The sequence below is a fragment of the Ceratosolen solmsi genome, unplaced genomic scaffold (assembly GCF_000503995.2).
Source record: "Ceratosolen solmsi marchali unplaced genomic scaffold, CerSol_1.0 scaffold41, whole genome shotgun sequence".
Classification (NCBI taxonomy): domain Eukaryota; kingdom Metazoa; phylum Arthropoda; class Insecta; order Hymenoptera; family Agaonidae; genus Ceratosolen; species Ceratosolen solmsi.
The window spans coordinates 999288-1124591 of record NW_011948424.1 but is presented as its reverse complement, the minus strand read 5'-3'; the positions used below and the strand labels follow the sequence as shown (position 1 = coordinate 1124591).

Below are 125304 nucleotides of genomic sequence, written 5' to 3'. Positions count from 1 at the left end.
TTCCTCGTGAAATCTCAACGTTACTATATGGGGCAAAACTACTATACACCTCGACCAAAAGCAAAATATCCAGTCACGTCTGAGTCTTCATGACAGATCCAAGTTTAAAATCTTGCGCCTGCATATACTTTAGGAAGTTCTACTTACATAGAATAATGTGTTACGTATGTTAAACTACAGGCTTTCGCTTCTAAATTATTATAATGTTAAAAAAAAAAAACCTAAAGAAGTAAGATTTGGCTATGTTTATTAAGAAGATGACACGAGAGCAATTGTGCAAAAATAAAATGGACACAAGAATGTACCGACTCGTTACATATTTATATGTTTTGGAGGAATTTCGAGAACATTTGCTAACCAGTAAAATTAACTGTATAATAAAAATATTGTAATTACTTGTACATGAAAGTAAATCTAATTAAAGATTAATTGACAAACTTTTAATAACGTTTATTGCAAATATCTAATGATTTATCAATAATGAATAATTTATATAGTCGGTAAAATAAATTTAACATGTAAAATTTTACAATCATGATTATCGATCAATGATTGTTAATCAAAATTATTTTCAATAATTGCTAATATGTCATCTTTTACTCGTAATAATACTTATTTACAATGTTGTTTTTTTTTTGTTTGTTTTTTTTTTTTTTTAAATTTAATTGTTTCATAAAACAATAAGAAACAAAAATAATCAACAACAATAGTGATATCTTTATATTAAACGCAGTTTTTACACGATAAAATGATTGATATTGAAATTCTATGAGCATTTAAACTATGAATTCTGTTTATACGGGTGGCTCAATGGATAAAACAGAAAGTGATTCAAAAAGGCATTCAATAAATATATGAATAACAACATATTAATAGTTCGTATTCCCGTCAACTACATAATTGGCTATGATTTTTTTTTTCTTTTATGAATACCCAAGTCGAAATAAATATAAGAATTAACGAATCGAAGTGGTATGTTTTATATAATATACGTAAACTGGGATTTAACAATAGCGAAAACCCTTACAAATGTAACTTCTTTTTGATAAAACTCATTAACCATACCTAATATTCAAACACAATCGCATTTCAATATGGAAAGAAAGGTAGCGCTTGCATAAATAATATAAATAGCGCCATGCAATTATTATTGTCAGATTGTTGCTTGTTTGAAATAGCTAGAACGTAGATATTTACATGTAAAGTCAACACATGAACAGTTAGTTATGCATGAGCTGAAGTGCGAACGGGGCGCAATGTGAAAATACAAGTGAAATTGCAAGTCGCGAGACCTTGATGAACTGCGAGACAATTCTCAGCGAGTTTAAGGGTTTAAATAAAAAATTTCTTTACAAGATTCTTAAAAACACTGAATACTGTAAGCGCAACTCATTTAGGAGACTTTATTTTAGAATTTATTCAAGATTTATTTGAATTTGTTGATGTAATCCTAGCATCGTTTTATAAATAATACCTGTGAATGCGCTTATTTATGGGGATTGCAGCACTCGTAGCGTCTTGTGTAGCATCGTGTAATGTTGAATACTCAAAAGTAATTGCCGATAAAGATCTCAATTACCTACGATCGTTACTATTTATTGTATTAACCTTTCTTTCCGAAGTTTATAGAACTTTCAGATGTAGATGATTGCAATTTCTTAGACCTGAGCAGCTTAGACAAGAATCCTTAGAATATTGGTGTGTCTGGTTTCAATTTAGTCATGTAGTGAGTATTTATTGTAATGCACACGTTTACCAAGCAGTCGATTTTTAAAAGATCAATGATTGAAGAAAGAAAGTTAGAAAATCATTAGTATATAAGGCTTGTATAATTATAGAAATTTTCTTTTACGTAAGGTAATAATTCAATTTTTTAAACTATTGTATAATGTCATAAATAAGATAAGAGTAATACGATTCCCTCCCCCCCCCCCCCCCTGTATTTATGGATTCCGTTCAATATGAAATAATTAAATTAAACATTTCTCAATTATAAAGGTGATACTTTTTTCTCTACTTTGTGCAAAATGTCAAATGGTATTGTTTATATAAGTTTATTCAATTAAAAAGCTTTACGCTTTCTCATGATCTATGTATTCTCTGTACTTATTTTTATACAAATATAATAAAGATGCTTGGGTATAAATAACATTAAAGAGAAATTCTCTTTTATTACGAAAGAATTTATCTTCAGTTTGTATTTTCATTATGAGACTGAGTTACGTTAGTACTTTGAGTTTACGTAGTAATTTAACTTTACATGGACTTTCTATCCCTATATATGCAATTTATATCGAGGCGATCGTTGAAGTGTTGAAAATATTAAAATGAAATTATGCTTTGTTAAAAATATAAAAAAATACGCGAAAGTAAAATTTAAGGAACTAGCGGATTTTAAACAATTTAATTGATCTATTTATTTTATAAATATATGTTTACAAGTAGATTAGTCCAAGATTTTTAAATTTAGAACAGCGAAATTAGTATTGCTTGATTTCATGAATATTTTTTCTGCCTTTTATATTTTCTGTCAGATTATTAATTTGCTGCTGTTGTTGTTGTTGTTGCATTTAATTTTATTCTTCAATATTGTTCTTATTGAAATTCATGAAATTAATTGGAAATACATCATATTCTTAATTGATAGATACTTTTAAATATATACACAGTTTACATAATACAGTGTAATGTTTTGACCTTCGATTGAAACATTTTCGAAAATGATATCGACTAGAATATAGAGGATTCAATATTTATTCATATAATTGTTTTTAATCATTCATAACTAAATAATGTATAATTTAGAAACATTTTTTGTTGAAAAAAAAAAAGGTTTAATTCGATATTGAAATGGTAATTTCAATTTCAATTTCAACACTTATTCTCATACATTCGCACTCTGAACATGTACAAATTAAAAAAATCTCAAATATTAGATATAAGAATTTTTATTATTTCTAATATTATTAATGTGATTAAGTTATTTCCAATTAATTTCATTTATTCGAAAAAAGATGTAATTTTAAATTAAATATTTCATTATTTACTATAATATTTAAATAATCTGAAACTTCTGATATTAATAATAATATAGTGTAAGTCTTATTAATTACACGAAGAGAAAATATCGCTAATAATATCAAATATCTTTTGGCAAAATTAATTAAATTTTGTAACTTTGTCACTATAAAAAAAAAAAAAAAAAACAAAAAAAACAAAAAAAACAAAAAAATCATACAATCATTGTAACAACGTGGGTGTTCAAATACATAGTTTATTATCAAAACTTACCGAGGTAATATACGATCTGTACTAAATTCTCGTCGATATTTAACAGTCAAAATTATATCAAGATTCTTAAGTAATCATACACATTCATTGGTACGTGTAAATAGACTCACACTAATGATGATACCGGTGTACATTCGTAGGAGCATATGTACAGATAAACCAAACGATAATGATCTAAAGTTTCCGAGTTGATTTCCCTGGGCTACAATAGTACCGCGTCACGGCTCCACTTGAACCAACGTATATTTTCATAATTTTTTTTTTTCGTGCTTGCGTATCCTCGTGCACGTATGTTTCAAGAATTGTGCAATAGACCATTTTTAAGCGCTTCATTATTGCATTTTTGCAGTGCAAAAGTTTTTAATAACTTTGAATTTAAAACGTTTGAAAGTTGAGAAATATCTTGCAAGTTATTGGTGATAAATTCCTTAACGTTTTTTAATAAACGTTTTACCTCAATATTATTATACATAGCTTCAGTATAGGTATAGGTATAATATAGATATAGATATATGAATAATTAATATTGTAGATATTATGCGTTAGAAAATCCAATATTTTCCGCATTAATGTAAATATTTCTCTCCCCCCCCCCTCTCTCTCTCTCTCACTCTCTCTCTCTCTCTCTCTCTCTCTCGCCAATGTATTACAGCGCAGTGTTATTGTGAAAGTGTTGTGTTGTGATTAATTAAATTTATTCCCAATGTTTCTCTCTATGTTACTTACAAGCATTTCTGTTGTATTATTAATTAAAATATAATATACTAAAAAATAAATAAAAACCAAACAAAAATTATATATATATATAAAAAAAAAAAAAACAAAAAAAAAAAATTAATAATAATAATAATTAAAAGTTAAAAACGATGAAATATTAAATACAAAAATAAAAGAAAATAAAGAATTAATGAAACTATTAGGTGATTAGTATAAGTGGGACTTTTTCAAGAATACAAATTCTGAAAAGATTAAGTGTCAATATTATTGCTCGACATATATCCTAATTGTGGATACATTCGGACTCATTCTTGTTATTTGAAAAATCAACAAATATGATAATACAATTTCATCTTATATTACATTGATATTTCGAGATATAATAAATGAAGACAACTATGTGCTCAGACTTAAGAAATAATTATTCTTCTCAAAAATATACGCAAAGTGCCGAGGATTTACTATCGCTTGCAATTAATATGACGGAGCCGAATTCGAGTAGTTGGAGACGAACAAAAGAGCTTGAAGATGTTTTGAAAAATCACGATGTTTTTGAATCAGAAGTGGAATCGAAGCACAGAATTGTTGTATTAAAGTACGTTCTTATTTGAAATATCGTGCGAAATTATTATTTTTTTTTTTTTTTTTTTTTTTTTTTTGTCACTATTAATAGTCTACTGAAATATTAAAAATGTTAATTCTTTACTTAATATTACAATGAATTCAAACGATATTTTTGAGTTGCGGCTGATTTTTATTAAAATTCATTATTTATAGTTCTGTACAAGTCTGGTAAGTTATGTATACATTACGTAATCACATTATTAAATTTCATTTAATTAAAGTATACACAAAATTTATTTGTTTTAAAGAGAATTATATCGAGGCAATACAATTTGAAAATTGCTATATTTACACTTCAGAATTAAAAGATAAAGAAAATTAAATGTTTTGTTTTGTTTTTTTTTTTTTTTTTTTTTGAGAACGCTCTGAATCATTTTCTAAGAATTTTTTTTATATTATCATGTCATTGCTTAAAATATAATAATAAGAATATTTATTCGTTAAATCACGTAAGATTACATTTTTTTTATTTCGCATAATTTATTCTTTATTCAAATGAAATACAAGAAAATTATTCTATAAATTTTTTTATAAATTATTAAACAGATAGTATGAAGATAGAAGTAAAAAGTAAAAATTGTAATAATTTAGCATTATGCTTATTAACGTTATAATTAAAAAAAAAAAAAAAAAAAAAAAAAAAAAAAAAAAATGCTATACATTTTTATTTACATTAGCAATAGGAAAGTAAATTCAGTAGTCATTTCTTATTTGTCCGAATTTCTTCACAATTTACAATAAATATTGCTATATGTTATAATAAAATCTATGTTTAATTGTAACAATGTTTTTATTACGTTAATTATACAAATATATAATCGATCTTTGGTTATATAATTTTTTTCATTATATCTAACACGATTTCCTTGTTTAATGTTTAATGTTTAAGAAAAAGAGTATCGTTATAAATTAGGTGAATATTTTTTATCGAATATTTGTGCCATAAATTATTTCAAAATAATCAATTTTAGCATATACACTCGTATATTATTTTCTACAATGTACAACGAACTTTTTAAAGAATAAAATTCAATACAATATTGTACTTTAATATTAATATTGTAAATAACTGTAAAAAAGTATTGTAATTAAATTATTCTGACAATTGATTAACATCACTAGATGGATTTATTTTTCATTTTTCATTTTTCATTTAAATATTGTATAAAGTAGGCGCCTGGAGAGGTTGGTGATTAAATATCTTATATAATTGTTCCCCGTCACTGAATAATTGTAATAAAACATATTTTTTAGCCAATTAAATACGCTTGTTAAACAATGGGTAATAGATCTGAGCATTGCAAGGAATATGACTCCGGAAGAAGCAGTTAGAGTTGGAGGTAAAATTTACACATTTGGATCGTACAAATTAGGCGTGTATCACAGAGGTGCTGATATTGACGCATTGTGCGTTGTTCCTCAACACATACATCGATCGGATTATTTTACATCCTTTTTTGAATTACTTAAGATGCAACATGAAATCAAGGAATTAAGAGTAAGTTTGGACCTTTTTCGTCCCTTATTTATTTACTTCCTTAAACATTCTTATTGTTGACTATCATTCGTTCTAATTTTTTTTTTTTTTTTGTTTTTTTTTTTTGTTTTTTGTTTGTTTTTAACGAAAGATTTGTCATTAGAGAAGCATGTAATGCTACGACTAAAGAAATGATTGTGATCCATGTTCACTTGTATTTTCAAAAATTTAATTATTTCGTTTAAATTTTTAGGCAATCGAAGAGGCATTCGTACCTGTCCTAAAGATGAAGTTCAATAATATAGAAATCGATATGCTTTTCGCTAGATTAGAATTAAATGAAATATCAGAATATTTAGTAAGTTATAATAATATTTATCTTTCATTATGCACTTATTTCTTAAGTAATTGCCTTTGAAATTGCGAGTGAGTTGAAATTTTGAAAAGATTCACGAAGTGAATGATGCCAGTAATTATTGCGAACTAAATTCTAAAATTTACTATTAATCAGTTCAACTTTTATCACTTTAACATCTTAATTTCACGTTATGTGTAGGATTTGAGAGATAATATGCTGTTGGCGAATCTCGATCCGAAATGCGTCCGAAGCTTAAATGGCTGCCGTGTAACAGATCAAATACTCCGTCTCGTTCCCAACATTGAAAATTTTCGACTGGCATTACGTGCCATAAGATTATGGGCAAAAAGTAATAACATCTTAAAAAAAAAAAAAAACTCTATCCATCGAATAAAGATTGCACTAACGTGTTTTAATATATTTCAGAAAAAGGCATTTACAGCAATATATTGGGTTACTTTGGCGGTGTGTCCTGGGCGATATTGCTTGCAAGGACGTGCTTACTCTATCCGAATGCCGATGCGACAATATTGATAGAGAAATTCTTCTTAATTTTCTCGTTGTGGAAGTGGCCAGCGCCTGTGTATTTAAAGCCGCCGGAGGACGTTAATTTGGGCTTTCCGGTTTGGGATCGACGGGTAGGTTGTTCCACGATTGGATGAAACTTCGTTTACCTTAGAACTTTGAGCCACTGTTAATTATTAATAATATTGATAGAAAGCTGTTAGTAGTGATTTTGTCATTCGATATTTTGTCCCAAAGCAAATGCAATTGGAGCGTTCAATTAGGTATACGATTTATTAGAATAGCCAGAGCAGTACTGAGTGGCATGTAATGTATGTATTTATAAACCAAAGTAATAATAGTAAAAAATCTATGATATTCAACAATAGTATTTTAACAATATTAAGAAATAAATAAATTTTCATTATAAATAACAAAAAATTTATCATTTTATTTCATAGTTTACAGATGAAAGATGTTTTTTAAAATTAATTGAAGTCGCTCATACTTCTATTATATATTTTCATTGATTTATTTATTCTAAAATGATATTATATGCTATTCAAAAACATTATAGAACATCGAGCTTCAATTATAAATAAATAAATAAATAAAAAAGAAAATGATGGAATTATAAAAATAACCCGTAAATGTCAAAGTCGTTCAATTATTTCGATAAAACTTTGCTATTCATTGAATTTTTAATATATCAGATATAATAATGTTATTAATGATTAATAACGATATCGCGAGCCATTAAAATAAACATTATAAATGAAAATACATCATTATTGTAATTGTGCTTAATTCATAATAATTTGAAATAATAGTAATAGATTTTTTTCGCAATGATCTGAAATTGTAATGTAAGCCAATTCAAGCTAATTTCAAATAAGTCATTTCATACGATCATGAGATATTAAAAATGATCGATCGTGCCTTCGTTACAGGTTAATATTTTAGATAGAGATCACTTGATGCCCATTATAACACCTGCGTATCCAGAACAAAATTCCACATTCAATGTATCCGCATCCTCGAAAGCCATTATACAAGAATCATTTGATAATGGTCTATTAATTATCAAAGAGATCATGATGGGCGTGACTAAGTGGGACGCATTATTCGAGCCAGCATTTTTTTTCGGTAAATACAGACACTACATTACACTGTTTGTTGGTAGTCCATCGACGGGACATCATATCGAATGGTGTGGATTCATCGAAGCGAAAATACGACATTTGATAGGTACGAGTTATGATGACATACATTAAAATTATTACACGTCTTCCTAGTAAAAAAAAGAAAAAAAAAAGAAAGAAAAAAAGGTTAGTTTTAATGGCAATTTTTTGAGCATTTTCATTGCAATTGATGTAACTTTAAAGTGTTGGATATATGAGATGAGTTATTGCTTGCCGTTCGACATAATTGCTTTTTCATGAATTAAGCCTTTCAGTTTCATAAAATCATATAATATTATTTAGTATGTTTAGTATATCGAACAAACGGGTAAATATTTATCAAGACTTTTAAGTAAGTTTAATTATTGAATGAAAATTTATGGAGAAAATGTATTTCAATGTAATAATTGATAATATGCAAATGTGAAAAAATATTTAACATACCCGTTATTATTAGAATTTTCAGCATTGTCGCTCGCTAAAATGTTAATTAAGCTTTCCATTTTATAATTTTCATTTTATAAAACTAACTGTTTCTTTACATTTTTTAATTTGTTATTAAATATTAATAATTCTATTATAAGAATAAAAGAAGAAAAAAAACAAAAAACAAAACAAAAAAAAAAAAAAAAAAAAGAAAAAACAAAAAAAAAAAAATAAATAAATAAAATTAACAAAACAATAAATAAGGTACCTTGGAGAGAAATCCATATATTACGTTGGCACATGTTCATCCAGAAATGTTTACACCATTAAAATTAAATAAAACCAACCACTGCTGCTCCGTATGGTTTATTGGTTTGGCTTTCAAGAAGGGAGAAACTTTAAATATTGACCTAACAGATGATATCCAGATTTTTATCGATACAAGTAATCACTTTAATAAGACATAATATTATTCACCTGTTATTAAATCGGCGGCTATTTTACCGAATGACCATTATCTGATTAAAATTTAATTATTTTTTGTAGACAGGTGTCTGTAATCAATACGCATGTAATTATAAATTTTGTAACAATTTTACTTATTCTTTTTAGCAAAAAGACAAGCTGAACAAATTAGGTTGCTTAAAGAAGATATGACTTTAGAGGCAAGATATATAAAAAAGAGGGAATTAAAGAATTTTATTTCACCTTCATTAATTAAAAGAAAGAGAAAAGTATGTAAACAATTATTTTATAGACTTTTAATTGATAGCAGATAAATAAAACGTAAAATATTTTTATGCACTACTTTCCCTGTGAACAATTGGTGCACTTTTAGATTGTAATATTATTATAATTTTATACGAGCAGATGTCGACTGGAATTCAAGAATGCAAGAACATTATTGATAATCGAGACGGGTCATCGAAAGGTCAAAGTGACTTTTCATTCGGAAAAAGGAAATTGGATCAATTTCTTGATAGCGTTGATAATCATAATTACAAAAAGCTAAAAATGCAACATACTAGCTTCAATAGAATTCAAAATTATCCCAAAGTCGTATCATTATATTAGAGAGATTTAAAATAATTTAAATTTTACATGAATAATTGTTCAATTTAATAATTTGATCGAAGATCTCAAACCGATGATCGTTAGATTTTAATGATAGAAAATTTCTATATAAGCGTTTTAGTTAAAAATGGTTATTACAACAATTCATACATAGACTAAACATTATTGTGCACTTTTTAATGTTTAACCACTGTATAGGCGATTGAAAATTTTATACAAATGTAAAAGCGAAATTATCTATTATATTTGTAAAAGAAAAATTTTATACTTAGCCGAATTACTTTTATTAGCGTCTAAAGCTTTTATTTCTACGAATATCATTATAATTCTTATACCAGTCAGTATCCATTCACTCATTAATTAAATTACATTTGTGTTATTAAAGTATTTAAATTATTGGCTAAAATCTTATCGAATTTTATAATCTGTATAATCTGTATATCTATATTCTATAATATAATATATTATATAGTATAATTCTAAAGTGTATATACATTTATAATAGGAATACGTGTCCAATATTTTTATAACGTAAAATTATAATTTATAAAAACTAAATTAAATTATTCTGAATTAAATAGTAGTTTATTATTTATTATTATTATTTTTTTTTTCAATTTCAAATAAATATCTAAACTCTTTTCAATGAAATTGATTGAAAAATTTGTCGCCATTATATTGCTACATCTACTCTAATGAAATTCTTTCCATTATTTTTTATTATTGGGTTACATTATATTGTTATAATAATTTATTTGCATACTGTTTAATATAGTACAATTAATAATAATAATAATAATAATAATGATAATGATGATAATGATGATAATGATAATAATGATAATAATGATAAGAAGAAGAAGAAGAAGAAGAAGATGATGAATATATATATATATAATAATTGCAATGACCAATAGTGAGTGTAACGAGATTTTGTTTCAAGGGCAAATTATTGTAATCTTTTCAGAATTCTACAGATAATCGAAAATTGACGAGTTAGATTAGTATTGTACTCATGTTTATATAAATGTCAGCGTCAGTGGATTGATCTGTGTATGCGCATGAGTGTGTGTGCTTACATGAAAGCATAGAATATGTAAATTATTACAAACAAAATTGTGTAATAAATTTTGTAATTTAATAAAAACAATCCAATTTACATTTTTAAACATTGCGTGAATAATTTGTATTATTTGTTAATAATACTCTGCATACATTTTTTATAAAATATTTTTTAAATAGCTATTAATTGTAAAATACTGTAAAACGATAAATAAAATGTGATCATAAAGTTTATGAATTATTATATTAGCATCTTTATTTATTAAACATTATTTGTAGATTATTATTGGGCAATAAATTAAAAAATTTTGCATTGTTCTAGAAAATTTTAATATTAGTAACTAATTTATAATTCCTTAACGTGAAACGGTAATAATTTTAATTAGAATGTATTAATAATTTAATTAGAATTTCTGTAATTGTAGCATAACAAATAATTGATATTTATTTATTTATTTTTTGTATAGAATGCCTACAGTGCTCACTGTGGTTATTTAAAAATTTTCAATAACTATCGTCACTAAAGTACTTTTATTAGTTTCGATATACAATATATTCGTTATTTTCAAATGAATACATACAAAGGATTAATTAAATATAACTTTACAAATATATTATTTTACACTATTTTATAAATAATTTATTTTTTTATTATCGACAATAAATATTATATTTTGCATATATATAATATATATATATATATATATGTATACAACTTTATAAGTATAAATAATATTAAAATATATAGAATTGGATTAGAGAAAGTATCTGTATAAATTATTAAATAATGCGACAACAGAAGAATATGTTACGGATCGAGAAATTTTCTCACACCGTTGATCAAGACAATTTATTTCACGCAAATATTTCAGTTTGCGATTGCATGCAAAATAATTTCTAATGTAATAGCAATCCTGTACATATGCAGTTGCGGCGGTTTTGAGTTTTTTTTTTTTTTTTTGTTTGAAGGCAATTTTCCGAGGCGCTGCTTGACTCTTTGGACTGAATGATTATTGCGATCGATATGATCGATATAATCGAGAGATGACTCTTGAAGAAGTGAAATATTTTCATTACTAACCACCTGTTTAAATTACACTATTAAAATTTATACGTGAAAATTTAATACTTTGATTTATTCATTATATTGTGATTTGTTATATGTAAATTAAAGTATCAGTATTTCTTTTTTGACTTAACTATAATGTTCTGACTGATGCCATTGTGCTTCATAGTAAATTACTTAAGTAAACATTTTTTTCCACTTTATAAACAATTAACCTAATGATCCTTATTTCTTAAATGGTAATTATTTTAAATTTAAAAATATGTGCGTTTTGTGATTAATCAATGAGCTTAATCATTACATTACAATGCTTGTAATTAAATATACCGGGGAAAAATTTTTAAATTGAAAAAGTAAACATTACATTACTTAAAATCAAGATGTTCTTTTAGATTAACATTGAGAAATAGAAAAAAATTTATTTAAAGATAATGCAATATACATTTTTATTTTATTAAAACTATTTGAAATCATCACTTTAATCACTATTATCACATTGCTATTTTTTCAAAAAATTGAATACTTTATTTGAACTATCATATAAAAATAATATGAAGAGATATGCTTTGACGAATCAAATATTAACGACATAATAACATTAAATACCGCAATATAAAGGATTTAATACTTAAATCCTAAATATTATTATGATATTAATATCCTAAATATTATTATTATTTACTCTTGTACATTATTATTACATAAATCAAATTATAATAGCATAATAAAATGAAATAATGCAATAAAAAATCTTTAATGCTCACATCTTAAATACTACTTTAATATTGTATTATTTATTATTGTATATTATTATTACTAATAAAAAGATAAAATTTTAATCAGTTATTGATTTATATTGTTGGTCTACAATTTTTTTTGTTGTACAATGAACTATTACCTCGTATATCTAAATATGATTTACTTTTATATTTACGTGTGGATCTAATAAAAAAGGTGTGAACTGAAAGATGAAATAGAGCATAATAAAAACATTTTTATAATTTGAAAATGGCGTACAGCTCTCATTGTATTATCTAATCAATGTTTTGTGTAGTATAGTCTGATCTTCATATACATTATGAAATTGTTCATCTCATTCAAATTTAATCATGATGTATATTGTATATCGTACGGAATTTCTTGAGTGTATAGTACTTGAGAAAGATATTTAATCATTAACATTTAAGACTGGCATAATTATACTATTTACTAAAATTTTGAATTTTTTCCTTAACGATTTGAATAACAAAAATTGTTATTCAAATTTTTGTTATTTTTGTTATTTTTGTATTTTTGTTATTCAAACAAAGTACTGAATGATATATTATCTATAATAATTCTATCGTAGTTGAAAATGTTAATATTGTAATTATTAAAGTTAGTTTTCAATATTGTGCATAATAAGACATATTTTAAATATTTGCTCATTTAATCTATAATGATGAATATTGTATTTATAAAGTAGATTGATTAATACATATCGCGTGTTGATTTTTTCTCTCTTCATTTTATGACAATTGAATTTTAATACAAAGAACTTGTATCGTTAGAATAAAAATTAGATGAATTATCATTTTAAATCGTAATAAAATAATATCATTGTTCCAAGTTTTTGATGTAATTATATTGAAAAACATTCAATAAAAATATTTTTTATTACTTCTCTATCCTTTATGCATTGATCAAACATAATTTTTATTATGCCCCATGTATTTGCGTTTAACATAGTAAAGTTCAATAATAGAGAATTTTAAATCGATATATTAATAAAATCTTAATATCTAATTCTGTATTATTTGAATTATTATTCAACTATTATAAGTAAATTTAATTGTTGAATATTTAATTCACCGTAGAATTTGTATTAATTATAAAAGATAAATAAATAAATAAATATTAAATAAGTAATTCAATAAATACTAATGGAAAGTTTGAACAATTTCTGTATTTTCTATTTATTTCTACAGAACATATTCTCATTAAATTTATATTATGCGTAAGTTATTTCGCATATTAGTAAAAACTATTATAAAGTATGCTTTGATTGAATTTTTTCTAGCCGGCATAATGTTTTTAAAAAAGTAAGGTATAAATTAAAATATATAATATAAAAAATTTATATACGTCATAGAATGATTATTATATTGGTTGATTTTTCGCTTCCAATCTTCATCTATTATATATTATTTTTAATATATTATTTTTATCTCAAAAAAAAAAAAAAAAAAAACCATAATAGTTGTATTATAATAGAATTAAGATTTTCATTGTGATCTTCGTACTCTACATGATTGTACACACATGATTATATATTTATAAACGATGTTTATATTATCAATAAATGGTATCTTACGTAATTAAATGCACATATACTGTCAACCAGTATCATACACCACATTACAATCTTACACTTCGTTAAAATTCTATTCAAATTACATATATGTGAATTAAATTATGAATTAAGGTATACGGGAAAAAGAAGATTTTTTCTTGCTTCGATTTTTAAATAAATTGTAAGGGAAAATGGAGCATATTCATGGAAATCAATATGCCTTTATATACAGATGGATATTGACGTGCGTATTGCTTTACATAAATGAAATGGAAATTGTATTGAATTAATGGAGAAAATAAATCCTGTAATATATAATATGAGATTATAACTTTGTGATGAAAAAGAATATTTTCTTATTTCTCTCATTCAGAATACTTTATTGGAGATTATGTAACAGGATCGTGCATTATTATCTTTTATCCATTATTGCTTCAAATAGATGAATTTTAGAAACATTTAAACATTGAAAGAGAATAATAGATATATTCGGGTATATGGATAATGAACAAACTCGATATAAATCTTTCTTCGTCCGCTATGTATAAGATTATTTTGCCTTACAATATACATAAAGACATTTAAATGTATTATATATTAGACTTGATGATAATCTGTGCAAGTTTTCTTAATTTATATATATATATATATATATATATATATATATATATATATATATATATGTATTGATAAGTGTAAATTTCAATTATAATTTTCTTTATTTTATGGCGTTGAATAAAATTTATTTTAATAATGAGGCCAAAGTTGAAAAGTAGTTTTTAGAAAAGTTTGCATTATTTAAAATAAAGTTTCTATTTAATCAAAGTAATTTGGATAATATTTTTCTTTTGCGTAAATCTTTATTTCTTCTTTTATTTAAAAGTATTATTAATAAATGTATCGCAGCTGATTCTACATTAAAATATCAATTTATACAAAAAAATCATTAAAAATTTAATTAACTATGCACACATTGTTAGTTTTTATTAAGTATGTAGCCTCGACTTAACAAATAATATTAAAAATTTTCCTAATATGTTGATATTAATAATCAAGTATAAAAATAATGTATATTTATTCTTGTGCTGTCTTTTATTATGAAATTTATTTGAAATGTAAACATTATTGGAAAATGTTATTGTTGTATCGAAAAGTAGATAATTCGGTATTTCGAATTTAACGACAAATTAAGATTTCGTGTAATATTTTCCGCAATAAAATGAAAACAAACATTATTCTATTCATACGGATGTACCTTCTTTGACGTGTTAACGTTATAAGATTATTTGTACTGGAAAGATCCTTTGGTTCCTGCATATATATTTCGCTACAAATTAATTAGTATAATGAGAGCTTTAACGAGCAAACCATGTCTTTCATATCTTGAAGTACACTCGATTTACTTTAATTTACTTTTAACATTACGTTAACAATTTATTTAACCTAAAACCCCTTTACGTATTATTATGTAATTTAAATTACTTCAAAAAAATTTTTAATTAAAGCACTGAATTTGAAAAATTTTAAATGTGTTAAATTTAATTATTTATAAATATATACGCATTGCCAATACTATTACCAAACTTCATTTATAAAATTTACATTTATAATCAGATTAAAATAATGTATATAAAAGAAAATTATTTATCGATAAAAAATTATGTATCTTATCACAGTATTAAATTACAATTTACAGGATAACTGTACATGATACGTATATGTTACACGTATATAAAATATAATAAATAAAGGGGTTTATACGAAATTAGGATGGACTTTAATTGTCTGATGTCGATAAGTAAAAAAGTAATCGAATATATAAACAAGATATTTTCTAGTAATGTGCACATTTATAGATAGCGAATGGTATTAGTAATGTTAGGGTATTTTTTTTTTTTTTTTGTTTTTAAATTACTTGCGACAACAACATTATTCCACATTCAGTAAAATGACTTTGCAGATAATAAATATGATTATGTTTTTTTTCTTGTATATCCTAGTCTAGTTTTAAGAGGAAGATTTCCATATTCGAGTACTCGCACCTTTTATGCCATTAGACATATTCTCGCAAATATACGCTCGTATCATTGAACTCGAGTGCGAATATTACATAGTAGTGCGGAATTACATAAATCAGGGCCGATTCAATGTGGAAAGGGTTTCCTTTACTAGCTTCTCGCTATATGATTTAATACCAAAAATCTCGATGTGAATGTGATTTTGTAATTGTTTTATATACTTCCGTTTGCCCAAATTCAGAATTACTGCTTTTATAATGAACTAACAACGCGAGTCTGTTTAAGTATCTCGTATAAGTTTATGAATTTATGATATATTTATTATCTTGAATTTTTTATTTAAATTTCAATTCATTAATTGATATAGAATTTATTTTATTGTAGAATTTTGTTGGTGGAATAAACATTTTAGCAATATTTTCGTAATAGCGTATCTTTTTTCTTGCGTATTTTCTTTTGAAATTAACTGACATTAATTTTACTTTTGTTAGAAAAATATAACAAATTAAAATGTATTAAACGATAATAGTTTTGATTATTTATTTTATTATATATTTATCTAAATCAAGAATATTTAACAAATAATTTTCTTATTAATATGATAAGAGAAAAAGTATGTGAAATAAAATACTAGTAAATTTTCTTCTATATTTCGTATTCACAGGTAATACATATATATATAACGCGAAGAACATTATTTCAGTCCATTTAAAAATATAAAGTACATCAAAATTTTTAAATAAAGTAAAAAATCTGCCAGTTTAAGTTTTTGTAATACCGAGAGCTGAAAATGTACAATATGGTAGATTGGGTCATTTGAATTCTTGCTGAATATAAAATTTTGAATTCAAGTCTTATATTCACAGTAAATTCATGCTTGCTAACTGCAATAATACATAGTCATCACATCTCTTTCAGACTCTTTCCATTCCTTTATTTCTATTTCATTATCTCTTCGCTTCTCTGCCTCATTATTTCACATAAAGTCATTGCATCAGGCATTAACATAAGCATGGGCCAAAGCCACATTTAAGAAATCTAACATGACTATAACGAAACTGTAAGGGGAAATAAAATATTTAGAATTAAACAACTTTATTGTAAATTGAAGAAGGAATTAAAACAAATATATCTGTATAAATACAGATGGTAAATAATGCATAAATTTCGAATAAGGTTATAAGAAAACTAGCTAAAGAAATATTTTAATATTGACAATTCGTAAAACTATGTGTGTTATACTGCAAAGTAAAGTTATTAATATTTTTTTCTCACTTATCTACACACACACACACACAAAACATATATATATATATATATATATATATATATATATATATATATGCAGGATAATTTAGATAAAATAATATTTATAACATACATATAAAAGTCTGTATATTTATTTATCTATTAGATAACGAGGGAAGAAACACAAAAATGTGAATGAACAATTGGTAAAGATATATAATAAATGTGGCAAAATAAATTATTCATAAGTATATAGAAAAGACTCGGCTTAATAAGGCAACTAAATTAATTTCCGTTCACATTATTATACATACGCATTCGTATGCTTGTATATGTATATATGCACGCATGCGTGCATTTATATTAAGAATATGAGAGTTATTAAAAATAATAGAGAATATAAATTTTTTAAATGCACATTCATAATTACTTAACGAAAAGACATACAGTGAATATTTTATTAATTAAGATTGGTTAGTACGTCGTTTAATAATAGCTTATAAAAAGAATAGGGCGATTGGACATAATAAGAATGTCCGTTTTCATTTATTCCATCACCTTTTTACTCATTCTTGTATTCATTATATGAAAACTAGATTTTCTTATTTCATAGAATATGGGTCACATACACTTACATATATACATATGTGTACGTATATATATATATATATATATAAAGCAGTTGATTAAATTTTCTTTGTAAGATAGTCAAATTATAATAATAAAATTAATAATAGTTTTTCGCTTGTAAAAATACAACAATTAATTTTATATACTGATTATTTATCTCATTATTACACATATTGTTATTCAAAATAATAATATTATTTTAGATCCAATCTTTATTAGCTGCTTGTTAATATGAGATAGTTTATGATTTCATAATTTGCAATATTAAGTTAAATATAATTTTTATGTAATATCAATTTTATAAATTAATTAATTTTTCTTAAATTTTTAAAGAACTTCAATATTATGTTAATTGTTGTGTACTGTAAAACAAGAAGATATTTATTGTACAGAATGACTTGTCTTAATAAGCTTAAGACCTTTTACATTTAGAGCACGAAATAGTTATTCATTATCGAAAACCGAATAAATATATTTTTTTTAAATAAACATTTTCTTTAATCTTCAACATCTTCTATATTAAATACCAAATACATAAATAATATAAAATTAAAATATTTGTTGAAAAACAATAATCTTAATTTAAGTTAGTTTAATTGTCATAGAAATGTAAAATAAGAATACACTGAAATTCATGAACACGTGCATAAATTATATTAATTTATTTTACTTAAAAAGCTTGACATTTCATCTTAAATGTCTTTGTATACTCAGGAGATAAATTGGATATTTTAATTTGATTTTAAATAATTATTGACTTTCTTTTTTTATATTTCAAGTTTATTTAATTATCTCTTGTTAAAAATTATATAGAATATTATAATCTTCTTTTGTAATTTATCAATATATTTGCACAGAAAAGACCCAAAATTTTTTCACATATTATGCAATTAAACTAATGTATTTAATCTTATTTTCATATATATATATATATATATATGTATATATATTTGATTTTATTTTAATGAGATACTCACATACAGCCACTACAAATTTTATCGCAATTAAGACTAGAGAAAGAAGGCAGAAATTGCGGATGAGAGAAATAGAGGATAGAGACATTAAAGTAAAATGAATGATTGAAAGAAAAGAGAAACTTGGGCTTTAATAAGTAATAAGCAACGAGTATTAAAATATGGGGATGAGAAAAAAAGGATTTATATAGACGTGGAGTAGCAAGAAGAGGATCGAGACAAAGCCGAAAGGGAGTGTAAAGAGCGATAAATGAATGAAATTGAGATTCGCCTGATCCTTTCCCTCTGCGAGGATACCAGCCTAGAACTATTAACAGATTTCCTCTTATTAAATACTGACGCTGCCATAAGTTAAAGGCAGTTTTCTCGAGAAGCTACAGAGGTAAGTAAGGATGCATTTTTGAGTAGCAATTTATCATCGACAATCAGGTACCAATACGAAGAGCTAAAATTCATCGTTATAGATCCTGGAACAATAATATCTTTCTATTTGATAATATCTGCTTTCAACTGGGAGTAGAACTCGATAATTTCTTTTTCCTTTCATCAGTCGTATCAAAGTACACCAGCGTATCCTGTCGTACCCAAAGCGAGTAATTTGAGTAGTTAGCAAGAAAAACAAAAAAAAAACAAAAAAAAAAACAAAAAAAACAAAAAAAAAACAAAAAAAAACAAAAAAAATTTCTTGTCACTATATGCAAAATAAATTTCCATTTGAATTCCGAGGCAAATCGAGATTATTCGAATGCGTAAAATGTTGAAATTCTCTTTCTTGTTTCTTTTCTATAATAATGATGTTACAGGCACAATAAATATTTTCACATACTTTCATTATTAGCGTTAAATTAAAAATATCACATTTCAATGTATACGAATTCTATTAAACTTGTTATTAAACTAGATAATTCGTAGGAATAGGCTTACCGCAATTACTATATTATATTATCTTATATTATTATATAGAAATTCTAAACTAACTGCTGACAATTAATTAATTGGCAGCATCGATTTGGACAGAATTTTATTATACAACTTGATCTTGCTACTTTTTCTTTTTAAGCTAAATGCTATTTTATTGCTAATATGCACGTAACAGACAATTACGTATTCTACTTAATATTTCAATTTTAAACGTAGAGTCTTTTGATCTATTGGGTATTTGTTACAACAGTCTCGAAAGGCAGAGGACAAACATGCAGGAAAGGATCGCTCACGACCACGACGTTGTCGGAAATTTCTGCATTTAGTAGTAGCCCCAAGCTTCGCGCATGACGCTCAAGACTGTTTGTCTCTTTCTCCTCGGGCCCTATAAGCCATGCCTGATATACATGCGCCTAAGTAAACGCTCATTCTCACTCTTTGTCGTCACTTGCCGACATATCCGCTGGTTCGAGAGACAAACGAGGAGGAGGAGGAGGAGGAGGAGGAGGAGGAGGCTAGCTCGCAACATTCATGTCATTGATGTGTCGGTCACTCGCTCGATTATGCACCCTTAGGGCTTCGTTGGCAATCGCTTCGAAATCGTTTGAAACATCTCCCCTCAGCATCAGTTTCTCGTTGTATTTTTTCCTCGCTCTCTGTCTCCCAAGTGCCGTGGTCTTTTCATAGTGAACTGTCTTTTTCACACTGTTTAATTGCCTGGTGCTTTCGGAAGGGCCAGTTACTCTTTAGCTGTCAATATTGTTAATATCCTTTGCTCGATGTCTTATCTTGATTTACGGATACGAAATTCCTCACCTTAATCCGTCACGTATGTGCCTGTGTGCGTGCAATCCGCTATTCCGTGCTCATCGATTTAGAAAATTGCAGCTTTTGTTCGTAATATGGAACACGCATTTTTTTTTTATTGACGAAACGTCATTCTTCTGGCTTTGAGGAGCCGAGCCCGTTGACATGTTTCGACAACGCTGTCCTATCTTGCCATTTACTTTCAATCTCGTTTACCATTTCAATTAGCATGCAATGCTCTTAGATGCTACAATTCGTACACGATTTTTATATCTATAGATTTAAAATGACATAAAACGTAAAAGTTGACAACTGTATGGTCTATTGTAATGGATATTAAAACCGTATTATTAATATCCATGCATGTATATTCAAGTTAAAGCTCTATTCTCATTCAGCTACTCTTCAAGATTCTTATTATGTAATTATATTATTTGAATATCCGATCTTAATGATTTCACATATATATATATATATATATATATATATATATGTGCTTTAATTGTGAGTTAATATGATCTGACACAATTCAATAATATAATAAGCTATAATTTTTTTGATAAATTTTTGTTCGTCTGAGTTTTTTATTATTATTTTTACGTACATTTCTTAATTGTCATTCATTTGAATGATCATAAACGGAATTGATCGAAAACGAATCTTTTCGTAAGTTAATATGCTGAGTAATGGAGTCACTGCTAATGAGATCATCAAACCTGTAAAGCTAAAATTGAAAATACCGTGTACGCTTTTCCATATTATTTTATCAACAAAAAAAAAAAAAAAAAAAAAAAAAAAAAAAAAAAAAAAAAAAACGCTAAGTTAATTTTATTACATTTTTTTTCATTATATCGAGTATTTATTTAATCAATATATTCTAATACATATGTTAAAAAAATATTGATAGATTTCTTTTTAATACCTCACACGATGATATTCATTCGACACAACGTTGACCAAATTTTTCTTCTATTGACGAATAATTAAATATAAAAATTAACAATCATTGAAGCAAGTCGATCACTAATCATATATTGTATTGATTATGTTAAATTATACATTCTTCAAATAAAGATGTATTTTAAAAAATATGTATTTTAAAATTAAGAAGAAATATTATAAAAATTTGAAATATTTTATCAAATTTTATGAATATAGTTTACAATTTTCGATCGATCTTCTTCAATCCATAAAATTCAGAATCTTGTTTAATAAAAAAAAAAACAAAAAAAAAAAAAACAACAACAACAATAACAAAAAAAAAACATTAAAATAAACATATTTATTATTATAAGATATAATTATATCCACGAAAATTCTTTTGTTTTTCATTCCACGATAACTTATTGAACTGTAAATTTGAATAGTTTTACATAATTGTGTGTAAACGTCAATAATTCATATGCGATAAATATAAAAAATTTCTATACAATTTATAATAATATCGAACCAAACATGTATTTCGAATGAAATAAAATATAAATGAAAATAGATAAACAACAAATAAAAAGCGGAAGTCAAAGAATACATTATTTGGCAAAAGTATGTAATGAGTCAAAGATTTATGTCAATTATGTAAACATTTAAAAAATTATATTAAATTCATCTAGATTGTATATCACATGATGGTGTAGTTAGTTGCATTATTGTGATTTTATACTTCTGTTAATAGATTAAATAGAAAATGAAAAACAAAAAAAAAACAAATAAAAATTTATTATAATATGATTCATTACAACAACAACGCCGCCTGTGCATCAGATTTAATAAAAATACGCTAATAATAAACGTGAGCCAACGGTATAACAAGTAGCGCAATTATTAACAAAATAATTATATATAAAGTTCTTTAAACTACTGTAATTGCACAATTCGTATTAATTAGCTAAAAATATATTCAATTATTGAAAATTTATATTTCTTATAAACATCATGAAATTACAAATCATTTATGATGAAATATTTTTCGTAATCTATTTAATTAATTAATTAATAAAACAGTAGATAATAAATTAACGCACATTTGTTCAATATTTGTTTCTAATATATTGCATCGAATGTTTATTAAAGCTTACAATTTAATCGTATGGATTTTAATGAAAATTAATATCCTTATTTACTTTAAGCTTTATCTACGGCTATTCGTCGACATTTTTATTAACTGTATTGATATAATTAAAATTATATATTCTCACATAAATTTAGATAAAATTTACCGATTATAATCCAATGCGTTATTTAATTATTATTAAGTAATATAAATTCTAGAATTAATTATACTCCGAAAGTACAAAAGCTTTTGATAGAACGAAACAATAAATACAGATAAATGTGGAGTCAACAAATTATACGAAAGCGAAGAGAAATAAGAATATATAGTGTTGAAGTAATGTTCGAGGAAGCACGTGGAAGCTTAGAGCTTATGTTGTTTAATTTAAAAAAAATCTGACACGAAAAGCTTTGTCTCATAAAAATTTTACTATGTCATTTTGATATTACAGAATGGTAAGCTACAGTTTTCATCATTAATTTCTGATCTTATCTTATATATTTTTTTATCTCTTGTTAAAAATTCATTATCTATCATTTGATAGGTCTAAATATTATTAGCGAGCTTTGTGATATGAAATACGCTAAGATGAGGGGCGAGCGTGGCGGGTGGAGGGAAGGTCGCGGAACCTGAGCAGGACGATTAACGACAGAAGCTTTTGATATTTGCCCAAAAAAATCTAAAATAATTTATCGGCTTGAATGCGTTTAATGCGTTGAATTGAACATTGAACTTAACATTTAGGAGATGCAATTAGTTGAAAAAGAAAAACGTAAATTATAATGAAATACATTCAGGAAAACAAATAAATAATAGCCACACGCAAGTTGAATTAATAAACGATATTTAATGTAGATAAGTGTGCGCCTTACACCGTCATGAACTCATGAACTATGCGAGCGTCGAAGTGCCTGGGGAAGTTGTGGTTCCGATAAGGGTGAGTCTGGTGGTTATTGGTGGCGAGGGGGTGGGAGTAAAACCAGACAATCGAGGTTAGAGACAAAAGCGCGTGAAATGTCGGGTATATAACTCGCACTCAATGCTGGCCCATTAAATAGCAGGGGCAATTGGTCGAGGGAAACGGCCTTTGGAAAGAGAGGAAAAATAGAAGTTGAGGACGAGTTGAAGGAGGCATGTCCTCCAGGAGGCGTGTAATAATGGCTTGGTCGTGCGAAAGGCACACCCTGGTTGCGTGGCCATGGGGGGAGGCCTTGTTGTTGGGGGGGGGGGGGGGGGGGTGGGGGGGGGGGTTGAGGGGGGGGGGGGGGAAGCTCGAAGTATGTAATACAGGTAACTGGTCGTAAACTTAGCGTTTGCTCGTTGAGTCCGATCGTGATTAATCGGAGGCGCTTGTGAATTTTGCGAACTAATTTGGCATACGGCAAACCTAATCATTACTGCTCGAATTACTTTGTCTCAAGTTTTCAAGTTCTATGCCTTACCGTCATATTAACATTCAATAATTACGTAATTGTATATAAATCGCATAAATGTATGGTTTAGAATTAATTCAATAAATTGACAATAATTGTAATCAACAGTAAGAAATAATTAAAATATGAGTAATTACATCTATTCTTTACCATTTGTATAAGAAATGATTTATAAAATTATGCCATAAAATAATGTCGTGAAATAAGTGTCACTTAAGGCTTTGGCTGTAATTTGGAGCTAAGGTATGTATGTACATATAATCATTATATAAAAATTAATTAAATTCAAATGTAATATTTATATTCGTAAAATATTCTATATTCTGTGCACTTTATTATCTATATGGAAATTACTCGGATAGCAACATAAAATCATCTATTCGTAAAAAAATAGTGAAATACTACTGGATAATTAGAGCTACCATTGAATAAATATAATTTAGTTGATTTAATTGGTAATATCACTGGCAACGTTAAAACTACTTATAAAATAATTGTTCATAACAAATTAAAGTATTATTTAAAAGTTTGAAAAATAAAATGGTGTTTTAAGTAGTGAACTTAATATACAGAATGATATTATAAATATGATAAATATTTTACATAAATTTAATAATTTTCTTGGGATAGGGTATATATTAGATTGACAAATCATAATATTTTATAATATAATGTAAGTAGTTCAGTCAACCGAATTATACGTTTTATTTCATTATTCACAAACATATTTTAATTGTCCTCTTACTATAGAGATAGTTGCTTTTACTTTAATATTAGTAACAAAATCCTTTTCATTGAATCCGTAAATTTCGTCTACCGGAAATACAATCTTCGCATTCAATGCAGATAATGTAAATGAATTATCATCCTCACATTTGACTCTTATATTTTATAATTTACCAGCGCATTACATTACATCTCTTGATTAATCTTTTAAATTAATTATTAATATTAATATCAAATATTAATATCAAAATTTACGCTGATAATACTATTTATAACTACTTTACTCAAAGAAGAAAAAAAATATATATTATATTTATTAACTATAACTAATTTTAGTAGGATTTTAACTACCCTTCTTTTTATTAACGAAATTAATGAAATTAATATAAGCTTGAAGCTATTTTTATAATGAAATTTACATTAAGCCTTATTACGGCATTGTTAATAAAACAAATTGTTGAAACAACCGCTTTTTATACTATGAAAAATTCTTATTTGAAAATTAATTGTTTGAATTGGTACTTATAACAATGGTTTGCTAAATCTGCGATTATTTGCAATGAAAGTAAAACTTTGCTCTATTTAATTTGTTTAAAATATGTATGATTATTATACATATAGATAAAGTAATAATAAAATTTTTTCTTCTTCATGTCGCCATGTCAAAATGTTTATGAATAACTAATTAAATATTATGAAAAACAACAATTTAAGCTTAAAAATAAACGAATAATAGTTAATAAGATTAATACAAAGAATAAATATATTTTTTCTATTTTCTGAAAAAATTTATATTTCCAATAGAGGAATTGAAATTAATTTATGTTTTAATTCAATAAATGTTAATAAATGTGTTATATTAATATTTAAAGAACATATTCCTTTAAGAGTCAAGTTAAGGTGGAAATTTACTTTGATCTCGATATGTTACGCGTCAATTATTTCGTTTAGCGAACTGCTTTCCTTCCGGTTCACCCACACGCTAAACATGAACATTGCACCAACACTTTTCTCGCCAAACCCAGCGCCGAAACTTCCTCTCAACTGCCGAGATTTTTAAATGAGATGTTAGAAATGTACAAAAACCAGATAGAGAAGGTACATGAGGAAAAGTATAAATAATGTTTATGTTTTTACACCTTACAATTTTCGTTTTATTTACGAACGATATTTCAACAAAAGTGTTAAAATTTAAAAATGTATAAATTCTGTCCGTAAATTTGTAAAAGATATAATAAAATAATTATTATAATGAGAGGGGGAGAGAGAGAGAGAGAGAGAGAAAAATTATTATGAAGTAAAAAATGTGTTAAATAAAGGATAAATATAAAATGTAAATTATTCATTACTTTCATATGCTATTAATAGTATATTAATGGTATAATTAATATTCTATTCTACTAATATTAATATAATTTATAGTTAGCAAATAATAGTATAATATGTAAAACTTAAAATTTAATTAATACTTATATTTAATACTATATCATTGAATACTAATAAATGTTGTTTAGATATTCATAAAGACAGATTTTTGGCATATTATATGATTTATTTAATAAATATAATATAACTATTAAGGAGGCCTTACCATTCAAATGTATTATTATTGTTTATTTTTACACTCGCAAATACAGCAAATATCTTATTCATTATTTGTACATTTCCTTTGTTACTGTATAATATATTTGTTATTACTTTCAGAAACAGTATTAACTACCTATTAATTGTTTATACTTGGATAGTTCCAGTATAGTGTAATAGATTTTTTATGTAAATGTAGATTATAAATATAAATAAATGAGAAGATGGAATATGATATCGTATTAGAAATAAAGAGAAAATGATGTGACTAAATAAATTCACTTAAAATATAATAAACATTATATGTTAAATGTTGTGTTAAAGAAATATAATGAAAAATTTAATGTTTAATGGTTTCAATGGATTCACTTAAATATTGATTAAGAAATTTTAAATTAAATCTATTACCATTAAATATGAATTTTATTCAGAATAAATGTTAATTTTCGTAAATAATCGATTACAAAAAAATATTTTTAATATAAAATTAGCATATGTTAAATGCATTAAGGAAAATATAAATATAATTCTATACTTTCCGGTGTATATTTACTTTTATACGTAGTAATACCGGAAAATAGACATTTTATACGTAAATAAAAAAAGGCATGAAGTGAAGAAAAACTAAAATTATAATCCAAAACGGATGAAAGAACTGTAGTTTATTTTGACATAATCTGATAAGCTGCATCATAAGAAGAAATAAATAACAACGTATAAGAAAAAGAGATAGAGAGATAAACAAAAAGTGGTAAAGAGCGAAGAAACAGACAGAAATGTAAATTGCAAGGAAGTGAAGTGGACTAGATGATGTACAGGATGGAAAGTACTCTTAACAAGAAGAGAGAAAGAAGGAGGGTCAAAAACAAGTGACGGAAGTATGAAAACAGAGATAGATAGTACAAAACTCACTTGACCCAGATAAAAACAAGATTTTGTTCCACGCGTTGAAAAATCTAAGATAATGAACTGAAAGCATCGGAATCTTTTTCCATGGAGTACTAATTAAAGTTTTTCTTGAAAATACGTTACATATTATTCAACAATAATTCCATATATTTGAAGACTTTTAATTCTACGTAGAATTTAGATGGAAATTTTTATTGAACTGCGTGGCATAATTTTGTATAGGATGTGGTCAGTAAAATTTTCTTAAATAACATTTCAATTGATTGGAGAAATTCTTAATATTTAAATAATAATAATTTTGTTGGAAAATTTATTGGAAAATTTATTGGAAAATTTAAGAAAATATAAAGGCTAAATCTTCACCCAAACATTTCTAAGATATTCGAATTATTAAGTTTTTGTTTTTTTTTTTTTTTTTTTTTTTTTTTTTTTTTAAATTATTATGTATTAATTTTTAAATGCAGCTGATTTAAAAGGCATTCAAACATTAGTTTTCAACTTTTTCTTTTAAATTACTTTGTTCAAGAGATGCAATGTCAAGAGATTTTAACAAATTTTTACTATAAAATAAAAAATTTAATCCAATTAATATAAGTTTCATTTGATTTCATTTAATAAATTAGCATTTATTAAATATTATGCGATTCTCAAAGAAGCAAATTGCGAAAGAATTTTTCAATTTATAATTTTATTATTTACCGTTTAGTATTAAAATTTGCTTTAAAACAAGGATTTGAGCATCGAGCAATATAAATGAAAAAAAAAAAATATATATATATATATATATATATATATATATATATAAATTTATTCGTTTTAGTCGTTAAGAGTATTTTATTATTTTCCACGGCTTATAATTATTTTCACATAAAGCAAAATTTGTATAATACTCTTGGACCATAATTTTAAGATCATAAAAGTATTTACAATTTATGTATTGCTTATTCAAATGTAATAATAATTCATAATTTAAGGAGATTTTTAAAAGCAATAAAGAATAATTAAAGAAAAAGTTGAAGTAATAAATTTTATAATGAATAAATGATTTTATAATAAATAGTAAAAAGTTGTTTAAATTGAATTTACAAATCTGCGCATTGAATTGTACTTTAAATCATGCGATAATTTGTTTTCTCTTTATAAAATGTATTATTACTATATTTTTTATTTAGTGTAAAGAGAACAAATTTTCCGTAGACATTTAATAAATGCATTCTTGATATTCTTAGGGTAAGGTTTAAAATTTCAGTAATTTGAATGTAAAAAAAATATATGCTTATAATTCAACAGGTTAGGCTATAGAGCTTTATTATTGCATGCGATTGATAATTGATTTTCAAGCAATTAGTTATACGCCTACGAAACTGGATTCTTAAAATTAAACTTACTTACTTTTTAGATTTTTAAGAATGAAAATTTTGTGCATGAATATGTATTATTTACGAGAAAATATATACGTTCATATTTATTAAATATAATTTATATTTACGTAAATACTTTTACGGTGTTTAACTATTAAGCTTATCACATAAATAGCCCTCGACGTCAAAACATTTGATACATGAAAGATTTTTGATCTGCAAAACTACGCATTTACTTACTTACTATGATGAGTAGTAAGTAATAGTGAGAAGATATCGTAAAGGTAAAGAAAAAATCAAACGATGAATAATGTTAAATTTTGTGATAGCTGAGCGTCACTGAAAATAAGAAATTAAAGTTACGACGAATATTGTTTGCTTGAAGGATAAATAAACATCGCAGGAGCAATATAATACGAGGAGTCACGCTCACCTTAACGGGGTGCGGATCAACAGCGTAGGTGTCGAGTTGTGAGGCCAGCCTGAGGAAGTGAGTCTCGGCTTGCTCCGGAGTAAAACCTTTGAGTTGTGTCTGATGAAGCTCGAGAGCCTTCTCCTCGATCGCGTCGGTCTGCTTTAGAAGGAGTTTGTGTTCCGAAATGTAATTGCCCTCGTGCAATTCTGGTTCGTAGTCGCCCAATTCGCCTATAAGCAATATCCATCGATAAATTAATGCTTCTTTTCTTTTTTTTTTTTTTTTCTTTTTTTTTTTTCAATTTTATAGGCAAATTTCAACAGCCACGCTCGCATATTTACGTCTTATATATCACATATTTATTATTTATAGCTCTAAAGGTTAAAAATTTACTGCGATATTTTCATCATACACGCGTATGCACAAGCATGTGCATCTGCACAAGAAAATACGTAATCTTTATTTATAAATATTATAATATGAATTTACTAAAAAATCACGAAAGTTGTGTATTCTATTGTAAAGTAAAAAGGAAAAAGATTCCAAATCGAAATACAGATCTTTCGCTTTCACAACGAGTACGGATATCCCGACTGAGTATATCGATGTTTATACACACATTCGTTTCCCATATGATAATTGTTCCTCAAAATGGAGTATTCGTGTCCTATCACATACTGGAAAATATATATTCAAAATTACACAATGGCGTGTATTATAATAGGATTTTTTATTTAAATCTTTTTATAAAATTCAAAGGAAAACCAGGTTTTTTCATAGTATTTAATGCAAGAAGTACATGGTTTCTTAGTGAAACCATAAAGAATTAAATAGAAAAGAAATTACAAAAGTAGTGCTGAATAGCGTCCAGTTTTTATTATCTATAAAAAAAAAAAAATTTTTATTATACGAGTCTTAAAATTCGCGACACATACAATTCTTATGGATTTTCACAGATTTGTGGGAGCTTTGTGAAATGGCGACATTTATTTTACATTCTTAGATTTTTTTTAAGTCTATCGGAGATTTGAATAAAAACTTTCACCATGAAAGTAAAGAAGAAAAAAACAATATTCTAAAACAAACAGAATCAAGCTCTTTATTTACAATATAAAGAATATACATTGGCATTATTTATTCATGGTTAAATCAACGTTTCACAAAATTATGATCGAAACTGTATTTTCAACATTGTATTTTCAAAGTTTCGAAAAACAATGAAACGTATTTTATTAAAATACATAATCGAGAGTATATAAGTATGAAATAGGAATGCATACTCTTCATAATATGGAATATTAAAGTACTTTTTTTCGACATTTCAAACTGAATTTTAGAAATTTTCCAAATTGGCGGTCGTAATAGTACAAAAACTAATTAAGCCATCGATCAAATGTAAATTTTATTTTATACGAGCTTTATAACTAATCCAAATCATCAATTTCAATGTCTTAAAAAAGGATGTTTAAATAAATTGAAATATATAAAAAGAAAAAGATTTTATTCCTTATTTCCTTTCTTTTTCTTTCCAATAATTATAGAGTATTTTTATTATTATTATTTTTTTTTTAATATCTATGGATTACCAAGCATGTAATTTAATTACAAAATAAGCGTTTTTAAATTTTAACGTTGAGTAAAATTTACGCACGCCATTGCTTCTATCAATTTATAATTTCAGTCACAGGATTCGTCAATAGTAAGTTTATTATAAAGTTTCATTTTTCTTCTGTCTACTGTTTCATAAGTCTTATAATTTTATTCATCTACAGAATTCATTAAAAAAAAACTAAAAAAAACTTTAGTTTTTAAAGTGTAGATGAGTAGATCCCCTTAAGGAGCTAATTGGAATTTTAATTGAATATCGGCTTTCCTTGTTTGTTACACATAGCCGCATTATATTACGGCGAGAAATAATCGCGAAATCGGAATTAACAGTTTTGTGTAATCGTGTATGCTGTGAGTCCTTTATTCTCTTTATATTATCTCGACAAAGCTTTTTTCTATTCACTTATACGAGCAGCGTGAAAGGTTGTTAAATATTAGATCAATTTTCAAATTACGTAATTCGTTATCTTTATAAACTATAATACAAAAATTGGACTATACAAACAAAGAAGATAATACGCATGTTATTTTTTTATTCTTTCACCAGTATCTCAAATCAAATATCTTTCTTTTTTCATCGTATAAACAATAAGTTCAATTTTCATATTAAATAAATGACTGCAGGCTATTGGCCGATTTCATTTACATTATTCATATTAAATTTTACTTTTTATAATTATGTATTATGTGAAGGTAGCTCCATTGAATTATGTTAAATGTGCCCCGATAAGAAGATACAGATTTTCTCAAAGAAATTGCAAAATTTAAATGTATTTGTACTTGATAGTGTGCATACTTAATAATGATATCCTATGATAAATTTGAAAATTTATTTAGTTATGTCATTGTTGAGGTGCTGTTAATTAATTAAAGATTGTGCTTAATCAAAGGTGCTTCTATCAAACTATTAACAATACAACACAACGGAATACTTTTACAAACATAAGGTTGTGGAAGACATGGACAGGTATCTTCATAAATTGACAATGGAAGTTCGAGATAGAAGAAGACAAGACTTTTGCTTGTGATTTTTCAATAAGAAAGGAAATAAATAAAAGACTCTAAGCCAGTGTCTCGATCATTTCGAGAGTGTCGTTCGTCATTCGGGCGATAAGACGAAAGATCTCGTCGTCGGCTAGAAAAAGTGAAGAGTTCTGAAGCATTACAGGAAGTGCGTCTCTCTCTCTCTCTCTCTCTCTCTCTCTCAAATAGAGTATATACACGCGCGTAAAAATTTATGTGTAAAGTTGATGACGTTACTGTCATTTTCAATATTTATATTCGATACAGCCGACATAGCCTAAGCAAGTATTTGTCAAATTGAAATTAAACGTCTATTTAAATATAAGAAACATTAATCTAATCAATAATAAAATTTAATGTTTTTTAACGCTTTTTTACTTTAAGATTTATTTATAGATATTTAAGGAAGAAATATATGCTATTATGAAACATTTTATTGTATGAAAAATTTGATAAGATTTTCAATCTTAGCCTCGACAAAATATTTTTCACTCTTGTAAGTTTTAATAAATTATTAGTTTATTAATTACTCAATTTCATAATGTTAGTTGTTAATAAGAATTATAATTCAATATTCAAACGTCTATATGTTTAATTAACTTATTTAACTTTTATAGAAGTGAAATGTTCTTTTTTTTCTTTAGAATAAATGTTATGTATATTAGTGATTGTGAATAACGTTTAACATTTATTTTATACAATGTTATAACGATATTTTATATCATTTTCGTTTTTCACCAATTCTCTGAAAACTTTGAGGCAGCCAAATCTACACATCTATTCACGAAATCGATTTCCTAATCCTCTTCAACTTTACTTAATCAAAATTGATTACTATCTTCAGAAACTGCGATAAGAGTTTGCATTGCATTGTTGACGTTACTATATCGAGAAGGAAAGAACTAAAGTACTTTTCTCATATATTTTTGAAAAACATAAAAATGTGTAGCTTCCACTTCAAGGTGCACCACATTATTCTCATTGAAAAAGTACTATTCAAAACAACAACAATAAAAGCAAATGAATTGCATTTTTCGAGTGCGTAAATTGTGCCCTGAAATGTTCCATCGTGAGATTTAGCCTGGCGGCGAGCACCCAATAATCGATCATTGAAGAAGTACTTACTCAACCAATAAATCGACTTGGCTAAATGGGCACACATAAGCTTTTGTCGTTTGCAAGTAATTAAATATGTTTTGTTCAATCAAGGATCGCTCTTACGATAGTCTTTACGATAGCAAACATTACCCTTCGATTTCAGTTCTTAATTATTCACATTCGCGTCAATACATAGAAAGTGGATGTGAATATATGACATATTCATACAGAAAATAATTGACTAATATACCTTGGAAAATGTAACGAATATTAATACATATGAAATCTTTAACTACTTCATCTTTTCAGTAACATACGAATTAAATGAATGAGAATATTAGCATACTACGATTGTGCAAGGTAAAATGTTTTCTAAAACAATAAGAATCTCTATATAATATATTTATAAGCAACGATATAATTCATAAATAACTAATGCACATATAAAAACAAAAAAATTTAAACATAAGTAATAATTTGTAAACTCGTTATATATCCAATTTCCCTTATTATCAATATCAAAAGTAATTATAAATTATATATATATATATATATATATATATATATATATATATATATATATATATATTATATATTTTAAGAATTCATAGAAAATATAAGAATATAAAAAAAAAATATAAAATATATATATATATATATATATATATATATATATATATATATATATATATATATTATATATTTTAAGAATTCATAGAAAATATAAGAATGAAATAACTACTTGTTATAATTCACATTTACATTACAAAATGTTATTCTTATAAACGAAGTTTAAAAAAGAAATAGAAACAAAAAAATGAAAAGAAAAAATTTACGCAACATTTTATTACCAATTTAATATTTATTGATTAACATAAATTTCTAATTTTTCTATTAATTCAATATAGAGTATTTTATATTTCAAATACAAAGCAAAAGTCAAAAGTACATATGCTACGATGTTTAAATGGTATGTTATAAAATATTTTAAGTTATTTGACTAAAATATATTTGCCTATTGTTTATTATTATTATTATTATTTCTAAAAATGTTATAAATGTAAGTATTAGTAATATAAATAATATCATGTAACATTAATTATATGATTCAAGTGATTATTAGAAGGAAATTCGAGCATTCACTGAAGAATAATCGAATGTATTAATTTGTGAAAATCTTTTATTAAAAAAAGCTTTAAATTAAGAATTTATAACATTTATATTTCGAAAAATTTAAGAAACATGAAATAAATATGAAGTATAAAAGCAAAGCCAATATTTATTTATATTTTCATCATGCCTCGATCTATAAATGAAAAAATTTAATATTAAGATAAGTCCAAGAAAAATTTTGTTAATTATCATTTGATCAAGATTTAAACTTGAATAGCATTTTTAACGAAATTACAAGCATTAGGCAGAAAAAATTTGATAACGAAATGATTTATTAATTAATTAATCCTAAGACAATAACTGTAGAATGTATATATTAAATTGATAATATTCATAAATCACCAATATTGTTCTATGGTGGGATATATACATTCAGAAAATTGTAGATTATAATTTTTTTTTTTTTTTTTTTTTTTTTTCATAATTTGGTACGTACAAATTACTATTACAAATTAATTTTAATTAAACAATTTTATCAATAAATTATGCGATAGATTACTGAAATTTATCGAGATCATCTTAACGAAGATGAGCACATTCGTAAAAATTGATATAAAAATTTTTTCTTAATCATTCGCTTTGTGCATAAGATTTTAAACATACGGAATGCCTATGATTATATCATAAGAAATATTTTTTTAAATATTTAATGAAATAGAATTTACATAACTCTCTCGTTTATTAATCAATTAGTTCGCTCAACACCAGGAGAAACTCCAATGGGACCCGTATTACTTTCTTAAGCAATGATGTTTCCCTTCCAAGTACTAAAGAAGTACTGTTCGTGATACAGAGGCACCTTCGTTCTTAACGCGTTAATTACGGAAAACGGTCAAACTGTATAAAAACTGCGTTCAGTCTATACGGTTGACAATATATAAGTAAAAGGTGCTTTTTGTAAAAATTTGGCTCTAATTAATCGAGTGGTTTAGCTTAGAAAGCAGATCCTTACTTTGCACGATGCAAGCCGCCAGTAGCGCCGCCTCGCCGGGACTGCAGTAGAGGCGGCCGTGTAGCAGATCTCTTTTCAATTGTTGATAAATCTGATAGCGCGTGATCTCTTCTTTCAGTCGAAGCGGATCCGGTGGGTAGAACTTCACGCGGAAGCTGAACAGAATCGGCTCTGTGTCTGTAACAATGTTCAATCATCTTGTAGTTTATAGTGCGTGGGCTGTTTGGATAAAAAGGGGGCATCGCTCGGTAATGCTATTGTAACGAGGCTGGATGGATGAGTTTTTGGTCGGTGAATGATCAATAAGATCAGTTAAGAATCCGATTGCCAAAGGGATTTCCGTGTTTTCTTGGATGATAGGAAATGCATTAGTACGAAATGAGTTCGTGTTAAGAGTTGAGAGGAGCTTAAACGGAAGAAAAGAAAAGCAGCATTATTGTCGTATTGATAATCGATAATCGATAATCGATAATTGATAATCGATTAATAATAATAGACCGCACTAGTAAACAGACAAATTAGGGAAATAAGCGATCGATTAAGCATGATAATGACAAAATTATTATTATCGTAAAAGTAATGCCATTGTTAAGATGATTGTGATGTGCGGCATATTGCCATAAGGCAAAATTCTGATTAAATATTTAATCTCAGTATATTACGCGAGCATTGAACTTATGTGCTTAATGAATTTTTGTTTAAGTTCATTCAAAAGTTGAGAAATTGTGGTATTACAAGATGGACATTAATCTTCCTTATTTATGCACTTTGCCCGTGTAAGGTTAAGCGCAGTAACGAAGAAAATGTATGTTAGACATAAAAAAAAAGTTATGTATATTTTCGAACTTCTTCGATAGAAGTGCACTTTGGGAACATTAAAGAATTTATAAAACGAAAATTTAAAATAAAATGTAAACACATTTCAGTTTTTAACATTCCAAGTACTTTTAGAATTACGTAAAATCATAATCATATAGTAAAATACCTATTTTACTGTCTACAATATTTTTCTCAAAAGTACTTTTTATCTCGCGTCAATTAAATATTAATGGCAATTTGGTTGCCTGACAATATTTTCGACACTCGTTAAAAAGTAAGAAAGAAAATAAGGAGAAAAACTCAAGAATAAACATTTTTACACGTAAATTCGGATGACCTGTATTTATCTAAACTAAATGTACATGTGCCGATATTTATGCACATCTTCGTTCTCATCGTCTTTCTACCATAGCGAATCATAGCGAATCTCGCCTAGGCCACGTGGCGAGCTTACCCTCACAATAAAATATTTAACTTCAACTTATCTTACTTGTGCTTTACAATTGCAAGAGCCCTCGCGAATCAGTTATAATGCAAAAAGATGAAGAAATTCGAAAGACGCTATTATCTCTGAACGCTATGAAATTATCATTTTTATAATATCATGCACATTTTGAAGAATCTTACATCCAATTTACGAATCTTGTAAAACTGTAAAACTCTCGATAAGTGTATCGGGATTCATGCTTTAAATACATCTAGTTTAATCCCCATTACCGTTTACCATTATCAGCTTTTTATTGACAGATTTAATGACACTTGCCCATCACACTGTACAAATTTATAAAATAAAATTGTCCAGTAGAATGAAAGTCCAAAGTATTTTTGCAATAAATTTTTGCAAAATATCCATTGTATCAATCTAAAGAGATAAAAAGTACATATTCACGAAAGAGCAGCCATTCGTGTGATTGTAAGCCCAAGGCAACATAGCCTCTCTATCTCCTCTCTCTACCTCTCTCTATCTCGGTATCCCTGTCCTTCCTACCCCGCTCCGACGAACCCGCCACTACCCCGACCACGCCCTCACTCGTCGCAACTCGCTCGTTCAACTTAATGGCTAAGGCAAAGCAAGCAACAATAAACGCAAACAACTCCTCGCCACGATCCATCGATCGGCCCTGCGATAAACTCAAGCGGTAGGTTGGCAGCCCCGTTACGTAAAGCGGACCAACAATGACAAAAAGGAAGCAAGTGACGTTTACATCCTCGGCGAAAGCAGCTCTCGCACCACCTCACACCTTGTAATCTTAACGGCCCCGTCATAGCCCGCGTTTCGCCCTTGTCGTCGTCTTTCGGGAGCACGCACAGCTCGAGTGCTCGAATGCTAGCGGAAGTGCATTTATCGATCTGAAACTCCACCGCCACATCGCGTACTCGATACGCCAAATACCCTGGCGACCTATGCATCGCGGAACGTAATGTACTCGTTGCAATTTCCATTGAGTGAGCAGAGACTCCCGGCGACTTTGGCCGACTTTCTTTCTTCCGACGGTGCGAGCCATTACCTTAAGCCCCCGTAGGGAATTGTAAGTTTGTCGAACGATCGGTGAGAATGAAAGAATTGTGCGAAAATTTATGCTATTCCTCGTGGCCATATTGTCGTGGGATACCCGCGCGATTAATGGTCAGCGATAATTTATTGGCTCGAGCACGTTTGGTTGAAGCATCATGCTCGCGCGATAAGTCACGTGAAAAGTTCAAGTTGAACGAACGAATATCATTCGTTGCTTAGGTACGTGGCTTTAACGCCGAGAATATTTTGGTTTTTTTTTTCTCTCAAAATATTACCTTAGCTACGTAGGCCGGTATAGCGATTAGTAATTTTTGTGTTAAATAAGATTTACAATTATTTCTTTAATTTTGAACTCGTGTATCAGGGGGTGGGGGGGGGATCGGGACGTTTAGGAAATTTATATATTTTTAGAAGTTAAAATATTTTCAAGCACTTTACTTGTCATTTTATACTAAATGCTAATAAATTTTTAATCCAATTAAACTAATTAGAAAAAGTGCATATAACGCGCATGTGACATTAATATTAATTTTTTTGGGTTAATTTTTTTTTTTTTTTTTTTTTTTTTTTTTAATATAACACTCTAATTGACGTATATTTTTATTATATTTTTAGTACTTTTCAAACACATTACGATATAATTTATTATTCATTGATATCTGTGTAGCTTAGTGTTTCTAGATAATATTTTCACTCCTACAACCGCTACAATGACAAATTTGTAGAAATATCAATACATTCCATTACATTTGAAATATTTATGTGAGTTGCTACGGTTTTATTGATTCAAAATCGGATAAGTGTGAAAGCTCTGTCGCATATAAAGAAAGGATTTGTATAAACTTTTATACTTTATAAAGAATAGAATATAATAAATTTACACGCTTAACTTTTAAAGAACTATCATTGTATTCAAGTTGCACGTATACATTTAAATCGAATAACAAACATATCTTTTGATTATTCGCTTTAAGTACTTATGATATATTTGTAGCAAAAGTTTCATAAAAAAAATTTATAAAAACTATTTAAATCACTTTATTTGAAGCAAGAATGCATAAATAGATAGTAATTATTAATTTCTTTTAGAGAAAATATTCAAAATTTGAAGAGAATACAACCAATCAAATAAGAAATTAAAGATTAATGATGAATAAGTAACTTAATTCACATTTATATTTATATAAATTTTATCTTCATAATTATTGTAAATACGTAAAGAAAATGGCAATAGTATTAAATAATAACAACAACAAATTATTAAGGATTCAATTAAATTACTTTTATGTAATGAATATTAAATGTGACAATTGAATAAGAATTTATGAAATTATTAGCGTAAATTAATTTAAATTATTGTTAAGATCGTATAAATTGAATCGAAAAATCCTGAATCTTTATAAATTGTTATAATATAATTTAATATAATTTAATATAATTATTAAGTTTTGTGAATGAAATTATATTTCGATTTTATAATAAAGTTCTGAGTTAATATCCATGAAGATTTACAGTTTCAAGATAATAATTATGATAATATATTTAAAGTTTCATCGAATAATTATAATAATATTAGAATGAATTACAGAATAAATAAATACTTTTATAAAAATTTTTTAAAAACAATCCTTGAAACATTCTAATATTATTATTCATAATTTATTTTAACTTAAATTGTAATTAAGTTAAATTAAAAAATTGATTATCAAGAAAATTAAACATCAGATTATTAAAAGTTCCCCAACATTTTTTTAAAAGTAAAAATGATAATTTAAATGCCTTTAATATTGATGTCTACATTCACTCATAAATTTTAAGTAATTTATCGTGAACAAGTTTCATAATTAGAAATTTCGATGTGTTACCGCCAAGTCTTTATTCCCGTTCTTTTACCGATAATTAAATTATTATTAGTTTTTTTTTTTTTTTTTTTTTTTTTTTTTTTTTTATAGAGAAATAGCTCTATAGTGGTATGAATCCAATCACTTTTAATACTTGATTTGGCAATTTGTATAAGACTACGACTTCAGTATTTCAATGCTACAGATAAAATTGGTAATATCGTAGTTTGTCGAACGTTTTTATAAATAAATGATGGCAAAGGAATATAAAAGTTTGAAATTTCATATAATCATGGTGCCTGAATGTTTCAACAAATTAAGAATTGAGCTCGTTTCTTAACCTTTTTAATAATTACAATTAATGATTTTAAGATGACAAATTAATGAGTCACTTTGTAATACTAACACATCTATGATATTTAATAGAGTGATGTTCATCCGTAAACAAATGCTCTATATTCTTCTATATTTTATAATTATTTGGAATTTATAGCAGTATAGCTAGGTTTTCATGCTCATTAAAAAAGTAATAAAAGTGAAGTATATACTTTTTCTCGGACTTCAAGTTCGTTGCTGCAGAAGTTGCAGTAAAAGGAAACGTTCTTTTCCGCTGTGAACTGCTGGATAAGACTAAGTGGATTCGATAAGTAGGCTGAAGATGTACTTGCTTGATATGTAAAGAGGAGCTTAGGAGAATTTTAAAATAGAGAGTGAACATGATTCTGGATTTGGATATTTTTTTCCATTGCAGACTAAAAGAATAATCTAATGTATAATTGTAATTTAGGATATAAAAGACGTTATAAGAGACTAATTTCATACTCGTAGGTTACTGTTTATAAATTACTTGCTTTTATTTAAAAAGATTGAAAATATTGAAAACTCTATTATTATCATTGCAATATTCTAATTTATTTTCTTATAATCGATAATAGATGCATATGAATGTAAGGATAATAAAAACAAATGATATTAATTTTCTTATCAAAAACGAATATCGATGTATACATTTTAAAAATGATTAATTTTAGCAAATTATTAAAGTAAAATTTTTTCAATAAATTTTCTTTTATTTAATTGATTCGTTTTTTTCTTCTTCTTTTTTTTCTTTTTCTTTTTAGTAATATTCAAAATGAAAATTGAAAATTTTTTAATAAATAAATCATAAATGTCTATATTTCTTACAATTTCTCATTTTTCATTCTTATGTCTCATCTATTCTTAAAATAATTTGTCTTCTTAAAAAAGGAATGTTTTTGATAAAAATCAAAATATTAACAAATATCAAATATTATGTTAACATTGAAAAAAAGGCTTTTTAAAAAGATTTTTAATCAATTATGTATTAATATTATGAGTGTAATATAGCACTAATATTACCCATATTTATTATAAAATATTTACGGACAGACTCATATATTGAAACATTACTATTTGCTAAAAGAATGAAAAAAATCTTTGGAACGCTTTGAATTTCATCTAAGTAAAAAATTTAAATAAAAATAAATCCGTCACTACACTAAAAACGAACGATAATACTTTTAATAATATTAAAGTTTCTTTATTATTTCTATTTTTACGATACAATTATTTTTATACAGATTTTATATTACTTTTTATTGTGGTTATAACTGTCGAGAAATTGCATAATTGCATCGTCGATAGTCTTTTTAGTTTTGAGTCTCCTTCAAATTTTGTGGGTAATAGATTTTATGACAAAATATAGTATTATATCTTTTTGTTACTAGAATCTACGTTTATTATTAATAAAACTAATGTAACCTATTGATTAAAAACCAAAGGATCCGAATAAGTAGGGAGCATAGTAATTATTCGTTTAATCTATAAACCAGAAATACTAACCTTTAACCTGTTTAATTGCTGTTTTAGCCAAGTCCAACCAATGCTAAAAATAAAGATAAAATTCATTAGAATGTTTTAAGTATATTTTATTTATATATATTTTCACCAAGTAAATTTGCATACGTGTTGAGTGAACTAAGTAAATAAGAAGTATTTCTCAAAATGTATTTGAAGATAAAACTATTTAAAAATTTCATAAATTTTTCTTAATACGCTTTAAAAAAATTCTTTAAATTAATAATCTTTACTCGTTTCATCTAAAATATCTAATACTTTATGTAACTATTATTTTATAGAGCTAAGAAGTGTCGAAATAAATGGTAAATTATATATCAACTTGAAACCTTGAATTATTTATTGAATGAAACTTGAATTGCTGCCTTAATAAATAGAAAATTGAATTTTAATGTTTACTGCTGCTCAAAAAGAGAAAAGTATCTAATATTATTTAATATCATGTACTCCTTAATAAACTTAAGACACTTAATAATAATTTTACCAATAAGTTATATAGTGTTACGCTAAAGCTTCTATAGTCTTTATATTTAATTTTTTATTTGCTTAATAATGTATTTTGAATTATTAATAAGCTAAAAATATTTTTTTACGAGACATTTGTGTTAAACTTTTTATTCTAAGTATTAAATATATTTTACATGCTCTTAATCGCTTAGGAAACCTATTGTAAACCCGTCATTAAAAGAATCTTTACTCGTGAAGGAAAATTGTTCATAGCTCAGCTATTTATATTTATGAATATTATACTGTTCACCAAAAAAGTACAAATCCTCTGCGATGGTTATTAAGAAGTTTTATAGACGGATGTTGGAGCAATTCAAATAATGTCTAACCACTAGTAATGTAGTAACGGATATAGGAATAATAAAATAATTTAATTTTTTCTTTTTAAAGATAATAAAAAATAAGAAAATAAGGAAACGGTAAACGCCGTCAGTAAATCTATGCTGTGCAAAATTCATATACATATGACTGATTACTGTGTCAGTAGTGAATATATAAGTAAATTAAAACACATACAAAAGCAAAATATTGATATTCCATAAAAATAAAAATGATGCTTAAATAAAATAAAAAATTCAATATAAATTATATAATTATAAATATTTCGGTGTAAATTGGTATATTTAAAAAATTATAACTATAATTTTTGCAACATATGCAAATATTTAAATTATATTACATGTCGATTTATTTAATAGCCGGTACTCTATTAATATATATTTCAGTTCGTGTAGATTAAAAAACAAATTTTATATTTCACAAAAAAAAAATTTTATTAACAGTTTTAGGTATTAAAATGTAGAAAAATACTTTAAAAAAGTACTAGCACTCACGTTTATTTAAATTTTATGCACATATAAATATTTGTAAAAAGAAACTTTGTACAAATTACTTACATTTATACTTTTAATACCAGAGTATATATATATATATTTCGCTTATATTTGTTAAACTTAAATTTTTTCTAATAATAAACAATAATCTATCTATTTCTTCATTATCCTTCGATTTATTATTATTATCGTTATTTATTAGAGCATAAATATAAAGTATTTAGAATGCAATTTAATAGATTTATTACATTTTGAATTATAGGTCATCATTCAATCTTAGTAATTTAAATTGCAAATATAATTGAAGTTTCGTAAAATTGTATTAAAATCTATATTATTTTGAATATATAGACATTTTTAAGTTTTATAAAATTCGATAAATTCAAAACAATATAGAACAATTTAGAAAATCGTTATAATTACAATTGTTAACCGCGTAATTACATTTTAATTCATTCTACATAGTTTTTTCAATATTTATAACTCCTTTTATTATAAATTAGTAATACAGAAATAAAAATATATGCTAAAAATCAGAAATAAAGGAAATGTTTAATAAAACGAAAAATTTTAAGCGTTATTTTTTAAAGCAAGTTATTTTTTATATTGAAATACTCTTTTATTTTCATAAGGATTACAAAAATATTTCTTCAATATGTATGATACTAGGAAGTCAATTTATCGTATCTTTTTGCTTAAAGTGACATTGCACAGCCTAAAGTTTTAACTTGAAAAACCAGTTTTTACATATAATATCCAAGGCACTTTCACACAGACACTTATAAAGAGCTAATTTTCCAGATCATGCGTACGTGAAAAATGTCTCTGTTTTACAGGAGGAAGGATATTGATTTTGCTAAAAACATTTCGACGTATCTGCTGCGCAAGTCATTCGTAAATATGGAATGAAAAGTTTTTAAATTTGTAAAATATTAAATTTTTTAACACATAATGAAAATTATGCGTGCTTTAGATTTTTTTGGAATTTGAGCTCTTTTAATTTCAATATTTAATTCAATTACTAAAATCGTCATTATGTACTTTGCAAAATTAATTCATATTATCAATGTCACATCGATGAAAAAAATATATATGACTTTATTTATATCGTAGTTGAAAATTATAGTTTCAAAAAAATTTTCCAAAACTTATAGTATTAGAATAACATATATATATATATATATATGAGATGAAATATCATTTGTGAAATGTATGGAACAATAATAACAGTTTTTGGATATCTAAATAAATATAATTATTGAATTTAATTATTATTAACAATTACAAATAGTTTTTCACGTTAAATATCAAGGGTTAAAAATCTCAATACATTCAAAATAATTAATATAAATGGATGAAAATTTTATATTATTTATCGATTCAAAAGTGTAATGTACAATATAAAATGTACTACATACTCTCCCACAGTATATCACACACACAAATGTTAATTCATTATTACTCTATGTAGCATAACGTGCTATAAAGATCATAAAAAAAATTTTTAAATATTATTTGTTAAAATACAAAGAATTGAAGATAAGAAGTATAACAATATATTTTCAGTCAATGATCAGAAATTCAGAAATTTTTAAATTTAAATTACTTATCATTGAATAAATTCGAAAATTTTCATATGTAATAAATGAAAAATTAAAAATAAAAATTTTTTACAAGTTTTTATACAATTTATATAAATCTATTCGTTTTTGGAGTACTCGTAATATGAATATTCTTTATTCATATTCTTTCATTATCTTTGAAATGTTCTGTATACGGTAATAAAATAATAAGATTTTAGTATACTTTATAATTTAAAATTTGTTTAATATTTCTAAAACATGTAACTTTTATGTGTTTTTTAACGATATTTGTGTATGTAAATAAATTTAGTAAAAGAATTTTATTTTGATAAAATATTAATTTTATGATGAATCTATGCATTTGTATAAATAAATATAAATTGTTTCATACTATTTTATAAGTTCGTTCATAAAACATAAATCTTATTGCGCACAAATACACACGCGGGCGCGCGCGTATACACGAACTTTAAAAACTCTCTGAAAAGATGTAAAATATGAAGTCATTACTATTACATAAAATTATGAGAAATATAAAACTTATACGAATTAGATTTTAGTAAAATTTATAAAAGATGAGCCATTCCAAAATAGAGATTAAGCGTTTGCAATTCAATATCATGGAAATCATATATACAGGAAGATGCCATTTTAATGGTAATAAGTATTTAATAAAAAAGTTATCGAGGTTCTATAGATGATTAAAGAAGAACTGTGTGACCATTTTAAAACTAATAAAATTGCGATATTAATAAATATTTGTAGATACCAATATTATTTTGATTGACCATGCCGCAAAGTTAAAACTTCACTCGTTACTTATATCTGTCGGCGGATGGAAAATACGAAAACTTTATTAGCGCCAACAGTCAATTTGCTAAGAGAATCCACACGACTAACAAGTTAATGTTCTATCGCAACGCGCCGTTAAGGAACGTCACTTGACAATTTTGAAATATTCCGAGACAAAAGGAAAAGTGGCTATGCATGAAAAAGACAGTGAAAACTAATTCCTTTATAATAAATAATTTAAAGTATATATGTATAAAATAAAGGATTGATAAAATAAAAAATTTTAAAACAGGTTCGGTCCCATTTACTTTTCTACCTGTCTGGTTTATTTCACGAAAACTCATAAGAATTTTAGCAAGAACAATTACCTACATAATCCTTTTATACATTTTTCTGTGTAATTATTACTGTGGAATATATACTAATTCTATGCATATTAAAAACATAATACTTTTGTATGTCGATCGTTCATAATGAGAAAAGAGATTTATACTTATATTTATTTGAAAAATCAATATTTGCATTAATCTTTAAAAAATTTTTATTCAATTTATGATATATTGTTATAGTATTTTACTGAGAATGGAGATGAGTTACTCTCCTATACATTCCATAGTCGCCTGAGTTATCTAACATAGAATATAAGCTTAAACCGAATCTTAATTATTAATTATTCCATTCGCTACGCAAGTTCTGATATAGAATTTACAATTACTTACGCACTTACAATAATTATTTTTAAATATTCATGTACATGTAGGGACATTGAAATAAAGTAGAGTGAAATATGTTAATAGATACACACATATTTTTAATGTGAATTGTTTACATTAATTGTAAATTCATATAATAGTGGCATTCATAATAATTTACTAACAATATTTAATTACATAAAGCTTTATCTCATTTCAAACAAATTTCATACATTTCATACACAGTATATTATATGTTATTGATTAGATTTTACAATAATATTCCCGTATAATATTATACGTTAGAACAAATAGTATTTTTCATTCAATAAGAAATAATAATAAAATAAAAAACTTACGAATACGACAGATATAAGCTCAAGATATTAATTTTAACTATACTTTACGCGTATAAAACAGCTGGCGGATAATTCAAGTTATAAAATGAGATCTTGAAATATCTTGAAATAAATGCGGCATTGTTTGTTTGTTTGTTTGTTTGTTTGTTTTTTTTTTTTTTTTTTTTTTTTTTTTTTTTTTTTTTTTTAACGAATAGGTTTTCTAAACAAAATTTAGATGGCAGCTATTGATAATTGATTTTAGAAGAAGAATTTCATCAATGTTCAATTATTAATATAAATTTTCAAGGATGTTAAAATAATTCTCCATTAAAAATAATGAATTTTTTGTTTATTGTGAGTATACGCAGGTTTTGTATCATACTACTGTATACAAACAATAAAATGCTGAATCTTTGTTAAACATCCAGATGGGCATTAAATAGCTTTTCTTACATTATATAGGATAAAAGTAAATAAACAGTTTTCACTTGATTACTTTGTAAACTAAACCAGTTACTAACTATTTTATAGCCAATCATTCGTATAATCTTTTGAAAAGCAGAAATTTTCTTCGTACGTGGATTTCCAAGTTTTCCATCTAAAACTTTTCTCATATATATATATATATATATATATATATATATATATATATTGTAACATATTGTCTAAATTTTAAATTTAATTTCCTTTGCGATATTAAATTGATTTTTATAAATTTACAGTCAGATATCATTGTTAAAATATTAGAATAGAAATTAAAATTTTTCGCAATGGTTAAAAATTATTAATAAGAAACTCATGTAAACATATAAATTATATAAAAGAAAATTCGATATTGGACATTTATAGAATGGAGATTTATATTGAATTATAAAATACATAATAAAATACGATTCATAAGGCTTTATAGAAACACAATTATATATATATATATATATATATATATATATATTTAAATCTATTTTGACTTTTTCTCACAATAAAGCTTCAATTATTTAAACCAATGTCCAATATTAATAAAATATAAAACGATATACACGATAGAGTATAAAATATAATCGGTTTATTTGGCAATGTACAGTGAGATTATAAAGGTTATAGCGCGCAACTCGTTGACTCAATATGAAAATTACAAAAATCTTGAAACTAAGAAACATGTCGAGATTGCACTTGACTCAAAGGATGTCACTGGCGTTCAATTTGAAGGCACCGAGGCCACTTAAATCAGTGCTCCGAAGTGATAAGGAAAGCGAAACGAGAACGAAGAAAAGGACGGGGTCAAAGCGCAAGTATTCCTCTTTCACCTCGTAAGATTTTCGTTGCCAACTATGCGGGCAAACACATCTTTCATTTCCGTACCGTCGAATGTACGCATGAGAAAAAAAAAAGAAACGAAAAAAAAGACAGACGCGTGGCAAAATGTTTTACGACATTCGAGAACTTTTTTATTGAAAAGTATTACTGTTTTCATTACTAATAGAATATATTTTAATTTGCAAGATATAGATCTTTATTCGATTTCTTACTAAATTGTTAACAATGTTTCTCGAACTATAAAGTAATTTAATAATTTATTTATTGGCTCGTATATTCTTCAATGTCCGTACATTAGGTACATCGAATGATTTAATAACAATTTATTATGTTAAGACAAGTAGAACAACTACTTGACTTCTTATACTTTTATATTGTTATCTAAGAAATGCACTATTGAAATAATTAATTTCTCTTGAGTTATATAATTGCATGAATATCGTTATATTGAAAGAAAAAAATTGATTATTCAACAATACATATATATTTATATATATATATATATATTTGAAATGTAGTGGTAATACATTTTGAAGTAAAAAAAAAATATATATATATATATATGAATGAAAAATACTTCGAATGACTTATAAAATGAGTGAAAATAATTTATTTGATGTATTATTACCGATTTATTTAGCGTTGATAATTTGTTACAATTATTTATATTCATATTCTCATTCAAGATAATCACGAGTAAATAACAATTACATTTACAAACTCATGTAATAAGTATCGACTATTAATAAATAAATCATTTATTAAATGATATTAAATATTATTAAAAGTAGTTTTAGAAAATTAAATTTCGTAAATTTGTTGCTAATGAGCAGAAATGAATTATAATTTTCATTGAAGAGAGAACAATTGTGCAATAGTTTACGAACCTTTTATACATCTCGCATAGTAAATAATATTCAACAATTAATAATCAAGAATTTAACTTGCAGTAAGGTACGAGTACCTAGTTACCATTATACCTACTGTTTACTAAGAAAAAAAAACATAAGATTTGTTGTTGGATGAATTATTCTACATGAATTATTTACGGTCTGACTTACGAGAACTTTTGCAAAGTTGTGTAAGATCAAAGTGAAATAAAACTAAATTGTTTAGAAGTGAGCGAAGGAGGATGAAGTTATACAAGTAGAAATAATAATGATTTCAATGAGATTCATTCTTTGACTTGTTTCAGAGATAAGATACTAACGATATTATCAATACAATTCAAATAAAAATTTATTTCATTACTTTAAGCTTTTAATAATTAACCACAAATTAATTTTTTTTAATCAGACTATTGAATAAAAAAAGTTTTCCTTGTAACCTCGTAAAAAAAAAAAAAAAAAAAAAAAAAAAAAAAATTAATTTATTTATAAATTAAAAAATATGTATATAATAGGAACATTATTATTAAAATTTAAAATAACATACTTCCATAAAGTGCTATATAATTGATAATAAAGTAAATTAATGTATATCATGAATTATTATAATTTTTTTTTTTGTAAATATTTTGGAATTATATTATCGCTTTCAATTCGTTAAAATAAAAAGTCAATGTAAAATACTTACTCTTTGTCTACAACTGTCCACGTAACGTAATCCAAAATAGTCTGTTTCTAAAATATTGAGTTGCTTGCATACATACTCCAATATGTATTTCCCTTTGTGTTGAGGCTGTATTAAACAAAAAATAAATATAAATTAGAATCAGTAATAATAGTTTGTTTGATTTAGGCTCTATATATTTTTGCTATATAGCAACGCATGCTTGATTATATTTTCGAATTTACTTGTTAGCAATGAATTATTTTTTTAATTAAATAAGAAAAATTTTATATATAGAAAAATAGATTTTTCGTATTATACAATATTAAGAGTTTATATGAATTTTTTTTTTTTTTTTTTTTTTTTTTTTTTTTTTTTTTTTATATATATAAATCGATAGGAAGGTAGATATTATAGATATATTAAATTAATAATAATAGATGACCTACTTTGATTAACTCTATCATCCATTTTGAATTAAATTTTTGATGAAGTATTGGTAAAAATAGCATGATACTTGAAGCTTTTATTTATATTAGTATTACCTAACTTTAATTAAATCCCAATAAAGAAAATATTAATTCGTTGTTGTAATTAGTTGTATGAGCTTTTGTAATGCATTAGGGGTTTTTAATAAAAATAACATTTATGACGTAGTAACTCATTTTAACCGAAAAGATTCATATTAAGAATTATTGCCAATATAACAAAAATGACAGAAATATTTAGTAATTCATTGTTTCACAGTCTGATTAGATATTTGCTAATTATATATGCACATATAAAATAAATAATGAATAATATTATTTGAAAAAGCTTTAAGCTTATTATATAGTTGAAAATTATTTTAAAAACTGTTCCTCTTCGGCGAATAAACGAAATTATATATATTCTACAGTATTATATTGAAATGAGTTCAAAATGGTCATTTAAAATGTCATTGTTGGCAATCACAATAAAAGTAACCCATTTTTTCATATATTTGTATGCAAAATCTTATTTCATTCCTTCGCGTACGAATACATACAATAGGTAAGAGCTAAGATTAATAACATTTTCTGATGATTTTTCAAATTGTTGAGAATATGTTGCTTTATTATATTAATTTTACAGAATGCTAAACGGAACATAAATTTATCCAAGAAACTAGGCAAAAGACTCTTTGAAGGTCAAATATTATAGAGCGGCGATAGACGCTCGATTTTTAATGTTTCAAATATTAATATTTAAATGTATTTATTATATTTCTAAATTTAAAAAATAAGAAAATTTTATTTAATACAATTTCATATACATGTATATGAGATTAAATTGCCTTTGACATCTATCGATTGATTTCTACGTCTCTTTTTAATCTTTCAACCATACTAGTTGACGTAGATTATATTAATTTTACGAGTTGTTTATCATGAATAAACAATCCTTATCGTAATTTTTTTCTCAAAAAGTAAAATTAAAAAGGGGTGCAGCAGTTTACCGGATTTATTAACTTTTTCTGCTGTAGTATGAGTATGTATAAGGAAGCGAGAATCACCGACGAGCCGCGACTCTTTGAATGGGTAAATCGCTTGTAATGGTAAGCACTTCGGTACTTAAAGCGCTTATAGAGGCGTATAACTGCGCTTTACGAACTTCTATGTCATGCGGACGATGATTTAGGGCCGTCGAAAGTTTTGTCGATTTAACAGAAGAAGCCAAGAATGCGGACTATAACCACAAAAATAATGCAAAATTGCAAATTGGAGTAAAATTGGAGCAAATTGAATTTGATTGGAGGGGGACTGTTTTTTTTTTTCGTTTTACAGTGTGCATTAATAGTTGGTAGAAATTCTGAGATTATCAGGATGGAACTAACAAATTTTCAAGAATAAACAAATCAATTTCAACTGAATTTGTAATTGCTGCATTGAGTATAATTTGAAAATAAAAGAGTTCTTTGTATTTTCAAATCGTGTTTCCGTTATATTAAGTAAATTAATAATTAGGCAAACAAGCTGAGCATTTATATTCATAATATTCAGTTTATTTGATGTTTTTGATTGTTTTGAAAGTGATTTTGATGATAGTTTTCATCAACATATTTAATAACGTATCTTCATCTTGTTTTTTTCTTTTTAATTACAATATATGTCCAACATATCTTACATTTCTAAACTGAAATGTTGACTTTTTGAAAATAATATTTTTATAAACATTAAAATATTACACGGATAAATCAATTAAATAGAGAACTTGACAATGATTATATTAATTGTACTTATTAGAAATATTGACTACTTGATAAAAATAGATGTTGCACGATACCTTAAATATAATGATTTAATAAAGTTTCGCTATACTCAAACTATTTTGAATTCTTTATTTCTGTATTCCATTGTACCAATTCTTATATCTCGCAATATCACGAGTACACATGCGGTTGACATATAAGCTACGTGTTCTCGACACGACCTAGGAACTCGTAATGCCGGAAAATCCGATATCGAACTGTAAATCAGTTGTGGCACTCTCGTTTCCCCCGCTTGTCTCGCCCTTTTCACATTGGCCGCTGACTTTGTGGAAACATGAATTTTCGTCTGAAAAAATTCCCAGTTTTCCGAAACAGCCAGTAGTTTCTTTGGATTTTCTCTTTGTGTTTCTTTTCCATTTTCTAATGCTTTCTTATCATTGAATGACAGAAAATTCTTAGAGTCATGAAAACTGTTTAATTTATTATACAAACAAAATGATATTATTCCATATTAATAGAAATAATTTTTATCGCATGAACGCTAATCGACTTCAAAGAGTAATCATATAAATATCTGACAATCTATTGTATTATATTATGAAATTTACATATTCTTTTCAAAATTAAATATAACCAATTCGTGAGCAATGAGAGAGAAATAAGAATCAATTTCTATGTACGAACCATGAATGATATATTTTCATGGAAACATAAAATAGCTGTTTTATCTTTCCGCTTTATAATTAATTTAATGAATAATAAGATCAATCATAGATTAGCTTGGCCAATATTTTTATTATTTTAAGTGTAAATTTATATTTTAAAAAATCTCGTAAAATAATGTATTAATAAACATGAATGTAACACAATTTAGATATATATATTTAATCAAAGTTCATATTGTAGGATAAAAATTTTTAAATTTTCAAATATATTAATCTTTAAATTATAAAATTTATATTGCAAAAATTTTTTTAAACCTTTTCTTCATACATATATAAATCATATATATTGATTACATGAGATACTTAAGCAGTTGCTTATTGTTTCATGAAGAAAAACTGTTGGGTAATCTGATATTTTTGTGAAATCTAAATAGAAACTAATACATATGTAAAAAGAGCAAAACAATTGAATAATTCAGGATAAGTTTTTGGCTAAAATTCAAAAAAATTGACAGTGAGAAACCCAGCACTAATGCATCTAGATGGAGCTTTGATGTTGAAGATTTAACATTTTCGTTTACATTGTCATGTATTTCGTTCCGTTGCTTTTTCAGTTTTACGATGTCGATTATAACCTTTATAGTGCTTTTCGTTTACCCTGTAAGATTATAAATTGATTTATAGGTTTTGCTTATAAAATATACGCGTAGATTTAAAGAAAATCATTTTTTTATTATCTTGAAGTTTATGTAATGAAATTATTGGATATCATGTTTTGTTTATATTTATAAATATATTATAAAATTATTTATTATATGACATAATTAAGTCATAATCCCAACATGATGGTTCAATTCTCAGTTATTATATGCCTGATTAATTGTAATATAAGCCGTAATTATTCAAATTTTTATGAGCATGTATAATTTTCATTATGCAATAAATTTATATATTTATATATATATATATTTTTTTTTTATGTCCTGAATTTAATATCTAATTACAATTATATTAGTATTAATTATATTAGTGCTATTAACGATCTTACATGGATTAACTGGAGTGTCATATCTGATAAGTTTGATAATTATACTGTAACATAAAAGCCACTGAGCAATAAATTATGTGTGTATCTGTACATATATATACATATATATATATATATACATAAATATATAAATATATTTACCATATAAATGAGAATATGGTAAATATATTCTTGAACAATATCTATTAATTTGCTGATAATATAAATTTTATAAACTCGCATTTTTAATACAAGATTTTGTCAATAATATAATTTATTAATTTTTTATAACTATTTTATTTTATTTTAATAAAAATACATTTTGAAGCGATACATTTTTAAAATTAATATAATAATTAAATTATTTTTTAATCGACATCCTAACTATGCACTTTTATAATAAATTTGTATATCTATTATATTGTTTTTTTTATATATATATATATATATATATATATATATATCAATTTCTGCTGATAATCTTAGTTTCAAACACAAATATTTAAATTTAACATATTTCAATTAAAAGTCTATCTAAAATTTAAAATTAATTATCTATATATTAATACATAATATGCATGGATTTATCCATATATTTATCTATATATTTATCCATAAGACTGTATGGCAAGCTTTTATATGAAAATCGTCGTAAATTACTACTCTGAAGTATTAATTAAAAAGAGTATAAAAATAAAATTTTAATTAAGATTCATTAAAAAATACTTATATGATTTTTACACATGACAACTTAATCAATTTATTGAAAATAGAAATTGCAAGAATTATTTTGTTAATAAATTTTATGTTTAAATCTAATTCAAGTGTATTTTAAATAATAGTGTAGAGAAATGTTGATTTTGTAACGCAATATGTTCTATGCATAAGTTCATAATTTTAATAAAAATACACTTAACACGTAATGGAATTTTTAAATGAAAATAGAAACAAATTTTAAAGAAAAGTATTCATTTACTTATCACATCATGAGCACAAATATTTTTACATAATTAAATAACAATCTCTGAATATATTTTTTTTTAATGTTAACACATTGTGTTTAGTTCTTTGTTTTTTTTCTATCTTATTATATATATAAATATATATATATATATATATATATATATATATATATATATACATATATAATATAAAAACTAATACACATCATAATTTAAAAAATTTTGAATAACATAAGTTAATTATAAAATTATATTTTATATTAATTTATGTTGTGTTACATCGTATATTTTATTTTATTATATTATATGGGTTTATTATGTCAAATACTAATTTTATGAATGACTATTTTCATAAAAAATGAATAATCTGAATTTTATTTTAATGTGTGATTTATTTTATACATAAAAAAAAGTTTTATTAAATGGAATTTAACAAAAAATTAATTATTTGCATGTTACAGCAATTCTATTAATTTTAAGTATTATTCATAATATAATTAATAGCTTATATTTACAGGTAAGTAACAATAATATGTAAGCAATCTGTTAAAATATGATTTAGAGAGTATTTTAAAGACGATTGTATGACAACATACTGATCAACAGTCTCTAAAAATATAAAATAACTATCAATCTCTGATGTAATTTGTATTACTGTGTAGAACATGAAAAATAAGATCGATAGTTGAAATAAAACCAAAATATGATCAAGGAATATATGTAAGAAAAATAAATGTAATTTTATACAAGAATATAGAAAAGATGAAATGAAAGGAAAAATAGAAGGAGAGGTGTGTGAGAGAGAGAGAGAGAGATGTCATTGCAAAAAATATGAAAAAAAGTTTGTACGAAAGTTGGAACTTTCAAATAAATTACCGTTAGGCTGAATATTTATGTTTAATTTTTTTCGCTCTACTTGTTTATCTAATTACATCTTGTGGGATTGTAAGACAGATGTATAGAGCGGAACTTGCAAGAGAGAAAATTTTAACGTGAATAATGAGTAAAATATATTTTTATAATTTTAATGCTTATGGAGTTTATGAAAATGTTGTTGATATTGCTGTATAAATATTACTTCTACCAGTAGAATTTCAACTCCTACGAATTAATTATCATATAAACTATCATGAATTAAGTTGTTAGAAATAGAATCATTAAAACGGTAAATAAAATTGAAAGACTAATAAATTCTATATATGTTTGCGCTTGTGCGCTCTCGCGTATGTATGGTCATATGTGTGTACGATTAGATATTGAAGTTTAACCAACTAATTGATGAGAAAAAACGTGAATCACATACAAAGTTATACGTCTAAATGAATCTGTACTGTTTCAGGTAGTTTGCTTCGATAACCGTTTGATCATTAATCGATTTTTATTGCTGTTGATCTGTGATTCTGTCATCTACATTGATTTCAATTATTTTTATAATGAATGGATGAAAATCGGTATGAAAATTTTCGTGGAAAAGAAAATTTTTTTTTAGCTTCACCAATCGATCTGCATTTTATTCATCAGTTCATATGTCTTCTTCAATAAGCAAACATCTTATTTTTTTAAAATTGGTTATTATTTCTTATACCATACCGCATTTGATATTTCGCGATGTTGAAAGATCGATTGTCTCTAATTATATGATATTATAACAAATATTTACGACAAATATATGAGTAGCCTTCTCCCGTCGTTTTAAGTATCTGTCATTACATGTAGTATACATGATATACTTAATAATATGTGTAAATCGGTGTTTATATTTTTGAATCATTCATTTTTGAAACGCAAATTAATTTTATTTAGTGTCTGAAAAAGCATGACAATATTTTAACAAAATAAATGAAATATTCTGCAAACAAAATACTTCTATGAGAATAGATTTTTATATATTTTTTAAAAATATTGTATTCAGAGAAAAATATTAAAGAATTCTTATAGTAAACATCCATTGTTTTATGTAATCATTGAATTATTTATTTATATTTGAATAAGTGATTTATAAACTTTAATATAAGTTTTAATTCAACTGGCTTCAATAGTTTTTCAATACATTTCTCTACTTCACACAAATGTTTATTATATTATTAAAAATTTATAAATGTCTACAAATTCTTTTATTTTATAAAAGTCAAATTTTCAACTGCATCCTCAATAAAATATAATAAATAAATACGACAACCGTTACACATTGTTCCGTTACTCATTCAATCGCGTCTTTTCATAAATTTCATCCGAGTTAGCCCATACATTGGCAACTTCAGTTAGATCCACACAGAATAAGAGACCAGACAAGGGTACATCTCGTTTGCTGTACCGGCTACGTCATTCAGCAATTCACGTGTCCATTCCGCATTCCGCAACTTTTACCGTTCGGCAACTAGTGGTAGATCTCTAAGCTGATTGGAACTTGCCTTGACCATGCCCTTGTCCACGCTTAACGACGCCAAGTGCGTCAACAATACTTAAAGATTGCACCAATTTGAATTTTTTTTATCGAAGAGAATCCGGAGGATGTCAAGGGGAATTCAACCGACCGCAACTGCTGATCTTTCATCTATTTCTCATATTAACAAGACATTTACAAGACTCTAACCAATTTTCCGTCTTTCTTTTTCATATAAAATTGCAATTAATACAAGTTCCATAGCAGAATTCGCGCTCTATTTTTGTGAAAAAACAAATACAGCAGGAAGAATAAAGTATAAAACGAATATATTCTATTTTTATTTAGATATAAAATTAAATTAATACTTATGATAAAAATGAGATATTGAACCACATCCAATAATAATAATAATAATAATAATAATAATAAAAGCCTTGATATATTAAAGTTCATTATGTAAGTTTTTGTCTAAATTATTTATTCATTTTAGATTTTTTATTACAGATTCTTTATTTTCTTTGCTTTTATTAGTCTGACTGTTGTAGTTTGAAATTAGAATATAATTTACATTAAAATACATTAAATAGTAAACTTTAAATATAAACATCAATTGTTCAATGTATGAATTTTCATAATATAAATGAAGATTGCATTATTTAAATTATCTTGAGAACAAATGAGCTCGCTAGAGATAAGAATAGAAAAATTTTCAATAAAACGCTATTTTTGTATAAATTATATCATTGAATACTTCCGACATAATATTCTAATTAAAATTTTTTATCGTATAATTAAACCACATTATACTATTTTTTAAGTCAAATAGAATCTGCATATTTTTCATTTACATTAAATTATTCCAATACACTAAGTTCTTATATCTTAGAATCTTAGGAAAAAAAAGGAAACTATAAATATATTCACTTATTCCTTTTGTTTTAAGTAAAAATTTTTATTTTTGAATCTGCTTCATTATAATGGTATTAGTTTTAATTAGATTGAAAACATATTTTACTTTTAGATTTTCTTAATAAAAAAAAAAAAAAAAAAAAAAAAAAAAAAAAAAATAAAGGTCAGTAAATAAATAAGCAAATTGTTAAATTTGTAATATTTCTCTCAAAATATTGTCTATATCTGTTACATAATACACAAATATTATCAATGATTTATATTTTTTTATTATATTTATATTGTTATTTGTATTTGTTAAAAATAGTTAGATAAAATGAAAACAAAATTTTATAATTTACAAAAGAAAATTTAAACACGATATATCTCGCTAATAATCGACCGTATACGGAACAACGTGAACAACATAGTAAACATATTATACTTCAAAAATAAATCGTTTATCGTTTTATTTAATATACGCATATGTGCAACTTGCAAATGACGAAGAGACTGTATAGTAAGAGTTCTTAGTAATCTTATATGTATTATACTTAAAAGCCAAGACCATGCATTTCATCATTTTATCTCCGAACATATTTATTTACAAAATGATCTATTTCACGATAGGAAATACGTGTAAAATTTGATTATTAAACCATGCGTTTAATTGTTTAATATGTTTTCTTTACGTTTTTCATATGAATAGGATTTTATTTATATTCAAAGGAATTTATGTGCAGCTTAGTATGAAATCCGAGCCGATCTGACGTAATATAACTAGACAGAATGGAAAATAAAAACACATGGATCAACATAGAATTGTAAGTAAATAAGTATAAGGTAAATAAAAATTACGTAATGTAAAACATTATAAAAATTAATATTGAAAAATATTAGTAGAATACTGTAATATTTTGTTTAAAAGAGAAAATAGTTGTTTTAAAACATAGTGATCGGTAACTTGTACTTATCTCACTATATAATTAAAATATATCACAATACCAACATTAAAAATGTAACGGCAAGCATTCAAACGCATATTCCTCATTAGTTTTATTAATTTTTTATCCGATAAAATAAAGCTGACTAATAGTGAAATTTCATTCATTAAAATTAACAACATTTTAATTACTTACATGTGAAATTAAATTTTTATGATCGATATATCGTATAATCTTTATTTGAAAATTGTATAATCAAATTATATTGGCAATATTATTCATTATACAATATTTAAATTGATTATTCGAATAATGAACGATATGAAAATAACGAAAGATATGAACATTTTATCACGAATGAAAATCTTATAAGAACGACAATAACTATTTCGTAATTTATAAGAACAATAAGCGTTTTTATATGGCATTTTATAATCAAGCTTCTAATTAATAAACAAATCTATTTTACTTTACTTGAGAATTATAAGTAAGTTATACAAATAAAATTGAGAATAGTTTATTAACAAAATTGAATTGTTTTTTTTTAGAAATTATAAAATTTCATTTCAATCTGAGCAAATGCTTTTTTAACTAAAAATATCGTGTTCTCAATTTTTATTGATTTGCTGCTATATTAAATAAATATAAGTAACATAACGTTGTAAACAACATTAATGACTTTTAATTGTACAGATATATTTCATACATTACCACAAATTTCTAACTCAAACACATTTTTTCTCACGATGCTGGCAAACTTCGATTTATAAATAAGACCGAAGAGTATCACTACGATGCCTTCACTTTTCTAGCCTCTTTTTCTTTAATTACAGTGTAGACAAGTGCCTTTCATCAACTAAAATCGACTTTTACTGATAATTAGAATAGAAACTAATCTACTTAAACGAGAGACGAATACATTTTGAAATATAGTCAAATGAAAGTACATTGATACTTCTTTTGACTTTTCGAAAAATTTTAACATCAAGCTTACTTAAATAGACTTACGACACTGATTTTCATTCCAAAGTTAAAATTCGTGCCTTTGAAGTTTGAATAAAATGTTTTAATTTTTTAATGATTATACTGCAATGTAATCCTTGATATATTTTCTTTTGGAAGTTTTCTGGTATTCTTTGTAAAATATTTTGTGAAGCATCAAAATTGATATAAAATAATTTTAAATTTTATTCATCGAGCTTATTTGCTTAAACTTTTTTGTAAAATGTGACTAAAAAAAAATAAGCGAATTTTCATATGAGCTTTATTTTATTTCAATTAAATATCGACATGAAATATCAACACAAAAATGAAACAAATAATAAAACACTCTCGAATATATTTAATTATTATTTTCCATTTCATAAAAATTGTTCCAATCAACATTTAAAGTTATATTATATATAATTACATTTTTCATCCAATAATTATTATCTCAATTCTTGAACAGTGGTTTTAAAAATGCCGAAGAAGAAATTTTTTTTCATTAGACACGTTTATAAAGTATTTCTATTTGATATCAATAAATGCTAAAAAAAAAAAAAACTGCCAAAAATACCTTTCGATATCTAAATATCCAAGTTAAATAAAATTTTATCATCGAAAACTTATTTTATAAAAGAAGAAATTATCACTTGTACATAGTCTGATTTTTCGCAAGTAAATTAATGCTAACAATAATTAGTTAAAAAATTTATTAAAAAAATTCTTTTATTACATAATAAATTTTCTTAATATTAAATTAGATTCATTCCATACTCTTTTTTCCGTATTAGCTATATAAATATTAAAATATTAACAATAATGTATTATATTTATAAATAATATAAGTATATATAAACATTTAGACATAAAAAATTGTATAGATTGTACATAAAAATGTAAACGATGTTCATTCTTCTTCAGATAATTATTAAATGGGTTCTTCCAAGAAAGCTAATATTATTATTAATTTTTCTACTGACTAATATTATTTCAAAAGTATGAAATTAACATATTTTTAAGTTCATCTGTTTCGTTGTGTTTGTAATTAAGCATTTTAGTATTAGTTATTGAAAATTATGAACATCATTGGCAATTCTGAAATTGGATTTTAAATAATTATATACGAATAATTATACTTAAGAGGAGATTGTATAGGAACATAAATAAAGTTATTCATTTACAAACATATAAATTTATGAAACTGTAATTTTTCATTCTACTTCAGCAAAAATGTTTATTGTATATTGATCAAGGGGCCTTTTAAAACAATTATTAAAAATTATTTATTAAAAGCTACGTAACATATACATATTTTTTTGTAATAATTATACATATAAATATATTTTTATATTTATATATATATATATATATATATATATATATATATATAACAGTTTTTATTTATCAAAAATAAACATTTTACTTTTTAGTTTCATGACATTCATAACAAATTTTATATACATGACGATCTTGACAACTCAATTAAATTATTTTCACATAGATTATTATTTTCACGTAATCACAATAAGTAAATGATAATGTAAAAAGATAAGAAAATATTTTAATGAAATTTGTCAATGACCTATATGTTGAATAAACTAAATTAACATTTGTTTTAAGATTTAGTACTAACCTCAATCTGGTATACTAGTATTCAAAAATACAGAAAAATAAAATTAAAAGAAATAAATTTGAATCAACTTAAATCTGACGATTGTTATACCATTTTAGTACTTGAAAAAACATTGATGCCCGAATAAAAATTTATTTACATATTAATTGCATAAATTGATACATTAAGATTTATATATATGAAAAATTTCAAAAGCAATATTTTCTAGAATTATAAAGAGATTATAATATTGATCTTCAACGTATTTCGACGTACCAAGACTTTCAAAAAATAATATTTTCTATAAAAGACATAAACAGACATAAACAGACATAAACACTGTACAGGCAACTATCATTTACCACAAATAAAACTTTTCATAAGAACGTTATCTATTTTGTAACTGTAAATTTCACTATTTATTTTCTTTTCTTAAAATCATTAACTGATTAACCGTTCGTATGTAGTGAAATCGTGAATTAAAACTCGATCAGTTTCAATTCCCCAATAATGTAATTTACTATACACTTTTAAACTATTCGATTTCTCAAGGAATTTTACCGAAATAGCCGATTTTCAAGTGATTATTTCAAAGTAGTGATACTTTTTTCATTCGTGACAAGCAAAAAATGTCAATTACTGAGTCATGCAGTATTAGTTTGGTCTTTTCCTAATTCAGCTTGTAAAAGGAATGAACTTGCAGATGATGAAGCAAGACCGACGATGTCGATTACCAATACCTTACAGTAAAAAAAATGAAATTACTTATAATTTATCAGTTTTAATAGGAAATTTATTCATATAAAAATTAGCAGTACCGAATATTCTAATATTATTCAAACAAAAAAAAAAAAAAAAAAAAAAAAAAAAAAAAATCCGTAAAGAAAACATTTTTTACCGTTTTTTATTATAATGTTTCAGTCATTAAATATTATTGTTTTAATATAGTATTGAGTTGGTTTAATAAAAATATTTGCAACGCTAATTTCATAGGACTATATATCGTTTTTAATACGCATTGATAGTAACTTGCATGTCGAAATAAAATTAAGTTGAGGATGAAACAAATAATCATAGATAAATTAACCTTATTTGTCTTCGAATATTATTTCTACATAAATTAAGATAAAATTTTATTTGTATACATACAGGTTTTTGTCATGTTTATTTATAGTAAGATTAAAACATACAAAACATAAATAGCACCGCGTTTTTTCTACTTAAATTTTTCTGCATTAAAATAGTTAAAATGGACTGTAAATGCAATATATTCCTAAAGTGTCTATCACATTTATTGTATGATATTAAAAACGTTTATAATGGAATGTCGGAAAAAATTTCAAAATAGCCTCTGTAGAGAAAAATAACGAACGTTTCATTAAAATTATAAAAGAATTTTTTATGCATTTTAGTCAAAAAATAATTTCAACTAATCGTACATGAAGACAAATATCTTTTTTCTAGTGTAACAAGTCAAATAAGTTATAATTCGTCAATTCACATGTCAATATAATTTTATTCAAAATATAAAATAATTTCCTATGACTAAGAAAATTTTAGTTTTATTTCATGCTTGTTTTAATGCAATAGATTTACTTCGACAGTATAAACAGACTCGAGAGTCAATATTTTATTATAGTTTTATAATTAAAAAATTTTATTGAATAAATTATTGCTTTACAAATAAATTGTTTTACAAATATTTTCATTCGTATATTATACATAATATAAAGTGAATTAAGTGAGTTATATTAAGTTATTGTTAAAGGCTTCGATATACTTGTTAATTAGTAGCGATAAAAAAAAAAAATAACAAAGTATTTGCCTATTATAGTAGAAAGAAATCTGATAATTTCGTTATTTATGCTATTGCCTTAAAATTTATGTAAATAACTAAAAAAAAAAACAAAATAATAACTGCTTATACTTTTAAATATTAAAAAGAGCGCTAAATATTTAAATTTTCATCTAATTACATATATTTTTATAAATTGAGTGCAGATAAGCATCGCGTACGTTATTTTTTATTGGCTCTATTTGGCCAAACTACTTCATTATCAACATTAAATTCACGCCTACAATAATATAGAATATTGTTTAATATGTAATTAGTATATTGTTTGCGAATCATTTCTAAAAATTCTAATTCATATAGCATGCCTTGGCAGCCAAGTCAGCACCAAAAGACCACGAGTAATTGACTCATAGGGAAGAAGAAGCGACAAAAAAAGAGATGCAACGAAACGAAATTTCCTAATGCCTTTTATTCCCAAAGGCCACAACCTTAAGAGTCACAATAGCCTTTAATAGTCCACAGGTTTTCAAATGAGCTTGCGAGCATGTATGGAAGCAAGTGCGATGGTTTTCTAGTCGACTCACCGGCAATGGTCGATGCCACATTTACACGGACTTACTTCGTGACTCTATGCTGAATACATGGGTAATTGTGTGTGGATGTGATCTGCACATGCGCGAGATCGTACGCGAGAAGCGTCGTTTATTGGCATATAAGAAGCAACGAGAGTAGTCGCGGATGAAAAGTTGAAAAGCACGAAAACTCGGGCTCCAGGGGAATAAAGTAGTCGGCATGAGATCGATTCCACGAGCTTATTGCTTGTAATGTCTCATAACTTGCTTTATCTTTTTCTATATTATATTTTTCATACGTTATTATATAAACAGAAATATATTTTATATGATAATTTAATATGATATTTCATGGATATTATTCATTGTAATAATATTCGAGAATGATTTTTCCATATTTTCCTTGTTGCTAATGTAATAACAGTAATAACTTTGCTTTATTCTTTTATTCAACATTCTACTCTTAAAACTGGAGTAGTAAAAGTTGTATCAATATTATTCATAAAACACCATTCAATAAAAAATAAGTATTATAAACCGAGAAAATTTCAAGCTATAAGTACTACACGTACATGATACTTCTGTAAATGGATGCTAAAGTTTTCAGATATTTGTTAACTTTTAAGATTTTAAATATTTATTCATTGACTGAATATTATATTGATAAAAAAAAAATATTTTTGACGTTATTTCCATAAGCATACATTCGACATATCAGAAGGAAATATTAAGTCGAAGCCAAGTAATAAAAATCTACAAATTATGACATTTATTTATTCTAAAAGTAGATTACCGTATGCATAATATTCAACTAAAAATTACAATTTTCTCATAAATTTACTTTTGTTTAATTTTTAACTTTAAATCTTAATTTAAATGATTGTCATTTGAAAAATTTACGCTATTATTGCCTAGAAAATTATGCTATATCATGCACATAAGATAAGAACTTATTATCTGCGTTTAACTTCTTATTCCTTACTACTTCTTACCATGAATTTTATATCGAATGCTTTGATATTAAATGAAAATTTATTTATTGAATTGTAAAGCTTTCGAAAATTTAGTTTTTAGTTAATTATTGCATGATAAATGAATTTTACAAAAATTAATAAATTTGAAAGTATGTTAGAATCTTGTATTCTAATAATATATTACATCAAGTACTATTAATTTTAAAATATGATTTTAACAAAATCATATTAACCATTATAATTTTATAATTTCTACGACGTAAAGTGCCAAAATTATTGTTTCAAATAGTAAAAAGTATATATATATATATATATATATATATATATATAAAAGAAATACACATTTTCAATTTTCACATTCAAACCTATACAGAACACAGAATGTAATTAATTGCTTGATATTAATGATAAGTATTTTTATTACAATTGTTTTTTTTTTTTTAATTAAGTATCTCTTATAATATAAAATATTTGATAAATAAGAAGTTAACATTGAAAATTCTTGATTCACATTAATGATTAAATATAGAAAATAAGCAAGAGAATCGTGTAATGGTGTATGAAGTTAAAATATGACTGAACTAATAAAAATGACATATACTAATTATAAATTTGTTGCTGCATAATTATAACTGAAAAAAAATTCTGCGCGATATTACATAAAAATTGAAAGATTAAATTAAAAAAAAAAAAAAAAAAAAAAAAAAAAAAAAAAAAAAAAATCAAAAGTAAAAGTTAATTTTAAACAGAAAAAGTGTTTATTAATAAGCAGGAATATTGTCGCATGAAATATTGTTCGAGAATGTTTATTAATTCCCTTGTTAAATGAATGTCAGATGAAAGTACGGCATATATAAGTCAATGAATGGCAAAAATATCTTTAAAGGTTTCAACACAGAGGCTCTAGACTTTTATTCTAGTAATGCAGTCAATTTGGCACACAACTTGTATATGCTCCGACACAACCATAGCTGATGTTGTACTTTTCCGTACATTATTTATTCATCGCTTATTAAACATTTGCGCGAAGCGTCTTTAGCAATGACTATACACCATCTATTCGATGGTATGTACTACTACAAGGGAACACTTGCCTTGAACATTTTGGTCATTCTCCCCTTTCCCTCATCTTTCTATTCTCACTGACCCTGCACTACTGACTCGGATAGCAAACAACACGTTTTGCCTTTTCTATATATCATGAGAACCGTTGTGTCAGAGGCGTATTTTCTTTTTAGTCGAATCGTTGGAGAAACTTATGTAACATTGACATAAAGAATTTTACAGTCATTTGCTAAGCGAGGATTGAAGAAGTTATTGGTAATGGGAGTAAAAGGGTAAAAGGCTGAGTGGCATATTATATCTAGCAATTGTTGTTAAAATATTATGAGGAAAGATTAAATCAATAAAATTAAAATAGATCAAGCATGTCAAATACAAATGTTACGTATGTAAAATCAAAAATAGTAGCTTTCAGAACTAAAAGTTTTATTTGTAAAATTATACTTGTCACTGGAAAAGTAAAGTCACTTTACGAAAGCTTTTCGCATATATCTAAACAATATCGTTTATATAAATTCAAATTATCTAAATTATTAGTCTGAAATGAATTTAGCTGCACTTCTATAAATATATTTCAAGTATTTTATTATTAAAATGTCTAGCGAACTGTGATTAAATAAATATCGTAACGAATATATAAATAATAAATTTTTTTCCAAAATACATTTACCTTAACACTTTACATTGTTCAAAAGGAATTTATGCGAATTTCATATTTGCTATTCAGTAAATACTTTGGTCGATTGTCTCCTATTGAGTGGCGAAATGCAAGTAAAGTATTTAAACATTTTAATTACGTTTACATTGTATTTTCGTAGTTTTAACTTGTGTACTATAATGAAATGAAAAGTTGATGATTTAAAGAGACGTAAAAAGTTGGAAAAAAGTTGGGAAAAAAAAATTTTTTTAATTAAAAAGCTATAATTTCTTTTAGAATAAAAATTAATTAAATCCTCTTTCTTTTAATTATTATTATTTTTTTTCTTCTAAATTATTCCTTTATCCTTGTTATTTACAATAAATTTATACATCGTACATAATATGATAAAAATTAATATTTTTCAAATTTCGTAATATTATAAATCATGCGTAATTAAAATGTTTTGAGTATAAAGAAGACTAACAGTATCTATAGAAAGATTGACGCATAGGAAAAATTTGACAGAAAAGAGTATGGATCAACTCGATGAACATTCACTTTTTTAGCGACGACAAATTTTCGGGGTCAGTAGTGACGGATGAGAGCGATTATGACAGGAGAGTAGAAACTTTTTTCGGAAAAAAAAAGCACACCCAACGATCTTTGAATCTCGTAAACAATGAGAATTTGTTGTCTCTCACAATAGAATTTTTACATAATAAAATATTTGTTCTCTTGTACAAATGCTCTTAATGTTAGTACGTGTATTTGGTTTAGTAAGTAAGGATGATTTATAGTTGCGTGTGAACTTATATGCATACATGTAATATGAAAAAGAAAAAAAAGAACAAGTGAAAGAATAAAGAAATGAATATCATATTATTTAATAACAATATTCGAAAAGATTAAAGAGAATAAAAGTAAATTAATATAAATATGCGATGTCGAATAAAACATAAAGTAGAATACATAAATTAATAACAATACTTATTAACTTTACTCTTCGTTTAATATTTATTACATAAACATCGCTTTAATTATTAGAATACAAATTTTGAAGTATACTGCACATGTATAAATTTATCATAAAATTTTATTATCAAATTTTATTAATTTAAAATTTTGTCATTGCAAATTGTTGCTTATTCAATTATATGATATTTTATTCGTAATTAAATAACGGCCAATTACATAGAAAATGGTATATTTATAATGAAATATTTCTTTTTCGTATATTGTTTTTAAATATATGAAAATAAGTTATATTTTGTAAAAATGTAGAAAAAATTATCTGTTTATTGTTATTCAATAATGCGTATATTTTTACGAAGAGATAACATTACATACAATAAAACAGATTAAAAAAATAATTTTGGAAAAGAAAAAACCCCAAAAGCAGAGTATTAATAACATTGATAATATTGAACTGGAAATGTAATTCAGATGAAATATTAATGATAAATAATATTATTACTCTTAATATCCTACAAGAGTGGTAATTAAGTATGATTTTATAACGATATTGCGCAATTCAGTAGCTTAAAGACATACAATCGTAAAAGATATAAATAAATTGTAGTCTAAATCGTAATTTACGTTACTCCACGAACTACCACGTCGCCCATTTATCGGAAGAAAGTTCAGAATAATACCACGTGGTTTAGATTATAAATAAAATCTCCCATCCCGTTGCTAGAAAGTAAGAAAGACACGATAGTCCAAAGAAATTAGAGTGATCAATCAAACGGAAAAGATTCGTGATCAAGAGCCGTTAAATTCATACACTTATTAAATCATTGTGCGATTTATTAGAAAGGCAGCGTGGAAAATAAAGGATAAAACAACCGATATCCTCTTTAATGCCTCGGCTTCATTGTATTTTCACGTCGATAGATAATTCTGCAGTTAAGCAAGAAATCGTAAATACAATAAAAATTAATGCAATTCTATAGAAATTTTGATATATTAAATTAAGTATTATGCGTTTTCATTGGTGGCGGAAAGATTTTATGCCTCCTCGGAGCAGGGAACGGCTGTTTTAATTGAAGTCGGGCGATTCGTTTAAAGCCGAACCTCATTCCCCAATCTACTTCCCCATGTATATATGACGTTCGGTACTCTACCGAAATGTTAATTGGTCCAAATGGAGCTTTATTTCCTTTTCATTTTAACAAACTAGCATTAGGCCGACTGGAGTTTTCTTATTTTAAGACAGAGCGGAGCGAGAGGAGCGTATCTTGAGACATCATTATTCATGTATCATAGGCATTTGTTACTATTAAACTTTTTTACCGTTCAATTTTAGAAATATCTATAAATAATAATTGTACTATAACTTGATTCTGATGATTGAATAATTTCGATCCTCGGGCAGTGTCTTATTTATTAATTTATAAAAAGTAAATATTGAAAATTTGTCAAAACTATCTTTCAACTTATCATATTAAAGCATGAAAAATTTTATAAGTCCTTTCAAACATTTAAATGATGTAGAGAAGAGAATAATTTTTTATATTTATTTGTTTACAAATCATAGTCATGTAATTATTACTTCACCATATCATAAATCAAGAATCGCAAGCTATAATATTTTAATATATTAAAGAAGAATAAATAGTGCTAATATCGTAAAGGTATAGTGTTACAATTATTATATGTATTTTCAAGAATTTAATTATAATTGAATTAACCATTATCTTTAGTTTTATCAATTTTATTATTAATCCAGTTTCAATTCGTCTTTCACAGGTATAATATTACTTTAACAAAGACAACTCTAACGAAACTCGAAATAGAAAGCAATAGATATGCATAAAAACACTTATTCGTGTATTTCTTTACTTCGATTTTGTTTTCAAATAGATTGTAATTAGAATTTTCATTTAATCTATAAATTTCTATAAATCTTGGAATGAAAAATTATGCACAATAAAAGATCTATTTTTATATACAATTTATTTATTCGTCGTTTTATTTATAAACTAATAATTAATAATAAAGATAGGATTTGAGTAACTTTATTTTATATTAGTATAGGTTAGTAAAAATAAGCAAAAATAACACCCATACCTGTATAAAAACTTGTAATAACGACTGTAAATAAAGTGATTATATATAATTATATTAACTTTAAATATATTCAAACTATATGTAACACTACGAATTAATTATCACATTCCGTTCTAAATTTTCATTTACGTTATTTTATACGCTTCAAAATAAGAAAAATCTTCAAACACTCCAAAACATATATAATTAAGTATTAAGTAATAGGACTATTCAGCATTTTATATGGAAAATTAAATATACATTTCATACAACACTTCCCATTAGAATCATTAAATTACGAGTAACTGACTGAACGAATCTTTTAAATGGAGAAAACGAACGTAACCCGATTAATATTATATTTGCTTGTATCAAGATAAAAAAAAAAAAAAAAACTCATGCTTATTATATCAGAAATTTTGCACGTACTTTTAAGAAAATAAATATATGTATTTTTGTACATATTATTATTCATAATGTATTTATTTATAACTACTTATTATTCGTAATTTATATTCATGTCACGAAAAATTACTAATACTAAAAGATACTTTATATGCAATCGTAGGAAAAGTTTTCACGTTTTAATGAAATAGTATTCAAGATTTTTACACACAAAATAGTTTAAAAAGACAAATTTATTCGATTTCGATATATTAATATAATTAAAGAAATACTTTGGATAATTAAACTGAAGTTTCTTTATATTCGAGAGAAGAATAATTATATTACCGAATTATTTTATTATGATCTTTACATTTGAAAATATAATAAATTTACTTTAAAAGCATGGAAGAATAAAAGCACACGAGATTAAAAATTTTCATTTTATTATGATTTTATTAAGTAAAAATTGATCTTGGTGTCAAGCTTTCACAATAATTAAAAATATTTTCACGTGCTTATATTACTTAACAATTTTTATTTACATATGAAAATAGTCTCATAATCCCATATATAATATGGAATTTCCATATATAAAATCCATCAGATTCTTTTATTCAATTTTTATTTTATTTTAGGTTCGACAAAATAATAATATCGACTGCGTATTGTAAGATTTTTTTATTGAATTTATCTTGAGCTTGAGGTTGAAATATTTTGAATATTAGAATGGATACAAGATGTATAGTAAAAAATACTGAAATATTGAAACATCTAAATTTATCCTTATTGAAAGTAATTTATTTTATAATTTATTCATAATAAAGGTTAAAATAAAATTAATTAATAAAGAAGATTAAATAACTAATTGATGTTTAGAAATTATTAAATAAATAAGACAATTAATTACGCATTAAAAAAATACAATAAATAGAATGAACTAATCTATAAAATAATAACTTAATATACCTGTATACAAATTTATAATATTATATACATTATTTAATTCTTCTTCTTTATATATATATATAATGTAAATATTATTTTTATCTAAAGAAACTTTATATGTGAAAATATTTTAACCAATATTATATCATTTAGATAGTGATAGAAGTGATATCAATTTTCGATAAATATTGTTTTGTTTTACGTAGTCAAATTGGAGCCAAGAAATCCAAAATATAAATACGACATTATGCAATATTTATAATTTTAATTATAAAGTATTTGTATAAATTAAGCAATTAATTTTTATGAAAAACAAAATATATATCGTCGACTGTTTGTTTGAATATGCAATTGAAAGAGTTTTCGATTTAGAATTTATTCTTACATTATTATTTCTATATTATATATTACCAATTATTAGATATTAAAAAATTAGATTTATTTTTAACATTAGAATAAACTGAGATAATAATTTTTTCCTTCAGTCCATTGCCAATTGTGTATGAGTAATTGGTACACGTCGGAAATGTGGGCGTAATCAAATCAAATAAAACGAAATAATAAAACTCCTTTCATTGGGAGTCTTTATAATTTATTATCTATTAACTTTAAATATGCACGTATGTATGCATGTACTATATACATATTTCTTTCGGTTTCAAGTATAACCATAGTACTTTTTTTTTATCAACGTTATAATTCAAAATTAATGAATACAATTTTAAATTTAATAATTAGTTTAGTGATAGCGTATCAAATGTTTATCGGCACAAATAAATACAAATTTGTATTAAAAAATGAAATATATAACTTACAAATAATAAATATAAATGTTATAGGAATTTTACAAATTTACTAATTGTTTTTAGATGTAATGATAATAAATATTGATATTTTAAAGAATACAAGATTTAGGAATTATTAATAATTAATCTTACGAATAATTTATCTTATAAAACGAACGTATGAAAGTAATCAAATATACTATATATTATTTCAATAAATCATGGTAATATATGCATGTTATATATGGTGAAAAATTAAAGTCTTATGATTTATGTAAAATAAAGACGACTTGGTTATCGAATGTTATAAATAAAATTATCTTTATATATATATATATATATATATATATATATATATATATATATATATATATATATGGAAAAGAAATATATTTAAATTCAATACTTAAGATATTGATTAAACAAATATACAAGGAGGTATTGTGGCAGAAATGGTTCGGGTGCTTTATACAGTAGAAAGAACTATTTTCTTTTATTCATTTTGCACATGTATCAGATAATTATCGCGTATCAAATTATGTAAACAAATCATCAGATGTTGGCAATGCCATTAATATTATTTCAAGTTCCGAATACTTGGATCGCAAGGAAAAATGGTTGTTATTTCGTAATGAGAAGATATCGGAAGATCATAATTTTTATAAGTTGATGTATTACTTAAATTGTACAAGAGTTCATAAATAAAGTCATAACCTGAATTTTACGGTGTGTGGAATATTAAGTATATATAAATCTATTTGTCAAAAGAAAACATTTTAAAAAATTGGATCATACAGATGACCGACTTAATTATTACTTTTCTCGTAAAATTTGTTCTCGGATATTTTATGTGATCATAAGAAGCTCCTAATATATTATTTCCAAAGTTCTATTAATAGAAATATTACTCGAAAAAGCGATTGATAAAATTACTATTTAGAGAGCAGCGAGTTGCAAGTTAAAGAGATCGTGTACTCATTAACGAATATTGCAAATGGGTTTCGTTTTGATCTTTTATATCTTTTAGATCTAATTTTTTTTTTGCTCAGAGTATATGAACTGGTTTGTAAAAATTTAAATATAAAATATGTAAATATGTTGCATTTTTCAAACTTTTTTCAAACGTTTTTCAAAGATAAAAAACAATATTTTTATTAACAATCATCTCACCGGTATTTATTGTATAAGAAAAAATTTTGTATAATACATATGTAAGACATAATACGTATAATACACAATGTATATTAATTTGTGTACTGAACTATTTTTTGATTAAAATAATTGTTACATAATCATTAAAAAAAAAAAATATATATATATATATAAATATTTAAAAATAAAATTCTGTTATTTAAATATCTTTCTGAATTAAGTAATTTAATACACATATTTAATTATTTCAATAAATTATAAAAAATCCCAATTCTATATCTGCCTACATTATTCGATTATTTTTATCGATGATATCTTATTTTTCGTTTTTAATCAAAAATATAAATCTGACCTATTACTTCTCTGAGTGCAAAAACTTTAATTACATAATTTATAATTAAAGTTCAGGTTTTTTAAAATTTTTATGAAAAAGTGGTATAAAATAATTTTACAAGAAGTAATTAAAAAAATCAACGGAATAAAGCGATGTCAAAATGAAATACACTTTTCATGCGTAAATATACGTGTAATAATTAAATTAAAAAATATGTTTAAAAATTACGTTTTAAAGCACTAAATTTTATATAAAATGAAATTATACAATGTAACTTGTGATTAATTTTTAAAATATATTTTTACGAATAAGCTAACTAAAAGAAATATTTTGTTGTCGAATTTAATCGTCGAAATTTAATTAGTGCGCGTATACAAAAATTATAATAACTTATAACGATGAAAAAAAAGAAAAAAAAAATCTTAATTGATATTGTATTTTTATAAAATATTTGTTATTTATGATAGATTTTTGACAGTTAGCAAGTTATATATTGTCATTTAATTTGAAATTTTTAAAAAAACATCTATTCTCGCCAAGTGCTATAAATGCATTAGCGATCAAAAAACAACTTGAAAAATAAATCATATTTAGTGTAAGAAAATTGTCTAAAATCCAATAGGCTATACACAATTGCATACACATAAGCAACCAATAAATTTGTACGAACATGCAAGTAATACATAATGTTTGTATTGATTTAATGTAAGAAAGACGTAGTTGAAGACAAGTGCATAAGATTGAAAAAGTATCGTAGTCAATGCCAGAGAATTTTGTTGCGTTATAAACCAGCTGGATTCTGGCGAATACAATGTCTAAAAACAGACATTTTTTCTAAAGTTGTCGATAATGTGGTGTAGGAGCTTTGTTATGAGATAAATCGGTTGATATTTACAAGAAAACTTGCAGAATTATAATGGTGGGCAGAAAATATATGTGATCAATGTATTTAATCCATTGTGTTCTCCCCGATTTCGTACTTTTATTTCTGTAAGCTCGAAGAAAACAATCGATGTGGCGATATTATTTGCTTATAAAAGATATTTGCAAATACATTTTATTAACTGTTTTATACGCGATACATTCACTTCTTAACGAATAATCAAGTATAATATTTATGTTACAAAAGTATATTAAGAAATTCAGCTTTAAAATTTTAAATATAATGCTTAGAAAATAAAAATGAAAACTTTGATTACTAAACGAATTTTCCGTATAGTCAATACAATATATAATTAGTATTATCAATGACTTGGATATCATTTGTTAATATATTTTTTCAATATTCTTTTTATAATACTGTTATTCCTTGTTTGGACTGAAAAAATTGTTAAATACAAAAATTAATATTGGTGTCTTTTTTTGCAATTTGAAAATAACAATCATTTATATCAACGTGTAGATCTATTTAAACATAAATCCTTTCTTTGATGTAGAGATTTTGAAAAAAAAATATAATTATTTAATAGAAATTTTCAATGCTATAAGATTAAGTGTAATTAATCTTAAAAATTCTTATAGAAAAAGGCTTTGTCGGTGTTACGTAAAAGCAAGTAAAAGCAAGTAAAAGTTAAGAACTAAGGATATGCAACTTATTACACTTAGAAATTGAAGTTAAAACCATCAATTTTTATCTATAATTTATGTATTATGTATAATTATGTATAATTTTCTCATTCGAGCTTTCAATCAAATTCAATAAAAATAAATATGCGTTTCTTACACTTTAATGAGCCTCGGATATAACGTAATATGAAAAACCTCAATTATTTTTACAGTATTGTCGAGCTTTTAATTAAATTCGCTCTAATTCCTTAATAATTCATAAAATTATAAAATATTTTATTAAGTTATAATAACTGAGAGGAATTGGAGAAATTGGAGGGTGATGGATAAGATAAATTTGAAAGGCGAAAGTAAACGAGTAAATTTAAGAATTTTGAATTTTGCATTATCGTAGAATAAGGAAAATTGAGAATTTCAGGTTGAGCTACTCACAGCCGATTCAATTTGTCTCGTAGTATAGATCAATTTACTTTCCGTGCAGTTCAGTCGCTCATGCACTTTATTGCTATTCAGTTATTTTGACTGAAAAATTGGTGACCGTGACAGTTTTTCTAACTCACTAACTTCTGATACATTAATTTCCTAATTAATTTGAATTTATTTCTTATTTCCATTTTTGTAATAAATTAATTAATTCATCGTTTTTATGTTAAGATAATAATAAGAATTAAATCATGTAGTTTTCGTAATATAAATTGTCAGTTTGCCTCAATGTATCGAAGTCGTACAACACTATCACTGTAAGCACCAATAGTAAAGATGTACGATAAAATTTTTTTTATTAAAAACACGTTGCTTATTAAATTTATTTATCAAATAAATTTTCGCAAAGTATCGATATCTTTTCAATTTTTACAAGTATCCCTTAATTGTATTTTCGTCAACGGTAACTGGTGTTTATTAACGAACATAAAAAAAAATTACGCGTTAAAATGAAATTTGAATCCATCTACACTAAGCACTCGTAAATCACGAGAAAAGTGAAGAGAACAGTGAACCGAATATGCGTATTCGTAGATAAACAGAAGAAGGGAAGTTGAGGCAGCTATTCGTAATTAATGACTGGTAAGAGTCGGTTCGTAAGAAAAACTGGGACAAGGACTGTTTTCGTGCCAATCTCGCAAAACGATTCGCCTCTTTTAAATAGACAGCCCCACACATAAATATAATTTTCGTCCAGCGTTTCATTGGATTATTGCGAAGGGAGATGAGTATTCGCTTATGGACGGGCATAAAATATTTCAGCATTGCCGGTCGATGATATTTACTCGAATCGATTGGTAGTTTTGTTTGGTAATTTGCAAATGGACGGACGATTAATGATTTTCAAAGACATTAGAATACTGACTTAGATGCAATCCAATTGATAAATAATCATTTAAAAACAAGTATAAAATCCAACATCTGACGGCTCGGTTAATAAATCGATTTGTTATTTTGTCGTTACAGCATGTTTATTATAAATAATTGGCGTGACTATTAACTTTAAACGCTTATATTTGTGAATATTGCTTGTTGCTTTGAATATAAATACGATAACACTAAATCTATTTTAAAAAATTTTATGTTTACAAGTGAAATATGAAATTTTCTTTTCATTCTCTAAACAATCGAAAATTTCCCCCTAAATTTAATGTAAATACATGCAGTGCATATCTGTAAATTTTAAATTTACAGATTCATAGTCATCTATTTGTTATATACATATTTTTATTAATCTTTAATATCAATAGTAAATTTAATGTAACAATATTAAATCTTTTGGATTAGTTTGCAATATTACAAAATCAATCATCATAATGAACATATCATAAAAACTGTATGAAATAACTTTGATAGTAGGGTGAAACAAATATTCAAATAATAAAATACCTCGAGCATTAATAATATTTGCTTCGAGTCCTCTTATTATCAACCATTCATCCAACTAATCCCAAATCTTGATTTACGACCCATTCGGTTGAAATATCTTATTAGAGATCCTTTGCGTTCTTGGTCAATTAAGTTAAATAGAAGATCTAATCGCTCATGTAATTATGCGAAAGGTCTTATTTTGAATTTGAATCACTGCTTGATATGTTTATTAGTTATTTCTTCATGTGATTATTTAAATAAGTATTTAAAGCCAATGTGAACCAATTGTTTTATAAAGATTTAAAAATTTCAATTTCTATTGTACAATGGTAAAAAAAGCCATACTCGGTTGCTCGATTAAATAAATTATCTAAACGTATTCTTTAACGTTAAATCACATTTTTAATTTTCCCATATAAAGCTTTTATTTAAATTATGAAAACGTAATAAATATCAATGCAAATTATAATCTTAAACAAAATATAATATTTTGATGTTATTTGGTCTAATTATTTATTTATTATTTTTTTTTTATCCTATTCAATTGAAAGACTTTGATGAATAAGTTTTTAACAAAATTATCTCACTAGGCTGGATATTATCGAAAATTATATAAAAACTATGTAAATATAATCTTAAGAGTTTCATGCTTAAATGAATACTTGGATATTGAGATCGTCACGATTAGAAAGTCAATTTGAGGTGATCAGCAATTTGTATAGTAGAGTTAAGGATAATTAAATGGGCCACATATAAATTTGTCGAGTGATTGTCCTAGCAATTGAATATAATTAATTTTACGAGTACCATAACACAGTATGCGCCGCTGTTAGATAAGAGGAGCGTAAGATTAGCGTATCCTTAATATAAATTCAAAGAGATTTCAATAAAGTAATAGAAAAATTTTCTCCATCAAGTGAGTAAACAAATTCTAATAATTTATATACGTTTGAACAATAACATTGTTAATAAATTGTGAATATTTTATGCGGCATCGAACATCTTTTACGTATAATATTGTTTAAAGAAACTTTAGCAGAAATTTTATAAGCTAATGTTAGAAAATAATTTCCACGTTTATGTGTCTCTAAACAGCATTTAAAAACTTGCAAATACGGTATGTTATTTTAATATAAGTAATAATAGTTCGCATTCTTACAAAATCTTCTTTTACTTTCGATAAAAAAAACTTTTCAAACAAATATGCATCCAATATTGAAAGTAGCTATTCAAAAGAAACAAAGTGGTTTGCTATATTATTAAATAATTGGAACTCTTAGTATTACACTTGAATATCATCTGGCATAATACAAAGAAAAATGAATATAAATCATAAACCAAAGATTGTGCAATGAATATACATTGAAAATTTGCATACGACCAAGTATAGAGTACGGGAAGTAACAGCCACCTCTAACCTCCTTCGCTCCTCCTCGCAACACCGTCCATATTAACAGATAAAGGCTTAACAGTGATGAAATGACAATTGCTAGAAAAAGTAGCCTTACGCGCAGTTGCCAAGAAGATAAAGAGAAAAAAGCTCTAAGGGTAGACAATAATAAGACTTTCGAATTTAGCGCTCGAGGGGGGCGTGACACGCCTCTAAGGGCATAGAAAGTCGATTCGAATCTGCAATTAAGTGCCGCGTAGCGATGACGGCGACTTCAAGTGGCGGCTGGCGGTTCAGGCTATAAAGTGCATTTCCAGGTGAAAGATATCAAGTACTTGCATGAGTGCTCGACAAAAATATTCGCGGAATCTCGCGACTCTTTGTAATACATTTTTCAAGAAAGATTGCGCCAAGGATCTTTCATTTGTTTCCACATTGTTGGCGTTCTGAGCTTTCAAGTTGCTAATTTCACCATTTAATTCACGATTTAATAGCATTTGGAAATAAATTGGTCAATCCTATATATACATATATATAGTTATATAGTTATATTTTAAGCTATTTATATCTTCTTGAAATATTCTTCTTAAAAACCACGTTGTAATGTCTTTGCCCGAAGGTTATCAAAATTCATACAAACAATAGAGCAAAATAACAAAAGTTATATTAAATTTTGTTTGCAAACTAACTAAACATTTTTTTGTACTTTCTTCTTTTTTTTTACAATTATAAAATATAATCCTCCGATATTTTTAAAACTTATTATGATAGTGAAATAGATGCATATGTAAGATTGACTCTATATTATTTAAGAGCAGCACTTATTACGTTACGAGCAGTATGACGTTAAATTAAATTCCAATATTAAAATAGCAAAAAGGATGAATCATGACAGCTACCAATAAAAATTGTTGATTAATGTTAAAGTTGACTTAATGTCTAGAATACCGTATGTAATGGATAATAATAATAGATAAAGAAAATTATAGAGTTAAGAACTTATTTTCATATAACAACTGTAAGTATATAAATATATTGTTCGTATTATTATTTAATATGATGTTAAAACATAAATTATGACACATATTTTTTTTTTTTTTTTTTTTTTTTTTTTTTTTAAAGACAGACGTGTATTTTAAAAAATTATAAACGTATAGCTAATATTATACGTTCAATTATAAAATACATTCACATACACTTCATATAATTTGTTCGTGTTCCACTAGAATGCTATCCAAAATAATTAGACTTGAATGAGCAGCATTTATGAAACCAACAAAGTCTACTTCCGAAGTATAAATATTGCAATTGTATTATTGCACAAATAACTTTAAAGGACTATCAAAATTAATTTTCAATTTGATAATGTAATATTTTACGGAGGAAATCCAAGTTAAATTCTCCTAGTCAAGAGAAAAGAAAAGAAACGATCCCTGATATTATCGGTCATATGCAACGTATACGTAAATATATATATATATATATATATATATATAAAGAGAGAGAGAGAGAGAGAGAGAGAGAATAAACATATATTAATTGCTTTTAATTCCAATATGCATATACAGTGTCGTTGGAAACTTTCGCATAAGCCCCAACAGCGTCTCATTAATATTCAACAATGAATCTAAACACTGCGCATGAAATACATCGACACCGCTCACGCATTTACATATACGCAAAAGCAAAAAAGACCGATATAAATGTGTGAGACCTTATGCGCGTAGAAGAGGTGGATGATCGCATATATGAAATTTTATGAATTAAGCGCCTATTTTTATTCATCTTTATGAGTGCTTTTATTATTATTATTATTATCATTATTATTTTATTTTTTTTCAACATGGGGGATAAAAAAAAGTGCAACTGAAGATAATAGCGAATGAGACGAGTACTTATGATTGTATTGTACGGCGCAGCTAGCTTGATTCTGTCCTCTTTTTGTTTTCATTACGATCAGAAAACGAGAATAGTGAAAAATATTGAAGCAAGCATTCGAAACTTGCGACCCTCTGTTTGGATCGCCTCACGTGGGAGTACGTTTGCACTGGGAAATATTGTGAAAATTTCCTTTAATTTCTTTCATTAATTACTCTCTGCAATATTATAAACAACCTGTACTTTTACGATGTAGAGTTTGATTTCAAACGAGAATATTTACTTTTTACCCATAATTTTGCTTGAATTAATTACTTTGCATACCAAGCTCCTTGATTAGTCTTTTCTAACAGAACTAACGATGTATTTAAACAAATGACAAAATAATAATTTAGTTTAGATACATAATTGAAAAAGGAAGAAAAATACATTAATTTGAGAGCTCCGCGCAATTCAGACACATAAGAATAATATAAGCTACAAAAATGCAACCGTAAAAATATATCGATTATACATAGTAAAGTACGTTGAAGAGCGTAAAGTTGATTTTCTAAATACATTAATTCGAATACAAATTCGTATAAAATTGAGCTGAAATATTTATACAGTTAGCACGCTAAGCTCGAGTCAAATAAACTATTAATATAACAAACCCGTAAATTCTTAATAGTAATTCAACCGATTCGTTCTGCAATTGAAGTAAAAACAATTACACTTATGTTATTTCATCCTAATTGGTTATTGATGAGGTCAGCATGCGTTCCTCGCTTGACATTGGTTGTTAAGAAGGTTAGGTAACGATCGCAGTGTATGAAACAAGTTGTTTCTGTGCGTGAGGTCCGACTGTACATTCTCTATCTAATTGTGCTTTATACACAAAGGACAATGTTATAAATAGATCCTTTTCAGCCTTCATCAATATCAAAGTAGCTGTTGATATTTTTTATGAAAAGTGCAGCTTGATGAAGTACATTGTGTTGATCAAATTAAACAGAAATGAAATGAAATATTTCTGACACTAAAATTACGGAGTTTCAATTAAAATTGAAGATTTTAGTCTGCGAATAATTTATTCGAATTAATAATAATAATAATAATAATAATAATAATAATAATAATAATAATAATAATAATAATAATAATAATAATAATAATAATATTGATAATAATAATAATACTTTTACTTAGACTTATAACTATATAATAGATTATACCTATTTAATTTGACTAAAAACTTGATTTGACAAAGCTTTTTTTCTTTTTTACTTAAACGTACATACGATAACGTAGTTTGACGATAATAACAAAATTCAAGTATTTAACTACTTGTAAGTAAAAATTCTTCAATTGTAAAAATTGTAAATGCAAATTATATGAGTAAAAAAAATACTTATTCCCGACATTTCTAAGTGAATTAGTAAATGTTTAAATGTATATCTTAATTATAGATGTTAGCTATATGTGTGTCAGCGTAGAGCGTATACAAACACACACGCGCGCTCACGCACACGAATAAATATATTTGATAATACTTTTTCATTTTGTGACAAGTGTTAAGAAACTGAGAAAGCAAAGAAAAATAAAGATGATGTGCAATAATGTAAAAAAAAAAAAAAAAAAAAAAAAAAAAAAAAAAAAAAAAAAATAGTTTCTTATTACGTATGCCAGTATGCGCAATTTTCTTTTCATCTTCATTGAACAACATAATAGTGTTTTTTTATTCACACGTACGATTCTACATTTTTATGCTATTAAAATGAAAATATACGTGGAAATTTACTTTCTGGAATTTCACGATATTAAAATAGTTTTACACACAGTAGACTTTTATTTTATGACTTTTGTTTTTTTTTTTTTTTTTTTTTTTTTTTTTTTTTTTTTTTTTTTAATTCAGATAAAAACCCTCTTTTATCTATCTATTTTTCCATTAAATTTACGTACATAATATTACGAAAGTGTATTGCGAGAATAATTACACGAGAAAGGTATAACATTTATAATTTATAAATGTATAGATCTGCACATTCGTTATTATTTACCATTCGATTAAAACTTTGTTGGTATTCTTGAAGTCATAAGAGTAACAATTCAATTGCATATTCAAATAATACTATAAGGCCGGTTTTAATTCAAGCGTAGCATATATTCAACCTCAAATATTAGTATATTATTTTTATAAATTCGTAAAAATACATGTTTAATTTAATAATTGAACAACGTTAAAAAATTAATATTAATGTCTGAAAGGTATCGAAGTAGAACCTATGTTATTGAAAACGTTTTTAGAAAGTCCCTGAACAAAATTCGTGTTAGCTAGAAAGCGGATATAGGGACGAACAAACGTGTTCGCGATAACATCGTGCTCGACTGAAAATCGAGGGCTGAATTTCAACAAAATTGAATCGAGCACGCGCGATGAAATAGCTATCATCGCCGATCAACAAAAGCCTTCGTACGTCGTCATTTTACGTAGTAGCGATCGCAGCCAAATAGCGGTGGCCAAAAAAATCTGTCGAAACCGGTAGGGCATTCGCTCAATAAGCGATAATGCGCCGGCGAATCGATTGGCCTGGAGCACTTAGAATGGATCGAATTATCCGCTTGCAAATAATCCTGGTCGGCTTCTATTATCTCAGCGTTATCTACACGACTCTGATCAGACACGCCTCTTGTGTACTTATCCACGTCGATTCCGCGCTCCATTAATCCAGTCCTCGCAAGTCCTTTGGCGGTGTATTTAAGAAGCCTGAGCTGATTATTTCCCAAATGATGTTCCAATATGTAAAACCCGAGCAGTTCGTATTTCTGACTTACACTTTTATATTGTAATATTGATAAAGTTTTATGTGTTATTATGAAAATTTCCCCCCCCCCTCTCCACCATGCTTACAACGATGGACGAGAAACTAATTCTTTAACTTATCGAGGCTTCCGTTTGATACGGGAAATTCACTTGATAATTCATCGAAATTTAAAAATACCTTTTACCTCTCGTCGTTAAATATAATCAATTTTTTATGTTTTAAAAAATATAAAAAGATCTTTTGCCAAAATTCCAGTTATATATTACTAATGACTGATAATGAATAAAAAAAGAAAAAAAAAAAGAAAAAGAAAAAAACTGTTGTAAAAATGCATATTTCTAAATGGAAAATTATTATACACAACGTGTTGCAATCAATAAAATAATTTAGAAAATTTTTAGTCAAGTCATCCCTCCCACGTAAATTCAAATTTCATTTCAATAAACAAGTTATTGTACACTTTAACGATCCTTTACACTATGGATTACCTTTCGAATACATTAATTAGGCGTTCGATAAATTCACATTAATTAATATCTATTTGCATATTTTATATATTGGTATGGTTGCATTACTCTCTAATGAAAAAAAAAAAAAAAAAAAAAAAAAAAAAAAAAACATTACATTACACAATTAGTAATTGCCGTCCACGATACATAAAGAGCACAAAGAAGCTTATAACTTTCATTGAAAAAGGAAGAAAATATTTTCAAGCATTTGGCGTGAAAAAGTGAAAGAGGCGAGAAAAAGAAAAAAAACGGTAACCGACACGTGGCTGTGCTTTACAATTATGATTTATAACCAAAGCGAGTCGACGAAGTCGATTATTACATTATTATTTTACAAGGATAATAGCTCATTAATGCGTATCGCTATTAGCGCATTGTTTCAAATTTTTATCACCATTTTGTAGTTTATTAATTTGAATATATATTAATTTCGTAGCGATACATAAAAAAAAAAAAAAAAGACAAAAGATACAGCAATAGATCTTGAAAAGAATTATTGTAAATCCGGCATTATTAGCATGTTTGATTTATTTTAGATTTTGACTTTTAAATCTTTTAGAACTTTTTCTTGCTATAATTTTATGTCTGCGCTAGTTTAACGGAAACGAGGGTGTGCACTAAGAAGCAGGAGAAGCAGATTGAAAATATCTATTCTCAATCGACAGTACAAATCGAAAGTACGAAAAGAAGCTATTACAAGCGTATTTGTTGTTATAAGGTCAGGAAACATCAACCTCAATGGAGACTTATTAGTGAGTAGGATGGAATCAGTGCGCTCGCAATACTGCGTACACAAATAACCGTAGTTTCTCTTAATATTTAATTTATAATTTTATCTAGTATATTATTATGGAGCCTTCGAAAAGAATAGATGGTGTAATTTAGCCTCTCATTCTACATTATGCATAATCGCTCTTTTATTGTCATTCTCGAGGAAATCGTGACTTATCCATGAACAAATAAGAAATGATGGAATAAATACTAAAATCCATAAATTATTTCAGTATACCATTGAATATAGCATTAATTTTTCTCATATTCAAAAAAAAAAAAAAAAAAAAAACTATCTTAATGCACGTGTATAAATAAATAATCATAATATTCAAAAAATTTTTTGAGACAAAGAAATGGTTAGCCGATAAGAATTATTAAATGCACTTACTCTTTAATTTTCAAAACTGTTAAATAAAAGTTTTGAGAACTTTTCTTCGTGAGTTTCATATCTTATATATATATATATATTTATAAACTATTTATCGATTTATTTACATATCCGCTTCTCTTGGATTAATTTTACAAAAATCTATATGACGTTTTTTAAAAAACGGTTTTAAACGAATTAAAAAGTCAATCGTCTTATTAAAACATTCTCATTTATATTATTTAAAGTCAATTATTGAGTTGTAATTTAAATTTCAAGAAATTTAAAGGATATCGAAATAATTACTAAAATTCTAATATAATTTTAATAAATTTTCATAACAAATAATAACAATAAATATAAGAAACGTAAAGCAATTGGGCTTTCTCATTATTTCTAAACTGCGGAATGAGATTTATTATACATAACTGATCGGTAAATTTTTATGTAAATTCTATAAAAACATTACTTAAAGTAATAATGATATAATGTAATATAATTCCCTAGGGCATTATTTACAGCTTTTCAATAATTTTTACTCGAATAATATTTTACTACTGCTTCCAACAATTTATTCACGTTTTATAATTTCATTGCACAACATTCTAAAGCAATTGGTACTAATAACATATTAATGATATCGGTTATCACCCAATGAAATATATATATAGAATATAAATATTATATAAATATTGTATATTTATATACTCTAATGTACTTTCTAAGACAAGAATAAAATATACAAAAATGAATAAATATTATTAAATTAAGAAAAACATGTTATTAAAAAATGAATCAGAATGTCTTGTTAGAAATCGTAAATAATTGTAAATAATTGTTTTCATCTTATCTATCTGATTAGTATTATTATTTACATAAAATAATTCATATTTTTATTAACATTTATTTGCTATTTAAAAATATCTCAATTTGAACTAAAAACAACAAACAAAAAAAAAAAACAAATAACAAAAAAAGGTACGAATTAGAATTGAAATATAATCACCAAGATTGCTATTTATTGTTATGTTATTTCATAATCAGTGCCAGTTAAACTCTTTGAAAGTTGACTTACTTGATTCACTTAATTTTTTATTTGTCTTGTTAATATAGCTAAGGCACAATCATTTTTCAATGATTTATAATTAATATTCTATTTTTATTGTTATATAGCTTAGGAACAATCATTTTTCAATGATATGTAATTAAATATTCTCTTTTTATTGTTCGGATAAGATTGATTAATTTAACTATATTAATCGTTTTCATTATATTAAAAAAATTGGTTTTAACACCAACAATTATAAATAATTGTCTGTTACGTATAAATAGATCTTAAACGTAAACGATTTAAAATAAATTGTGACTGATGGCTTGACAATTAAAACTTATCTTTAACATAAATCATCGTGTAAAGCATTTCTCTATTATTGACCCTTTGAAGAAGAAAAAAACAACAACACATGTACCAAATAATATGGATGACTAGATATGCTTTAAGCACCAGATATTTATAGAAATTTTTAAGGCTTACATGTCCATATTTTTCTTATACATTAATGCATGTAAATATACTAAAACGATGTACGCTACGTACCCGCGCAATTTCACATACAATTACGCTTTCCTATCTCTTTTCTTTTAATAAATTGCCTGCTACACAATTTCTCGAATTTCGATATACTAAGCACTAAATAAAATATATCCAAGTGTATTATGATCCCAAATCTATTAAAAAGAAGAAAAAAAGAATGCGAACAAGGAGAAGAATAAAATTATGTCCATTTATGCATTTTACCAAAATATGCCATTAACTTCGTTAAAAATTATGGAAATATAAGACAACTTGATGAACTTTAGATGTATATATTAAATATATTTTCTATGACTATTACAGCAATTAAAAGTTTCAATTAAATTTTATAATTCTTTATACATTAAATGACAATTGAAAAACTAACAATCATAAAACTAACATGGTATAATTTTTTAATTTTTAAAATTTTATAATTCATTTCCATAAAAATTTGGTCTATTTTTATTGTAAAAATTGTAATATTTTACAAATAATTATACGTCTCATTTCTTCGATAAAGGACAATAAAAACGGACGGATAGGATAAGTAGATAGATAGAAAAATAAAATAAAATAAACGGACGAAATATTATATAACCTGTGATATTCTAATATACATAAAATATAGCTCTTATAATAATCATTAAAAAATTAAATTCGCAATATATTATATTTCTAAAGAAGCAACTATTGAAAGAATAAAAATTTATAATTGACAAATTGATTATCAATAAGATTTAAATTCAAAAATACACTAATATTTACACTTTATATCTCTATATGAATTTTGTTCTTGAACCCGACGCAATGTGGGCAATAGAAAAAAACTATAATAAACTATTTGTTAGAGATTTTTGTAGAAAAATATTAATACTGAAACATCATAACAAACTCCTAATTCCATTTTATATGTGTACATATGTGCTTATAATACTAAAGTCAAAGTTTTTTAAAATATATCAATACATCAGTATAACTTATGTTTAATTCTAATGAGAAAAAGTGAATTCCGACGCCTTATTATCATTAAAAAAAAAAAAAAAAAAAAAAAAAAAAAAAAAAAAGTGAAAACGGTAGCGTTTTTTAATAATACAGTCGGGTTGCTTACAAATGCCTAAAATGGAAAATTGCGAGTATCTCGTGCCTGAAGAACGATGATATTAAGTGGATGAAGGAAAGTGGCATTCATACATTTACGAAATTCCAGACTTCCTCTTTAATTATTTTATAAAAAATATTTTAAAACGTGATTTGCAAACTAAATGTTTTACAATTTGAATATACTTTCAAATGTTTGGTTAATTTTTGCAAATAAATTTCATTCGTAATAGATATTGTTGTACATTTAAAATAATATTTATTTTAGATAATAGCATTCATGTAATAGAAAATTTCCTGAATATATCCTGATAAAATAATATAAATATTTGAAAATTAATATTTCTATGTATGCCTATATCAATGTACAATTTTTATTAGCAATTCGTCATTTATGTATATTGATATACAATATTATATTTATAAACATTAATGAGGCTCGCGAGACCTGGTCAACGCGTAAACAACATGTGTGCATATTCGCATAGCTCCTACAAAGACGCATCTTCCACAGTTTAAGCAATTCCCAACTCGGCATTATGAAATGCAATTAATTTTCGCCATTTGCTTCATGTATTCCGCGTGTATTCAAATTTTATATTTTTCTTAAGACAAAATATTTACTCTTATCAATAATTGATCAAATAATTGAATTGATGTTTCAAATTATTTTCCTTTATTTGGATAAATCTATATATTATATTTATAATTATAATTGAATTACAATTTCAACCTACCAAATAAACTAAATATTTACAATAAATAAATAATGTGACACATCAATATTTAAATTTAAACTAAAATTTAATTTTTAGCTAATTAATGAGTATGAAAAATAAACATCGATGTGTCAGCGATAAAACTATTTGATTAAACTAGACTTTCAATACTGATTTAAAAACAATTAATTGAGTATTATTAGGGTAGCTCTAGTCTGGCAATCTAATATTATAAACTATATCTATAAATGTTTCTCACAAAAATTTACATTATTTATATTTAAAACCCATTTCATTAGAATAAAATATTTATGATCCCATGAAATATTATTTAATCAAAAAATATATTAAAATAATTTAATTAAATAAGTAATAAAATTTCATAAATCCAAAATTTTACATTAGTAAAAATGATATCTACAAATTTAATTTTCTTTAAAAATACTTAAGTTTAATTTGAGAAATTACATATCACTTTTTTTTTAAATTTTCCTTTTTCATAAATAAATCAGATAATTCTGCCCGTATTACTAATAATGTTGAATTATCAATTTATTAATTTTGAATAAAAAAAAAAAAAAATTATGAAAAAAATTTGAAATTACAATCTTACGTTAATTATAATACATACCAAGAATATATTTCTACACAGGCTAAAATTTTTTTTAATTGCATCGACATACATCAGTAATTTGATATTGAAATGTGTGTGCCTTATTGAATTTCTCTTAATATTATAATTGAATAATGAGTTCATATTCACATCAAATCAAATTTATCACATTAAATTTCCAAATTATAATCAAATTTAATATTTAATATTTTAAGCTTCCAACCTTTTATAGACTACTAACTATATACATTAAAAAAAGAATTTTAATAGAGCATTTATCTATATTTAAATAATCACTAAAATAAGAAATAGAGAAAAATACTATTGCACAATTTACTTAGACCCCAAGTTTCTTAAAAATAGATGACGATGTAGTTCAGAAATTTAAAAAAATACACACTGTTTGACAACACATTATACCAAGTATTTAAAAATCATTATTCGGGTCAAAATGAAAATATAGTTAGAAAAATTAAATAATTTTTTTGTTTTTTTTTTGTTTTTTTTTTGTTTTCAAATTAACGGAAATTTAAGCTTTTTATTTAAACAGTTCACCATACGTTCTGTTGAATCATTCTTTGTTGAATCGGTAATTGTAACAATCGATAGGAAAATATAGGTTGACAATTAACTATAGTTGTTAATAAGTTTCTATAAAGTGCTGACCGACTACGTGCTGTATTGTTTTTATTTTCAATAGTAATATTGCATTAGTATTTGTATAACATCATATTGCGATAAATTTTTCTTCTAATATATTTTTATAAATTTTATTATTTTTTAATACTGCGTTTGGACATTAGAATGATATTTTTATGTTCGAATTTTATTTTAATTTCATAAAAATTAAAGAAAATGATATATTAAATATATATTACAGATACTTTCAAAATTATATGAATGCAAATAGAATAAAAATAAAAACGTCTAAATTACTTTTCAGGAATCTCTATAATATTAATATTTTATTAATATATAATATATGTGCGAATACATGCGATATATGTACGACAATTAATGAATTATGAAGGATATATCTTAAGAATTGACGTCATCTCTAGTAATACAAAACACGTGTAAATCCTACGTTGTCGTTGTCAACAAAAAAAACTTTTTCCTTAATAAACAGTGTATATAATTTAAAAAGTTACGACTCAAATTTATCGATAGAACTAGTATCTTCATATTATTTGGGTAAATTTGAAATCTAATATTTGATTATTTTACGATTAAGTAACAAAAACACTCAAAACATTTATTTTACAACTTTCATTCGTTCGCATCAACCAAATTCATTATTTATAAATACTATAAATTTTATACTTGTATGAAAATTTAATTTTTTCCATTCTCAAAATCAAAAAAATCAATACTTTTAGTATTAAATAAAAGTTAATATAATCTATTATTATTCGTTAAAATTGAAATATACAATTCGTCTACTATTATTATATTCCTAAATACATTTTTAATTACAATTACAAATATGAAAACAAGTTTATATGATAATTAATACATTGATATTTTATGAAATAAAATGCAACGAATGATGCATTTTTGTTAATTTAATTCATTTTATCGTAGAAATTCTTTAGATTTATAAATAAAAATAACAGTATGAGATTTAATAGCTTTAAAAAATTAATTAACATTCATTAACTTTCATGGCGAGCATAGAAAAGGAAATATTTTTCTTTATATCAACTCGATAAATTACTTTAGGATATAAACTCATAAAAACGTAATTAATGTAATCGATCCATTTGAAAAAAGTAGGTTACGAATTTCTTTAGAATTGCTGTTAAAACTGGAGGTTTGATATTTATTGACTTGGAATATTAAAGATCGTTTAATTTGTATTTTTTTTTTTTTTTTTTTTTTTTTTTTTTTTTTACATAAATAGACAATTTAAAAGTATTAAAGGCTAGTGTTCTTAAGTTAATTTTTTCCTTTAGAAATTATGTTAATCATAAACTACGAGATATAAAACGCAATATAAAGCATTAAATCTCAATTTGACTGATTCATTCATTCAGTAGCTTAACAATAGTTTTTTGTCTCACATATAAATATTAGAAAACATGTAACCTTATAAGAAAGCCTGTCAATTCCAAGTATATCAGTACTAATACAAATATGATGACTATTGTAAGTATATGACAAAAAAATTAAAGTGTAATAATTACATACCATATGTTATTATACATAAATGTCAGAGTTTAGAATAAATGCAAACGATAGGCTAATGGTCACTATTACAATTAAAGCCATCTAGAGTCTATTCATAGATACAAGCAATTTAGAAAAGAATTTGATAATAAAATTTATCAGAAGAATTTATCTACTAGAAAAATCAAGATAATTACAAATAATGAATAAATAAACATATAAATAATAAATTTATTTTAAATGCATAACGAAAATAGTAAATTACAAGACTACTTTACTAAAATTATTTATAGTAAATAAACCATATGTTGATTAAATAAATGGAAAAAATTTATATGTTATAAATATCATTCCATTTACAAATATATTAAGAATTATAGTAAAAAGTTCTTATTCATCATTATTATTATTATTGCCTATAGACTAAAAGATTTAGTCACCTTGACTAAATATCAATAAAATTGTTGAAATGAAATTATTAATTACAAATATTTGCACGAAAATTGAAATGATAAATTTAAAAACTTAAGAAAATAACTTCAATAAGACGTGGAAATTTAGTTGTGTAATGTAATAATGATGAATTGTAAATTTTAATACATTTTTGTAACGATACACTGAGTAATAATGCCAAAAATTAGTTGATTATAATATTTCATATTTATATTGTTAAAAAAATTTCTAAAAACTCAGAATTAAATTTCAAAATCCTATAAAGAAAAAAATAAGAATGTAATGATAAGTATATAAATTATGCAATAATATGTACAATATCAGTAAGACAATATTGTGTTATAATAATATTTATATAAAAATTTTATGAACAAAATTATTGATGTATGAGCAAATATAGGTAAATCTGACTACTCTTCAATATTCCAGTATACATGTTATTATGCTATAACAATATCATCGATGCAATGTTTATTTTCTCGGATGATAAACTTCATATGAACTATTTCTGACAAAATTTAAACGGATTTGTCTTGCACAATTTATTTTAATTTTTTATATCTTATATAACTATGATTTTTTTTTTTGGATTTATTTTATAATTTATATTTATATTTATAAATTAATGTCTGAAGAAATCTATCTCAAACTATTGATGATAATTGTTTTATAAACTTTTAAATCACTAAAAATATATATTTATTTCACTTGTGTCCTATTAATGAATCGCCTGACTCTTGTAAAACATTCTATTTAACTCTCTCCAATGTTCAATTAAACTGGCTTTTAATCATTTCAATGCCACAAATTAGAAATTGTAGTCATTGTCTAATATGCAGAATCAACAAACAAGTAAAATTCTCACAACGGATTAAAAATTATTATTTAATAACTAATAATACTATTCTAACATATACTTAATGCGAACATTAAATATATTTAAATCATAAGGTAAAATACAGTTATTAAAGAAAGTATTGGTAAAGACAATATTATTAAATTAATAGTATAAAATATAAAGGCAGATTTTATTATATTGACTGTATCGAATTTTATGTAAGTGAACACTACTTGCACATGAAAATTCTTGATATTTTATTATTAATAATGAAATTTATCAAGTATTTTTAAAGATAAATGTTCATTTTCTTACAAATGATTAAATTATCATAATCAGCAAAGTAAGATCTATAAATATATTACAGATAAAATAATATAACATATAAAAATATGGAAATTAACAAAATTTATGTATGTATATTTTTATTATATTTTAAAGCCAATTAAAATTCAATTGATTACTTTTATAAGACAATCAATGTACACGTGTCAAAATATATTTATGAAAAAAAATGAGAAATATCAAATTATGACGTTTAAACTAATAAGTCATGAGTTGAAAAATATTGTATTTAGATTATTTTTAATACATCTTTACGAATTGAATATTTTAAGTGATAAATCAATTTATATAATAAATAATATCTGTTTATAGAAAGTTATATAAACATTAATTTATTCCTATCTTGAACATTAGATTAGTATTATTATACAATCAGTTTTAAGTCGATATTTCTAAAAGGTTGAATATATGTTAATAGATACTACTAATATATATATATATATATATATATATATATATATATATATATATATATATATATATATATAATACATATAGAAACTAGTAATTCAACAGGATTTTCAAAAACATGTATCTATAACAATTTCATTTGAAAATAATAAAAATGTGTAAAAATATGTAAAAAAAAAATAATATAAACAATGATAATATATGAAACTTTAGAAAATGAAGAAGTAATCTCATAAATATTCTTTTAAATTAAAAGTAATATATATATATATATATATATATATATATATATATATATATATATAGAAGTTGCAATTTCATTTTTATTGTAGTTTATTATAAAAAAAAAAACATTGAATGATATATAAATTGAATAATGTGAAGTGTTTCGGAATTCTTTTGAAAAATGGGTGTATTGTTGTGAATAAAATCGATTAAAAAATGTACCAACACATCCTTGAGCATAAACGGTGCATATGGTAAGTTAAGAAAAATGTGAACAGCGCGTCAAGCATAAATGGAATCTGTCGGCTTTTTCATTCTTTGTTTCTTTAGAAGTTAGTAAATATTTTTGCTTTATGCTTGAAAATTTGCATGAAATGTGCGTTAAAAAATTTTAAAAATGAAATGACTAAGTTACAAAAGAATTAGAATAAATGTACATTAGTTGGGGAACTAGAAAAATTACACTCTATTTTCATATTTCGACTATTATTTTGTTATTGTTAAAGTCATTTCACATCTATGCCAATAAATTAAGTTTTTAATTTCCCACATCCTTTATTATTTATTGTTGAATTATTTCGCTCAAATTTTAATTTCAACTTACTTAATAATTTCACTGCAAATTCTGAACTAATACAAACTTTAAAGAATAACGAAAGTTTTGAAAAAATAGGAAAAACAATGTACTATGTTTGTGTATCTCGAGACATTGACACTGCAAACAACACTAACGTTATAATCTAATGATCAACATGACAGATTAATTTTTATACAAATAAAAATAAGTTTTATCAGTGTAATCGATATGTTTGTACAAATATGTAGAACTCTTACATTATATTTAATAGATATTTTATAACTATTCATATTGTATTTTCACATATTATGAAATTTTCTTCGTAGCGCTTTGAGAATCTTAAAATTCATTATTAGATTAAATATAAGAAATTTTATTTATTATTACAATAAATCATAATAACTTCCAAATTTTAATATGCATTTTATTCATAATTTTTATGGTTGTATTTAAATCTAAATCAATATCTTTATACAAAACTATATAAATATACATTATATATATATATATATATATATATATATATGTTATTATTATTTTATATAGTTATTTGTTAATTATTAATTTATATTTATGTACTTATTAAATATAAAAAATTACATTAAACATTCCAACCGTAAATTACATCTAATATATATGCTTCTATACAATATATTTCTATCTTTAGCAAGCAATAAAAATAGTCAACATTACATGATAATAAAGCAACAATTACTGATAATCTCATAATTATTTGACACGATGAAGATTATATTTTTTAATCAAAACATTATCCATAACAAATTTGTTTTTTCATAAATATATTTAAAAAAAAGAAGACGATATTTGTCGAAAGGGGTTTGCATTGGGAATTCATATTATTTAATGAATGTAAGCGATTCGAATTAGCAAAATTGAGTGGCATTTAATAATTACGCCAATGTGGGTCCGATGTAAAATAATTTCTTTATGACCTATGTATTGTACGTGCATTTCCATTTTTCCGCGCCTCGTCACTTTATATATAAAATTAATTACCAAGAATAGAATAAAGAAATAAAAATATTATTTACTTTTCAAACAATATTTTTGTAATAAAAATTAATTCACGACAATTATTTCATCATATTATGAAGCCGTCTGAGTAAAATAATTAATAATTAAAAATAATAAATTATTGTTAATAATACGATGAAATAACATTTCAAAAGCATTATTACTAATTTATAATAGAGTAAACAATCAAAGCACAACTTTATTTAAGATAAGCACTGACTGATCTTTTAAAGAAATGCAGACAGCTAATCAATATCTTCAGGTACACTCGTGTATAAAATAAACGCCACTCAATGAAAATGTATGAATGAAGCATTTTTCATAAAGTGCCTAAATATACTGGGTTTCACTTATCCATTCAAACTGCCGCTTATTATCGCTTCGTATCGCAAATTAGAATATCAGTGCATGTACGGAACGAATAATCCACTACGTATTAATCGTCACATTTTGCCAGTGGCCACAAAAAATTATTATATCCCGAGATAACGAATACGAGGGAGAAATGAGACAACCCCTTGTGTTTTAGAGTATAGGTCGGGACGTGTACAAGGGTGCGTTTGTGTGCGTGCGCGCGCGTTCCACGCGGGGTAGGGGGCGGGGATGCCAGTATTTACTTCAAAGTGACACGGCGTTTGGTTGTTGTTGGGCAGGGGATGGGGGATGGGGGATGGGGATGGGGATGGGGAGGGGTAGGGGGGAGGAAGAGAGAGCGTAAACGCGTATGCGTGTGTCGTATTGTGTCGTGTGTGTCGGTGTGTCGCCAGACGACGACGAAAAGAAAGAAAACGCGCAAGAAAATCGATGGTGCACACAAAAGCCACGCAACTTTGTACATGGATGAGTGAAAGAGCGTGAGGTTTTAACTCATTTGGATGAAAAGCTTCTTTCATTTTGAAATCGACAATCGACGCAATGCACATATAGTGCATTGAATTATTGAACGGACCGACGATCGTAATTTGCATGCCATGTGCTTTATCCTCGCGTATATTTATTTTAACGCTTTTATTATTGTAAACAGAGCTCGAAACACCGAAGCTCTTATTCAATAAAGAATTTCATAAAGATAAGATTCTAAATTGCCACGCGACTCGTTTCCTTCTTTTACATTACATCTCCATTGAGCTTACAGCTTCATTATTCGATTGTACGGTTTTAGCACGCATTGCTATTCGCATAAAGTGTAACGACAATCTCGACAATTACGACGCAACGATGACAACAACGAGAACGAAAACAAAGACGACGACAGTGGCAGCAGCAACAGCAGTAGCAATAGCACCACCACCACCATCACCACCAGACACCACCACCACGACCGCCACCATCACCACCACCACCAGCAACAACCACAATTATAATAATTATGTGACAACAAGAATAATAATAATAATAATAAAACAATTATGGGAAGGTGATTTTCGTTGCGCGGACGGACGGTCGGTCGGTATTGGCTTTCAGATCGAACGTTGAACTATCGTGGGGATTAGGATAGAAGGGGTCCGTCCGTTCGATCGGGCGCCCATCATCCGCAGCTCGCATTATCTCTCGATCGCCTAGGCGAACGTAAACGCCACGAAAGGAGTCTAGGGGAGGCCGCAGAGCAGCGGCAGAGATCGAGCCTCCTCCTCCCCCCCCCTCCCCAAATCCCCCACCCCATGCCCCGACCGGGGACACGGTGGTGTCCGTAGGTCGAGGGCGCGGGACTCGTAGTTCCTCACCTGAAAGTCGCAGTGCAGAATCTCGGCGTCGTCGAGAAGTCGTATGGTGGCGCGGTGCACCACGGTCACGTCGCTCTTGCTCCCGAACTTCAACATTATTGTTGGGGCAGCCCTGGGCCGGGAGCCGGACGCTCGCGCATCACCAGGGCACAACGACAACACCCGGAGAGCCGTCTACTCCGGTGCACGCGCCCGCCGTTACCCCGCCCCTTATCAGCCGCGCGACGCGCACGTGTCACCCTGCCCACGGAGATGCTTGCGGAGATCACGCGGACGAGGAGGTCGAGGTCGGAGACCGGCGCTCAGGCCGCGAGTGCTGGCTATCCTGGCGTACGCGCATCGCTCTTGCCGAGGGCTCGCTGCACTGACCGACCCGCGCTCCTCGCTCTCTTCCTCGCTTCGACTTCGTCTCTCCCCACCCGATAAGCCCGTACCACCACCAGCAAATCCTCCCACCCTCTCGTTCTCGTTCTCGTTCACTCTCTCTCTCTCTCTCTCTCTCTCTCTCTCTCTCTCGCACGCACGCACGCACGCGCGCGCCGATAACGGACTCCCACTCACCCCCGCGGACAGGCACTGTTGCCGCCGTCGGCCGATGAAGCGTCGCTATTGCTATTGCGCGGGAGCTTCGAAAATTGGTCGACCGGACGACGGATTCATATTTGTCTAGACGTTTGAGGTTGGGAGAATTGGGAGATTGGGAGTGGGGGTTGCTGTAGGGTAGCGCTCGTGGCAATGGGGGAAGGTGCGGGAACTTGTAGAAGAGCTTGGAAGTCATGTACAGCTGGACGAGCTTCGGGACTGTTTGAAAAATTAATCCCCGCTATCTTTCTCATAGGCGATAATTATTTCTGGGCATTTCAGAATTTATTTGTAGAGAAGCGATAGGATGTAAAGATTTATTGTTTATTACTTCACTGCTTATATAATGTTATCAGGTACAGTTATAGAACGGTACTAAATACACAACTGTATATATAAATATGAATAATATGTAAATTTTTATAGTGTACTCAAAAGAAATATTACGTAAACAAATTTTAATCTTAAAAGGAATATTGTCTTACTCAACTCAAATGCATTTTATTACACATTAGTTTGAAACACTTTCATTTTCTAACTTTAAATTAATTTTCAATGTAAAAAATGTGTAATTTTGCTATTTTTATTAAAAATATATATTTCAGATTTAGTTACAATAAAATAAATTTGATTTTACTTCTTGTCCTTAACTCAATTTATACATTTGTCTAACATCTAAGAATATATATATATATATATATATATATATATATATATATTATTTTGCATGTTTTCTTGTTGGATCAAATATAATAAAAGACTGTGATGGAGAGAATGCAATTGACTAAGAAAATATTTGTGTATCTGCCTTAATTTGTGAAAATTATTGTAATTACAGATCGAAGGAAAGTCATACATTGTAGGTTAATACTTAATGACTTTTTTGCGTCTCACTAATTGCAGCATCGTTGTATAAAGATCGAAGCAATAATTATGCTCCCCCTCCCCTCTTCAAAAAGATAAAAAACATTGTTCAGACGATATGTAAAAAAACGTTTATATTAAAGAAATGAAATAGAGAAGGAAACGCGTAATGTATCTTGCCTCCAGCCACATAAATTTACGACTGAGATAAGTGTCAAAACTGCTTAAGCAAATTGCATTTCATGAAACTCTCTATCTACTATTGTAAGAAATTGTATGTTTATTTATTTAGATCTATATTGTATATCTATTGATACATACATATATCTACATTGTAACAGACTCTTATTTATAATTAAATATAGGGAAAAACTTATCATTTATTCACGTGTAGTATTGTTATATTAAAAGTGTATCCAAAGAATAAGTGTATGAAATGGAATATTCCTCAAAGAAATTAACTTTATTCGAAAAAAAGAGATAAATGCTTCTTTCCAACGCTAACGAAATATTCTTACCAACATTAATAATTTCTTAAAATATTTTGTCAAGACTTCTAACCTATGAGATTTTTAAACAATACTGATTAATATGCTAGTAAGTTGATGATCAGTATACATAATACGCATACATATGAACTTGAATACATGAATATATATATATATATATATATATATATATATATATATATATATATATATATATATATAAACGTGAATGCGTGCGTGCATGCATGCACGCACATATGGCAAATGGTGACAAATTACGTATTTGTTTAAATTCGTTGCAGAGTATTCAAAAACTAAATTACCGACCATGATAACGAGACCTACTACATCGACTGCATATTAGTAAATATAGATCGCTAATTTACAATTGATAATGCAATTGGCTTTGTTCTATTTAAAACATGTTGCTTCAAAATTTTTCAATAAAAAATATAAATTATTTATAAATTTATCCAAGTAAATGCAGCCTAAATAAATAAGAATTTTTTTAGCAATTTTTTTTTAATTCTTTGTCGATAAAACATAATTATAATACTATATATACATCTATATTACCTCCAATTATAAAAGTATATTTAATTGTATGATTTACATATATATATATATATATATATATATATATATATATATATACACGCAATTTTTCTTAGTAAAAATCATATTATGCTACTAAATAATTCCTATATAGTTATGCGTATTTTCATTTTTTTATAATGCTATAATTTATGTTAATCAGTTTTAATATAATTATTTCATATAAGTTTATTTAATGTAAATATTTTCAAACCCTGTTTATCTACGCATTAAATATTATAATAGTTTTGCAAAAATATTTACAATCAATAATTATAACCAATTATAATGAACAAAAATAAGAAAACCATAAGTAACTTGTTATCCTATATTCTATAAATATATTATATTTCTATATATTATATCTGGATATATTCTGTTTCCTTCAGTTTTGTATTATTTTATTAACGAATACTGAATCATCATTATTATACGCTATTTTTTATTTAAAATTTAAAATTTAAATTTAAAAAAAAAAAAATTATAATCTGATGCCTCTTTTCAATTTAATAATATTTTTAGTGATGAAAATATTTTATACTTATAGTTATATTGGATTTTTTTAAATGCTAAATTTAATAAGATCTTTTAAATAATCATTATTAAAATAAAATTAATTTAATACCTCTACGACAATTTGCTTTTCAATATTTAATTGAATTATAAAACTTAAAGCTTATTAGTTGTATTATAAGAAAGTTTTAATCAATAAAATGCATTATTTCATCTATTGTTAATAAGAAAAAATATTTTTCATAAAAAAAATATCGAAATTACGTAATCGAAAGTACGGAAATCGAAAATTTAATGAAGAAGCATACTATAAGTATAACAGGAATATAATATATGCCAATATCATAAAAACAATATAAAATATTGTGTTTTAATAAAACTTGTATTTAATATTATATATTTAATATAAAAATATATTTAACTAATAATTTATAAAACTGTACTGTTCAACTGGAAAAATTACTATTTCGAAACATATTTCATAAGGAATAAAATCAATATATGCATATGCTACTTTCTGAAAATTTTATTGTATTATAAATGTATAGAAATATATCAAAACATATGCTCAAAAAATACAAATAAACGAAGAAATATGAAATCCATATATAAAATATTGCTTATTGGTTATTTAAGTTAAGTATATCCATCCAGAAGATGAAAAATACGAAGATTAGATTAATTGATTGTACCAAGAAGTTGCAAATTTTTTATAAAAATTAGTCAGAATTTCAAGATGATTCCATAATTGAGCCACATATAAATATATGTATAAATACTCGTCTATTAATGTGTGTGCGAGTGTTTGCGCCCGCGTTTCTCAGGGATATAGAACGAAAATTTCTAAATATTAACTGGAAAGTTTAGTTGCATAATTAATTACTGATAAAATTTGAGCGTATGAAAAATAATTTTTATTTTAAACAATAACAAATAATGTAAAAACAAAATTATCGTTCAATTTAATTTATTAAAAGCTAATTCTACAAACCCTTATTCGAAATCACTATAAAGAAATTATTGAAATTATAAAAAGAACTAAATGAAAATGGAACGAAAAATGAAAAACTATTAAAAATATAATTATGCATTTTCAATTATAATAAATTGTAAGTATAACTAATTTAGTTTAAAAAAAATTTGCAAGATTTCTTCATTATATAAAATTTTTACCATTACAGAAATTATTTGTCGTTACTAAATTCAGATCAGAGAAAAGAGACCCACAAATCTATGAAATTGTTGATAATAAACATTTCTAAGAAGAAATAAAATTTCATGGACAAACCAACATATGTAAAATTCAGGCGAACAAACATAAATTCAACAATGAATCTGTCATCTTTTATGAAGGTTCCGGATCGATACGGATCGAAAAGTACATAAAGATAGCGGAAAAGGTGAAGAACAATTGAATAGATTTTTTAGACAAAGTATATTTATTAATTCGTGTAAAATACGAATTGTCTGATAAAAATTAAAAATTGTTAATAAAAAATGATCGTAAAAAATTTACATGTCAATTATGAATTTGGTTATTATAATATCGTAATAAAATCCAAGAATTTTTAAGATTATAAGAAATGAAAAATAAAATAAAAGAATACTAGCGAATTAAATAACTCGTAAAACCAGTTTACCTAATAATGACAATTTTATACAAGAATGACAAAAATACAATGTACTTAATGTTACACATTATGAATGAAATAAATAGTGAATTCTTATTTCTTTTCTGGAGCAGAGAATATAACCTTGTGAGTAATAGAATATATTTATCGCTGACTGAATATTCAAAGGTGTCGTATGTACTTGTAAAAGCTATTGGTAAAATACTAAAATATAATAAAAATAATATATAAGATTTTTTTTTATAACAATAGTATGATTATTAATAATAGAAATAATTCAATTAGTAAAAGAAACATTATTGAATATCATTAAAACGATAAACGTCAATTAATAATAACTTAGGCCGGGATAATATATATTTTCGATATGTCTGACATACACTTTAGTTTCTACCATACTTGTATTTCCTTTAAAGTGGATGAGAGAAAAACTCGGTTCGCTCACTTCTGGACGATCCAAGCCAAAGCTTAGAACAAGCTCCTTCGTCTTCCCCGACTCCAAATATATTCTTTTCAAGACAAAGGCTGTACTTGTTATCTCTCCCACTAATCGTAAGAAGTGGAAGAAACAACGTTGGAGTGAGATAGACTTTATAAGCCTCGGAGGTGCCGCAGTTCATAGTATATAAAATAAAATTAAATAGCGTTAGATAAATTAAGATTAAGTTATATTAAGTTAAATGATTCGTTCCTTAAATTAATGTGAATTAAGCAATTTTATAACATTATTTCAATCTAATGCTTAATAAAATCTTTTGCATCTTATATATATTTAATTATTATTTAATTTATTAACATTAAATAAGTCCATACTAATAATATTGTATAGAATATTTATTCATTAAAATTTTATATAGTTTTTAAATTTTTAAGTAATTAACTTATTCTATTATGAACTAAATAGATTATGAATTTCAATAATGCGGTAATGTTAATATATAAAAATTAAAAGTGACAACAAAATTTTCATAAATACTATTGTTTTTAAAATAATTATGGATACATTCATTTCGCTGTTTGTATGCACGTTTAGGATTATGAAAATTAAAATTTAATCTTTGCGATAAGCTTCTTATACTCCATGAATTTGATATACTTTAATAGATGTAAGGAATTTTTAAAAATTTGAAGTAAAAAAGGTTAATTATTATTTTTCATGATTTGTTGCGAAATGTTTAAGATAATTATTTTAATGTTTAAAAACCGATTAAAATTATGATAAAGAGATAGGAAACGCGAAAATATAATATATTAGCAAAAACGTTATTTAACGGTTCCGTAAAATCGAATGATACGCGCGCGCGCGTACACACACGCGCCCACACACGCACGCACGCGCGGAATAGCCCATATTTTCATTAAATATTTTTATATCCAATTCTTTAAAACTTGTTGTACACCCATTCCATCCTATTATTTAATCCTTTAAAAATTGTCGCATAAGCATTTTTACAATTTAACAACAGCGCTATTTATAAAATAAATAATTTTTTACATAAAGAATATTTACCGTAGCTGAACGTTTAATCGAGCTTAATTATCATTTTAAATTAACAAGTTTATTATTGTTTGAACAAACAAATAATAATGTAGAATTACAATGACCTCTAGCGGTAAAGGAATTTCCGTAGTTTATTATTATGATGATCAGTTCTGCCGTATCGTAGATTCAATGCATTGCACGTGAATTTCTCCTCATAAATTCGTAAATGATTTTCATAATATTGTTTATTATAACATTATAAAAAATGGGAATTTTAGAAAAAATATCTGAAATAGAAAAGGAAATAGCACGAACTCAGAAAAACAAAGGTAAATACAATTAGAAGGGTTATGTATACTTTATTTCTGAAAATTTTTTGCATATCAATAATGCCTTTTTTATATGACATATCTAAAGATTAATAATTCATTAATTTTATTTGTTTAGCAACTGAATATCATTTGGGTTTGTTAAAGGCAAAACTAGCGAAATATCGTTCACAACTTTTAGAACCTTCAAAAAAATCTGAAAAAGGCGAAGGTTTTGATGTTTTAAAATCTGGAGATGCAAGAGTAGCATTAATAGGCTTTCCATCTGTTGGAAAATCAACATTACTTAGTACATTAACTCATACGGAATCCGAGACTGCATCCTATGAATTTACCACTTTAACTTGTATTCCTGGTGTTATTGATTATAATGGTGCGAATATACAACTTCTTGATTTGCCTGGAATTATTGAAGGAGCTGCTCAAGTAATTATACATATTCGTAAATAAATATAATTATAATGAGAAAATATAATTTTCATAATGCATTATATTTGCATTTAAGGGTAAAGGTCGAGGCAAGCAAGTAATTGCAGTTGCAAGAACAGCAGATTTAATTTTAATGATGTTAGATGCAACAAAACAAGATGTGCAAAGACAATTATTAGAAAAGGAATTGGAGTCTGTAGGTATTAGATTAAATAAAAAAAAACCCAATATATATTTTAAAGTCAAAAAAGGTGGAGGCCTTTCCTTCAATTCAACTTGTATTTTATCAAAAGTTGATGAAAAATTAGTTCAAATGATTTTACACGAATATAAAATATTCAATGCTGAAGTTTTGTTTCGAGAAGACTGTACTCCTGATGAACTCATTGATGTTATTAATGCCAATCGTGTGTACTTACCATGTCTCTATGTTTATAATAAAATAGATCAAATTTCGATCGAAGAAGTCGATAAAATTGCGAGGCAACCAAATAGTGTTGTGGCCAGGTAATTTTAATATATAATTTATAAATAAATTGAATACTCCGTAAATGAACAGTATTATCTTACAGTTATAAATTTTGCAAATTTATAATTATTAATACTCGTTTTTTTAATGAAATATTTGGTATCCTTGGTATAACAATCTTCCAATTGTTTTAGTTGCAACATGAAGCTGAATTTAGATTACTTGTTGGAAATTCTTTGGGAATATTTGTCACTTATACGAGTATATACAAAAAAACCAGGTCAACCACCAGATTTTGACGATGGCTTAATTCTTCGTAAAGGTGTCACAGTTGAACATGTTTGTCATGGAATTCATCGAACATTAACTGCACAATTTAAATACGCACTCGTTTGGGTAAAGTTAACACGACTAATAATTTTCTTCTAATCCTATTAAAACATTTTTATCATCTGTTATTACACATTTAGGGTACTAGTACAAAATACTCACCTCAAAGGGTGGGTCTACAACATGTTATGCACGATGAAGACGTTATTCAAATTATGAAAAAATAGAGAATCTAATATCTTGGTCATTGAAACTACAAGGATATTATAGATGGGGAAAACTTCTATTTTTGAAATAATAAAAACTGTCAGTATTGGCTGAAATTTTAATAACAAAGATAACGTTATTTATAATTCCATCTTGTAAAACTGGATGAAAAGGATATTTTAAAAGTTCATCTATTTATTAAACATACCAGCGTTGAATCTTAGTATTCACAAGATATAATATACATTGTTTTATTAATAAAAATTTTATGAAAAATATACTATATCTTTTTCTTTATTTACAATTAATTAAATAGGGATATTTCAGATTAATAATTCCTTCCGTATTATTTAAGAAAATAATTCATCAAGGATGACATCATTTATTCTATAGAATTTTATCGATGCTTTAAAATTACTTTTACACGAGAAAATATATATATATATATATATACTTTTTTTTTATTTGCCCAAAGCCTTAATAAGTATTTTCTAAAACTTTTAGTAAAACATTAATGATAATTTTTATTGTTAAATTAAAAATACTTGTAAGATAATATGAATTAAATGAATATGTTTTTATAATAATACTTTTATTTTTCTATCAATATAAATTTATTAAATTGGATACTTTTTTAACAATGTTCTAATCTGCATGTGTGTAAATTTCTTTTGTCCTGGCATTAGTAAACCCTTTTGTTTGGCATATTTTAAATCAGCTTTTGATGCTCTATAGCGAGTATAACATAAATCTAATTTTTCTGCTTCTGCTGAACATTTATGATTTTCATATTGATTATCGGATAGACAGCCTATAAGATTTAGTACTTCGTGTACACAGCTCCCCTCTAAAATTTTTTATTAATTATTAAATGATGTATCAAAAGTATATTACGTTTATTATATTTTTACCATTTTTCTGATCGTATTTTCCAGAAACTTTATTTTTCAATTTTAATTGTAAAATTTCTTGAAGAGGCACTTTATCACTTTGTGGTGTCCTGGCTTTCAATACATAACTTGTTAACCTCATTTTCTATAATTTTATAAAAGATAAGATAATCATAATTTTAATAATACGAGAGCATACATTATGTAAGTTTAATTAACTAATAATACGGAACGGTTGTTTTAAAAAATTTTTATTTTGGATAATTTATACAGGCATAATTTAAAATTTGATTTTATAAAGTAATAAAGTTATATGATTCATTTTAAAATTACTTTTAAAATAAAGTCATATATGAAAACTTGAATATCACTAAAATGTATTTATTAAATATATAAATCAAGTATTAATATTATATTATATTTTCTATAGTTCATCATGTTTAAAACACAAATGCTTTAACGCATATTTATACTTTTTTCTTATAAAATAGGATTGAACTTTCTAAAATTAAGAAGCAAGAGTTTATTGTATAAACAATATTCCATGGATTGTATATTTTTTAATCTAAAATTAATTATTCAATTTATTACATTTTACAAATAATACATAATTTTATTAATGCACTAGAACTCTTGAAGAATGATGGATATTAATAGTGATCGTACAATTATGCCGCAAAAGATATATAAAAAAATAAAAAATATTAAATAAAAGGCGGTACGAAATGCTACTGGCTTTTCCGAAATGAAGAGCAATGTTAATATTCAAAGCAGATAGTAGTATTTTATTTAAATATAGTATGGACGGAAAATTAAAAAGAAGAAAAAAAATTTACAAAGGTTAAATATTTGTTCTGACAATTCATTCACAAAATTTAAAATGTACATACTATATCTTGATAATAATAAGAATCTTTATAACTCTTTAATGAAATAATAAAACGCCCAAGTTATGCAAATCACTTTGCCGTTTTTCTATTATTATTATTAAATAATGTATCACATAACCTGACAAAAATTCCACTATTACATTATCAATGGTAGTATTTATTTATTGACATCATTCAGTCAAAATTCCACTCTGGAGATGGCGTACTTTTAACACGTAAACCGATAACAATGAATTTCAGAATACATTTAAAAAATCGTTATTAAATTTAACTGAAAAAAAATTGTAGAATTGTTTCTGAAATGTCAAATATTTATTAAAAGCTTAAATAAAACAAACTTTTGTACTTTAATAACATACGAATTACATGCCGATTCATGTATCAATGAATGTATGAAATATTAAACATTGATACACTAATATCTGTACCATTTTTGTTGCTATTGTTGATGTTATTGTTGTTATTGTTGTTATTGTTGTCATTGTTATTATCATCATCATCATAATTGTTGTTGTTGTTGTTGTTGTTGCTATTGTCGTAAGCGTTAGTAGCATGATAATATTACTTTTTATTAAACTCTGATTATCGTCCTTATTGTTATTAGTTGACTTTATAGAAATAAAATACAAAACATATTATGAATCAACATTTTTATAAAATAATTATCCGAGTATTAAAGTTAAATCTGTTAAATTAATAATACGCATGCGCCTAATGTATTCTAGTTCCATATCATCTCTCATGCGATACATAAAAATTCTAGGGCCTACGATTGATTATTGACAACTCCGCAGTCCTTGTACCATTAAAGTAATAAAAAGTTATTTATGTCACTTTTAGTTATCTAATAGTAAAAAAAACGTGACATCGTTAACACGTATTCAGCATGACATTTGTAATTATTTCGGCATTAATGAAAATGCACGGATATTGAGAGAAATGCGAAAAACTTTACGATCAACGAATAGGTGGAAAGAAGCACGAGAAAGGTAATGCGTTAATGATATAGTATAAAAAAAAAAAAAAAAAAAAAAAAAAAAAAAAAAAAATAGCCATGAGAAATCGAGGACAAGAGCATACGCAAGATCTGCACTTGTATTGTTTGCAAACGCAATACGTAAAGAAAAGCGATCATGAAAAATCATTTTCTTCGCATTACGAACGTTGAAGTTACGCTGAGCCGTGAGATTCGTTGCTCCGACTTACGAATTTGGAATAGCCGAGGTAAATGTTTCCTTTATATGTATAAATTATTAAAGTATTATAAAGAATGTTAAATAAAACACTCTAACTAGTTTATCATGTATGCAACTAATATATTTGAAGTGAAAAGTATTATATTGTTTCTGCCGTCGTATTTCTCTTATTACAAATTTAACAAAACAGATAATAACTAAATTTCAATAATAAAGATGATATAAAAATCATTATGAAAGTATGTAATATTGGTGTTCAAAAATATTTAAAATAAAAAAAAAAAAAAAAAAAAAAAAAAAAAGTTATCGTTAACTTAATTTATTTCGTTAATTTTTTCGTTTTTTTTTATTTATCCAATTTTTCAATTTACTTTTGTTTGATACATTTTTGTGCCAAATGAAATGATTCCTTTTTAGTTTTCAAAATTACGATTAGTTACAATTTATTAAATAATTTTATCATTTTTTTTTTTTTTTTTTTTAGTACATATCTAAAATATAGAAAATAATTATTCTATGTTATTAATCGAAAGGTTTATAATATTTTAAAAGATAATTTAAATAATTAATGTTAACAAATTAGCAATAAAGTAAATTAATTATATTTTAAATTGAGATAATTTTAACAAAGTTTGAATTACGTTTTTTGTTATTTTCTCATTTATCATATTAAAATTAAATGACTAAAATAACGATAACCATTAGAATTAAAAAGTACCAATGGAATTAAAGTGGAGTAATATGCATTAAATATATAAGCAATTTAAATAACAAAATATACAAATAAAAACGATATATAAAATTTTACAAATTTATTCGTTATAATGAAATCAATTTATGTATAATAAAAGTTGTATTGATTTTTTAATTTAATTTATATTGTATGGTATATTATGAATTATTTTGTACAGAAATATTAATTTCAAAATTCTGATTTCAACATTCTGATATTGAATATGATAAGAAAATTTAAATTAATATACTTTGCTAATATAATATTAACAAATCACTTATATAAGAAAAATATGCAAAAACTAATCAAAGTAGTCGTTATAATTAAACATTTTTAAACAGATCACAGGAATATTTGTATCTATAAAAGCCAATAAGATTCTCTGGATAAATACATAAATAACACCATAAGTATTAGCCTTCCATATTTGTATAAGACATTATCACAATGGCTAAATTATGTCGAAGTAAGTATTTCTTATCAATTATAATTATACATACTTTTGAAAGCGACATATAAGAAAAATCTATGTATTAAAATGTAAATGGTGAATTTTTTATATTTAACATTAAATATATTTGCTTAGAAATTCGTTACTACAATTAATTGCATCAATTATTAATGGCACAGTTTGACTTTTACCAAAGTCCCTCAAGGCATAAAAATAAAAAAAAAATAATAAATTTGAAAACAACATAATAAATTCAAAGTAAAAATTATTTCTATAAAATTTTTGGTTTTTATCGTATTACAAATTATCAAGTCATGTATAAGATCAAATCACCTAATTCACGTGATAAAGTAAGACTATTTTGATATTCATAATAATATTGCATGGCTTACAAATATTCTTATTAACATTAGTATGTGATAAAAAAATAATACGTTTTCTTAAATTAACTTATAATTTCCTACAATTCAACAAATATTCTTACAAAAAAAAAAAAAAAAAAAAAAAAAAAAAAAAAAAAAAACGTGCGAGGCTTTTTCTATGAGGAACTAATACGTTTCATGGCCATGGCAATTTCTTGCTTACGTAAGTTACGTAATCCATTAGAAAATTAATTATTTTTATAAATAAAGTAATTTTTATATAAAATATTATTATGCGAGAATGATTGTTAATAATTGCATGCGCAATTTAAAATCTATCTAAATTACATTAAATATCAAAATAACGTATAAACTATAACCTTACTCCTGCATAAATGCAAACATAACGATTTAAGAACATTGGAGCATTATTATTTTCCACTCATATGATTATATCCTATATTTTTCCTTAAATTGAAAAATGGCGCTATTTAATGATTTCGTATATAAATCTTTCATCAATTTTTATTCTTGTTGTAGAATATTGTTCAAATAGAAGTTTACATAATACAAATCATTAAACATAAATCACGAATGTCTTCTACATTATTAATATAAATACTCGATATTTGTTAAGAAATTATATTGATCTACACATGTTTATGCATAATTTCTAAAAATGATATTTTTTTAACGATTTATTTTAATAATTAATTCAAGCGATGAAATATTTTAAACAAATAAACCAACTAACTATCTCTTTTATAATCTTATTGTATGTCATTGATCGTTTTCTTATATTTGTTTCTATATAAAATTTGCAAATTATATAAGATTTTAAAGATGGTAAAAACATTGCACGATCTATTGTGTTATTGATAGATATTAGAATAACTAAAAGAATAAAATATGAAATTTCACAATTGAGGCCGATTTTAAAAATATAATATCGATGATTATATATTGTTTAAATAATCGTAAAAACATGTACATTTAGAATCCCTTGACAATTATTTTCGAATTCGCAATTTACAAATTTTTATGAAACGGTGCATTTGTTGTAAAAGCTTAATATCCATTCATTTGACATTATTTGATTATTAAATTTGACATATATATATATATATATATATATATATATATATATATATATCTTATATAAGTATATTTATCATCCATATATATATATATTATAAAACCAAATTGAAATGTATGGAGCCACTTGATCCAAATATCAACGACTATAAAATCATTTATACTGATAAACTACAAATTTCTAAAGAGTTTTTTTATTTGAGTATCTAGTTAAATATTGTTACATTGTAAGTATATTATACTTCTTCAATAATATATACTTAATTACCTTAATATAGGATTTGTTTGTTTCGAAAATATATGATAAAATATAAACATAGAATGCGCATAATGTGCAGATAAACTAAAATTAATTTGTATCGATTTTCTTATTATAAACTACTAAGTGGGACAGAAAGTTTATATATATATATATATATATATCAATTTTTTTTTTACAATTTATAATTTTCTTGAAAGTAAAAACTAATCAGCAAAACTCGACTTATTTACGTGCATAATCTGTTTGATAAGAATGTCAGCAGTTCGATTTAGATAAAAACTTTGTATCGAAATCGTAATTTTTAGAAAAAATCATTTCTTATTGATTATAGCTTAAATATTAATTCATTATTAATATAAATTCATTTCTTTGCGATTTAGGCTCAAAGTGATGAACTTGTCTAGGACTTTACCTTCTCTATAACTTGATAAAACATACTTTTAATTACTTAGTTTTCTTATAAAACTTAATCTTAATTTTGCAATTCATTCCTTTAACTATTCATTTTGCTATGTAATATCAAATAAGCTCTATTTAAAATATAGGGAACATTTTTTAAATTTATTTTAGATGTTGGAATAGAGACAATACGATCGTCGTTTATAAGTTTTTATAATTGTTAAAATTGTATATATTTTTATACAAGTAATTTCACTAATTATTTATACGCTTCATCATTTAAAAGATAATTATTGAATACTTATAAATAGGATCATAATTTTGTATTAAAAATAATACCGATTATATCATTTAATTTATAGCGTTTTTGAGTTTTAAATATCATATATATATATATATATATATATATATATATATATATGCAAAGTTCTAACTCAAAATATTACTCTTCAAAATGCTATTGTATAATAACAATTTTCTTCCTCCATTCTGGGCCATTATTTTATAAATACTTAACTCTTGATATCTTGTAACATTTAAGTCCCCCATTAGCTGATAAATATAGTTAATTTTCTTTTATAATTAATAGCGATTACTTAAACTTTTTTCTTCTTATTTTACATAAAAGAATCAGTTTCAACTCGATATTCACTCGCTATTTAAAAATAAATAAATTCTAAAGTATCTTCTATAATAAAACAAGAAAAGAAAAGATATAATTTTACGACAAAGAGAATCGTCAATTAAAACGCGTAAATTGAAGAAAACTGCGTAGTATATTCTAAATAAAAATAAAAATATTTAAACGATGTAATGGAACATCATTGTTTAATATTGAAAAATACAAGGGTAAAAGATTTTGCTTCTTCATAATCGATGATAATACCGCATTGTTTAAATCCCTCAAAATAGAAGATCAATATTTTGAAAATCCTATAATTGTATCGGTGCTATTTAAAATATTGTACAATATTCAATGATAAGTATGCATCGTATAGCAATAAAACTTTTTTAAACGACACGATTATGATCTTTTGATAAAATTTGTGTAACAAACTAAACGCCTTTAATCATAAGTGCTTCATTATTATTATTTTATTACGCATAAGCATAACTGTAGAATGAGCAAATTTCCACATCTATGATGTATTTGACAAAATCTATAAAATATGCAAAAATTTTAAAATACATTCCTCTAGATAGAAAAATGAAAAGGAATTACAATACATTCGTATTTAAAATTTTGAATAATAGTACAATAGGTATTTTTATTCTATATGTATAGTATATGTAAAATTTAATTTAAAACGGCATAGGTGACTTAAGAGATGAAATTATCAATGTAATATTTTCTCATTTGAATACATAATGTTAAAGCATTTTAAAAGCTTATTTGAAAAATATACGTAGGTTAGTGTCATTTGGTTTGAAAATAAAAAAAAAAAACAAAAACAAAAAACAAAAAAAAAAGTGAAAATATATTAATAAATGATTTGAACTAGTGATTTAATTGCCATTATAATCTGATTTAATAGTCAGTTATAGCAATTATAAAATCATGAAATTAATATTGAAATAAAAATAAGCAACAATAACAATTTGTCGTATTAGAGTTAGTTCGAAAGCTCTTGCACGCACTTTTAAAAGTAAAATTAACGTCAATCATTCAATAATACTTTATCGATCGTATTATTTTCAAGACAGTCCATCTTCGATATTTTAATATAAAATGCAAATCGAATGTGTCTCCAGACAAAAGAACTTTTAATGTAACAAGTTCATATGTATTATCAGCGAAGCTTCCAACACAAAACACACTTGACCGTACTTTCCCAGCTCATTGATGAAAATTAATTGTAGCTGCTTTATTCTCCACACTAATAAGCTCATTTTTGCAACAAAGCATCAATTCTCGTGAAGGCGAGACGAGGCTTCTACGAGGACGAGGAGCGTCGACGCATGTCAGAGAGAGGGCACTTGGAATTTTATTTAAATGCTGGCGTACTAAATCGGGCCCGAAGCGAATAAATAGAGGATGGAGCGGTGGCGGTGTCAATGTGGCGGTGTAGGCACAGGGAAAGTGCGATCGCTGTCCTAGGCTCGGGCCTAGCGAGCTTTGCCCCCGCACATTCATGAAAATCGCGAGTGCGCCCGTCCGACAGCGGATTAGCCCCGGTCGCGCATGCGCGCCCCACCGGAGATTCCCGCGCGTTCGTCGATTGTTAGGCAGTAGCGCGCGAGCTACGAGTTAGGATACTCAGCGAGTCCGGGAGCTCACGACTATTCGTTAGCCCATCCTCGTGGAGCTTTGGTAAACAATCGGACGACATCATGAGTGAATGCAGCAAAAAGGGGCGGCACGCCAACGGTGTCATGGCTCCTTACACCAATGGCAAAGGCAAGTACCACCGGCTATCGAGTGAGTGTCTCAGCCCTTGTCACTCCCAAATATTTAACCTTGAAAGGAACTAACTGCCTAAGCTATGGCAGTGGCGCGCGCGTGCACGCAAGCACGCACGCACGCACGCACGCACGCACGCACGCACGCACGCACGCATGCATGCATGTACACGAGCACACACAACTCTCCTCTAACTTCCTGCACCAATCTTCTATTCCTGGCTCTTGGACACTGTTCTCTGTGATTTTATTTGACGTGTTTGTTTTGTGATTATCGTGTGACAGCAATGTTGATCGCAAGGGAGCATTACGAGTACCTTGTGATATTTTACGCATTCGACCACTGGAGAAAAGAACGTTAATGAGACCAATTTTTATCAACGACCACATATGTTTCAACTACGACTCTTTTCCTGTATTACGTACAAAGTATCGTATCAATTATTGCTTACGCCGTACGATCCAAAAACTTTTATCCGTATCATGACCAATAATTATGAAATAATTTAAATTTCTTAAACGTGAATTCCTATAATCAAAGAATTTCTTGCGAAAGAACTGTATTATTATTATTACCATATTTTGAACTTATCCTTCTCTTTAAATACTATTCATACCGATTCTTTTCATTCTTTTATATTATTAACATAAGTTACCGAATAGCTCGAAATATCTCAAATTCAGTAAAGAAAAAAAAAATAAAATAAAAAAAAAATGTTATCGTATTGCTTATGCTGCGTTTTTTGAAAGAGCAACGGTATTTATTTTTTTACAAATTTTATAAATATGACCGCTTCATAAAAGCATCATTTTATGCAACAATTGAAATCGTCGACAATATTTTAAATGCCTTAAAACGCTGTTTACATGAAAATAAATAATGTAAACTAATTTTAAACGAATTTTGCATCCGCATTAATAACAAAATATGTTTGATAAATTAACGATATCATGTTACATCGTTTTGTAATTATATTTTTACTCGGTTATTTCTTTCTGAAATTCCATCTCGTGTATTTGCGTGTAAGTAAAAAACTGCATACATTTGACTAGTATTTGAGTCGAAAATTCAAAAAATGTATATTAAAAGAAATAAAATCTAATCTCAAAAAGCTGACAAGAAATTTTAGAGTAATAATATTTGAAAATCAAATATAAGAATTGAAAGTATGAGTTTAAATAAATATTGCATTTTAAAAATGTAAGTTATTTGATCAAAATAATACTTTTGAATTTTAAAGATTAAGAAAATATAATAGATTTCAAAAAGTATAATAGATTTTCTAATATTCTTTTTTAAAATAAACTCTTTTTTAAAAGATACTGTCCCTTTCCACGCATTGATTAGACAAATTTTGTAGATCTGTTACATTTTTCAATTCAACGTTTCAATAAATCAAGATTATTTGATAACATATAAAAAAATTTTTTATCAAAAGCAACAAAGTAATAACGTTACGTTAAAATGTTATGGTTATTAAGCTTTTAATTTAATCACAAATATTGAAAAGGAATTGTTTGTTCGAAAGAAATATTTCCATAATTATTCGTGTCTTCTATCTTCAACCTTTGTATGTATAAATCAAAATAATTTTTTATTTCATAATGGATAATGTAAAATCAATATGCGTAAAAATTTATAATTATGAATAGACAGCACTTGAATTAGCTTTTAAAAGCAATTTAACAATTAATAAATTGTATGGATTATAATTTTATATCGAATTGTACTTGTCGAATTAATTATCTAAATAAATTCAATCATGTATTATTTTTTATTGCTTATGTATTAATTACAGATATTAATAATTATAATTTAATATAAAGGTAAATACGTAATTTAATAAGTAAATTGGAAGAATAGATGAAATTTAAAGTATATTAATTAGCGGCTCATGTTTAAATGAAGAATAACAATTTAATTCCTCAAATAGTGATAAATTTAGTATACGTAGTTGTTAAATTTGTGACCACGTCCCCCCCCCCCAAATAAAATTCAGTGCCTAATAATTTAACGTATTCTATCAAACACTGCACGATGTACTTTTACATATTCATTATTTCGACTTATAATTATCTACATTGATTTATCTATTGATAAAGAAGAAATTTTTAGTAGAAATAGTGTCGTAAATTAGGTAGAATTAAAATACTTTTTATATTTTAACGAATGCTAATACTCTTTCTAACACCATTTATACTTTAAAACATAATGATTTAATTATATATTTTTAATAATAGTATGTCGTCTTTACATGCTGCATAAATAAACATAAAATATAGAAGAAAATGTGATTCATTAATATCGTAATGCCGTAACCTATGATTTCTTAAAATATTGCATCTTCACGTTATATATATATATATATATATATATATATATATATATATATATATATATATAATGAATAAATGAAATAAAATTTTAACAAATATTTACATAAATATTTAAAAGGACCGTCGATCGAGGAGAGCCTCAGATACATCAGACAGTCTTTAAAGTCGGAAGAAATGGATTACCTAGAGGGTACACATTTCGATGGTTTATTTCCTCACGTTTTCGTCACTCTTGGTGCCTCGGTAAGTCTATTTTACAACGTATATAAAGTCACGTTAGTCACTAATTGATCGAGCCATATTCTATAAAAATTGAATATTTTTATTAGCATTTTCACAGTAGAATACATAAAAGTGGGTCAAAAGTTCTCAACTTCATGAATATTAATTATTTGGATACATAATGTTTGGAAGTATTTTAAAAATTTTAAATAAATTATTTAAAATTGATTGTAAAAAATCAGTGAATATAAGTATTTCGTTTCAAGTAAAAAATTGTTATTACGTTTACGTTGTAATTATTTATATATATGCCTATTCATGTATATTATAACAATACGACATTTATAAAACTCATTATTATTGTATCATATTATATCATATCAAATACTTAAGATAACAAAAAAAAAAAAAAAAAAAAAAAAAAAAAAAAAAAAGTCATTACTATTATAAAATTATATTATAAAATAAATTAGGACCAACTTATGATGTTAGTAATGCTATTAAGATATTAAGAATATATTTTTAAATAAAATACCGCATAATCTTTTCATGATTGAATATTAAAATAATCAGATGCATAACTTTGTGTTTAAAAGATTCCTGTACATGAAAATGTAAATAAATATAGTAGCACAGATTATATCCAGCAAGTATTATAATCTTAATAACAAATCTACATTAAACTTCTAAATCCCAAAGTAACTTAGCTCAAAGAGAGTTTTGTTGCATCATAACTTGTTTTAAACTTGACTTTCTACGCTATTGACGCATCAAATAATCTTTCAACCGTTTAAAAATATAACTGCCTATTTATGTGAATTACTTATATAAATTCCAGCAGAATTTAGTAAAAAAAAAACTTATTGATTGTCTAAAGATATTTTGAACTTATCATTATTATATTTATTATTATAATATAATAATTTGTCTGTGTATTGTACTCTCAAAGTACATTGTATCTTCATATATTTTTTATTTTACAAAGAAATTACTACTCAAATTTTTACAATAAAAATCAGTTTTACTTTACACTTCATTTGTTCTGAATAAAATACTTTATCCAGATTTATAATTATAATTACAAATATAATTACATAATTATAATTATAAATTGCCATTTAATTTAATTTATTAAAATATTGTATCCTAACTAATAAATTACTTATTTCATTAATATCAGAAAATCGTAGATTCATTCGTGAGTTTACCTGTATACGTATTATATAATACAAAACTGTAAAAAAAAACAAAAAAAAAAACAAAAAAATAACAAAACAAAAAAAAACAAATGGTCTTATATTCGATTACTTCCAATACATTTAAAGCATTACTAAATGTCAAGGTTCAGGTCATTATACATGAACTGGCAGCGATGGCAGCGAGGATTCATTGATTAAATTAGAATATGTAAACATAGTTAAAACGAAACGAAAAAAAAAAAAATCTAATAGCGTAAAAAAACTTAGTCCAACGCTAAAGATAAAATTCACGATATCCACTTGGAACGATTAAACGCATGATCCATGTATCTCCGATACTATACCGATTAAGTGAGATAATTGTTTCTATTAATAGGGCGATCTGGCGAAAAAGAAAATCTATCCAACTTTATGGTGGCTGTTCCGGGACAATCTGTTACCTCAGGCGACGACGTTCATTGGCTACGCCCGGAGTGATCTCACGATCCAGACGCTGCGTACCTTTTGCGAGCCCTACATGAATGTGCAATCAGGTGAGGAGGAGCGCTACGAGGAATTCTGGCGGCTAAATTACTACGTTATGGGCTCCTACGACGATAAGAGGGACTTCGACACGCTTAACCGGGAGATCGAGAAGCACGAGACGGGCCAATTCGCGAATCGGTTATTTTATTTGGCACTTCCGCCTTCGGTCTTCGAGAACGTCACCGTACACATCAGACAGATTTGCATGGCAAGAAAGTAGGTACACGTGACGTCTCTTTGGCTACTTTAAAAGGCAGATACTCCACGCTCATCTATTAGATTTACATATACGTAATCTACGAGGACACTTTGTTATACTCTTAAGTGTCATTCGCTGAAAGATAATTATATTAAACATTATATAAACATTATATATTGAGGAATTATCTAATTAACGTGTTTTTGATGACGTTATATGATTAATTTAAGTATTGAAATTCTGTCCCATTGGGAATTATATTAAGATAAGTGTTGTAAATAATTTAACCTGCCTTGTGAGATTTATAATGTTATCGTAATATTAAAATAAATTGAGAAGCCGAATATTTTCTTATTCAATCGTGTTATATAATATTTTAATCGATTCGTATAAAAAGTATAAGCTGCTTTATTTTAAAGTATAAGCAGCTTATGTGTTAAGAAGACAAATACATGTATTAGGTAAAAGTGAAGAAAATCGTATCAACGATTAATTACAATGGAGAACTTTGAGTATTAAGAGTAGGAAAAAAAATCTAAGGTTACGAGAAAAGAAGAAAATTTATATACATATGTATATGTATATGCATATTGTATATTGTATATTGTAAATTGTATATTGTAGACGATGTCTCACACTAAAAAACATTTTCGATATGAAATTTTGTTGTGTGTAAATACAGCAAGTTATGAAAGTCTTTGTAATTGAGTTTCTATTTGAAAGCCAAATATCTCAAACTATAGTATTGTCTGTAGTTATTTCGTTAAACATGTATAGATCACGAATATTATATTAAATCGTATAGTTTAGCGGATTAGAATAAAATATTAAAGTACAAGATATTCAAAGATATTTGGATAACAAATGAATCGGTGATAAATGTAAAGCAAAATAAAATGACAATATTAATTGAGCATTAAAATTACTTCAGGAAAAAATTTCTTACACTATATATTTATTAAGATAATCAAGTTAACAAACTTTAATGCCAATTAAATAAATGATAATTATGAATAATTAGAAATAAATCATTATTCTAATGATGAGAATAGCATTATTAGTATAAATGTACCATCACTATGTATTTTTGGAAAGTAACAGTTATATATTTTTAATAATTTTTATTAAAATTGCAGCAATATTTCATTGTGAATCGACGTGTTGAATTATTTAATCAAATTTTATAAAAATTATATCATTGTATTTGTGAGTGTTTTGAATATCATATAAGCGATATATTAAACAATTAATTAATATTAATATTAAAAAAAAAAAAAAAAAAAAAAAAAAAAAATTTGCCAACAATATATTTTAGTTATTTAACTTCGAGATGTCAACATACAAATTATTATTACAAATGAATTAAGTTAACGTCTAATACAGTTACTCGAACAAATTAATATAAGTATTAAATGAAAATTGATTTTTAGAATACTGAAGAAAGCAATTGAGTTCCAATGTATCTCATATATTTATATAAGCTTAACCTTTTTGACATTTCTATTGCATTATGTTTGTTAAGAATTTTTACAAGTAATTCTACTTCCTTATGCTCTATTATAGAATTCTCATACAACTTATATATTGAATTTAAAAGTCACAATGGATTAAAAATTCTCCAAGATAAACAATTAACAATCAAAAATTAACATTCCATTTGGCTCGGTTATTACATTTTTTTAAGGGTAAATTTATTACATTTTATTACATTTCTTTTTCGTAATCAAAGAATAATTGAATATAAATATTTGTTGGCAAAAAAAAATTTTCGAGGTGAAAATTCCCGCCACGACAATACACAATGAAAATTGATATCGAGACTCGATTTCACGCACATATATAATTATGCGCGTATACAATTTTATCATAACCACTTAGCGTCGAGCAGATGAAACAAAATGACTATTACAGATGAAATAAGTGATTCATGTTTAAAAAGCCCTTTGTATTGTATACCACAGAGGCTGGACGAGAATAATAATCGAGAAGCCGTTTGGTCGCGACGTCTTGTCCTCGCAGAAACTCTCGAATCATCTTGCATCTCTCTTCACCGAAGAGCAAATTTACAGAATCGATCACTACCTTGGTAAAGAAATGGTCCAGAACTTGATGACTCTGAGATTTGGGAATCGAATCTTCAGCCCGACATGGAATCGGGAGAACATCGCATCGGTGCAAATTACGTTTAAAGAGCCGTTCGGCACACGTGGCAGAGGTGGTTACTTTGACGAATTTGGTATTATTCGAGATGTCATGCAAAATCACTTGCTGCAAATATTGTCGCTCGTCGCTATGGAGAAGCCGGCTTCTTGTCATCCCGACGACATCAGGTCAGCGTTTTACTATCCTTTGTTCACTTTATCCATAAAAGCCAAAATTTTACAACTATTTTACAACAGAATTTTTAAACTATAGTCGCTTATATATATATATGACATATTATGAATATATAGCTTTTATAAGTGTGTATTAATTATCGTAAGCATACTAGCATACTAGAAAATGAAATTCGATTGACAATAATATAATATAACAACTGCGAAACGATTATATTATTTAAAACAGTATTTTGGAAGAAAAATGAATTTTTTTTATTTAATTATTCTTATAAGAAAAAAATAAATAAATAAATAAATAAAAAAAAACAACAACAACAACTTATTAGAAATAAGAAAATAGATAAGTCACGTAGATAAGAATTTAAAAAGAAAAATTTTTTATCGATATAATTGACATTCAAGTAACATAATTATTATTGATCATTAATAAATCATTGTTTAATCGATGAGACGATATACGGTTGAAAACAAAATTTAAAAGTCATTTTTTTAATAAATATTACTCTAAAATGTAATAATTATTAGACATTAATATTTTTGATCCAGAAATGAAAAGGTAAAAGTATTGAAGTGCATAAAGCCGGTAAGCATGGAGGACGTAGTGCTCGGTCAATATATTGGCGATCCAGAGGCGAAAGATGAAGAAGGGAAACTGGGCTATTTGGATGATAAAACTGTGCCTGCCAAGTCGAATACTCCGACTTTTGCCATGGCTGTACTAAAAATTAATAACGAACGATGGGATGACGTACCATTTCTTCTCAGATGTGGCAAAGGTAAAAATATAACATTTAACTCATAATATCATACGAACAAAACAAAAGTTACATTGGTAAATTAATGTTCGCAAAATTTACAACAATAATGCCTAATTTTTGTATTGTATTATTATGATCATAAAAAATGCTTTGCTTTCAGCCTTAAATGAAAGAAAAGCTGAAGTGAGAATTCAGTATCAAGACGTCCCCGGTGATATTTTTGATGGAAAGGGAAAAAGAAATGAACTTGTTATTAGAGTACAGCCGGGTGAAGCATTGTACATAAAAATGATGACCAAATCACCTGGAATTACGTTTGATATGGAAGAAACAGAATTAGATTTAACCTATGGCAATAGATATAAGGTAAATTGAAAACAAATTAACGTACATCAATAATACGATGAAGTTTTGATTAAAATCATAAAATTTGATAAAATCTTGCTGTTTCTTTGTTATTTCAGGGTCTTAAATTACCCGATGCTTATGAAAGACTGATTCTAGATGTTTTTTGTGGCTCTCAAATGCATTTTGTTCGTAATGACGAACTCAGTGAGGCTTGGAGAATTTTTACTCCACTACTTCATCAAATTGAGAGACAGAAAATTTCTCCCATCGAATACAAGTAATTTCATAACATTGTAATCCTATGCTAATAATCTGATTATTTCAAGCATCGAGCTTTGAATATTTAATATAAAAGTTGCTTGCCATAATTACCAAATGCATAAATAAATTTTTAATAATTTATTTAATATTTACAATATTTCATTATTAGTAGTAAATGTATTATATAATTATTTTCTTTTCAGATATGGGTCCCGTGGACCAAAAGAAGCTGATAAAATGGCAAAGCAAAATAATTTTGCTTATTATGGATCATATAAATGGGTTCGACCACATTAAATTTCATATTTATATTTTTATATAATAAATTGCACACATTGTCAACTGTAAACGAATCTGTGATTGTTATAAATACCTGAAAATTTTATATGCAGGTTTTATTTAAGAAATCTACACTTTTTAGATTTATATTTAAAAATGACTATATTGCACCCTTCTCAACGGCATATAAAAATCTGTCTGCATTTGCTATATATGCAAAATCAAAAAAGTAATATCGACATTTATATATTGTTAAAATAATTTACGCAAAATTATAAATCTTAATAATTTTGATATCTCTGTATATGATTTATACAAAAATAAATTATGTTAAAAGTAACAAAAAAGATGCTGTTAAAATTTACTTCTGTCACATAATATAATTAACAAATAACCTGACATTGTATCTAATTTTTTCAACATTTATGTACATTCATTTTACTGTAAGCACCAATGAAAATATATAATTATAAATAGCACACACAAACGCGCGCGCGCGCGCGCACACGTACAAATATATGATATAGTGGATACGAAGATGTATAAAACACTTTAAAGTTTGAATTTGACAATAATTCAATATTTAACATATGATATAATGTGTAAATTTTATATAAATTTTCAAATATTGTTTTTATTAAACTTACTATTAATTATTGTTTTTTTCACTTGCAATAATATCACTTCAATAAATCATCCTTATTTCATTTTAAAATATTGAGAATTTATTTTTAAATTGAATATTAATACATATAATTGGATTTATGTTACCAAATTAAATTAAAGCTGCGCGATAAAATTATTAAAAAAAAACTCATTAAAAGGAAGCTTAAATGCCAACGTTGTTTATATTATAATCGCTTACTTGTATATATATTTGTAGATTTAATTAAAGATATCTAAATATAAAAAACATTAAATACAAAAATGTGTTTGATGCTAAAATAGCAATAAATAAGTCGTGCCGATTTAAAATAAATTCAAGTATTAGAATATGTTTAGAAATGATACAGAAAACTATTATAGAGATAAATTGATCGATGCTACAATTCTTATAATAAAAGGAATCGCAAATACTATTAAATAAAAAAAAGTTTTTTAATTCGTCAATATGATATTGTACACATATCATTTGCACAATATTTATATCAGCTATAAATAATTATTGTTTGTATGATTGTATTTTCTTAATACTAAATTATAAAATAAATATATTGTATTTGACGCATCAATAAATATTTGAAAATTTTTATCTTTATGCTTTATGTTTAAAAATTATTAATTTTTTTTTTATTTTGAATTTTTAATTATCACTTACAATTTGTTTTTAATTCGAAAAGCTCATTCAAAATATTGTAAAAGAAATACAAAATAATTCTGACATTAAAACTTAATAGTGCTTGATATTATATTTTTTATTTAACTATTAATAAAATTACTTTCTTCTAATTTATAAAATTTTCATTAAAATATTAAAAAATTATAGTAATAAAAGTATTCATATACAAAATTATCGATATTTATTTTAATTAATTAATTTATAACGTGTATGAGTTTAGCTAACTTATGATATACAAAAATATTATTTCTATAAACTAGTTATAACTAAGTACAAAATTCTATTTATTGAATTTAACTTAAGCCTAACTTCCATTATTCAATTCAATACAAATCTTCATTTGTTGTCCAATGATAAAATTTTATCCGATACAGAAAAGATTTTAAAATATAATTTATTTTGTTTGAACGAGTTAATAATTCAAATTTTCTCATTGCCATAATTTATCTTATTAATGTAAATTAGATAAAATGTCGAAAAATCAATAGATAAAATATGTAGATAATTAAAATAAAAAATTGAAATTTTATATTTATTAAATTAAATAATATACCTTTTTGTTGTTTTTATTTATAAATTAATTATAAATAAAAAGTTTTTATTGATAAATATTTAGCAAAAATTTAATGAAAAGAACTATTTCGTTTAAGAAAATTAGAATTACATGTATTACATTCTATAAATAGTGTTAAATCTAATTACGAATGAAGTGAGAATTACAAGTAGATAATATACTAGAATTATAAAAAAAAAAACAACATTTTTACGCATATCGTTATTCATAAAAACTTATTCAATGAAATAATGAGTCGACTCTTACTAATCTCATTCGCATCACAGTATTTTTTATTAAAGGGCAAGTTTTTCATTCGAATTTGTTTTAATACTTAGTCGTTCGCTAGTCTGCATTGGCATTTTTGAAAATGTATTTTTAATGAAAGATATTTATAATGTACAGATTGAAGCTTAAACAATAAGACTGTTAATAATTAGGAATCGCATATTAAATAAAAAAAAAAAAAAATTGACATATTAAGATTCGTAAAATTGTTAGCTATTGATACGATTTTAATTAATACAATAATATTTAAATAATTAAATATAATATGAGTATACCATCATCAATTTATTAAAAAAATATAAATAATAAAAAAAATAAAAAAATAAAAAAATAGCAAGAAATTGTATTATAAAAATATCACTTTTTGTTATTTAGTCATAATTTATCATAATCTATATTGATTTTATTGAAATAATTACAATAGAGAAATATTAAAACTTTCTTAATATAAGAAACACAATAACATTATTAATTTCTGTTAAAGTAATATGAAATAATTTGTAATGTATACTATGATGTTATAATTATTGTATCTAAATTATAATAAATTTTTTAAATTATACATCGAATCTATATATATATATATATATATATATATATATAATCTCTTGCCTTTCATTATTATTAACAAACATACGTTTTTAATAGTCTAATAGTTTAATGTGAATAATCAATTTGTTTTTAAGTAATAGAGTCATGAGTATATTATTGTTACATATTACAATGGACTTCGTGAAGTATAGTTTTTTTTTTTTTTTTTTTTTTTTATAGACTTTCAACATACAATAATTTATGATTTCATTCAATATTAAAAATTTTATAAACGTAGTCTCACTGGTGTCACCATAATTTATTATTTGTTTTTACAGTTGTTTTTTTTTTTTTTTTTTTTTTTTATTTAGAATAAACAAGCCCTTTTACTTTTATGTGATATCTAGACATTTATTTTAGTCATTAATAATACGTAAATTAGCCAAAATGATAAATAAAACTAATTTTTCAAATAAAACTAATACAAATGTCAAAATAAATGTTTATTTATTTTATAAATATGAATTTGTTAAGTTCACATTCTGGTCAAATTTTATGAAATAACAGAACATTTTTTATTGCATTAAAAAGACGTTTGAACTTTTATCATACTATGTAAGTATTGAAATAAAAATCATCTAATACAATTAATTTATAATATTATTATGAAAACATAATTTGTTGGATTATCTAGTTGTAAATATTTAAGATTTAAAATATAGTTAGAATATATCCTTTTGAGTAAAGCATAATGAAATATGAAAGTTTACTTTTAATATATTTAAAACATTTTTTTGTCGTTTAATTCAATGGATATTTAAAATCCATAATTTAAATGATAATTTCATAATATAGAAATCTACAAATTTACTATACTAAGTTATCAATCATTCAAGTACCTGAATTTTTAGAAAGTTTTAAATAATATATTAATAAAACCAATATTTCATTTATGATTACACCTTTTTCATCGATTTAAGTATACCAAGGATTTTGTTTTGTAAAAGCTTAGCGTTATAAAAAAATGTTATAACGGCAATATTGCCAGTAACAAAAGTCAGTATTACATTTTTGTTATCAAAAGTTGAGTGTAATATTCTATTTAAATATATGAATCTGAATAAGTTTAAAATATACACTTGGTGGGAGCAAGCAGCTCGTCCCAATTAATGCTTGTCTGTAAGACCTCCTGCTGCAACCAAAGCTCATAATGTTGTTTAAATTCGTCGGTGAGCTCAACGTTCGCTCCAAGTACGGAGGTTATTGATGTATCCACAGGTTCTAACTCCTCATCCTTCACAGCGTTTGAGTATCTACGATTGTTGAATCGATCGACGCCCTCGCGTAGAGTGCACTCTTCGACTTGAAAATTCCATGGCCTGGCATCCAAGTCTACCAACGAAATAAATTTAAACTAATATTTTCTCGCTCATTATTAATTAATTTTCACTGTTTATATATTTTTTTGATATTATACCGTTTCCAAAAGCCCAATCGTCATTCAAACGATGTCTAACTTTAGCATAAATAAGACTTATGGTTTTCATATTCGCCTTACGCCATTGTCTACCCAAATACTTGGTTTGCATTTTCAGTAACTTCAAAACATATAGTTGTAAAATGCCATGCATGACTTTTAATGTTCGTTTTAAAATGGGAGCTGATTTAAAGACTACTAACATCTGAAGAAATGATTAAATTTTCATTATTAGTTTCCATGTGAATTATTGAATGAGTCGTGCGTTTAAAGAGAGGTATGGTAAAGCTAATGGACTTACCATTATTCTACTATGCTTCCATTTAGTCAATTTATTGAGTATTCGCAGTAAATTAATACAAGAGAAAATATTTCGCCAGGAATAATTTTGATTTTCCCCAATTGGGAGATGATCCATTGTAAATCCAGGCTGTTCTCCAATGACACAGATTGGAAAATCAAAAAACGGTATACTACGAATAATAGAAGAATAATAGAAGAAAAATGCAATAAAACAAGATGTAGATATTTATGAATTGGATAAATGATAGTGAAGTACCTATGTTTAGTTTCAATATACGATAAAATATTCTGATTGAGAAATTTTAGAATTAATGGTATGCAATTAGCAAAGACTAGGTGTTGAGATATGAACTCAAATTGATAAACGTGATTTAATTTGAAATGCTTCAATAAAAGAAGCAAAATGGCAGAAACTGCTTTAACGATGATTTCTTTATGTCGATCTACGTCAACTCCAAGTTTCGCTGATTGTACCGAGTCTTCCCTATAGATTCAACGATAAAATTAAAAAAAATTTTTAATTTTTATGAATTATCTTGAAAAGAAGATTCAACGACATAAATACTTACGAAAATTCTTCTGGCATAACATCGGATAATATATTAATACTGTCAGCTTTGACTCTGCTTGTAGGTGCAGCGACCAATAATATTTTAAGCAATGCTATTACATGTTGTGGTAAATTAGATAGCATCGCTTGATATAAAATTTCTGTTGCAGTTT

At 25.4% G+C, this 125304-nt stretch overlaps 6 protein-coding genes across 10 annotated transcripts in view; 3 read left to right on the top strand and 3 right to left on the bottom strand.

Annotated features, from left to right (window-relative positions):
* Nucleotides 1-4190: 4190 nt before the first annotated feature.
* LOC105362483 (poly(A) polymerase gamma-like) lies at nt 4191-9648 on the top strand. 2 transcript variants are annotated; one of them, XM_011499940.1, is made up of 9 exons: nt 4191-4603; nt 5887-6130; nt 6363-6467; nt 6666-6816; nt 6894-7105; nt 7922-8117; nt 8843-9022; nt 9191-9312; nt 9417-9648. In XM_011499940.1, the coding sequence occupies exons 1-9, from the start codon at nt 4395-4397 to the stop codon at nt 9432-9434; spliced, it is 1437 nt and encodes a 478-aa protein (XP_011498242.1). In that variant the 5' UTR covers nt 4191-4394; the 3' UTR covers nt 9435-9648. The 2 variants fall into 2 exon arrangements, with proteins under 2 accessions (XP_011498242.1, XP_011498241.1); XM_011499939.1 differs by having other exon boundaries at nt 7922-8219.
* A 19350-nt stretch (nt 9649-28998) lies between these two features.
* LOC105362482 (FERM domain-containing protein 5-like) lies at nt 28999-95357 on the bottom strand. Its single transcript, XM_011499938.1, has 6 exons — nt 95027-95357; nt 48734-48838; nt 41082-41124; nt 35043-35219; nt 29207-29418; nt 28999-29112 (listed from the first exon to the last, which is right to left on the bottom strand). Exons 1-6 carry the CDS (start codon nt 95120-95122, stop codon nt 29110-29112), a joined length of 636 nt encoding a protein of 211 aa, XP_011498240.1. The 5' UTR covers nt 95123-95357; the 3' UTR covers nt 28999-29109.
* Nucleotides 95358-101333: 5976 nt separating this feature from the next.
* LOC105362480 (developmentally-regulated GTP-binding protein 2) lies at nt 101334-103180 on the top strand. The gene is made up of 5 exons (XM_011499937.1): nt 101334-101510; nt 101629-101936; nt 102016-102446; nt 102603-102804; nt 102879-103180. The coding sequence occupies exons 1-5, from the start codon at nt 101447-101449 to the stop codon at nt 102963-102965; spliced, it is 1092 nt and encodes a 363-aa protein (XP_011498239.1). The 5' UTR covers nt 101334-101446; the 3' UTR covers nt 102966-103180.
* Nucleotides 103181-103521: 341 nt separating this feature from the next.
* Nucleotides 103522-104750, bottom strand: LOC105362688 (uncharacterized). The gene is made up of 3 exons (XM_011500173.1): nt 104726-104750; nt 103857-103980; nt 103522-103792 (listed from the first exon to the last, which is right to left on the bottom strand). Exons 2-3 carry the CDS (start codon nt 103975-103977, stop codon nt 103563-103565), a joined length of 351 nt encoding a protein of 116 aa, XP_011498475.1. The 5' UTR covers nt 103978-103980; nt 104726-104750; the 3' UTR covers nt 103522-103562.
* Nucleotides 104751-106999: 2249 nt separating this feature from the next.
* Zw (glucose-6-phosphate 1-dehydrogenase Zw) lies at nt 107000-120216 on the top strand. 2 transcript variants are annotated; one of them, XM_011499936.1, is made up of 8 exons: nt 107000-107120; nt 114079-114203; nt 115758-116122; nt 118067-118435; nt 118991-119220; nt 119363-119568; nt 119667-119827; nt 120015-120216. In XM_011499936.1, the coding sequence occupies exons 1-8, from the start codon at nt 107102-107104 to the stop codon at nt 120106-120108; spliced, it is 1569 nt and encodes a 522-aa protein (XP_011498238.1). In that variant the 5' UTR covers nt 107000-107101; the 3' UTR covers nt 120109-120216. The 2 variants fall into 2 exon arrangements, with proteins under 2 accessions (XP_011498238.1, XP_011498237.1); XM_011499935.1 differs by lacking the exon at nt 107000-107120 and adding an exon at nt 110888-111621.
* A 3493-nt stretch (nt 120217-123709) lies between these two features.
* The window catches only part of Strip (striatin interacting protein), a 4125-nt gene continuing 2530 nt past the window's right edge, over nt 123710-125304 (bottom strand). For 2 of the 3 annotated variants that reach the window (XM_011499932.1, XM_011499933.1), the window contains 5 exons: nt 125151-125304; nt 124838-125065; nt 124580-124751; nt 124279-124483; nt 123710-124193 (listed from right to left, as the gene is read on the bottom strand). The exon at nt 125151-125304 is cut by the window's right edge and continues 91 nt beyond it. In XM_011499932.1, the coding sequence (XP_011498234.1) occupies nt 123928-124193; nt 124279-124483; nt 124580-124751; nt 124838-125065; nt 125151-125304 (1025 nt within the window). In that variant the 3' untranslated portion in view covers nt 123710-123927. The remainder of the gene's footprint in view (nt 124194-124278; nt 124484-124579; nt 124752-124837; nt 125066-125150) is intronic. The other variant, XM_011499934.1, reaches the window with a different exon arrangement.

Coding starts and splice junctions, on each gene's coding strand:
- LOC105362483 (XM_011499939.1), top strand. CDS start 4,395: ATGAAGACAACTATGTGCTCAGACTTAAGAAATAATTATTCTTCTCAA. Junction 6,817..6,893: donor CATAAGATTATGGGCAAAAA/GTAATAACATCT, acceptor AATATATTTCAG/AAAAAGGCATTTACAGCAAT. Junction 9,023..9,190: donor CCAGATTTTTATCGATACAA/GTAATCACTTTA, acceptor TATTCTTTTTAG/CAAAAAGACAAGCTGAACAA.
- Zw (XM_011499935.1), top strand. CDS start 111,555: ATGAGTGAATGCAGCAAAAAGGGGCGGCACGCCAACGGTGTCATGGCT. Junction 116,123..118,066: donor CAGATTTGCATGGCAAGAAA/GTAGGTACACGT, acceptor TGTATACCACAG/AGGCTGGACGAGAATAATAA. Junction 119,828..120,014: donor ATTTCTCCCATCGAATACAA/GTAATTTCATAA, acceptor TTTTCTTTTCAG/ATATGGGTCCCGTGGACCAA.
- LOC105362480 (XM_011499937.1), top strand. CDS start 101,447: ATGGGAATTTTAGAAAAAATATCTGAAATAGAAAAGGAAATAGCACGA. Junction 101,937..102,015: donor TTATTGAAGGAGCTGCTCAA/GTAATTATACAT, acceptor TTTGCATTTAAG/GGTAAAGGTCGAGGCAAGCA. Junction 102,447..102,602: donor CCAAATAGTGTTGTGGCCAG/GTAATTTTAATA, acceptor CAATTGTTTTAG/TTGCAACATGAAGCTGAATT.
- LOC105362688 (XM_011500173.1), bottom strand. CDS start 103,977: ATGAGGTTAACAAGTTATGTATTGAAAGCCAGGACACCACAAAGTGAT. Junction 103,793..103,856: donor AAAATACGATCAGAAAAATG/GTAAAAATATAA, acceptor AAAAAATTTTAG/AGGGGAGCTGTGTACACGAA.
- LOC105362482 (XM_011499938.1), bottom strand. CDS start 95,122: ATGTTGAAGTTCGGGAGCAAGAGCGACGTGACCGTGGTGCACCGCGCC. Junction 35,220..41,081: donor AGCAATTAAACAGGTTAAAG/GTTAGTATTTCT, acceptor ACATTGTTACAG/ACACAGAGCCGATTCTGTTC. Junction 29,419..35,042: donor GGCGGCTTGCATCGTGCAAA/GTAAGGATCTGC, acceptor TATTGCTTATAG/GCGAATTGGGCGACTACGAA.